Here is a 110,082-nt window from a genome sequence, read left to right on the forward strand (position 1 = left end):
AAATGAATAAAACTGCGTGATGACGTAGTGCTCATAAAAATAAACGTGTGGTTAAATTCCCATGTAACGAATGAAAAATACAAGTAAATGGGTTTCCATCGCATTTTCTACTCTACTGGTTGGTTTTGTCACGAAACATGAGTGTGCCCACAGTGGTCTTTGCGCATGCGCTCTAGCCGACAGCTCGCAGATACATAAACAAAGATAATTGCTCAACGGAAGTCCATATTTGGTGAGTAAACGAACGTATTTTGACATCATAATAACGCTTGCAGAACTGTCTAATGGCCCCCCTAGCTCAATTGTCCATTGTATATAATCTACATATACTTGTGTTCCCTCATGTACTCTGTGTATTGATTTGTTGTAAAAAAAATAAATAAGTATATAAAAAAATCAAAATAACTGTCTAATGGGAGTTTGAATCGGAGCTTCCTGGACTTTAGAGAGGAGACACGTCATGCTCATCGTGAACATCTCTAACGCACAGATACTGGGGCAATGGAGGACCAAACATAGGCTCTCATCGCTTGATATGATGGTTATTAAATACAAATGTGCGCATAAGAGTGTTTCCACCGCTATTTCTGGCATAATTCATTTACCGACAAAAAAAGATCCAACCTTGTCTATCGCATTTAGTTTTGTCGACATTTGGAAAGTTTACCAACAAATGTTTTGTTTCCATCAGGCCTGTGCCTGCCATTACATTTGTTTATCCGACATGTACTTTACTCGCATAAAAAGGATGGAATAAATCCTGGTTATGAGAAATGTGAAGGGACGGTGACCACCAAAAAAAATGTGTGTGTTCAAAGTAGAGATAAAGAAACAGAACATGATCCAAATCTTTCCAGGGGGGGCGGAATGGGGCGGGTTGCGGAACGGGGAGGGGGCGGAAAGTGACGGTTACCTACGGATCCGCAGCCTTAGACACGTACCGCAGTTCGTCTACTGTCTACGTGTAGTCATCGTTTCCCTTTACTATGGTTGTCAGTAGTTACCACAGCAATAAAGTCAAATTGGGCTATAACATAACAATTCATGGAAATATAATAAAATGTGCCCTTAATTTAAGGTTAGGAATAATTTAGTAGTGTGGTTAAGGTTAGGTTTAAAATCTGATTTTAAAGGCAGACTCAGTAAGTCCCAAATAAAATGTCACTTTTTTTTGGGGGGGGGGGGGTTAAACATCTCCAACACAGGAGGCTGCTGTGGCCGTACCAGAGCGAATTGAATGGCATGATCTGTTTGATACCATCCTACTTAGTTATTCTGGTCCAGCCATTACCACCAGCCCGTCCTTCTCAAATAAGGTGCCGCCAACCTCCTGTGAAATTTCTCAAAATGTATAGATGAAAGATTAATTCGCTATTTCTGTCACTTCAAAGTTATAATGAAGGTTTTACGCATTACAAGTAGGCGACAGCAGCTTTGGTTACAAATTGCAGGTCAAATTTATCCTGGTAATTACGATGCACAGCCGATAATTACTCTTGTGCACGTTCCATCTGTTCCCAATTCATCCACGACCACAGCAATACTCACATCAACAATACACACAGTATATCTAGCTATATCCCGCTCATTACAAACGAAACTCATTATAAATAAGAGTTTAGGGACACAGAATACACGTGTTATTTAGCTGACAAATGCATGTCTTAACGGTTAAAAATATATTGGCTCCTCCTGGCTGCCAATCCGTCTGTTGTCTGTCTGTGTGCAAAAATGTGGGTGTTTTCATTACGGAACCCGTTTACCGTTTAAGAACCAACCAGAAGCAAACAGCGCAAACGGAACGAAACGGGGAGGGACCAAGATGAATTTGTCCAAAAGGGCTGTTTGACAAAGGAGAGCGATGGAATGTCGCATCAGATGACATGGCCTCTAGGGTTTGGGTGCCAACCCTGTTGTTCAGAGATGGAAAGTGGTTAGAAGAACGAAATACATAAAAATAGCTTCTTCCATCTGTCCAAGGCTATTTCTCATCCATTTTCACGATTCATGATATCATTTGAATCCTTTGGGAAATAATGATTTCCAGTGGACTCCAAATAACAGTGTTGTAAAGTACATAAGTGAAAATACTTGAAAGTACTTCTTAAGTCGTTTTGGGGGGTATCTGTACTTTACTATTTATATTTTTGACAACTTTTACTTTTCTACATTCCTAAAGAAAATAATGTACTTTTTAAAAACGTAATATATTTTCCCTGACACCGAAAGTACTTGTTACATTTTGAATGCTTAGCAGGACAGGAAAATGGTCCAATTCACACACTTATCAAGAGAACATCCCCAGTCATCTACTGCCTCTGATCTAGTGAACTCACTATACACACTTATCAAGAGAACATCCCTACTGCCTCTGATCTAGTGAACTCACTAAACACACTTATCAAGAGAACATACCTGAACATCCCTACTGCCTCTGATCTAGTGAACTCACTAAACACACTTATCAAGAGAACATACCTGAACATCCCTACTGCCTCTGATCTAGTGAACTCACTAAACACACTTATCAAGAGAACATCCCTACTGCCTCTGATCTAGTGAACTCACTAAACACATGCTTCATTTGTAAATGATGCCAGAGTGTTGGAGTGTGCTCCTGGCTATCTGTTTTGTTTTAAATGATACTGCCTGGTTTGCTTAATATAAGAAATGTGAAAATATTTATACTTTTACTTTGCCACTTAAGTATATTTTATCAATTACATTTACTTTTGATACTTAAGTATATTTAAAACCAAATAATTGTATACTTTTACTCAAAGTATTTTACTGGCTGACTTTCACTTTTACTTGAGTATGAAAATTGGGTACTTTTACCACCCCTACCACCCCAAAGCGCACTTTGTATGAATGCAAACTATAGAAATCCTATTAAATTGTTCTAATTTGAACCCCCATCCAACTAGCGGCGCTGTTTTGCGTTTCCGAGTTTGCTACCCGCTTAGAACAAAGGATTTTTCTCAAATTCCTTGACTAGAACACGGAAGTAGATTTGAAGACGACACTTCTTGTGTGGGGTCAAGACATACTGACTGAGCTGAATAAGTTACTCAACTGAAAATGTCTAAACTACAGATGTTGCGTGTGTTTTTGAATGAGCGTTTAACGGCGGCTGCTGTGGAGATTTTCGGTGCAGTTGAGAAAACGGTAGTGGAGTACCAGGAGGAGAATGATCGGCTACGGAGACTGCTGCGGATCACACCGGAGATACAACTATGTAGAAGAGGTGAGTATATAGTGGTGTGGAGGAATAGTGTACCGTGTCTGGGAGAGACTTCACCATTAATTTTCTTGATTCAGGTTCATGCAAAAAACGTGAAACGTCGTTTTAAGTAACTATGCTATTTTTCGTCCTCGTCGAAGTTGATAAATAATGCACCCTCAAACTAATTGTACTAGTTATACAATCGTGTAACTAAGAAATTAGCTGGAAGGAAACTAACTATATTTATTATGTTGTAAGGAAACGGTGGCGAAGGATATCATTGCAAATTAACGCGGATCCAAGTTAAGTTCACACACACGACCATTCATGAGGTCTCTAACAAAAAGATAGTGGTCCAGACCAGTCATGAGGTCTCTAAAACACACAGATACAGGTCCAGACCAGTCATGAGGTCTCTAACAAATAGATAGTGGTCCAGACCAGTCATGAGGTCTCTAACAAACAGATAGTGGTCCAGACCAGTCATGAGGTCTCTAACAAACAGATAGTGGTCCAGACCAGTCATGAGGTCTCTAACAAACAGATAGTGGTCCAGACCAGTCATGAGGTCTCTAACAAACAGATAGTGGTTCAGACCAGTCATGAGGTCTATAAAACACACAGATACCGGTCCAGACCATTCATGAGGTCTCTAACAAACAGATAGTGGTTCAGACCAGTCATGAGGTCTCTAACAAACAGATACAGGTCCAGACCATTCATGAGGTCTCTAACAAACAGATAGTGGTCCAGACCAGTCATGAGGTCTCTAACAAACAGATAGTGGTCCAGACCAGTCATGAGGTCTCTAACAAACAGATACTGGTCCAGACCATTCATGTGGTCTATAAAACACACAGATAATGTTTGTGTTTATTGTCATAGTGACAACTGCAAATAATACTTCAATGTACATGTAGGCCTCATGAAAAATAACATAGTAACTCATACTTTTAAATGTAGCAATTCAACAACAATCCCTGTTTAGGCTGAGCATATTTTAAAGTATGTCATTGCCTCCTTGCTCAAGTGGTTTGCTAGTTTCTTTCAGTGTTTCTAATGGTTGTGAATTGCTTTCGGTCCTTTTCACTGTGATCTCTGTCTGTCCTGTGCGACTATTTGCATTGCATCAGTGGAACAATGTTATCAGAACCGAACGAAAGTGATCACAACAATGCACTTTATCTCCTCAACTTTCCCCAACTTTCTCCCTTTCCCCAACTTTCTCCCTTTCCCCAACTTTCTCCCTTTCCCCAACTTTCTCCCTTTCCCCAACTTTCTCCCTTTCCCCAACTTTCTCCCTTTCCCCAACTTTCTCCCTTTCCCCAACTTTCTCCCTTTCCCCAACTTTCTCCCTTTCCCCAACTTTCTCCCTTTCCCCAACTTTCTCCCTTTCCCCAACTTTCTCCCTTTCCCCAACTTTCTCCCTTTCCCCAACTTTCTCCCTTTCCCCTGTGCCGTAGGCCTGTTTTACATTCAGCAATTAGCAAGAGCAAACCTGCTGCTTTCCCCTAATAGGCTATTTAGGCTTAGTATTTTTAATTTTTTTAACTAAATAAATGTCCTACAGCTTCTCCTGGGATTTCACGAGAAGAGGAATGGTCTATTGTGGGGAGGCTTGTGTAGCCTATAGCCAGTTGTGCACAATTTTCATCATAGGTTACACTTCAACTATGACAGACAAAATGAGAAGAAGAAAGAAATCCAGAAAATCACATTGTAGGATTTTTTATGAATTTATTTAGGCAAATTATGGTGGAAAATAAGTATTTGGTCAAGAACAAAAGTTTATCTCAATAATTTGCCAACAAAGTTTATATAACAATGACAGAGGTCAAATGTTTTCTGGTATTTTGTTGTTGGTATTTTGGCCCATTCCTCCATGCAGATCTCCTCTAGAGCAGTGATGTTTTGGGGCTTTTGCTGGGCAACACAGACTTTCAACTCCCTCCAAAGATTTTCTATGGGGTTGAGGTCTGGAGACTGGCTAGGCTACGCTAGGACCTTGAAATGCTTCTTATGAAGCCACTCCTTCGTTGCCCGGGCGTTGTGTTTGGGATCATTGTCATGATGAAAGACCCAGCCACATTTCATCTTCAATGCCCTTGCTGATGGAAGGTGGTTTTCACTCAAAATCTCACAATACATGGCCCCATTCATTCTTTCCTTTACATGAATCAGTCGTCCTGGTCCCGTTGCATAAAAACAGCCCCTAAGCATGATGTTTCCACCCCCATGCTTCACAGGAGGCATGGTGTTCTTTGGATGCAACTGAGCATTCTTTGTCCTCCAAACACGATGAGTTGAGTTTTTACCAAAAAGTTATATTTTGGTTTCATCTGACCATATGACATTCTCCCAATCTTCTTCTGGATCATCCAAATGCTCTCTAGCAAACTTCAGACGGGCCTGGACATGTACTGGCTTAAGCAGGGGGACACGTCTGGCACTGCAGGATTTGAGTCCCTGGCGGCGTAGTGTGTTACTGATGGTAGGCTTTGTTACTTTGGTCCCAGCTCTCTGCAGGTCATTCACTAGGCCCACCTGTGTGGTTCTGTGATTTTGCTCACCGTTCTTGTGATCATTTTGACCCCACGGGGTGAGATCTTGCGTGGAGCCCCAGATTGAGGGAGATTATCAGTGGTCTTGTATGTCTTCCATTTCCTAATAATTGCTCCCACAGTTGATTTCTTCAAACCAAGCTGCTTACCTATTGCAGATTCAGTCTTCCCAGCCTGGTGCAGGTCTACAATTTTGTTTCTGGTGTCTTTTGACAGCTCTTTGGTCTTGGCCATAGTGGAGTTTGGAGTGTGACTGTTTGAGGTTGTGGACAGGTATTTATACTGATAACAAGTTCAAACAGGTGCCATTAATACAGGTAACGAGTGGAGGACAGAGGAGCCGCTTAAAGAAGAAGTTACAGGTCTGTGAGAGCCAGAAATCTTGCTTGTTTGTAGGTGACCAAATACTTACTTTCCACCATAATTTGCAAATAAATTCATAAAAAATCCTACAATGTGATTTTCTGGATTTTTTTTCTTATTTTGTCTGTCATAGTTGAAGTGTACCTATGATGAAAATTACAGACCTCTCTCATCTTTTTAAGTGGGAGAACTTACACAATTGGTGGCTGACGAAATACTTTTTTGCCCCACTGTGTGTGTGTGTGTGTGTGTATATATATATATATATATATATATATATATACACACACACACACAGGGTACCAGTATGACTATATATACACTGCTCAAAAAAATAAAGGGAACAATAAAATAACACATCCTAGATCTGAATGAATGAAATATTCTTATTAAATACTTTTTTCTTTACATAGTTGAATGTGCTGACAACAAAATCACACATTATCAATGGAAATCAAATGTATCAACCCATGGAGGTCTGGATTTGGAGTCACACTCAAAATTAAAGTGGAAAACCACACTATAGGCTGATCCAACTTTGATGTAATGTCCTCAAAATGAGGCTCAGTCGTGTGTGTGGCCTCCACGTGCCTGTATGACCTCCCTACAACGCCTGGGCATGCTCCTGATGAGGTGGCGGATGGTCTCCTGAGAGATCTCCTCCCAGACCTGGACTAAAGCATCCGCCAACTCCTGGACAGTCTGTGGTGCAACGTGGCGTTGGTGGATGGAGCTAGACATGATGTGCTCAATTGGATTCAGGTCTGGGGAACGGGCGGGCCAGTCCATAGCATCAATGCCTTCCTCTTGCAGGAACTGCTGACACACTCCAGCCACATGAGGTCTAGAATTGTCTTGCGTTAGGAGGAACCCAGGGCCAACCGCACCAGCATATGGTCTCACAAAGGGTCTGAGGATCTAATGGCAGTCCGGCTACCTCTGGTGAGCACATGGAGGGCTGTGCTCCAAAGAAATGCCACCCCAAACCATGACTGACCCACCGCCAAACCGGTCATGCTGGTGGATGTTGCAGGCAGCAGAACGTTCTCCACGGCGTCTCTAGACTGTCACGTCTGTCACGTGCTCAGTGTGAACCTGCTTTCATCTGTGAAGAGCACAAGGCGCCAGTGGCGAATTTGCCAATCTTGGTGTTCTCTGGCAAATGCCAAACGTCCTGCACGGTGTTGGGCTGTAAGCACAACCCCCACCTGTGGACGTCGGGCCCTCATACCACCCTCATGGAGTCTGTTTCTGACCGTTTGAGCAGACACATGCACATTTGTGGCCTGCTGGAGGTCATTTTGCAGGGCTCTGGCAGTGCTCCTCCTGCTCCTCCTTGCACAAAGGCAGAGGTAGCAGTCCTGCTGCTGGGTTGTTGCCCTCCTTCGGCCTCCTCCACGTCTCCTGATGTACTGGCCTGTCTCCTGGTAGCGCCACCATGCTCTAGACACTGACAGACACATCAAACCTTCTTGCCACAGCTCGCATTGATGTGCCATCATGGATGAGCTGCACTACCTGAGCCACTTGTGTGGGTTGTAGACTCCATCTCATGCTACCACTAGAGTGAAAGCACCGCCAGCATTCAAAAGTGACCAAAACATCAGCCAGGAAGCATAGGAACTGAGAAGTGGTCTCTGGTCACCACCTGCAGAACCACTCCTTTGTTGGGGGTGTCTTGCTAATTGCCTATATTTTCCACCTGTTGTCTATTCCATTTGCACAACAGCATGTGACATTTATTGTCAATCAGTGTTGCTTCCTAAGTGGACAGTTTGATTTCACAGAAGTGTGATTGACTTGGAGTTACATTGTGTTGTTTAAGTGTTCCCTTTATTTTTTTGAGCAGTGTATATACAGGGTACCAGTATGACTATATATATTCACAGGGTACCAGTGTATATATACACACACACACACACACACACAGGGTACCAGTAATATGGACCACCTAGATCTATGAGAGGGACATTTTAGTTTTTTCTGAATATCTGTGTTAAGTTTTGTTTTGTCGTCTACATTTGTGTTTCCATTCAACACTGAATGTCAATGTTTGTATCTGGTTTTTCGTATTGGAACATCATAAACAGATCATTAAAAAATATATTAAAATGTTTTTTGTCGGCGTCAACAAAAGCCTTTAGAAATGGCATTGTGCACTCAGGCATGTCTGTATAGGTGACCTCTGACCCTCCTCTCCTTCCCTCCAGACTCCCTGCAGGTCTCTGTTTCTGAAAAGGGGGTTCCCCCTGAGCAGCAGCACTGTGAGCAGGAGTGGAGTCCCAGTCTGGGACAGAAGAACCCAGAGACCAAACAGATTAAAGAGGAACAGGAGGAAGTCAGGACCAGTCAGGAGGAAGAGCAGCTTCAAGGGTTCTTTGATACCAAAGACTCCATTTTCACTACTTCCTGTGTGAAAAGTGAATGTGATCTGGAGAACCCATGTCAAGAAGCCGTACTAGCTCAACACCCAACTCTCAGTCCACTGAAAACGTCTAAACTACAGTTGTTGAGTGTGTTGTTAAATGAATGTTTAACGGCATCTGCTGCTGTGGAGATTTTTGGTGCGATTGAGAAAACTGTAGCAGAGTACCAGGAGGAGAATGATCGGCTACGGAGACTGCTGCGGAGGACACCAGAGATACAACTATGTAGAATAGGTTTGTACATAGATCTACTGATAGTTAGCAATAGTTCTAGTAAATTAATAAACTGTTTAGGCTTTCAGTGGTCACCATTTCAACATTTTGTAGAAGTGGTTTAGCCCCAACGTGGCAGTGCTTTCCCTTTGCTTGGACAGCAGCTCCACACACTTATGTTTCCATTCTGACTCCAGTGCCACATTGGTGATGTGATTCATTTCTAAACACCCACTTCTCCTTATATGGTTCCTTTCAAAACACCCACTTCCCCTTATATGGTTCCTTTCAAAAGGCCCACTTCCCCTTATATGGTTCCTTTCGAAACGCCCACTCCTTTCGACACACCCACTTTTCCTGAGAGATGACATACAGTAGGTGGCAGCATTGAGACCCTGAGGGTTGACTGCTCTGAGGGTTGACTGCTCTGAGGGTTGACTGCTCTGAGGGTTGACTGCTCTGAGGGTTGACTGCTCTGAGGGTTGACTGCTCTGAGGGTTGACTGCTCTGAGGGTTGACTGCTCTGAGGGATGACGTCACAGCTGGATACTGCATGCCCCTGTGCCCCATAATGTCTCTGGTCCAGGTTAAGACTCCCAACAGGGTCATCAGGGGGGATCAGCCAATGAAGTTGGAAGTCCCTCCCACTTGACGACATTAAAATGGTGGAAGCCCTTAATGGCGCTGCCCAGGGTAATACTGCCTTTTGGCCACTAGAGGCCTCTGTCATTCTCTATGTGGTTTCCCTATCCTGACGAGCACTACATTTTCCCTCTTGCTACTTGTCCTCCTGATGTCACATACAGTATGTATTCAGCAGTATGTGGACACCCCTTCAAAGTAGTGGATTTGGCTATGTCAGCCACACCTGTTGCTGACAGGTGTATAAAATTGAGCACACCCCCATGCAATCTCCATAGACAAACATTGGCAGTAGAATGGCCTTACTGAAGAGCTCATTGACTTTCAACGTGGCACCGTCATAGGATGCGAACTTTCCAAGTCAGTTTGTAAAAATTTCTGCGCTGCTAAAGCTGACCCCCGGTCAACTGTCAGTGTTGTTATTGTGAAGTGAAAAGCTCTAGGAGCAACAACGTCTCAGCCGCAAAGTGGTAGGCCACTCAAGCTCACAGAGCGGGACCACCGAGTGCTGAAGAGCGTTTTGCTTAAAAATGTTATGTCCTCTGTTGTAACACTCACTACCATGGCCGAGCAGCCGCACACAAGCCTAAGCTCACCATGTGCGATGCAAAGCTTCGGCTGAAGTGGAGTAAAGCTCGCCGCCATTGGACTCTGGAGAAGTGGAAACACGTTCTCTGGAGAACACTACCTGCCCCAATGCATAATGCCAACGGTAAAATTTTGGTGGAGGCAGAATAATGGTCTGGGGCTGTTTTTCATGGTTCGGGCCCCTTAGTTCCAGTAAAGGGAAATCTTAACGCTACAGCATAGAATGACATTCTAGACCGGTCCTAGTCGATCATCAAATATTTCTGTAGAAAAGCCCACAAACGATAAAGGCTTGTGCTACTTTTTTTATTTTTTATTGTGTTGAGCTGTTGCCGGTAGGTGCACTTGATTCAGCAGCCCTACTGTACCACTGTTGCCGGTAGGTGCACTTGATTCAGCAGCCCTACTGTACCACTGTTGCCGGTAGGTGCACTTGATTCAACAGCCCTACTGTACCACTGTTGCCGGTAGGTGCACTTGATTCAGCAGCCCTACTGTACCACTGTTGCCGGTAGGTGCACTTGATTCAACAGCCCTACTGTACCACTGTTGCCGGTAGGTGCACTTGATTCAGCAGCCCTACTGTACCACTGTTGCCGGTAGGTGCACTTGATTCAACAGCCCTACTGTACCACTGTTGCCGGTAGGTGCACTTGATTCAGCAGCCCTACTGTACCACTGTTGCCGGTAGGTGCACTTGATTCAGCAGCCCTACTGTACCACTGTTGCCGGTAGGTGCACTTGATTCAGCAGCCCTACTGTACCACTGTTGCCGGTAGGTGCACTTGATTCAGCAGCCCTACTGTACCACTGTTGCCGGTAGGTGCACTTGATTCAGCAGCCCTACTGTACCACTGTTGCCGGTAGGTGCACTTGATTCAGCAGCCCTACTGTACCACTGTTGCCGGTAGGTGCACTTGATTCAGCAGCCCTACTGTACCACTGTTGCCGGTAGGTGCACTTGATTCAGCAGCCCTACTGTACCACTGTTGCCGGTAGGTGCACTTGATTCAGCAGCCCTACTGTACCACTGTTGCCGGTAGGTGCACTTGATTCAGCAGCCCTACTGTACCACTGTTGCCGGTAGGTGCACTTGATTCAGCAGCCCTACTGTACCACTGTTGCCGGTAGGTGCACTTGATTCAGCAGCCCTACTGTACCACTGTTGCCGGTAGGTGCACTTGATTCAGCAGCCCTACTGTACCACTGTTGCCGGTAGGTGCACTTGATTCAGCAGCCCTACTGTACCACTGTTGCCGGTAGGTGCACTTGATTCAGCAGCCCTACTGTACCACTGTTGCCGGTAGGTGCACTTGATTCAGCAGCCCTACTGTACCACTGTTGCCGGTAGGTGCACTTGATTCAGCAGCCCTACTGTACCACTGTTGCCGGTAGGTGCACTTGATTCAGCAGCCCTACTGTACCACTGTTGCCGGTAGGTGCACTTGATTCAGCAGCCCTACTGTACCACTGTTGCCGGTAGGTGCACTTGATTCAGCAGCCCTACTGTACCACTGTTGCCGGTAGGTGCACTTGATTCAGCAGCCCTACTGTACCACTGTTGCCGGTAGGTGCACTTGATTCAGCAGCCCTACTGTACCACTGTTGCCGGTAGGTGCACTTGATTCAGCAGCCCTACTGTACCACTGTTGCCGGTAGGTGCACTTGATTCAGCAGCCCTACTGTACCACTGTTGCCGGTAGGTGCACTTGATTCAGCAGCCCTACTGTACCACTGTTGCCGGTAGGTGCACTTGATTCAGCAGCCCTACTGTACCACTGTTGCCGGTAGGTGCACTTGATTCAGCAGCCCTACTGTACCACTGTTGCCGGTAGGTGCACTTGATTCAGCAGCCCTACTGTACCACTGTTGCCGGTAGGTGCACTTGATTCAGCAGCCCTACTGTACCACTGTTGCCGGTAGGTGCACTTGATTCAGCAGCCCTACTGTACCACTGTTGCCGGTAGGTGCACTTGATTCAGCAGCCCTACTGTACCACTGTTGCCGGTAGGTGCACTTGATTCAGCAGCCCTACTGTACCACTGTTGCCGGTAGGTGCACTTGATTCAGCAGCCCTACTGTACCACTGTTGCCGGTAGGTGCACTTGATTCAGCAGCCCTACTGTACCACTGTTGCCGGTAGGTGCACTTGATTCAGCAGCCCTACTGTACCACTGTTGCCGGTAGGTGCACTTGATTCAGCAGCCCTACTGTACCACTGTTGCCGGTAGGTGCACTTGATTCAGCAGCCCTACTGTACCACTGTTGCCGGTAGGTGCACTTGATTCAGCAGCCCTACTGTACCACTGTTGCCGGTAGGTGCACTTGATTCAGCAGCCCTACTGTACCACTGTTGCCGGTAGGTGCACTTGATTCAGCAGCCCTACTCTACCACTGTTGCCGGTAGGTGCACTTGATTCAAAAGTCCTACTGTACCACTGTTGCCGGTAGGTGCACTTGATTCAAAAGTCCTGTGCACCGGGTAAGCAAAGTGTTCCCATGAGACAAACTACGCCTACCTGGCGGACCGGCAAATCTGTGACTAAATCAAGTGCACCTACTGCGCTGCCCAATCGGATAGGTTAAATCACCGTGGCTACAGAGCTTCCATGACCCTGGCCACAGCCAAGTTTAAGCTACTAGCTTACGTCAGATTTAATATCTTTTAAAATATCACCACAGAGAGACTGTCAACGAATACAGCAAAGAGTTGCTGTTTTTTATGAGTGATTTTAAGTTTATATTCAGCACTGTCACTGCTTTTATTCAACACTATTACAAAACAAAAATGGTTTTGAACGGTCATCCAAGTCGGAAACTCGGGCATCTTTCCAGAGCTCCGACTTTTTGACCTGAAGATCACTGATGTCGTGATTTGACCTCGTTTACTATCAGATGCATGTACCGTCAGTCCAGTAAAATAAACAAACTAATTATTTCAATTCATGCTCCACGGTGCCTCTCAAGCGCTAAACCAACTGATCAATTTTGAAAGCTCGAGTTTTGAAATATAATATGGTCAGATAAATAATATTGGCATGCCAATCATATAGCCAATATGCTGTGATAATTTATTAGGCCTAGTGCCCAGACCTCACTCCTACAACTGTTTGTGTGAGGTTAATGTAAAAAAAACAAATCTGTGCGGTAGATCTCAGCTTTCTTTTTGACTGCGAAAATAATCTTGCCTCAAAGGTTGGTGACCACTGTTCTAGATGATTCTGTGCTTCCAGTTTGTGGCAGGCCGTTTCGTGCTTCTGCAAGACAATTCCCTAGAGCACAAGTGAGGTCCGTACAGAAATGGTTTGTCAAGTTCAGTTTGGAAGAACTTCACTGGCCTGCACAGAGCCCTGACCTCAACCCCATTGAACAACTGGGATGAATTGGGACGCCTACCGAGAGCCAGGCCTAATCGCCCAACATCAGTGCCCAACCTCACTAATGCACCTGTGGCTGAGTGGAGGCAAATCCCACCATCGATGTTCCAACATCTAGTGGAAAGCCTTCCAAAGGGGGGAAAGCAAAGGGGGGGACCAACTACATATTAATGACAAGCAGGTGTCCACATACATTTGGTCATGTAGTGTACTCAGCATGTGTCCACATACGTCTGGTCATGTAGTGTACTCAGCTGGTGTCCACATACTTTTGGTCACGTAGTGTACTCAGCATGTGTCCACATACGTTTGGTCACGTAGTGTACTCAGCTGGTGTCCACATACGTTTGGTCACGTAGTGTACTCAGCTGGTGTCCACATACGTTTGGTCACGTAGTGTACCTTGCTGTTCTGATGGTTTATTGGGCGTGCAGCTAAATTATAGTTCTAAGAGATCTTTGTCTTGTGAATTTGTCAAGTAGCGTCTGTTGTAAATAATTGTGTTGAGCTTGTTCGCTAGCTCATACACGTCCGCTAGTGTTAGCATTTGCATTAAGAATGAATGGGTATTTAGCATGTTAGCTAGCGATGTTAGCCTTGTTAGCATAAGTCATTTTGTGGTGCTGGTTGGCTATTGCAATTGGTGTAAATCGCTCTTGTATATTCTGTTTATGTAATGTAGATGTACCTACACTCTTTTACTGGTCGTTTAGCATGTCTACGAACCAATTAGCCTGTTTGGTTCATTGGATTGTGGCTGGACAAATGCCTGTTGTATTGTATAGCAGGTACCTCACCTGTGCAGTGTTTTTAACGGGGGCATAAAATATAGCAATACTATAATCTACGTTTTATTATGACTTCGCACTGGATAGGATTCTCAGTTATCTGAACCAAGAGTGGTCAGATGTGTGTGTTTGAATGTGGACATCTCTTTCCATTAAATCAATCAATGAAATGTATTTATAAAGCCCTTTCTACATCAGAAGATGTCACAAAGTGCTTATACAGAAACCCAGCCTAAAACCACAAAACAGCAAGCAATGTAGATGTAGAAGCACGGTGGCTAGGAAAAACTCCCTAGAAAGGCAGAAATCTAGAGAGGAACCAGGCTCTGAGAGGTGGCCAGTCCTCTTCTGACTGTGCCGGGTGGAGATTATAAACCTAGAGAGGAACCAGGCTCTGAGAGGTGGCCAGTCCTCTTCTGACTGTGCCGGGTGGAGATTATAAACCTAGAGAGGAACCAGGCTCTGAGAGGTGGCCAGTCCTCTTCTGACTGTGCCGGGTGGAGATTATAAACCTAGAGAGGAACCAGGCTCTGAGAGGTGGCCAGTCCATCTGGCTGTTCTTCAAGATGTTCAAACATTAATAGATGACCAGCAGGGTCAAATAATAAGCACAGTGATTGTAGAGGGTGAAACAGGTCACCACAGGAGTAAATGTCAGTTGGCTTTTCATAGCCGATCATTCAGAGGTCGAGACAGCAGGTGCGGTAGAGAGGAAGAGAGAGGGTTGAAAAGGTAGCGGGGCAAGGTAACACATCAGGGTTTATAGACACAGACAAAACAACAGAAATTGGATCAGCAGCACGACCAGGTGGACTGTGGACGGGGACAGCCTCATCCCTGTTCCCATCCATTAAACTCCCCTTAACCCGGACATCTCTTCCCATTAAACCCCCCTAACCCGGACATCTGCCTCATCCCTGTTCCCATCCATTAAACTCCCCTTAACCCGGACATCTCTTCCCATTAAACCCCCCTTAACCCGGACATCTGCCTCATCCCTGTTCCCATCCATTAAACTCCCCTTAACCCGGACATCTCTTCCCATTAAACTCCCCTTAACCCGGACATCTGCCTCATCCCTGTTCTGATCAGACATGCTGTACTGGATGCTAACCTTAACCTAAAGGTTCTTATGCCAATCATGGTCTTTCGATCCTCTAAAACATACACTATTTTTCAGATGTTCAAAGATTGTTAAGGGTTAGACTGTGTCGGTGGAACTTTTGTTCTCATTAGCAACAGTGTGTTCAATAGTAGGCATGTTAACCCACCACCTATATGGCTTGTGTGAAGGAAAGCAAATACCTAGCTAGCTGTCTGCACTCAGGCTGTATAGATCATAGAGATCTATAATTCATGAGTGATTCCACATTATGTTATAAATAACCTCTGCTCCTCCTCTCCTTCCCTCTAGACTGCCTGCAGCTCTCTGTCTCTGAAGAGGAGGTTCCCCCTGAGCAGCAGCACTGTGAGCAGGAGTGGAGCCCCAGTCTGGGGCAGGAGGACCTAGAGACCAAACAGATTAAAGAGGAACAGGAGGAAGTCAGGACCAGTCAGGAGGAAGAGCAGCTTCAAGGTCTAGAGCCTGATATCATGAAGTTCATATTCACTCCTTCCTGTGTGAAAAGTGAATGTGATCAGGAGGACCAAACCCAGACTGTGGAGAACAGAGAGAGAGACTCTAAACCAGTGAATCTCACACCTTTTGTCACTGTGACCCACATTAAGGGTCTCAACATTCCCTGTGACCCTCCAGATAATCAAAACAATGCCTCCAGACACAACTCAGCTGTAAGCAATGACCCAGTAGGACTTGATAGTAGTCCACCATTGGATCCCAACCCACCAATGGGGGAACACTGTTCCAAAACTGGCACCACGCCTAGAAAAACTCACCACTGCCGTGACTGTGGTGAAATGTTTGCTCTGAAAGCTGACCTGCAGAGACATGTGACTCTCACCAAGAAGAGACTCAGTGAATGCAGCTTCGGCAATAAACACTACAACTCCACCTGTAAACTGAAGGCCCATGTCCAACCCTGTATCTGTCCAGTTTGTGGAAAGACCATCAAACACAAAGGAGATCTGTCCAGGCACATGAGTATTCACACAGGAGAGAAACCATTTGTCTGTGGTGACTGTGGGAAAAGCTTCAGTCAGAAGGGAAACCTGAACTTGCACAAACTGACTCACACAGGAGAGAAACCATTTAGCTGTGGTGACTGTGGGAAAAGCTTCAATCAGAAGGGAGACCTAGGGAAACATATATTGACTCACACACAACAGAAAACATTTAGCTGTGGTGTCTGTGGGAAAAGCTTCTATCATAAGGGGAACCTTACAGATCATATACGGACTCACACAGGAGAGAAACCATTTAGCTGTGGTGACTGTGGGAAAAGCTTCAATTTGAAGGGCAACCTAAGGAAGCATAAACTGACTCACACAGGAGAGAAACCATTTAGCTGTGGAGACTGTGAGAAAAGCTTCACTCAAAAGTCTAACCTGCTGACGCATGTGAAAAACATCCACAAAGGAGGAAAACAGGATGAAAATTAGGACAAAGATCTTCTGTCGGAAGATGGGAATTAAAAGGCAGGATGTGGACAACAAAAGCAAAGCAACTCTGGATCATTCATGATGTGGGATTCAGATAAATACATGTGTGCTGAACAGACTTTTGTAAAGCTTTCTATGTAAATAAAGTTTGATTTGATTTCAATGATGATGTAACAATCCAACAGTTCAGAGTTTACTATTTGCAAGTGAGGTGGTCCTCCCCTAATCTTTTGCTTCGGCCTGATGATTATATCAGCACATTTTGTGAACGTGGTCATTTAAAATGTGTATACAATTATCTTTGTTTTTGTGGATAAATTTACTCCTGACAGATATCTTTTCTAAATGTACTGAGAGAATGGTCTGACTTGAGGTTTTCGATATATTAAAACATGTTTACTTTACAGAAAATGTTTTTCTCATCCATTTTCACTAAATACTGCTCATTCATGATATTGATTTAATATTGTATCGAGTCATTATATTCAGTTTACTTCTGAGAAATAATTTATTCTTACACATGATCCTATATTTTGATACGGAATAGATGTGGATCCGGTAAAACCGGTAAAACTGGGAAGAATTATCATTCAAAATTGACACGACCTAGGTTTCCATCCAATTGGCGAGGGATTGTCATGCAATTATTCAAAAATATCTACATAAAACAATATGCGCGTTTTCCCAGCAGGGGTGTTTTCATCAAAATGACTTACGGATTTAAAAAATGAATAAAACTGCGTGATGACGTAGTGCTCATAAAAATAAACGTGTGGTTAAATTCCCATGTAACGAATGAAAAATACAAGTAAATTTGTTTCCATCGCATTTTCTACTCTACTGGTTGGTTTTGGTTTTGTCATGCGCAAAGACCACCGTGGGCACCACCGTGCCCACGGTGGTCTTTGCGCATGCGCTCTAGCCGATTCCCAATTCATCCACGACCACAGCAATACTCACATCAACAATACACACAGTATATCTAGCTATATCCCGCTCATTACAAACGAAACTCATTATAAATAAGAGTTTAGGGACACAGAATACACGTGTTATTTAGCTGACAAATGCATGTCTTAACGGTTAATAATATATTGGCTCCTCCTGGCTGCCAATCCGTCTGTGTGTCTGTCTGTGTGCAAAAACGTGGGTGTTTTCATTACGGAAACCGTTTACCGTTTAAGAACCAACCAGAAGCAAACAGCGCAAACGGAACGAAACGGGGAGGGACCAAGATGAATTTGTCCAACAGGGCTGTTTGACAAAGGAGAGCGATGGAATGTCGCATCAGATGACATGGCCTCTAGGGTTTGGGTGCCAACCCTGTTGTTCAGAGATGGAAAGTGGTTAGAAGAACGAAATACATAAAAATAGCTTCTTCCATCTGTCCAAGGCTATTTCTCATCCATTTTCACGATTCATGATATCATTTGAATCTTTTGGGAAATAATGATTTCCAGTGGACTCCAAATAACAGTGGTGTAAAGTACTTAGGTAAAAGTACTTTAAAGTAGTACTTAAGTAGTTTTGAGGGGGAATCTGTACTTTACTATTTATATTTTTGACAACTTTTACTTCACTACATTCCTAAATAAAATGATGTACTTTTTAAAAACGACTTTCACTTTTACTTGAGTATGAAAATTGGGTACTTTTACCACCCCTGCCTAATAAGCACACTTTGTATGAATGCAAACTATAGAAATCCTATTAAATTGTTCTAATTTAAACCCCCATCCAACTAGCGGCGCTGTTGTGCCTTTCCGAGTTTGCTACCCGCTAGAACCAAGGATTTTTCTCAAATTCCTTGACTAGAACACGGAAGTAGATTTGAAGACCGCACTTCTTGTGTGGGGTCAAGACATACTGACTGAGCTGAATAAGTTACTCAACTGAAAATGTCTAAACTACAGATGTTGCGTGTGTTTTTGAATGAGCGTTTAACGGCGGCTGCTGTGGAGATTTTCGGTGCAGTTGAGAAAACGGTAGTGGAGTACCAGGAGGAGAATGATCGGCTACGGAGACTGCTGGGGATCACACCTGAGATACAACTATGTAGAAGAGGTGAGTATATAGTGGTGAGGAGGAATAGTGTACCGTGTCTGGGAGAGACTTCACCACTAATTTTCTTGATTCAGGTTCATGCAAAAAACGTGAAACGTCGTTTTAAGTAACTATGCTATTTTTCGTCCTCATTATCGAACTTAATAAATAATGCAATCTCCAATTAAACTAATTGTACTAGTTATACAATCGTGTAACTAAGAAATTAGCTGGAAGGAAACTAACTATATTTATTATGTTGTAAGGAAACGGTGGCGAAGGATATCATTGCAAATGAACGCGGATCCAAGATAAGTTCACACACACGACCATTCATGAGGTCTCTAACAAACAGATAGTGGTTCAGACCATTCATGAGGTCTATAAAACACACAGATACAGGTTCAGACCAGTCATGAGGTCTATAAAACACAGATCCTGTCAAAGTGCAAGTAAAATAAGTAACCAGATTGTAAAATGGCAGATCTGCATTCCTCCCGGCTGCTCTCTGTGTTTCCCGGGAACGCAAAGCTCCACTATTGATTTCCATTTCATTTGTAAACAACGGGTGTAGACTAACAGTGAAGTGCTTACTTCCGGGCCCTTCTCAACAATGCAGAATACAATAAAAATAGAAACACAATAGTAACACATGGAATAAGGTGGTCTACACAATCAGCAATGATAGCTTGGCTCTGTGCAGGGTTGCTCTGTGCAGGGTTGCTCTGTGCAGGGTTGCTCTGTGCAGGAGTACGAGGAAATGTAGGTAGATATTAGAGGTCGACCGATTTATGATTTTTCAACGCAGATACCGATTATTGGAGGACCCCCCCCAAAAAAGTGGATACCGATTATTTGTCCGATTTTTATTTATTTGTAATAATGACAATTAAACAATACTGAATGAACAATGACCACTTTTATTTTAACTTAATATAATACATCAATACAATCAATGTAGTCTCAAATAAATAATGAAACATGTTCAATTTGTTTTAAATAATGCAAAAACAAAGTGTTGGAGAAGAAAGTAAAAGTGCAATATGTGCCATGTAAGAAAGCTAACGTTTCAGTTCCTTGCTCAGAACATGAGAACATATGAAAACTGGTGGTTCCTTTTAACATGAGTCTTCAATACTCCCAAGGTAAGAAGTTTTAGGTTATAGTTATTATAGGAATTATAGGACTATTTCTCTCGTGGTTAGCAGATGTTATTTTGGTCACACAAACGTGGTTAGCAGCCCGTCAGGAAGTCCAGGACCTGGGCAACAACACAAATCAAATCAAACACAGTGCAATGAGGAATTCATTACTATTATCAAGTGTATACACCATTATTGTCTATAGGCTGTAAAACTGCAGTGATGTGGGCTAATTTGAATAGCCACTCCACACCTGTTTTGTTTCATGCTGAACTAACAACCTTGGCCTGATTATGCAACCGTTTTGAATCATTTTGGGTCTATTCTTGACAGTGTAGCAGGCCACTCATATGGTGTAATGTCTATTTTAGTTGGGATGTAGCCCGGCGTCAAGATAGGCCGCCTATAGGAAAATATGGCCTTCTCCTTTCCAACTCCTCACCTGTTATTACTGTAGCCTATTTTACATTAAGCGAGCATCTCTCCTCCAATAGGCTGTTAGTAGGCAAAATATAATAAGCTGAAATAAGTGTCCAACAAGCTATTTTTTTGTCTGTCTTTTTCCTGGGACTCTGACAAGATTTAAAAGGAGTAGCTTGTGGCAGAACAATTAAGACAGACAGGCTCAAGATGTAGCCTATAGCCTAAGTTAGAAGCTAAGTATATTAGCCCATAATTCATAACATCAATGTTAAGCTTTAATATTTCGGTGAAAATATCCAGTCAATGGAAGAAAAAAAAACGATCAGATAATGAAATCATAGGTGCCCTACACTGTGTGTATGAGGCTGCGTTAAGTGTGGTCCTGCCCAGTCCCCGTAGGTAGGAGCTGCCCTATCGCTTACATCTTTTAGGGACAAGAAATGTACCCTGCACTAGGTTACTACGACAACACAATGCGATTAAGCAATGTTTTTACAAAACTCTAGTCTAGGCTCTAAACTGCAGTGAATCACCAATGTGATTTGAATAACGTCTCAAAAGCCTGGCGTTTTGAATACATATTTATTTTGAAATAACGGCATCTTGTCTGACTGGGCAACCATTTCAATCAGTTATGTGTTTTCTCTGCAGTTTAGCCTACAGGGTCCAGGCACATCAGCAGGACAGTAATACATGGGGTATTTTGTCATGATGTCTCCGCTAACAGAAACATGCTAATGCGGGAATTTCTAGTGGCGCGCATATGAATTATGCTGCAGTGTGAGCACGGAGGAAGTTGTCCATAGTTTTCCGCGTTTGTCTTCCGTGTTTTTGTTTTTTTTACGTTTTGAAAATTAGGTAGATAGTCCCAATCCGCAGTAGATAAGTAGCTCTTTTGGCTCCCAAACGGCTCTTTAAAAAAAATATATATTTTGTATTTCAAGTCAAACAGTTTGTGATAGTTTGACTATGATTGGTGTTTAAAACAATTCTAATTAAATGATTAAATGTAATCATACTCTACCTTAACCACAATGTATTTAAAAATGCATTGGTTTGTTATGAAATAGAATGCTATTAAACATTTGCATTTAAAGTATAACTTTGTAAAGTATATAAACAAAGTCCATATAAATGTAACCGTTCAAAACTAATACAATCTGAACAACATAATAATAGAATATTTCACCATATCAAAGAGAAATAAATAACAATGTGCACAACTGCAGCATTCCACTTAAAACATTAAACTGGTCCTTCTTTTCTCTCTCTTCTTTATTGCCATGTTATAACCAGCAGCTCACAGCAATGCTGACCAGATTTATCTTTTATGAGACATTTGTATTCAGAAATGCGAGCTGCCTCACTTTCGAGGGTCTGATGCGGTTTCTTCTCTCAGTAATTATTTGTCCCGTTTTCGAGAAGACCCTCTCAGAGGGAACGGATGTGGCCGCTATGCAGAGTCTCCCTGTCATGACTTTAGTACGCCGTGGGTAGACAGAGGCCTTGTTCTCCCACCAGCTCAGAGGATCTGCAGAGGAGGGGCTCCTCCAAATAGGATCGGACCTCCATTATGGCATCTGCTGAGGGATTCCTTCGTGTTGCATCCCCAGTTGTTCTCTCGTCAAACAGCATCCAAACAGCAGACGTTTGTGGCACTACTGCTGGTGCTTCTGCTCCCTCTGATCCCTCTTCTTCCTGTTGCCCTGGTGCCTGAGCCAGCTGACTGCTGGGGCTGTTCCTCCATCTGATCCCTCTTCTTCCTGTTGCCCTGGTGCCTGAGCCAGCTGACTGCTGGGGCTGTTCCTCCATCTGATCCCTCTTCTTCCTGTTGCCCTGGTGCCTGAGCCAGCTGACTGCTGGGGCTGTTCCTCCATCTGATCCCTCTTCTTCCTGTTGCCCTGGTGCCTGAGCCAGCTGACTGCTGGGGCTGTTCCTCCATCTGATCCCTCTTCTTCCTGTTGCCCTGGTGCCTGAGCCAGCTGACTGCTGGGGCTGTTCCTCCATCTGATCCCTCTTCTTCCTGTTGCCCTGGTGCCTGAGCCAGCTGACTGGTGGGGCTGTCTCTCCCTCTTCTTCCTGTAGCCCTGGTGCCTGAGCCAGCTGACTACTGGGGCTGTTCCTCCATCTGATCCCTCTTCTTCCTGTTGCCCTGGTGCCTGAGCCAGCTGACTGCTGGGGCTGTTCCTCCATCTGATCCCTCTTCTTCCTGTTGCCCTGGTGCCTGAGCCAGCTGACTGCTGGGGCTGTTCCTCCATCTGATCCCTCTTCTTCCTGTTGCCCTGGTGCCTGAGCCAGCTGACTGCTGGGGCTGTTCCTCCATCTGATCCCTCTTCTTCCTGTTGCCCTGGTGCCTGAGCCAGCTGACTGCTGGGGCTGTTCCTCCATCTGATCCCTCTTCTTCCTGTTGCCCTGGTGCCTGAGCCAGCTGACTGCTGGGGCTGTTCCTCCATCTGATCCCTCTTCTTCCTGGTGCCTGAGCCAGCTGACTGCTGGGGCTGTTCCTCCATCTGATCCCTCTTCTTCCTGGTGCCTGAGCCAGCTGACTGCTGGGGCTGTTCCTCCATCTGATCCCTCTTCTTCCTGTTGCCCTGGTGCCTGAGCCAGCTGACTGCTGGGGCTGTTCCTCCATCTGATCCCTCTTCTTCCTGTTGCCCTGGTGCCTGAGCCAGCTGACTGCTGGGGCTGTTCCTCCATCTGATCCCTCTTCTTCCTGTTGCCCTGGTGCCTGAGCCAGCTGACTGCTGGGGCTGTTCCTCCATCTGATCCCTCTTCTTCCTGTTGCCCTGGTGCCTGAGCCAGCTGACTGCTGGGGCTGTTCCTCCATCTGATCCCTCTTCTTCCTGTTGCCCTGGTGCCTGAGCCAGCTGACTGGTGGGGCTGTCTCTCCCTCTTCTTCCTGTAGCCCTGGTGCCTGAGCCAGCTGACTACTGGGGCTGTCCCTCCCTCTTCTTCCTGTTGCCCTGGTGCCTGAGCCAGCTGACTACTGGGGCTGTCCCTCCCTCTTCTTCCTGTTGCCATGGTGCCTGAGTCAGCTGACTACTGGGGCTGTCCCTCCCTCTTCTTCCTGTTGCCCTGGTGCCTGAGCCAGCTGACTACTGGGGCTGTCCCTCCCTCTTCTTCCTGTTGCCCTGGTGCCTGAACCAGCTGACTACTGGGGCTGTCCCTCCCTGCTGCTGAGGTTATTCTTTGAAGAGCCTCATCAATCGCTCTGGCATCACTGAAGGCTAACTTCTTACACCTGGGGTCAAGTGCAGCGGTTTCTGATAGCACGAGATTATATTCCATTCTGTGGAACTTTCTGTCCACCTCTCTCCACTGATCTCCAGAGTGACCTGCTCAAAGGGTTCCAGGACTCTGCACACCTCCTCCACCACCTCCCATTCCTCTTGGGTCAGAGCATCTACAGGTGCATTGACAATAGCCAGGGTAGAGATGATGGCATCCTTTGACTCAAGAAACCGGTTCCAACATATAAAATGTTGAATTCCACCTTGTAGTGCAGTCTTGTTTAGGCCTCAACTCAGGCATCCCCATCTGGCGTTGTGGAGACTTTAGTTTTTCAGCACCTACTGTGCTCCTGTGGAAGTATTCCACAGCTGATTTCACGTTGTCCACAGTGGGCTTCACCTTCAGAGCATCTCTGATAATCAGGTTGATTGTGTTGGCAAGACATGGATGATGGGTCCATTTAAAAATTTTCATGGCTTTGGTTATGTTAGCTGCATTGTCACTAAGACAACAGACCACTTTTCCATCTACATACCTTTCTCTGGCCAATCACAACAGTTCCTCTGAGGTGTCTGTCGCTGAACTCAAAGCAGCCCAGAAGACAGCTAGACACTGAAGAATCTTCAATGAAGTGACATGTAACCGACATGTAAGAAGTGGTTACCCTTGATGTCCAACAGTCAGTGGTAAGGAGTGGTTACCCTTGATGTCCAACAGTCAGTGGTAAGGAGTGGTTACCCTTGATGTCCAGCAGTCAGTGGTAAGGAGTGGTTACCCTTGATGTCCAACAGTCAGTGGTAAGGAGTGGTTACCCTTGATGTCCAGCAGTCAGTGGTAAGGAGTGGTTACCCTTGATGTCCAGCAGTCAGTGGTAAGGCAAACTGCAGTAGCTTTTTGGACTCTTTCCCCCACTGAAGCCTGTGTGCTCTCATACAGTTATGGAATAAGTGATTTTAAAAGTGTTTTCCTGCTTGGAAATGTGTACATTGGATTTAGACTATTGCTATAATTTCTAAAACCTCTGTCCTTAGCCAATGCAATATCAATTTAGGCTTGTTTTGCTACAGACATAGACTTTGGCATAAACTGGTCCGTAGAAGACTGCGTTGCTGTGGGTCGCAGAGTAGGCCTACTTGACTGAGTGGATATATCTCCACCACTACCAAGCCTACTTGACTGAGTGGATACATCTCCACCGCTACCAGGCCTACTTGACTGAGTGGATACATCTCCACCACTACCAGGCCTACTTGACTGAGTGGATATATCTCCACGTGTGGAGGTGCTGGTTCCACCACTATCACTAGCAGGCCCACTAGTTTCTCGAGGCTCTGCTACAGCTAGCTTCACAGTTGGGTGCACAGTTCCCATATGCCGGTCTAGGTTGTGTGTAGAACTCGCTTTATATGAGATTTTGTTTTAGCAAATTCTATGCTGTGCTCTAACATTGTCAATATTTATTAAAATGCATCCAAATGCTACTGTGCTACTGTGCTACTGTCCTTCCTCTCTCTCCTCAGCTGCTAAGTGTGTGATTGTGAGTGAGTTGACTCGGCCTGCACAAACCTTTGGTTCATTTGTTGACACTGCCGTGTCTGATTGACAGGAACAACAGTGAGGCTGTTAGTCTGAGCAGACAGTCAGAACGAATGTGTGTGTGTGCGCGCTTGAGCATTTAGGCCTATATTATAATATTTATTTTTTCATTCTTTTAATTTGTTAATTCTATTCATTTAAATCTTTTGATTATTCATATCTTAATTTTTTATATTTTTTATAAATAGATTCGGCTCTTCTGATATTGCTTCCCGGCTCCCGACGTTAACCCGACAAGAGCCGGGCTCCCGACGTTAACCGACTTGTTGGCGAACGACCCATCACTATTAGATAGAACGTTGTCCCCCACCCGCCTTTGGGGAAAACAACCCGTGGTTACCTAGGTTACCCCGTTGTCTCAGTAAAAAAACAAAACGTTTTCAAACACAATTTTCTTGTCTGCTTGTTTAAGTCAAGTACAAAATTACATTTTAAGACAAAAATGTCTAAACCTATCTAAAAAAAAATATACTTTTCAGTATTGCTCCAGAGCATTCTCACTACTTAGAAAAGCAACATATTGTAGGGCTTCCCTCATGGCCCTTTTTCATGCTGGTGCTAGCAGCAGAGTGGCTGCTACCTAGCAACCGACCGGAACCTTTAGACGGCCAAGACCAACAACACAAACAAACAGACGACTGTGTACAGCTACAAACAGTGAATGGCGTTACAAACGGTCTAAACTAAACAAGTTAAATGTGTTAACTGTGATGAAATGTTTTCCACATACATAGCTAGCTATGTGTAGCCTACTTGTGTAGCCTACACATAGCTAGCTATGTGTAGACTACTTGTGTAGCCTACTTGTGCAGCCTACTTGGCTCCCCACAATTTCCCACTCTCTCATGCAGAATAGCCTGAAGCCACAGTGCTTTTCTCACAGGCTATATTTACATGCGCGGTAGCATTAGGTTGGGATTTTTGACCTGGTTATGTGTACTGGACATTAAACAACACAGCAGCCTTTCGCTATGATTTGTTTCTGTATTTTCAAGTTGGCAGCTGGGGTCAATGGGAAATAATGTTTGTTTTACCCAATTAGCGGCTGTGCTCGAGGGGAATTCCTTATTATGTATTACTTGAACCCCGAATTTCAGAAAAATTGGTCACAGAATTTCTGCAATTCAATTGGCTACAATGTGAAATCATAGTAGTCACAAAACCCTGTTTTGTGCGGCTACATTGCGCAAGTGGACACCTGATGCTCCCAGAGAGAAATACAGAGGTATCCATTAATCCAATCGGTCCTACTGAAAAACGAATTGTCCCGATGGATATATTATTGTGTTGCTGCCTTGCTATGTTGTTTCTTTAGGTCTCTCTTTATGTGGTGTTGTATTTTCTCTCTTGTTGTGATGTGTGTTTTGTCCTATATTTATATTTAATTATTCTTTAAATGTATTTTTTAAATCCAGCTCCCGTCCCCACAGGAGGCCTTTTGCATTTGGGTAGGCCGTCATTGTAAATACGAATTTGTTCTTAACTGACTTGCCTAGTTAAATAAAATAAAAATGACTAAATGAAATAATACAGGCAGGTGCTCTAGCTCCAGCACAATGGGATATTATCCACCGTAATGCAGAGCCATGCCACAATCATTTTACCATTATATAACTGGGTATTCAAGTCACAAACAGACTGGACACAGCAGGTTATAAACCCACAATAACACACGTTATTGAACCAATACAGTGTCATAGGAAGTGTGACTCGCGACGACTAACAATTCAAAAATACGACTGAACAAAATGGCTTCTTCTCTTCATATTATCAGGAAGTTATTGAAAAATCATTCTAGTCTTTCAATCATTGATTTTAAATTCAAATTGATCCCCAACAATGATGTCTAAAGGCTGTATAGCAGGGTAACCTCTGTATCCAGGCTGTATAGCAGGGTAACCTCTGTATCCAGGCTGTATAGCAGGGTAACCTCTGTATCCAGGCTGTATAGCAGGGTAATCTCTGTATCCAGGCTGTATAGCAGGGTAACCTCTGTATCCAGGCTGTATAGCAGGGTAACCTCTGTATCCAGGCTGTATAGCAGGGTAACCTCTGTATCCAGGCTGTATAGCAGGGTAACCTCTGTATCCAGGCTGTATAGCAGGGTAACCTCTGTATCCAGGCTGTATAGCAGGGTAACTTCTGTATCCAGGCTGTATAGCAGGGTAACCTCTGTATCCAGGCTGTATAGCAGGGTAACCTCTGTATCCAGGCTGTATAGCAGGGTATCCTCTGTATCCAGGCTGTATAGCAGGGTATCCTCTGTATCCAGGCTGTATAGCAGGGTATCCTCTGTATCCAGGCTGTATAGCAGGGTAACCTCTGTATCCAGGCTGTATAGCAGGGTATCCTCTGTATCCAGGCTGTATAGCAGGGTAACCTCTGTATCCAGGCTGTATAGCAGGGTAACCTCTGTATCCAGGCTGTATAGCAGGGTAACCTCTGTATCCAGGCTGTATAGCAGGGTAACCTCTGTATCCAGGCTGTATAGCAGGGTAACCTCTGTATCCAGGCTGTATAGCAGGGTAACCTCTGTATCCAGGCTGTATAGCAGGGTAACCTCTGTATCCAGGCTGTATAGCAGGGTAACCTCTGTATCCAGGCTGTATAGCAGGGTAACCTCTGTATCCAGGCTGTATAGCAGGGTAACCTCTGTATCCAGGCTGTATAGCTGGGTAACCTCTGTATCCAGGCTGTATAGCAGGGTAACCTCTGCTCCTCCTCTCCTTCCCTCCAGACTCCCTACAGCCCTCTGTCTCTGAAGAGGAGGTTCCCCCTGAGCAGCAGCACTGTGAGCAGGAGTGGAGCCCCAGTCTGGGACAGAAGGACCCAGAGACCATACAGATTAAAGAGGAAGACGAGGATCTCAGTACCAGTCAGGAGGAAGAGCAGCTTCAAGGGCTCTTTGATACCAAAGACTCCATATTCACTCCTTCCTGTGTGAAAAGTGAATGCGATCAAGAGGACACACTTCAATCCTTGACTCTTCCCCAAACCCAGACTGTGGAGAACAGAGAGAGAGACTCTAAACCAGTGAATCTCACACCTTTTGTCACTGTGACCCACATTAAGGGTCTCAACATTCCCTGTGACCCTCCAGATAATCAAAACAATGCCTACAGACACAGTTCAGCTGTAAGCAGCTACACAGTAGGACTTGACAGCAGTCCACCATTGGATCCCAACCCACCAATGGGGGAACTCTGCACATGCCCCTTTTGTGGCAAGAACTTCAAACAAAAAGGACACCTGTCCATGCACATGAGGATTCACACAGGAGAGAAACCTTTTAGCTGTGGTGACTGTGGGAAGAGCTTTATTCAGAAGGGGGACCTAAGGAGGCATATCCTGACTCACACAGGGGAGAAACCATTCAGCTGTAATTTTTGCTGTAAAAGCTTCAGTCAAAAGGGGGACCTAAGGAGGCATATCCTGACTCACACAGGAGAGAAACCACATGGCTGCTCCGTCTGTGGTAGAACGTTCATTCGTAAGGCTCATCTGCTGAAGCATGCGAATAACGTCCACAAAGAAAGAAAACTGGATGGAAACTAATTAGGACAAAGATCTCTTGTCAGACGATGGGAATAACATGCAGGATGTGGACAACACTCTTAGGAAAGCAAATCAATACTCTGGATCATATCAGGGTTTCAGATAAATAGATGCGTGATCAAGTTGTGTTTTTCAACATTCTATGTAAATAAAGTTTGATTTGATTCGAATGATGATGTAATGATTCAACATTACACAGGAATGCAGGAAGCTCGCCGGTCTGCTGTTCAGTCTGTTGATGTTTTCACCTTATTAGAAACAGGAATTCCTGGTCCTTTGATTTAAGAATGTCTCCCAGGTGATGAGAGAATGGTCTGACTGATGTTATTTAGACATCCCACTGTTGGCATCCCACTGTTGGCATCCCACTGTTGGCATCCCACTGTTGGCATCCCACTGTTGGCATCCGTCTGTTGGCATCCGACTGTTGGCATCCCACTGTTGGCATCCGTCTGTTGGCATCCGTCTGTTGGCATCCCACTGTTGGCATCCTACTACTGGCATCCCACTGTTGGCATCCCACTGTTGGCATCCTACTACTGGCATCCCACTGTTGGCATCCTACTACTGGCATCCCACTGTTGGCATCCTACTACTGGCATCCCACTGTTGGCATCCTACTACTGGCATCCTACTACTGGCATCCCACTGTTGGCATCCTACTGCTGGCATCCCACTGTTGGCATCCTACTACTGGCATCCCACTGTTGGCATCCCACTGTTGGCATCCTACTACTGGCATCCCACTGTTGGCATCCCACTGTTGGCATCCTACTACTGGCATCCCACTGTTGGCATCCTACTACTGGCATCCCACTGTTGGCATCCTACTACTGGCATCCCACTGTTGGCATCCTACTACTGGCATCCCACTGTTGGCATCCTACTACTGGCATCCTACTGTTGGCATCCCACTGTTGGCATCCTACTGTTGGCATCCCACTGTTGGCATCCCACTGTTGGCATCCCACTGTTGGCATCCCACTGTTGGCATCCTACTACTGGCATCCTACTACTGGCATCCCACTGTTGGCATCCCGCTGTTGGCATCCTACTACTGGCATCCCACTGTTGGCATCCTACTACTGGCATCCCACTGTTGGCATCCCACTGTTGGCATCCTACTACTGGCATCCCACTGTTGGCATCCTACTACTGGCATCCCACTGTTGGCATCCCACTGTTGGCATCCCACTGTTGGCATCCCACTGTTGGCATCCTACTACTGGCTTGCCTCTGAAGCTAAGTAGGGTTTGTCCTGGTTGGTTCCTGGATGGGAGACCAGGTGCTGCAGGAAGTGATGATGGGGGGCCAGTAGGAGGCACCCTTTCCTCTGGTCTAAAAAAATATCCCAATCCCCCAGGGCAGTGATTGGGGACACTGCCTTGTGTAGGGTGCTGTCTTTCGGATGGGAAGTTAAACGGGTGTCCTGACTGTCTGTGCTCACTAAAAGATACCATGGGACTTATCGTAAGAGTAGGGGTGTTAACCCCGGTGTCCTGGCTAAATTCCCAATCTGGCCCTCAAACCATCACTGTCACCTAATAATCCCCAGTTAACAATTGGCTAATTCCTCTCCCCTGTAACTATTCCCCAGGATGTTGCTGTAAATGAGGATGTGTTCTCAGTCAACTTACCTGGTAAAATAACAGATAAACAAAGGACGTCTCTCCACAGGACGAGACATGACTCAGAACAGTCAAGTCTGTATTGATCCAGCCTGCCACGTCCACATAGATTCTGCTCAAGTGCTGTTTCTTCATGTCTCATGATCAACCCTGTGGTTGATGCTGCTCTCTACACTCCCATAAAGTCATCCTTCATTCTGCTTATGTAACAGTATAGACTTTACGTCTGTCCCCCTCGCCTCCCTCGCCCCGACCCGGGCTCGAACCAGGGACCCTCTGCACACAGACAACAGTCACCCTTTACCGCCTTTCACAGATGGATCCAAAGGACCCAGATTGTGGGTGCAAAGGAGCAGGTGTTTACGTTCCTGAATTTGATGGGCAGATATGTAGAAAACTAACAGGTGAACTGTTAGCTGATCATGAGATAAAGGGGTCGTGATATTGACATAACTTTTGTTCTGTCGTGATCATGAGATAAAGAGGTCGTGATATTATTCCTATGTCCTCCCTGGACTTCTGTAGCGTTGGGCTTTTTTTGGACCTAAAACTTGTCGCCTGCCCTCTCGCCTTTGCGACAACGACTCCCGTTGTTAGGGGCGGAGGTACATGAGCATGACATCATTACGTACAGTCTCTGCTGTAATGCAGGGGTTGATTGGGGTTGATATCCATACAAGCATCATACTCACAAGTATCGTACTCCGATGTTTACCTCAACGTAGCCTCCATTCCAGGGATGGAAACTGCCTGGTACTCTGGATTGTCCCATTATCTTAACTGTTACACAAGGAGAATGAACGACGGCTGGGTTTGAAGTAAACTGCCGTTTTCACTATTGTGCTATTTCGAATGAGTCCCTGATTAGAAGGAGCGGATGGAAACCAGAAGTGTTTTGGCCCTCCAGGACGGACACAGGCGGTTCTATTAATCTGGCCCGGGCGCCGTGTAGGTGTTTTACACCGAGTGAAAGTTGACTGTATTGGTTTTGTAACCGGGCTGCCTCCCCTCTGTGACCCAGGTGTTGTTAAAAAATAACTGAATTCTGCCCATTGAACAGCTCTGGTGTACAGTACACAGTACAATGACATGCGTACCTCTTGGTTCACCTCTTGACAACAATATAACATTTTTAAAAAGTAAGTACAAAAATACATGCTCAATACAGTAACAATAGAATAACAATAGAACAGTAGAATAACAGTAGAACAGTAGAATAACAATAGAACAGTAGAATAACAATAGAACAGTAGAATAACAATAGAACAGTAGAATAACAATAGAACAGTAGAATAACAATAGAACAGTAGAATAACAATAGAATGACAATAGAACAGTAGAATAACAATAGAACAGTAGAATAACAATAGAATGACAATAGAACAGTAGAATAACAATAGAACAGTAGAATAACAATAGAACAGTAGAATAACAATAGAACAGTAGAATAACAATAGAACAGTAGAATGACAATAGAACAGTAGAATAACAATAGAACAATAGAATAACAATAGAACAGTAGAATAACAATAGAACAGTAGAATAACAGTAGAATGACAATAGCACAGTAGAATGACAATAGAACAGTAGAATAACAATAGAACAGTAGAATAACAATAACAATAGAATAACAATAGAACAGTAGAATAACAATAGAACAATATAATAACAATAGAACAGTAGAATAACAATAACAATAGAATAACAATAGAACAGTAGAATAACAATAGAACAATATAATAACAATAGAACAGTAGAATAACAATAGAACAGTAGAATAACAATACCAATAGAATAACAATAGAACAGTAGAATAACAATAGAACAGTAGAATAACAATAGAACAGTAGAATAACAATAACAATAGAACAGTAGAATAACAATAGAACAATAGAATAACAATAGAACAGTAGAATGACAATAGAACAGTAGACTAACAATAGAACAGTAGAATAACAATAGAACAGTAGACTAACAATAGAACAGTAGAATAACAATACCAATAGAATAACAATAGAACAGTAGAATAACAATAGAACAGTAGAATAACAATAGAACAGTAGAATAACAATAACAATAGAACAGTAGAATAACAATAGAACAGTAGAATAACAATAGAACAGTAGAATAACAATACCAATAGAATAACAATAGAACAGTAGAATAACAATAGAACAGTAGAATAACAATAGAACAGTAGAATAACAATAGAACAGTAGAATAACAATAGAATAACAATAGAACAGTAGAATGACAATAGAACAGTAGACTAACAATAGAACAGTAGAATAACAATAGAACAGTAGACTAACAATAGAACAGTAGAATGACAATAGAACAGTAGAATAACAATAGAACAGTAGAATGACAATAGAACAGTAGAATGACAATAGAACAGTAGAATGACAATAGAACAGTAGACTAACAATAGAACAGTAGACTAACAATAGAACAGTAGACTAACAATAGAACAGTAGACTGACAATAGAACAGTAGAATAACAATAACAATAGAACAGTAGAATGACAATAGAACAGTAGAATGACAATAGAACAGTAGAATAACAATAACAATAGAACAGTAGAATAACAATAGAACAGTAGAAAAACAATAGAACAGTAGAATAACAATAGAACAGTAGAATAACAATAGAACAGTAGAATAACAATAGAACAGTAGAATAACAATAGAACAGTAGAATAACAATAACAATAGAATAACAATAGAACAGTAGAATAACAATAGAACAGTAGAATAACAATAGAATGACAATAGAACAGTAGAATAACAATAGAACAGTAGAATAACAATAGAACAGTAGAATAACAATAGAACAGTAGAATGACAATAGAACAGTAGAATGACAATAGAACAGTAGAATGACAATAGAACAGTAGAATAACAATAGAACAGTAGAATAACAGTAGAATGACAATAGCACAGTAGAATGACAATAGAACAGTAGAATAACAATAGAACAGTAGAATAACAATAACAATAGAATAACAATAGAACAGTAGAATAACAATAGAACAATATAATAACAATAGAACAGTAGAATAACAATAACAATAGAATAACAATAGAACAGTAGAATAACAATAGAACAATATAATAACAATAGAACAGTAGAATAACAATAGAACAGTAGAATAACAATACCAATAGAATAACAATAGAACAGTAGAATAACAATAGACAGTAGAATAACAATAGAACAGTAGAATAACAATAACAATAGAACAGTAGAATAACAATAGAACAGTAGAATAACAATAGAACAGTAGAATAACAATAGAATAACAATAGAACAGTAGAATGACAATAGAACAGTAGACTAACAATAGAACAGTAGAATAACAATAGAACAGTAGACTAACAATAGAACAGTAGAATGACAATAGAACAGTAGAATAACAATAGAACAGTAGAATGACAATAGAACAGTAGAATGACAATAGAACAGTAGAATGACAATAGAACAGTAGAATAACAATAACAATAGAACAGTAGAATGACAATAGAACAGTAGAATGACAATAGAACAGTAGAATGACAATAGAACAGTAGAATGACAATAGAACAGTAGAATAACAATAGAACAGTAGAATAACAATAACAATAGAACAGTAGAATGACAATAGAACAGTAGAATGACAATAGAACAGTAGAATGACAATAGAACAGTAGAATGACAATAGAACAGTAGAATAACAATAACAATAGAACAGTAGAATGACAATAGAACAGTAGAATGACAATAGAACAGTAGAATGACAATAGAACAGTAGAATGACAATAGAACAGTAGAATAACAATAGAACAGTAGAATAACAATAGAACAGTAGAATAACAATAGAACAGTAGAATAACAAGAGAACAGTAGAATAACAATAAACAGTAGAATAACAATAACAATAGAATAACAATAGAACAGTAGAATAACAATAACAATAGAACAGTAGAATAACAATAGAACAGTAGAATAACAATAGAACAGTAGAATAACAATAACAATAGAACAGTAGAAAAACAATAGAACAGTAGAAAAACAATAGAACAGTAGAATAACAATAGAACAGTAGAATAACAATAGAACAGTAGAATAACAATAGAACAGTAGAATAACAATAACAATAGAATAACAATAGAACAGTAGAATAACAATAGAACAGTAGAATAACAATAGAACAGTAGAATAACAATAGAACAGTAGAATAACAATAGAACAATAGAATAACAATAACAATAGAATAACAATAGAACAGTAGAATAACAATAACAATAGAACAGTAGAATAACAATAGAACAGTAGAATGACAATAGAACAGTAGAATGACAATAGAACAATAGAATAACAACATATTATACAATGGGTGGGTGTAATCCTGAATGTTGATTGGTTAAAACCGCATTCCAGCCGGTGTCTATTCCACAAGTTACCACCACCTTAATCTATGATATTAAAATGCCTATTTACTCGGTTCCATCCAATCCACTGAGCAACCCAACTAAACAATTTATAAACTTGATCTTCACTATAAAAAGCATCTAGACATTACCTCACATTACTTTTAGTCTAACATTTAGTTTTCAACAGCAGAGATTTGTATAAACCTTGCTGCAGCTGTCCCATGGTAATGAACGTGTCAGGAGGGGACAGACAGCGGTTTCTCAGCCAGTTGAAATCATGAATCCGCTGACATCATTTTTATGGATATACAAAGAAATGTACATTTAAAAAAGGTAAAACAAAACGAAGTGCAGCTTCTTTGCAGCCTTTCCAGCTTCAGTGTGAAGTGATTGTGTTAGCTGTGTTGTCGGCTAGCTCCTCTGAACAACAGTGTCCAGCTTCAGTGTGAAGTGATTGTGTTAGCTGTGTTGTCGGCTAGCTCCTCTGAACAACAGTGTCCAGCTTCAGTGTGAAGTGATTGTGTTAGCTGTGTTGTCGGCTAGCTCCTCTGAACAACAGTGTCCAGCTTCAGTGTGAAGTGACTGTGTTAGCTGTGTTGTCGGCTAGCTCCTCTGAACAACAGTGTCCAGCTTCAGTGTGAAGTGATTGTGTTAGCTGTGTTGTCGGCTAGCTCCTCTGAACAACAGTGTCCAGCTTCAGTGTGAAGTGATTGTGTTAGCTGTGTTGTCGGCTAGCTCCTCTGAACAACAGTGTCCAGCTTCAGTGTGAAGTGATTGTGTTAGCTGTGTTGTCGGCTAGCTCCTCTGAACAACAGTGTCCAGCTTCAGTTTGAAGTGATTGTGTTAGCTGTGTTGTTGGCTAGCTCCTCTGAACAACATTGTAATGACGAGTGAGCACATTATCTATGTCAGGAGAAATCGCTCCACATTAGCGCATTGTTATGGATGTATCCAAATAAATGTCACTAGAAAACAGCTTAAACAAATGCAGGAAGGGCCATAACATCATCAAGGACCTCACAGGACCCCACACACCCCACGGGACCCCACGGACCCCACGGGACCCCACACACCCCAGCCACAATATTCTACTGTAAAAAATGTTGAGTGATGCCGTTGTTTGAGTGATGCCCTTTCTGCTAAATGTTATGCTGTTGTTATTTAAGTGATAATGCCATTGCAGCCGGTGTTTGGAGGATATATTGGCACGGTTTGTAGCCCTTTGACTTCGTCTCGGGCCTAACAACACACATGCCAATATATTCTGCAAACACCGTCTTCTTGGGCATTATCACTTAATTAATATCTGAATATTTGGTTGTTTATATTGGAATGTCTCTCAGGGTATTGAGAGAATGTTTTGACTGATGTTATTGATTCAGAATGTCTCTCAGGGTATTGAGAGAATGTTTTGACTGATGTTATTGATTCAGAATGTCTCTCAGGGTATTGAGAGAATGTTTTGACTGATGTTATTGATTCAGAATGTCTCTCAGGGTATTGAGAGAATGTTTGACTGATGTTATTGATTCATAAAAAAATGGTAGTGATACTTTCCAGAAAATGTATTTCTCATCAATTCTGACCTAATGCTGCTCATTGATGATATTGATTTAGTCTCGTAAATCGAGAAATTATATACAGTCGACTCCTGATGATGAATTGATTATCCCACATCATCCTATATTGATGTTTGTCTACATGTAGTTATCGTTTCCCTTTACTACTGTGCTAGTGGAGGCTGGTGGGAGGAGCTATAGGAGGATGGGCTCATTGTAATGGCTGGAATGGAATGGTGTAGAACATATCACATGTGGAAACCATTCATTCCATACCAGCCATTACAGCCCTCCTATAGCTCCTACCACCAGCCTCCACTGACTCGGGGTATACTACAAAATAGATTGAATAACAACAGATTTTCAGGTTGATTGAGAAGGCTAAACTTTGATATGTTTTTTTGGTTGGGTCAAACTGACCATTTTCTTTATTTTACCTTTATTTAACTAGACAAATTCTTATTTACAATGACGGCCTAGGAACAGTGGATTAACTGCCTGTTCAGGGGCAGAACAACAGATTTGTACCTTGTCAGCTCCGGGGTTTGAGCTTGCAACCTTCCGGTTACTAGTCCAACGCTCTAACCACTAGGCTACCCCGCACCATGCCCATTTCAAGCTTGACTATATTTTTGTTGGTTAAGAATATTTAGGCTAGTTTGCTGGCTAACTCAGGGACATGCTTTGTAGTATACACCTCTGGTCAGTAGGCTGGCTGCCTTGCACAATATTAAACCTCCACCCATCTGGCGACGCTGTTGTATGTTTCCGGGTTCCAGAAGAACCAAGGAGTATTCTAAAATTCCTCGACTAGAACACGGAAGTAGGATTGGAGGTGAACAGAGATCTATATGTAATGATGAGATGCTCACGTCACTCAATCCTGACAATAGAAGTTGTCCCAAAAGTAGGAAAGCAGGCGACAAGATTAGGTCCGAAATAAATCCATTGAAATGTATCGGGATTATTTTGGACAGATATTAACGAGTGTACCCTCTCGCTTCGCCTCATCCTCTCTGAGGTTACTTTGTTTTGATTTTGAACGTTATTGTTGTGGAGTAAAGAAAGACCTAGTTAGCTACTGACTGAACTAAATAGGCTACCCAACTCCCAGTCGTCTGAAATATGCCTAAACTACAGTTGTTGCGTGTGTTTTTAAATGAGCGCTTAACTACGGCTGCTGTGGAGATTTTCGGTGCAGTTGAGAAAACGGTAGTGGAGTACCAGGAGGAGAATGATCGGCTACGGAGACTGCTGCGGATCACACCGGAGATACAACTATGTAGAATAGGTTAGTATGTAGATCTACTGATAGTTAGATATAGTTCTACTCAATTAGCAAACTGCTTAGGTAAATAGAGATCACAGTTTCAACCAAATGTTTTTAATGAGATGTTCTACCTACCTAACTACTGTATATATTGGTCTACAGGCCTAAAGCAATCAAGCGTTTATCTGCGAATGTGTAATTTACTAGATTAAATAAACCATTAAATCCATTAACAATTATTACGTAGGCCTATGATTATATAGTTGTCTGCATATTTGATTACTTATCTAAAGCCTTCAAATCTAAGTGTATTTGTACCATGCTTCGTAAACAGGCATAAACTAACAGTGAAATGCTTACTTATGGCCCTCCAACAATGCAGAGAGAAAAATAATAAAGATAACACAGGGTTCTCCTCAAAGAATGTGAGAGGCGCTGCGCCATCTTGTGGACTGAATGCTCCACTATGTAAAACGTGTTAAGATATTAGGACATGTTTTGCTTCAGATTGCAGGACATGGCTGTTGCAGGTGTAAGAAAACACCACCATCTCTGAGCCCAGAGTGGGGCTCTGCCCTCGTACTCAGTAGCACCACCTTGTTAAAAAATCCTGCGGAGAACCCTGACAATGAGTAACGATACTGTTGTATACACAGGGTACCATTATGGCTATATACACAGGGTACCAGTATAGCTGTGTACACAGGGTACCAGTATGGCTATATACACGGGGTACCAGTATAGCTGGACACGGGGTACCAGTATAGCTGTATACACAGGGTACCAGTATAGCTGTATACACAGGGTACCAGTATAGCTCTATACACGGGGTACCAGTATAGCTGGACACGGGGTACCAGTATAGCTGTATACACGGGGTACCAGTATAGCTGGACCCGGGGTACCAGTATAGCTATATACACGGGGTACCAGTATAGCTGTATACACGGGGTACCAGTATAGCTGTATACACGGGGTACCAGTATAGCTGTATACACGGGGTACCAGTATAGCTATATACACGGGGTACCAGTATAGCTGTATACACGGGGTACCAGTATAGCTGTATACACGGGGTACCAGTATAGCTGTATACACGGGGTACCAGTATAGCTGGACCCGGGGTACCAGTATAGCTGGACCCGGGGTACCAGTATAGCTGGACACGGGGTACCAGTATAGCTGGACATGGGGTACCAGTATAGCTATATACACGGGGTACCAGTATGGCTGTATACACAGGGTACCAGTATAGCTGTATACACGGGGTACCAGTATAGCTGTGTACACAGGGTACCAGTATAGCTGTATACACGGGGTACCAGTATTTGGCCAATTTTTCAGTTTTTGATTTGTTAAAAATGTTTGAAATATCCAATAAATGTCATTCCACTTCATGATTGTGTCCCACTTGTTGTTGATTCTTCACAAAAAATACAGTTTTATATCTTTATGTTTGAAGCCTGAAATGTGGCAAAAGGTCGCAAAGTTCAAGGGGGCCGAATACTTTCGCAAGGCACTGTATATACAGGGTACCAGTATGACTATATATATATATATATATATATACAGGGTAACAGTATGACTATATATATATATATACAGGGTACCAGTAATATGGACCACCTAGATCTATGAGAGGGACATTTTAGTTTTTTCTGAATATCTGTGTTAAGTTTTGTTTTGTCGTCTACATTTGTGTTTCCATTCAACACTGAATGTCAATGTTTGTATCTGGTTTTTCGTATTGGAACATCATAAACAGATCATTAAAAAATATATTAAAATGCTTTTTGTCGGCGTCAACAAAAGCCTTTAGAAATGGCATTGTGCACTCAGGCATGTCTGTATAGGTGACCTCTGACCCTCCTCTCCTTCCCTCCAGACTCCCTGCAGGTCTCTGTCTCTGAAGAGGAGGTTCCCCCTGAGCAGCAGCACTGTGAGCAGGAGTGGAGCCCCAGTCTGGGGCAGGAGGACCCAGAGACCAAACAGATTAAAGAGGAACAGGAGGAAGTCAGGACCAGTCAGGAGGAAGAGCAGCTTCAAGGGCTCTTTGATACCAAAGACTCCATATTCACTCCTTCCTGTGTGAAAAGTGAATGTGATCTGGAGAACCCATGTCAAGAAGTCATATTAGCTGAACACCCAACTCTCAGTCCACTGAAAACGTCTAAACTACAGTTGTTGAGTGTGTTGTTAAATGAATGTTTAACGGCATCTGCTGCTGTGGAGATTTTTGGTGCGATTGAGAAAACTGTAGCAGAGTACCAGGAGGAGAATGATCTGCTACGGAGACTGCTGCGGAGGACACCAGAGATACAACTATGTAGAATAGGTTAGTATGTAGATCTAATACCTAGCTAGCTAAACTGTTTCCGGGCACTCTGTTCACAATGTTGACATCAGCAAACCGCTCTCCCAACAACACCATACACGTGGTCTGCGGTTGTGAGGCCGGTTGGACGTACTGTCAAATGATCTAAAATGATGTTGGATGTGGCTTATGGCAGAGAAATAAACATTTAATTCTCTGGCAACAGCTCTGGTGGATATTCCTGCAGTCAGCTTGCCATTTGCACGCTCCCTCAACTTGAGACATCTGTGGCATTGGGTTCGTGTGACAAAACTGCACATTTTATAGTGGCCTTTTATTGTCCCCAACACAAGGTGCACCTGTGTAATGATTGTGCTATTTAATCAGCATCTTGATATAGCACACCTGTCGGATGGATGGATTATCTTGGCAAAGGAGAAATGCTCACTTAACAGGAATGTAAACAAATTTGTGAACACATTGAGAGAAATAAGCTTTTTGTGCGTATGGACAATTTCTGGGATCTTTTGTTTCAGCTCATGAAACATGGGACCAACACTTTACATGTTGCGTTTATATTTTTGTTCAGTGTAGGAACAATTTATCCTTGATTGCTATACAGATTTGGAAACTTTGAACACTAAACTTAACTTAACTATCATCCAAAATAACTTTACAAATACCAACAAACAAAAAATAGTTTTTGCTTTGTCATTATGGGATATTATGTGTAGATTGTTGAGGAAAATGTAATCAATTTTAGAATACGCCTGTAACGTAGCAATATGTGGAAAAAGTGAAGGGGTCTGAATACTCATCCTTCCTGGTCTCTATGCTGCTACCAGTATATCTCTCTGGAAAAGTGGGGGTTTAGAAAGGAGCCATATAAGGAGAAGTGGGGGTTTTGAAAGGAGCCATATCAGGAGAAGTGGGGGTGAAGTAAGGAGCCATATAAGGAGAAGTGGGGGTTTTGAAAGTTACAAAAGTTACCATATAAGGAGAAGTGGGCGTTTTGAAAGGAGCCATATAAGGAGAAGTGGGGTTTTTGAAAGGAGCCATATAAGGAGAAGTGGGGGTTTAGTAAGGTACCATATAAGGAGAGGTGGAGGTTTAGAAAGGAGCCATATAAGGAGAAGTGGAGGTTTAGTAAGGTACCATACAAGGAGAAGTGGGGGTTTAGAAAGGAGCCATATAAGGAGAAGTGGGGGTTTAGTAAGGAGCCATATAAGGAGAAGTGGGGGTTTTGAAAGTTACCATATAAGGAGAAGTGGGGGTTTTGAAAGTTACGAAAGTTACCATATAAGGAGAAGTGGGGGTTTAGTAAGGTACCATATAAGGAGAAGTGGAGGTTTAGAAAGGAGCCATATAAGGAGAAGTGGCGGTTTAGTAAGGTACCATACAAGGAGAAGTGGGGGTTTAGAAAGGAGCCATATAAGGAGAAGTGGGGGTTAAGTAAGGAACCATACAAGGAGAAGTGGGGGTTTTGAAAGTTATCATATAAGGAGAAGTGGGGGTTTTGAAAGGAGCCATATAAGGAGAAGTGGGGGTTAAGTAAGGAACCATATAAGGAGAAGTGGGGGTTTTGAAAGTTACCATATAAGGAGAAGTGGGGGTGAATTAAGTTACCATATAAGGAGAAGTGGGGGTTTTGAAAGGAGCCATATAAGGAGAAGTGGGGTTTTTGAAAGGAGCCATATAAGGAGAAGTGGGGGTTTTGCAAGGAGCCATATAAGGAGAAGTGGGGGTTTTGAAAGGAGCCATATAAGGAGAAGTGGGGGTTTAGAAAGGAGCCATATAAGGAGAAGTGGGAGTTTAGAAAGGAGCCATATAAGGAGAAGTGGGAGTTTAGAAAGGAACCATATAAGGAGAAGTGGGGGTTTTGAAAGTTACGAAAGTTACCATATAAGGAGAAGTGGGGGTTTTGAAAGGAGCCATATAAGGAGAAGTGGGTGTGAAGTAAGGAGCCATATAAGGAGAAGTGGGGGTTTTGAAAGTTACGAAAGTTACCATATAAGGAGAAGTGGGGGTTTTGAAAGGAGCCATATAAGGAGAAGTGGGGGTTTTGAAAGGAGCCATATAAGGAGAAGTGGGGGTTTAGTAAGGTACCATATAAGGAGAAGTGGAGGTTTAGAAAGGAGCCATATAAGGAGAAGTGGAGGTTTAGTAAGGTACCATACAAGGAGAAGTGGGGGTTTAGAAAGGAGCCATATAAGGAGAAGAGGGGGTTTTGAAAGGAGCCATATAAGGAGAAGTGGGGGTTTTGAAAGGAGCCATATAAGGAGAAGTGGGGGTTTAGGAAGGTACCATATAAGGAGAAGTGGGGGTTTAGAAAGGAGCCATATAAGGAGAAGTGGGGGTTTAGTAAGGAGCCATATAAGGAGAAGTGGGGGTTTAGAAAGGAGACATATAAGGAGAAGTGGGGGTTTAGTAAGGTACCATATAAGGATAAGTGGGGGTTCAGACATGCTGTAGTGGATGCTAAGCTTAACCTAAGGTTCTTATGCCAATCATGGTCCTTCGATCCTCTAAAACATACACTATTTTTCAGATGTGCAAAGATTGTTAAGGGTTAGACGGTGTCGGTGGAACTTTTGTTCTCATTAGCAACAGTGTGTTCAATAGTAGGCATGTTAACCCACCACCTATATGGCTTTTGTGAACGAAAGCAAATACCTAGCTAGCTGTCTGCACTCAGGCTGTATAGATCATAGAGATCTATAATTCATGAGTGATTCCAAATTCTGTTATAAATAACCTCTGCTCCTCCTCTCCTTCCCTCTAGACTGCCTGCAGCTCTCTGTCTCTGAAGAGGAGGTTCCCCCTGAGCAGCAGCACTGTGAGCAGGAGTGGAGCCCCAGTCTGGGGCAGGAGGACCCAGAGACCAAACAGATTAAAGAGGAACAGGAGGAAGTCAGGACCAGTCAGGAGGAAGAGCAGCTTCAAGGGCTCTTTGTTACCAAAGACTCCATATTCACTCCTTCCTGTGTGAAAAGTGAATGTGATCAGGAGGACCCACTTCAGTCCTTGACTCTTCCCCAAACCCAGAATGTGGAGAACAGAGAGAGAGACTCTAAACCAGTGAAACTCACACCTTTTGTCACTGTGACCCACATTAAGGGTCTCAACATTCCCTGTGACCCTCCAGGTAATCAAAACAATGCCTACAGACACAGTTCAGCTGTAAGCAGCTACACAGTAGGACTTGACAGCAGCCCACCATTGGATCCCAGTCCACCATTGGATCCCAGTCCACCATTGGATCCCAGTCCACCATTAGATCCCAGCCCACCATTGGATCCCAGTCCACCATTGGATCCCAGTCCACCATTGGATCCCAGTCCACCATTGGATCCCAGTCCACCATTGGATCCCAACCCACCAATGGGGGAACACTGTTCCAAACCCAGCACCACATCTAGAAAAACTAGCCACTGCTGTGACTGTGGTGAAACATTTGCTCTGAAAGCTGACCTGCAGAGGCATATGACTCTCACCAAGAAGAGACTCAGTGAATGCAGCTTCGGCAATAAACACTACAACTCCACCTGTAAACTGAAGGCCCATGTCCGACTCTGTCATGGTGGTAAACCCTGTATCTGCCCTGTTTGTAGAAAGACCTTCAAATACAAAGGAGATCTGTCCAGGCACATGAGTATTCACAAAGGAGAGAAACCATTTAGCTGTGGTGACTGTGGGAAAAGCTTCAGTCAGAAGGGGAACCTAACTGAACATGTACTGATTCACACAGGAGAGAAACCATTTAGCTGTGGTGACTGCGGGAAAAGCTTCAGTCAGAGGGGACACCTTACTGTTCACAAACTGACTCACACAGGTGAGAAACCTTTTACCTGTGGAGACTGCGGGAAAAGTTTTAGTCAGAAGGGGAACCTAAGCATTCATAAACTGACACACACGGGAGAGAAACCTTTTACCTGTGGAGACTGCGGGAAAAGCTTTGGGCTCAAGCGGCACCTAACCATGCATAAACTGACTCACACAGGAGAGAAACCGTTTAGCTGTGGAGACTGTGGGAAAAGCTTTAATCGCAAGGAGGTCTTAACCATGCATATACGGACTCACACAGGTGAGAAACCATTTATCTGTGGTGACTGTGGGAAAAGCTACAGGCATAAAGGGTCCCTTAAGATACATATATTTTCTCACACTGGAGAGAAACTTTTTACCTGCGGTGACTGTGGGAAAAGCTTCAATAAGAGGGGGAACCTAAACATGCATTTACGGACTCACACAGGAGAGAAACCGTTTAGCTGTGGAGACTGTGGGAAAAGCTTCAATCAAAGGGGGAACCTAACCACGCATATACGGACTCACAGCAGAGATAATTCCTTTCGCTGTGGTGACTGTGGGGAAAACTTTGATGAGAAGGGACACCTAACTGAACATATACGGACTCACACAGGAGAGAAACCATACAGGTGTGGTGACTGTGGGAAAAGCTTCATTCAGAAGGCGGACCTAAGGAGGCATATACTGATTCACACAGGAGAGAAACCACATGGCTGCTCCGTCTGTGGTAAAGGATTCACTCATAAATCTCATCTGCTGAGGCATGTGGATAAAATCCACAAAGGAAGAATACAGGACAGAAACTGAAAGAGGAAAGAACATTAGGACAAAGAGATTATCTGTCAGGTAAGTGAATAAAAAGGCAGGATGTGGACAAATCTCTTAGGAAGCAACAGTGATATGGCCCTCATCAAATATGCAGACGACATGGCTCTGGTTGCTTGCCTGGAGGTCAAGGCCATCTCCAGCTACTCCCAGTCCATTGACTGCCTCTTGATGTGGTTTGACAGTAGCTTTCTTGACCTCAACGTCACCAAGAATAAAAAAAACTGTGCCTTGGAGGAAAGAAAGTTGGGAAATGGAAGCCCTTCTCTCGAGCTTGTCACTATGGAAGGATGTGGAGCAAGTCACACATTTTAAATACTTGGGGACAATTTTCGACCACAAACTTCCAGTAAAACACTGACCTCATCTACAAAAAGGCAAGGCCGTTTCTTTCCCTACTTAAGATACTATGACGTTTTAATGCAAGCAAACTCACACGAATCGTGGTACACAAATACCAGATTGAGTGTTCTCAATTACAGTTCTGGTACCTCTCAGTGATGTTTAATTGTTTGTTTCATTTTGACATGTAAATGTTTAATGTGTTTTATGTCTGTTTTCATACTTTGATTATAACTCAGAGTGCCAACGACACATTTGCATTCAGTTTCAACTTAATGGACAATAAAGTTTGTCTCGTTATTTTAAAGCTTAAAGCTCTTAACTCTGGATCATTCATGCTTTGGGTTACAGAAATATATATGTGCGATCGATTGACTTTTGCAAAACATTGTATGTAAATCAAATTTGACAGTAAGTAATTCCACACAAAGTCCAAATGAAATTCGACTTCCACTTTTATGCCAACTCCTCCGAAAAGAGATATATATATATATTATATTATATGAGGTTGGACACCACCCTTGGAGCAGTTGTTGTGGGGTGGTTAAGTGCCTTGCTCAAGGGCACAACAGCATCTATGTTTAAAAAATATATATATTTCCTCTGAAAGCTGACCTGCAGAGACATGTGACTCTCCCCAAGAAGAGACTCAGTGGATGCAGCTTCGGCAATAAACACTACAACTCCACCTGTAAACTGAATGTCTATGTCCGTATCTGTCACCGTGGGAAACCCTGTATCTGCCCTGTTCGTGGCAAGACCTTCAAAACACAAAGGAGATCTGTCCAATCACATGAGGATTCACACAGGAGAGAAAATATTTAGCTGTGGTGACTGTGGGAAAAGCTTCAGTCGCTAGGGGAAGCATAAACTGACTCACATAGGAGATAAACAACATGGATGCTCAGTCTGTGGTAAAATATTCAATTGTAAGGCTCATCTGCTGAAGAATGTAAATTACGTCCACAAAGAAAGAAATCAGGACAAATACATATTTTGTCAGAAGATGGGTGTCGCCTGTTTGAATTAGTCTTTGATTAGAAACCAGAAGTGTTTTGGCCCTCCAGGACGGACACAGGCGGTTCTATTAATCTGGCCCGGGCGCCCGTGTAGGTGTTTTACACCGAGTGAAAGTTGACTGTATTGGTTTTGTAACCGGGCTGCCTCCCCTGTGTGACCCAGGTGCCCCGATCAAAGCCCACGGGCGAAGCTCAAAGCAAAGTGATGTAGAAGCACATGGAATAATGAGTAGGATTCTGTGTTTTCATATTGCAAAAGTCATTTATTTTCTTATCTGCCAATGAAATAAAGTTGATTATTCTAACATTTATTTGATGGAAAAGAGATGTTTCTGTTTCTGAACAACGCACCATTCTGCCTTGTTCACAACATGACTGAGCAGCACAGATTACTGTTCCATTTGAGAAGGGATCTCCACCCACCCCACTTTCGACCTGATGACGTAACGGCATGTGCCCCGTGGCTCAGCATAACTGAATCCTGCCCATTGAACAGCCCTGGTGTACAGTACAATGACATGCGTACCTCTTGGTTCACCTCTTGACAACAATAATATCAAATAAAAAATGAAGTACCAAAATATAGGCTCAATACAGTAACAATATAATATCAGTAGAATAACAATATAATAACAATAGAATAACAATAGAATAACAATAGAATAACAATATAATAACAATATAATAACAATACAATATCAGTAGAATAACAATAGAACAGTAGAATAACAATATAATATCAGTAGAATAACAATATAATATCAGTAGAATAACAATATAATATCAGTAGAATAACAATAGAACAGTAGAATAACAATAGAACAGTAGAATAACAGTAGAACAACAGTAGAACAGTAGAATAACAATAGAACAGTAGAATAACAATAGAACAGTAGAATAACAATAGAACAGTAGAATAACAATAGAACAGTAGAATAACAATAGAACAGTAGAATAACAATAGAATAACAATAGAACAGTAGAATAACAGTAGAACAGTAGAATAACAATAGAATAACAATAGAACAGTAGAATAACAATAGAACAGTAGAATAACAGTAGAACAGTAGAATAACAATAGAATAAACAATAGAACAGTAGAATAACAATAGAATAACAATAGAACAGTAGAATAACAATAGAACAGTAGAATAACAATAGAACAGTAGAATAACAGTAGAACAGTAGAATAACAATAGAATAACAATAGAACAGTAGAATAACAATAGAACAGTAGAATAACAATAGAATAACAGTAGAACAGTAGAATAACAATAGAATAACAGTAGAACAGTAGAATAACAATAGAATAACAATAGAACAGTAGAATAACAATAGAACAGTAGAATAACAATAGAATAACAGTAGAACAGTAGAATAACAATAGAACAATAGAATAACAATAGAACATTAGAATAACTATAGAACAGTAGAATAACAATAGAACAGTAGAATAACAATAGAACAGTAGAATAACAATAGAACAGTAGAACAGTAGAATAACAATAGAACAGTAGAATAACAATAGAACAGTAGAATAACAATAGAACAGTAGAATAACAGTAGAACAGTAGAATAACAATAGAATAACAATAGAACAGTAGAATAACAGTAGAACAGTAGAATAACAATAGAATAACAATAGAACAGTAGAATAACAATAGAACAGTAGAATAACAATAGAACAGTAGAATAACAATAGAACAGTAGAATAACAATAGAATAACAATAGAATAACAGTAGAACAGTAGAATAACAATAGAATAACAGTAGAACAGTAGAATAACAATAGAACAATATAATAACAATAGAACAGTAGAATAACAATAGAACAATATAATAACAATAGAACAATATAATAACAATAGAACAGTAGAATAACAATAGAACAGTAGAATGACAATAGAACAGTAGAATAACAATAGAACAATATAATAACAATAGAACAGTAGAATAACAATAGAACAGTAGAATGACAATAGAACAGTATAATAACAATAGAACAGTAGAATAACAATAGAACAATATAATAACAATAGAACAGTAGAATAACAATAGAACAGTAGAATGACAATAGAACAGTAGAATAACAATAGAACAATATAATAACAATAGAACAGTAGAATAACAATAGAACAGTAGAATAACAATAGAACAATATAATAACAATAGAACAGTAGAATAACAATAGAACAGTAGAATAACAATAGAACAGTAGAATAACAATAGAACAGTAGAATAACAATAGAACAGTAGAATAACAATAGAATAACAATAGAACAGTAGAATAACAATAGAACAGTAGAATAACAATAGAACAATAGAATAACAATAGAACAGTAGAATAACAATAGAACAGTAGAATAACAATAGAACAGTAGAATAACAGTAGAACAGTAGAATAACAATAGAATAACAATAGAACAGTAGAATAACAATAGAACAGTAGAATAACAATAGAACAGTAGAATAACAATAGAACAGTAGAATAACAATAGAACAGTAGAATAACAATAGAATTACAGTAGAACAGTAGAATAACAATAGAACAGTAGAATAACAATAGAACAATATAATAACAATAGAACAGTAGAATAACAATAGAATAACAATAGAACAGTAGAATAACAATAGAACAGTAGAATAACAATAGAACAGTAGAATAACAATAGAATAACAATAGAACAGTAGAATAACAATAGAACAATAGAATATCAGTAGACTAACAATAGAATAACACTAGAATGACAGTAGAACAACAATAGAACAGTAGAATACTAAGGCAAGGTGTAGACAACAGTCTTAGGAAAGCAAAGCAACTCTGGATCATTCATGCTGTTGGGTCGAGATAATTAAATGTGTGATGATTTTATTTTTTTGGAAAACGTTCTATGTAAATAAAGTTTGATTTGATTTGAATGACGAGGTAATGGTCAAAAAAAGTAGTCCCACTGTTTTATGAGAATCTCACACATCTGCTGTTCAACGTCTGTTGATTTTTTTCATGCTGTTAGAAACAGGAATATCTGGTCGTTTGATTCAGAATGTCTCTCAGGGTATTGAGATAATGTTTTGACTGATGTTATTGATTCAGAATGTCTCTCAGGGTATTGAGATAATGTTTTGACGGATGTTATTGATTCATTAAAAATGGTATTGATACTTTCCAGAAAATGTATTTCTCATCAATTCTGACCTAATGCTGCTCATTGATGATATTGATTTAGTCTCGTAAATGGAGAAATGATATACAGTCGACTCCTGATGATGAATTTATTATCCCACATCATCCTATATTGATGATAACCACTGTTTGTCTACATGTAGTTATCGTTTCCCTTTACTACTTTACTACTGAGGGCAGTAGTTGATTCCATTCCAGCCCGTCCTCCTAAGGCTCACATCCTCCTAAAGCTCCTCCCACCAACCACCAGTGACTGAGGGGTATCATTAAGCAATAAGGCACAAGGAGGTGTAGTATATGGCCAATATACCATGGCTAAGGGATGTTCTTAGGCACGACTCATCGCATGTGATATTTGCCATATACCACAAACCCCTGAGGTATCTTATTGCTATCAGAAACTGGTTACCAATATAATTACGGGAGTAAAAATAAATGTTTTGTCATACCGGTGGTATACGGTCTGATATACCACGGCTGTTAGCCAATCATCATTCAGGGCTCGAACCACCCAGTTTGTAATACAAAGTGGGTTCAATAACTTTGATAAACAACCAAAAATAATGACTGATAATCAGGTGGATTGAGACAGCTAAAGTTTGATATGCGTTTTTGGTTTAGTCAAATTGACCAAGCCCATTTCAAGCTTATATATCATTTTTAGGCTAGTTTGCTAGCTAACTCAGGGACATGCTTTGTAGTATACACCTCTGGTCAGTAGGCTGGCTGCCTTGCACAATAATAAACCCCCATCCATCTGGCGACGCTGTTGTATGTTTCCGGGTTCCAAAAGAACCAAGGAGTATTCTAAAATTCCTCGACTAGAACACGGAAGTAGGATTGGAGGTGAACAGAGATCTGTATGTAATGATGAGATGCTCATGTCACTCAATCCTGACAATAGAAGTCGTTGTCCCAAAAGTAGGAAAGCAGGCGACAAGATTAGGTCCGAAAAAAATCCATTGAAACGTATCGGGATTATTTTGGACAGATATTAACGAGTGTAACCTCTATAGGCTACCCAACTCCCAGTCGTCTGAAATATGCCTAAACTACAGTTGTTGCGTGTGTTTTTAAATGAGCGCTTAACTACGGCTGCTGTGGAGATTTTCGGTGCAGTTGAGAAAACGGTAGTGAAATACCAGGAGGAGAATGATCGGCTACGGAGACTGCTGGGGATCACACCGGAGATACAACTATGTAGAATAGGTTAGTATGTAGATCTACTGATAGTTAGATATAGTTCTACTCAATTAGCAAACTGCTTAGGTAAATAGAGATCACAGTTTCAACCAAATGTTTTTAATGAGATGTTCTACCTACCTAACTACTGTATATATTGGTCTACAGGCCTAAAGCAATCAAGCTTTTATCTGCGAATGTGTAATTTACTAGATTAAATAAACCATGAAAGCCATTAACAATTATTACGTAGGCCTATGATTATATAGTTGTCTGTATATTTGATTACTTATCTAAAGCCTTCAAATCTAATTGTATTTGTCACATGCTTCGTAAACAGGCATAAACTAACAGTGAAATGCTTACTTATGGCCCTCCAACAATGCAGAGAGAAAAATAATAAAGATAACACAGGGTTCTCCTCAAAGAATGTGAGAGGCGCTGCGCCATCTTGTGGACTGAATGCTCCACTATGTAAAACGTGTTAAGATATTAGGACATGTTTTGCTTCAGATTGCAGGACATGGCTGTTGCAGGTGTAAGAAAACACAAACATCTCTGAGCCCAGAGTGGGGCTCTGCCCTCGTACTCAGTAGCACCACCTTGTTAAAAAATCCTGCGGAGAACCCTGACAATGAGTAACGATACTGTTGTATACACGGGGTACCAGTATAGCTGGACACGGGGTACCAGTATAGCTGTATACACAGGGTACCAGTATGGCTATATACACAGGGTACCAGTATAGCTGTATAGACAGGGTACCAGTATAGCTATATATACACAGGGGACCAGTATGGCTATATACACAGGGTACCAGTATAGCTGTATAGACAGGGTACCAGTATAGCTATATATACACAGGGGACCAGTATAGCTATATATACACAGGGTACCAGTATAGCTATATATACACAGGGTACCAGTATGGCTATATACACAGGGTACCAGTATAGCTGTATACACAGGGTACCAGTATGGCTATATACACAGGGTACCAGTATAGCTGTATAGACAGGGTACCAGTATAGCTGTATAGACAGGGTACCAGTATAGCTATATATACACAGGGTACCAGTATAGCTATATATACACAGGGTACCAGTATGGCTATATACACAGGTACCAGTATGGCTATATACACAGGGTACAAGTATAGCTGTATAGACAGGGTACCAGTATGGCTATATACACAGGGTGCCAGTATAGCTGTATACACAGGGTACCAGTATGGCTATATACACAGGGTACCAGTATAGCTATATACACAGGGTACCAGTATAGCTGTATACACGGGGTACCAGTATAGCTGTATACACAGGGTACCAGTATAGCTGTATACACGGGGTACCAGTATAGCTATATACACAGGGTACCAGTATAGCTGTATACACGGGGTACCAGTATAGCTGTATACACAGGGTACCAGTATAGCTGTATACACAGGGTACCAGTATAGCTGTATACACAGGGTACCAGTATAGCTGTATACACGGGGTACCAGTATAGCTGTATACACGGGGTACCAGTATAGCTATATACACAGGGTACCAGTATAGCTGTATACACGGGGTACCAGTATAGCTGTATACACAGGGTACCAGTATAGCTGTATACACAGGGTACCAGTATAGCTGTATACACAGGGTACCAGTATAGCTATATACACAGGGTACCAGTATAGCTGTATACACGGGGTACCAGTATAGCTATATACACAGGGTACCAGTATAGCTGTATACACGGGGTACCAGTATAGCTGTATACACAGGGTACCAGTATAGCTGTATACACAGGGTACCAGTATAGCTGTATACACAGGGTACCAGTATAGCTGTATACACAGGGTACCAGTATAGCTGTATACACAGGGTACCAGTATAGCTATATACACAGGGTACCAGTATAGCTATATTTATTTATTTATTTTTATTTCACCTTTATTTAACCAGGTAGGCCAGTTGAGAACATGTTCTCATTTACAATTGCGACCTGGCCAAGATAAAGCAAAGAAGTTCGACAGATACAACGACACAGAGTTACACATGGAGTAAAACAAACATACAGTCAATAATACAGTATAAACAAGTCTATATACGATGTGAGCAAATGAGGTGAGATAAGGGAGGTAAAGGCAAAAAAAAGGCCATAGTGGCGAAGTAAATACAATATAGCAAGTAAAACACTGGAATGGTAGATTTGCAATGGAAGAATGTGCAAAGTAGAAATAAAAATAATGGGGTGCAAAGGAGCAAAATAAATAAATACAGTCGGGAAAGAGGTAGTTGTTTGGGCTAAATTATAGGTGGGCTATGTACAGGTGCAGTAATCTGTGAGCTGCTCTGACAGTTGGTGCTTAAAGCTAGTGAGGGAGATAAGTGTTTCCAGTTTCAGAGATTTTTGTAGTTCGTTCCAGTCATTGGCAGCAGAGAACTGGACGGAGAGGCGGCCAAAGAAATAATTGGTTTTGGGGGTGACTAGAGAGATATACCTGCTGGAGCGTGTGCTACAGGTGGGAGATGCTATGGTGACCAGCGAGCTGAGATAAGGGGGGACTTTACCTAGCAGGGTCTTGTAGATGACATGGAGCCAGTGGGTTTGGCGACGAGTATGTAGCGAGGGCCAGCCAACGAGAGCGTACGGGTTGCAATGGTGGGTAGTATATGGGGCTTTGGTGACAAAACGGATTGCACTGTGATAGACTGCATCCAATTTGTTGAGTAGGGTATTGGAGGCTATTTTGTAAATGACATCGCCGAAGTCGAGGATGGTCAGTTTTACAAGGGTATGTTTGGCAGCATGAGTGAAGGATGCTTTGTTGCGAAATAGGAAGCCAATTCTAGATTTAACTTTGGATTGGAGATGTTTGATGTGGGTCTGGAAGGAGAGTTTACAGTCTAACCAGACACCTAGGTATTTGTAGTTGTCCACGTATTCTAAGTCAGAGCCGTCCAGAGTAGTGATGTTGGACAGGCGGGCAGGTGCAGGCAGCGATCGGTTGAAGAGCATGCATTTAGTTTTACTTGTATTGAAGAGCAATTGGAGGCCACGGAAGGAGAGTTGTATGGCGTTGAAGCTTGCCTGGAGGGTTGTTAACACAGTGTCCAAAGAAGGGCCAGAAGTATACAGAATGGTGTTGTCTGCGTAGAGGTGGATCAGAGACTCACCAGCAGCAAGAGCGACATCATTGATGTATACAGAGAAGAGAGTCGGTCCAAGAATTGAACCCTGTGGCACCCCCATAGAGACTTCCAGAGGTCCGGACAGCAGACCCTCCGATTTGACAAACTGAACTCTATCAGAGAAGTAGTTGGTGAACCAGGCGAGGCAATCATTTGAGAAACCAAGGCTGACGAGTCTGCCGATGAGGATGTGGTGATTGACAGAGTCGAAAGCCAGATCAATGGCTATATACACAGGGTACCAGTATAGCTGTATACACAGGGTACCAGTATAGCTGTATACACGGGGTACCAGTATAGCTGTATACACGGGGTACCAGTATAGCTATATACACAGGGTACCAGTATAGCTGTATACACGGGGTACCAGTATAGCTGTATACACAGGGTACCAGTATAGCTGTATACACAGGGTACCAGTATAGCTGTATACACAGGGTACCAGTATAGCTATATACACAGGGTACCAGTATAGCTGTATACACGGGGTACCAGTATAGCTATATACACAGGGTACCAGTATAGCTGTATACACGGGGTACCAGTATAGCTGTATACACAGGGTACCAGTATAGCTGTATACACAGGGTACCAGTATAGCTGTATACACAGGGTACCAGTATAGCTGTATACACAGGGTACCAGTATAGCTGTATACACAGGGTACCAGTATAGCTATATACACAGGGTACCAGTATAGCTATATTTATTTATTTATTTTTATTTCACCTTTATTTAACCAGGTAGGCCAGTTGAGAACATGTTCTCATTTACAATTGCGACCTGGCCAAGATAAAGCAAAGAAGTTCGACAGATACAACGACACAGAGTTACACATGGAGTAAAACAAACATACAGTCAATAATACAGTATAAACAAGTCTATATACGATGTGAGCAAATGAGGTGAGATAAGGGAGGTAAAGGCAAAAAAAAGGCCATAGTGGCGAAGTAAATACAATATAGCAAGTAAAACACTGGAATGGTAGATTTGCAATGGAAGAATGTGCAAAGTAGAAATAAAAATAATGGGGTGCAAAGGAGCAAAATAAATAAATACAGTCGGGAAAGAGGTAGTTGTTTGGGCTAAATTATAGGTGGGCTATGTACAGGTGCAGTAATCTGTGAGCTGCTCTGACAGTTGGTGCTTAAAGCTAGTGAGGGAGATAAGTGTTTCCAGTTTCAGAGATTTTTGTAGTTCGTTCCAGTCATTGGCAGCAGAGAACTGGACGGAGAGGCGGCCAAAGAAATAATTGGTTTTGGGGGTGACTAGAGAGATATACCTGCTGGAGCGTGTGCTACAGGTGGGAGATGCTATGGTGACCAGCGAGCTGAGATAAGGGGGGACTTTACCTAGCAGGGTCTTGTAGATGACATGGAGCCAGTGGGTTTGGCGACGAGTATGTAGCGAGGGCCAGCCAACGAGAGCGTACGGGTTGCAATGGTGGGTAGTATATGGGGCTTTGGTGACAAAACGGATTGCACTGTGATAGACTGCATCCAATTTGTTGAGTAGGGTATTGGAGGCTATTTTGTAAATGACATCGCCGAAGTCGAGGATGGTCAGTTTTACAAGGGTATGTTTGGCAGCATGAGTGAAGGATGCTTTGTTGCGAAATAGGAAGCCAATTCTAGATTTAACTTTGGATTGGAGATGTTTGATGTGGGTCTGGAAGGAGAGTTTACAGTCTAACCAGACACCTAGGTATTTGTAGTTGTCCACGTATTCTAAGTCAGAGCCGTCCAGAGTAGTGATGTTGGACAGGCGGGCAGGTGCAGGCAGCGATCGGTTGAAGAGCATGCATTTAGTTTTACTTGTATTGAAGAGCAATTGGAGGCCACGGAAGGAGAGTTGTATGGCGTTGAAGCTTGCCTGGAGGGTTGTTAACACAGTGTCCAAAGAAGGGCCAGAAGTATACAGAATGGTGTTGTCTGCGTAGAGGTGGATCAGAGACTCACCAGCAGCAAGAGCGACATCATTGATGTATACAGAGAAGAGAGTCGGTCCAAGAATTGAACCCTGTGGCACCCCCATAGAGACTTCCAGAGGTCCGGACAGCAGACCCTCCGATTTGACAAACTGAACTCTATCAGAGAAGTAGTTGGTGAACCAGGCGAGGCAATCATTTGAGAAACCAAGGCTGACGAGTCTGCCGATGAGGATGTGGTGATTGACAGAGTCGAAAGCCAGATCAATGAATACGGCTGCACAGTAATGTTTCTTACCGATGGCGGTTAAGATATCGTTTAGGACCTTGAGCGTGGCTGAGGTGCACCCATGACCAGCTCTGAAACCAGATTGCATAGCAGAGAAGGTATGGTGAGATTCGAAATGGTCGGTAATCTGTTTGTTGACTTGGCTTTCGAGGACCTTAGAAAGGCAGGGTAGGATAGATATAGGTCTGTAGCAGTTTGGGTCAAGAGTGTGTCCCCCTTTGAAGAGGGGGATGACCGCAGCTGCTTTCCAATCTTTGGGATTCTCAGGCGACATGAAAGAGAGGTTGAACAGGCTAGTAATAGGGGTGGCAACAATTTCGGCAGATAATTTTAGAAAGAAAGGGTCCAGATTGTCTAGCCCGGCTGATTTGTAGGGGTCCAGATTTTGCAGCTCTTTCAGAACATCAGCTGACTGGATTTGGGAGAAGGAGAAATGGGGAAGGCTTGGGTGAGTTGCTGTGGGGGTTGCAGTGCTGTTGACCGGGGTAGGAGTAGCCAGGTGGAAAGCTTGGCCAGCCGTAGAAAAATGCTTATTGAAATTCTCAATTATGGTGGATTTATCAGTGGTGACAGTGTTTCCTATCTTGTGGGCAGCTGGGAGGAGGTGTTCTTATTCTCCATGGACTTTACAGTGTCCCAGAACTTTTTTGAGTTAGTGTTGCAGGAAGCAAATTTCCGCTTGAAAAAGCTAGCCTTGGCTCTTCTAACTGCCTGTGTATAATGGTTTCTAGCTTCCCTGAACAGCTGCATATCACGGGGGCTGTTCGATGCTAATGCAGAACGCCATAGGATGTTTTTGCGTTGGTTAAGGGCAGTCAGGTCTGGGGAGAACCAAGGGCTATATCTGTTCCTGGTTCTAAATTTCTTGAATGGGGCATGCTTATTTAAGATGGTTAGGAAGGCATTTAAAAAAAAATACCCAGGCATCCTCTACTGACGGGATGAGATCAATATCCTTCCAGGATACCCTGGCCAGGTCGATTAGAAAGGCCTGCTCACTGAAGTGTTTCAGGGAGCGTTTGACCGCTGACCCATTACGGATGCAGGCAATGAGGCAGTGATCGCTGAGATCTTGGTTGAAGACAGCAGAGGTTTGAGTTTGAGTTTATTTTTATTTTTACAGGGACAGTGCACATTAATCAACATTTCAGTAAAAGTGCCGGTTTTAGCCAGCCGGCTAATTTTCAACCGCAGTCCCTGGGTGTATTTAGAGGGCAAGTTTGGTTAGGATGATATCTATGAGGGTGCCCGTGTTTAAGGCTTTGGGGAGGTACCTGGTAGGTTCATTGATAATTTGTGTGAGATTGAGGGCATCAAGTTTAGATTGTAGGATGGCTGGGGTGTTAAGCATGTTCCAGTTTAGGTCGCCTAGCAGCACAAGCTCTGAAGATAGATGGGGGGCAATCAGTTCACATATGGTGTCCAGAGCACAGCTGGGGGCAGAGGGTGGTCTATAGCATGTGGCAACGGTGAGAGACTTGTTTTTAGAGAGGTGGATTTTTAAAAGTAGAAGTTCAAATAGTTTGGGTACAGACCTGGATAGTAGGACAGAACTCTGCAGGCTATCTTTGCAGTAGATTGCAACACCGCCCCCTTTGGCAGTTCTATCGTGTCTGAAAATGTTGTAGTTTGGGATGAAAATTTCAGAATTTTTGGTGGTCTTCCTAAGCCAGGATTCAGACACAGCTAGAACATCCGGGTTGGCAGAGTGTGCTAAAGCAGTGAATAGAATAAACTTAGGGAGGAGGCTTCTAATGTTAACATGCATGAAACCAAGGCTATTACGGTTACAGAAGTCATCAAAAGAGAGCGCCTGGGGAATAGGAGTGGAGCTAGGCACTGCAGGGCCTGGATTCACCTCTACATCGCCAGAGGAACAGAGGAGGAGTGGGTTAAGGGTACGGCTAAAAGCAATAAGAATTGGTCGTCTGGAACAGAGAGTAAAAGGAGGTTTCTGGGGGCGATAAAATAGCTTCAAGGTATAATGTATAGACAAAGGTATGGTAGGATGTGAATACAGTGGAGGTAAACCTAGGTATTGAGTGATGAAGATAGAGATATTGTCTCTAGAAACATAATTGAAACCAGGAGATGTCATCGCATGTGTGGGAGGTGGAACTAATAGGTTGGATAAGGTATAGTGAGCAGGACTAGAGGCTCTACAGTGAAATAAGCCAATAAACACTAACCAGAACAGCAATGGACAAGGCATATTGACATTAAGGAGAGGCATGCTTAGTCGAGTGATCAAAAGGGTCCAGTGAGTAGAGAGGTTGGTTGGGGTCACGGCGATTTAGACAGCTAGCCGGGCCATCGGTAGCAAGCTAGCATAGGATGGAGGTCTGTTATTAGCCACCTCGTGCGTTTCCGTCGGTAGGATTAGTGGTGTTCCGTGTGGTCGAGGGGATGAATCCAAATCACACAAAAAAATTACAAAAAATAAAAATAGATATAGTTATAGAGGCCCAAGAAAAAATAAAATACAAATAAATAAATTGTCCGATTGTCTATTCAGATAGCAGCCGATAAGACAGTTAACGATTAGCGGACCGCAGATGGGCGTTCAGGTAACGTCGCGACGGAGGAGCCAGCCGGATAACTCCTTCGGGTAGATAACGTCGGCAGTCCAGTTGTGAAGGCCCGGTGGGGCACCGCGTTGGCAGTAAAACGGGTCCGGATAGGTGATTGTAGCCCAGGAGTGATTGATGGAACTCCTCAGCTGGCTAGCTCCGGAATAATTTATGTTTGCACCGGAATCGACGAAAGCCGATAGTCACACGGATAGCAGCTAGCTAGCTGCGAGATCCAGGTATGAATGTCCAGAGTTAGCGGTTGAAATCCAGGGACATGGAGAGAAAAATAGGTCCGGTATGTTCCGGTCCGAGCCGCGCCGTACAAAACTGGCGATAGATTTTCGAGTTAAAGGATAGCTGATGACCACAAACCGTGGTTAGCTGAATACTAACGATTAGCCAGTAAAGAAGCTAACTAGCTTCTGATTAGCTTCTGGATTAGCTTCTGATTAGTTTATGGATTAGCTTCTGGCTAGCTTCTGGTTAGCTTCTATGGAGGATTACAGATTTGAGGTAAATAATACTTTTTTAAAAGTTTTATAAATATAAGTTGCAGAGGCGGGTTGCAGGAGAGTGTTTTGAAGATGAGTTTATGGAAGAAAAAAAATATATATATATAAAAAGATATGCGAAAAAAGTTGTAAATATATATATATACGGGACACGACAAGACGAGGACAAAAGACGTCTGAACTGCTATGCCATCTTGGAACAATCGATCAATACACATGATGCTGTATCCAGAACTATGGAAACATGGGGTACATGGGGTACCAGTATGGCTCTATACACAGGGTACCAGTATAGCTATATACACAGGGTACCAGTATAGCTATATACACAGGGTACCAGTATAGCTCTATACACGGGGTACCAGTATAGCTCTATACACAGGGTACCAGTATAGCTATATACACAGGGTACCATTATAGCTGTATATACAGGGTACCAGTATAGCTCTATACACAGGGTACCAGTATAGCTCTATACACAGGGTACCAGTATAGCTGTATACACAGGGTAACAGTATGACTGTATACACAGGGTACCAGTATAGCTATATATATACACAGGGTACCAGTATAGCTATATATACAGTGGGGCAAAAAAGTATTTAGTCAGCCACCAATTGTGCAAGTTCTCCAACTTAAAAAGATGAGAGAGGCCTGTAATTTTCATCATAGGTACACTTCAACTATGACAGACAAAATTAGGGGAAAAAATCCAGAAAATCACATTGTAGGATTTTTTATGAATTTATTTGCAAATTATGGTAGAATAGGTTTGTATGTATATCTACTGATAGCTAGCTATAGTTCTACTCAGGCATGTCTGTATAGGTAACCTCTGACCCTCCTCTCTTTCCCTCCAGACTCCCTGCAGCTCTCTGTCTCTGACGAGGAGGTTCCCCCTGAGCAGCAGCACTGTGAGCAGGAGTGGAGCCCCAGTCTGGGACAGAAGGACCCAGAGACCAAACAGATTAAAGAGGAACAGGAGGAAGTCAGGACCAGTCAGGAGGAAGAGCAGCTTCAAGGGCTCTTTGATACCAAAGACTCCATATTTACTCCTTCTTGTGTGAAAAGTGAATGTGATCTGGAGAACCCATGTCAAGAAGCCGTACTAGCTCAACACCCAACTCTCAGTCCACTGAAAACGTCTAAACTACAGTTGTTGAGTGTGTTGTTAAATGAATGTTTAACGGCATCTGCTGCTGTGGAGATTTTTGGTGCGATTGAGAAAACTGTAGCAGAGTACCAGGAGGAGAATGATCGGCTACGGAGACTGCTGCGGAGGACACCAGAGATACAACTATGTAGAATAGGTTTGTACATAGATCTACTGATAGTTAGCAATAGTTCTAGTAAATGAATAAACTGTTTAGGCTTTCAGTGGTCACCATTTTGGTTTTAGCTCCAACGTGGCAGGGCTTTCCCTCTGCTTGGACAGCAGCTCCACACATTTATGTCTCCATTCTGACTCCAGTGCCACATTGGTGATGTGATTCATTTCTAAACACCCACTTCTCCTTATATGGTTCCTTTCAAAACGCCCACTTCTCCTTATATGGTTCCTTTCAAAACGCCCACTTCTCCTTATATGGTTTTAATGCTTTAGTGCTTTCCCTTTGCTTGGACAGCAGCTCCACACATTTATGTCTCCATTCTGACTCCAGTGCCACATTGGTGATAAAACGATCCTTTTGATTAGCTGAGGATGATGATGATTTGGTCACGTGCGCTCTGTCTATACTGAACAAAAATACCAATGCAACATGCAACAGTTTCAAAGGTTTTACTGAGTTAAAATGTATTTTTCGGGGAAATCAGTCAATTGAAATAAATTCATCAGGCCCTAATCTATGGATTTGACATGACTGGGAATATACGTCTGCATCTGTTGGTCACAGATATCCTTTAATAAAAGGTAGAGGCGTGGATCAGAAAACCAGTCAGTATCTGGTGTGACCATGCAGCGCGACACATCTCCTTCACATAGAGTTGATCCTTGAGACATGGGGTCGTGTATTATCATGCTGAAACATGAGGTGATGGCGGTGGATGAATGGCACAACAATGGGCCTCAGGATCTCGTCATGGTATTTCTGTGCATTCAAATTGCCATCGATAAAATACAATTGTGTTCATTGTCCGTTGCTTATGCCTGCCTGCCTGCCCATACCATAACCCCACCATTGGGCACTCTGTTCACAATCATGACATCAGCAAATCGCTCGCACAATGACGCCACACACGTGGTCTATGGTTGTGAGGCCAGTTGGACGTACTGCCAAATTCTCTAAAATGATGTTGGAAATGAGAGAAATTAACATTCAATTCTCTGGCAACAGCTCTGGTGGACATTCCTGCAGTCAGCATGCCATTTGCACGCTCCCTCAACTTGAGACATCTGTGGCATTGGGTTCGTGTGACAAAACTGCACCTTTTATAGTGGCCTTTTATTGTCCCCAGCACAAGGTGCACCTGTGTAATGCTCATGCTGTTTAATCAACTTCTTGATATGCCACACCTGTCAGATGGATGGATTATCTTGGCAAAGGAAAAATACTCACTAACAGGGATGTAAACAAATTTGTGAACACATTGAGAGAAATAAGCTTTTTGTGCGTATGGCCATTTTCTGGGATCTTTTATTTCAGCTCATGAAACATGGGACCAACACTTTACATGTTGCGTTTATATTTTTCTTCAGTGTAGGAACAATTGGTCCTTGATTGCTATACAGATTTTGGAAACCTTGGACACTAACCTTAATTATCATCCAAAATGACTTTACAAATACAGAATGTACGCTTGCTGTTTTACCACAGTTTTCCACAGAGATGTTTGTTTAACTTCGAGCCAAAATGTTGTGTCCGAGTTTCCACAAGAAGTGTCTTACAATTCAGAAAGTATTCAGAGCTTTTTACACATTTAGTTACATTATTCTAAAACGGATTAAATAGTTGTTTTTACTCATCAATCTACACACAATACCCCATAATGACATCACAATACCCCATAATGACAAAGCAAACAAAAACATTTTTTTAGGAGTTTTGGTTCATTTATAAAAAATGTAAAAATGATATCACATTTACATACGTATTCAGACCCTTTACTCAGTACTTTGTGGAAGCACCTTTGACAGCGATTACAGCCTTGAGTCTTCTTGTGTATGATGCTACAAGCTTGGCACACCTGTATTTTGGGAGTTTCCCCCATTCTTTGCTGCAGATCATCTTGAGCTCTGTCAGGTTGGATGTGGAGTGTCGCTGCACAGCTATTTTCAGGTCTCTCCAGAGATGTTCGATCGGGTTCAAGTCCGGGCTCTGGCTGGGCCACTCAAGGACATTCAGAGCCATTCCCGAAGCCACTCCTGTCTTGACTGTGTGCTTAGGGTCGTTGTCCTGTTGGAAGGTGAACCTTCGCCCCAGTCTGAGGTCCTGAACGCTCTGCAGCAGGTTTTCATCAAGGATCTCTGTACTTTGCTCCGTTCATCTTTCCCTCGATCAAGTCTCCTTGTCCCTGCTGCTGAAAAACATCCCCACAGCATGATGCTGCCACCACCATGCTTCACTGTAGGGATGGTGCCAGGTTTCCTCCAGGCGTGACCCTTGGCATTCAGGCCATAGAGATCAATCTTGGTTTTATCAGACCAGGTAATCTTGTTTCTCATGGTTTGAGAGTCCTTTAGGTGCCTTTTGGAAAACTCCAAGCAGGCTGTCATGTGCCTTTTACTGAGGAGTGGCTTCCGTCTGGCCACTCGTCCCTAAAAGCCTGATTGGTGGAGTGCTGCAGAGATGGGCACCCGAGTGGCGTAGTGGTCTAAGACACTGCATCATAGTGCAAGAGGCGTCACTGCAGTACCTGGTTCAAATCCAGGCTGAATCACATTCGGCCGTGGTTGGGAGTCCCATAGGGTGGCGCACAATTGGCACAGCGTCGTCTGGGTTTGGCCGGGGTAGGCCGTCATTGTAAATAAGAATGTGTTCTTAACTGACTTGCCTAGTTAAATCAAGGTTAAAAAAACGGTTGTCCTTCCGGAAGGTTCTCCCATCTCCTCAGAGGAGCTCTGGAGCTTGTCAGAGCGATCATCGGGTTCTTGGTCACCTTGACAAAGGCGCCCAGGTCGGGGCGAGGGGATGGACGTAAAAAGTCTATACTGTTACATTGATGCTGTTGACCCGGATCACTGGTTGCTGCGGAAAGAGGAGGAGCTCAAAAGGGGGGGGGGGGGGGGGGGTTTTGCTCTGACATGCACTGTCAACTGTGGGACCTTATATAGACAGGTGACAGGTGTGAAAAATAATAATTAGATTAAGGCTGTAACGTAACAATGTGGATAAAGGGAAGGGGTCTGAATACTTTCCAAATGCCCTGTAGTTCAGGGGAACGCAAAACACCTCTTATATGTGTACAATTATTTTGCGGTGATATGAAAGGAAAGTTTTGAAGGTTTCCAAAACCGTTGTTGTCAAAAATGTCCAGTTCTAGTCAGCTGATTCTATCCTTCTGGTGAGTTCCAGTCAGCTGATTCTATCCTTCTGGTTAGTTCCAGTCAGCTGATTCTATCCTTCTGGTTAGTTCCAGTCAGCTGATTCTATCCTTCTGGTTAGTTCCAGTCAGCTGATTCTATCCTTCTGGTTAGTTCCAGTCAGCTGATTCTATCCTTCTGGTTAGTTCCAGTCAGCTGATTCTATCCATTCCTTCTGGTTAGTTCTAGTCAGGCAGCTTAGTTTCCCATTCAGAGGACCCCCCCACTTCCCCTTAGTTCTTACAGGTCAAGGTCAGCAGCGGCACAAAAATCTGAGGATGTGAGGATGCCTGTTGGGCGTGGTCCGGAGACGGACTAGACACCCCGTCCAGAAGTTGGAGAATTTTGCACTTTTCAAACACCTGAAACCCATTTTTACCTGCAATCTAGAGCCATAATTATTATGCTTAATTCTATGTAAATTCTATTTCATTTTAAGAAACTAAATATACTTCTCTGCTAAAAATCTGTGTAAAAGATTTAAATTAATCTGAGTCTTATTTAGTATATTTTGTATTTGCTTGCTTTTCTAAAGTCTACTAACCTTGTCAGCAGACATGCCAGCTAAGATAGTTAAGACAAGCTAGCTACTCTAACTTGATTGATAGCCTGAAATGGCTTCTGGGTAGCCAGTTATGAGGTTGGGAGACTAGCTCAAACCAACTTCAGAAAATTGCTATAGGTGTCTAGAAGTATCGTGTCGTATTACAAAGAAACACCAACAATAACAAAACCTTCCAAAAAATAAATACAATTTTATCCATACAGGACCAGTCAAAAGTTTGGAAACACCGACTCATTCAAGGCTTTTTCTTTATGTTTTACTATTGTAGAATAATAGTGATGACATCAAAACTATGAAATAACACATATGGAATCATGTAATAACCAAAAAGTATATTTGAGATTCTTCAAAGTAGCCACCCTTTGCCTTGATGAGAGCTTTGCACACTCTTGGCATTCTCTCAACCAGCTTCACCTGGAATGCTTTTCCAACAGTCTCTTGGCATGTTAACCCACCACCTATATGGCTTGTGTGAAGGAAAGCAAATGCCAAGCTGGCTGTCTGCACTCAGGCTGTATAGATCATAGAGATCTATAATTCATGAGTGATTCCACATTATGTTATCAATAACCTCTGCTCCTCCTCTCCTTCCCTCCAGACTCCCTGCAGCTCTCTGTCTCTGAAGAGGAGGTTCCCCCTGAGCAGCAGCACTGTGAGCAGGAGTGGAGTCCCAGTCTGGGGCAGGAGGACCCAGAGCCCACACTGATTAAAGAGGAACAGGAGGAACTCAGGACCAGTCAGGAGGAAGAGAAGCTTCAAGGGCTCTTTGTTACCAAAGACTCCATATTCACTACTTCCTGTGTGAAAAGTGAATGTGATCAGGAGGACCCACTTCAGTCCTTGACTCTTCCCCAAACCCAGACTGTGGAGAACAGAGAGAGAGACTCTAAACCAGTGAAACTCACACCTTTTGGCACTGTGACCCACATTAAGGGTCTCTACATTCCCTGTGACCCTCCAGGTAATCAAAACAATGCCTCCAGACACAGCTCAGCTGTAAGCAGCTACACAGTAGGACTTGACAACAGTCCACCATTGGATCCCAGCCCACCATTGGATCCCAACCCACCATTGGATCCCAGTCCACCATTGGATCCCAGTCCACCATTGGATCCCAGTCCACCATTGGATCCCAGTCCACCATTGGATCCCAGTCCACCATTGGATCCCAGTCCACCATTGGATCCCAGCCCATTATTGGAGAAACACTGTTCCAAACCCAGCACCACGTCTAGAAAAACTTACCACTGTCGTGACTGTGGAGAAACATTTGCTCTGAAAGCTGACCTGCAGAGGCATGTGACTCTCACCAAGAAGAGACCCAGTGAATGCAGCTTCGGCAATAAACACTACAACTCCACCTGTAAACTGAAGGCCCATGTCAGGCTCTGTCATGTTGGTAAACCCTGTATCTGCCCTGTTTGTGGAAAGACCTTCAAATACAAAGGAGATCTATCCAGGCACATGAGGATTCACACAGGAGAGAAACCCTTTATCTGTGGTGACTGTGGGAAAAGCTTCAATCAGAAGGGGAACCTAACTGAACATGTATTGATTCACACAGGAGAGAAGCCTTTTAGCTGTGGTGACTGCGGGAAAAGCTTTGGGCTCAAGCGGTACCTAACCATGCATAAACTGACTCACACAGGAGAGAAACCGTTTAGCTGTGGAGACTGCGGGAAAAGCTTTAATCGCAAGGCTGTCTTAACTATGCATATACGGACTCACACAGGAGAGAAACCATTTATCTGTGGTGACTGTGGGAAAAGCTTCCGGCATAAAGGGTGCCTTAAGATACATGTACTGACTCACACAGCAGAGAAACGATTTAGCTGTGGAGACTGTGGGAAAAGCTTCCATAAGAGGGGGAACCTAAAAGTGCATATACGGACTCACACAGGAGAGAAATCTTTTAGCTGTGGAGACTGTGGGAAAAGCTTCAATACTAGGGGGAACCTAACCAGACATGCACGGACTCACACCAGAGATAATTCCTTTCGCTGTGGTGACTGTGGGGAAAGCTTCAATGAGAAGGGGCACCTAAATGAACATATACGAACTCACACAGGAGAGAAACGATTTATCTGTGGTGACTGTGGGAAAAGCTTTAAGCATAAGGGGTGCCTTAAAATACATATATTGTCTCACACAGGAGAGAAACCGTATAGGTGTGGTGACTGTGGCGAAAGCTTCAATGAGAAGGGGCACCTAAATGAACATATACAGACTCACACAGGAGAGAAACCGTATAGCTGTGGTGACTGTGGGGAAAGCTTCAATCAGAAGGTGGACTTAAAGAGGAATATACGGATTCACACAGGAGAGAAATCACATGGCTGCTCCGTCTGTGGTAAAGGATTCACTCATAAATCTCATCTGCTGAGGCATGTGGATAAAATCCACAAAGGAAGAAAACAGGACAGAAACTGAAAGAGGAAAGAACATTAGGACAAAGAGATTATCTGTCAGGTTAGTGAATAAAAAGGCAGGATGTGGACAAATCTCTTAGGAAGCAACAGTGATATGGCCCTCATCAAATATGCAGACGACATGGCTCTGGTTGCTTGCCTGGAGGTCAAGTCCATCTCCAGCTACTCCCAGTCCATTGACTGCCTCTTGATGTGGTTTGACAGTAGCTTTCTTGACCTCAACGTCACCAATAATAAAAAAAACTGTGCCTTGGAGGAAAGCAAGCTGGGAAATGGAAGCCCTTCTCTCGAGCTTGTCACTATGGAAGGATGTGGAGCAAGTCACACATTTTAAATACTTGGGGACAATTTTCGACCACAAACTTCCAGTAAAACACTGACCTCATCTACAAAAAGGCAGGGCCGTTTCTTTCCCTACTTAAGATAGTATGACGTTTTAATGCAAGCAAACTCACACGGATCGTGGTACACAAATACCAGATTGAGTGTTCTCAATTACAGGTCTGGTACCTCTCAGTGATGTTTAATTGTTTGTATTTTATTGACTTTTCTGCTCTTTTGTACACCAGTATCTCTACTTGCACATCATCATCTGCTCAATTGTAACTATTCTCTCCTATGGCCTATTTATTGCCTACCTCCTCATGCCTTTTGTATATAGACTTTCTTTTTTCTACTGTGTCATTAACTTGACTTTTTTCAAACAATCATCTTTATTTAATATCGATTAATTATTGCAATAGTGAAGCTGGTCGACCCCACACTGTGGAGTGTGTTGCCGAGAGCTTAACTTAAATATTTATTGTGTTTCCTTCTGACATTTAAATGTTTGTTTCCTTCTGACATTTCATTCCGACATGTAAATATTGAATGTCTTTCATTCTGACATGTACAGTGGGGAGAACAAGTATTTGATACACTGCCGATTTTGCAGGTTTTCCTACTTACAAAGCATGTAGAGGCCTGTAATATTTATCATAGGTACACTTCAACTGTGAGAGATGCTTCACGGTTGGGATGGTGTTCTTGGGGTTGTACTCATCCTTCTTCTTCCTCCAAACACAGCGATTGGAGTTTAGACCAAAAAGCTCTATTTTTGTCTCATCAGACCACATGGTCTTCAATTTTATCCCTGATGCCCTTACACAGCTCTCTGGTCTTGGCCATTGTGGAGAGGTTGGAGTCTGTTTGATTGAGTGTGTGGACAGGTGTCTTTTATACAGGTAACGAGTTCAAACAGGTGCAGTTAATACAGGTAATGAGTGGAGAACAGGAGGGCTTCTTAAAGAAAAACTAAAAGGTCTGTGAGAGCCGGAATTCTTACTGGTTGGTAGGTGATCAAATACTTATGTCATGCAATAAAATGCTAATTAATTACTTAAAAATCATACAATGTGATTTTCTGGATTTTTGTTTTAGATTCCGCCACTCACAGTTGAAGTGTACCTATGATAAAAATGACAGACCTCTACATGCTTTGTAAGTAGGAAAACCTGCAAAATCGGCAGTGTATCAAATACTTGTTCTCCCCACTGTATATGTTTGTTTCATTCTGACATGTAAATGTGTCATGTTTTTATTTCATTTACTTTTCTGCTCTTTTGCACACCAGTATCTCTACGTGCACATCATCATCTGCTCATTTATCACTCCAGGGTTAATCTGCTCAATTGTAATCATTCGCTCCTATGGCCTATTTATTGCCTACCTCCTCATGCCTTTTGCACACACTGTATATAGACTTTCTTTTTTTCTACTGTGTCATTGATTTGTTTATTGGCTTGTTACTGGCTTGTTTATTGTTTATTCCATGTGTAACTCTGTGTTGTCTGTGTCACACTGCTTTGCTTTATCTTGGCCAGGTCGCAGTTGCAAATGAGAACTTGATCTCAACTCGCCTACCTGGTTAAATAAAGGTGAAATAAAATTTAAAAAATGGGTTTCATTCTGACATTTCATTCTGACATGTAAATATTTATTGTGTTTCAGTCTGACATTTCATTCTGACATGTAACTATTTGTGTTTTATTCTGACATTTCATTCTGACATGTAAATATTTGTGTTTCATTCTGACATTTCATTCTGACATGTAACTATTTCATGTGTTTCATTCTGACATGTAACTATTTCATGTGTTTCATTCTGACATGTAAATATTTATTGTGTTTCATTCTGACATTTCATTCTGACATGTAACTATTTCATGTGTTTCATTCTGACATTTCATTCTGACATGTAACTATTTCATGTGTTTCATTCTGACATTTCATTCTGACATGTAACTATTTCATGTGTTTCATTCTGACATGTAACTATTTCATGTGTTTCATTCTGACATTTCATTCTGACATGTAAATATTTATTGTGTTTCATTCTGACATTTCATTCTGACATGTAACTATTTCATGTGTTTCATTCTGACATGTAACTATTTCATGTGTTTCATTCTGACATTTCATTCTGACATGTAACTATTTAATGTGTTTCATTCTGACATTTCATTCTGACATGTAACTATTTCATGTGTTTCATTCTGACATTTCATTCTGACATGTAACTATTTCATGTGTTTCATTCTGACATTTCATTCTGACATGTAAATATTTAATGTGTTTCATTCTGACATTTCATTCTGACATGTAACTATTTCATGTGTTTCATTCTGACATGTTACTATTTCATGTGTTTCATTCTGACATTTCATTCTGACATGTAACTATTTCATGTGTTTCATTCTGACATTTCATTCTGACATGTTACTATTTCATGTGTTTCATTCTGACATTTCATTCTGACATGTAACTATTTAATGTGTTTCATTCTGACATGTAAATATTTGATGTGTTTGTTTAATCCTTTTATTGTAACTCTGACCGTCAATGACACATTTTCATTCTGTTTAAACGTACTAGACAATAAAGTTTGTCTTATCTGCTTATCTTAAAGCTATCTTAGTCTCTGGATCATTCATTCTGTTTAAACGTACTAGACAATAAAGTTTGTCTTATCTGCTTATCTTAAAGCTATCTTAGTCTCTGGATCATTCATGCTGTGGGTTACAGGAAAATAGACGTGTGATCGATTTACCTGTAAATCAAATTTGACACCAAGTAATTGTACACAAGGTCCAAAGGAAATTCGACTTTGGCTTTTATCCCAACCCCCCTGAAAGAGACACATACATAGAGGATGGAGCAGGGGGCTGCCATACTACAGCACCTGTGGAGCAGAATCCACTTCCTGTCTCCCAGGGGGCTGCCATACTACAGCACCTGTGGAGAAATTGCTGTAGGGGGGTAAGTGCCTCGCTCAAGGGCCCAATGGCAGGTTTGGCATCTAGGATTTGATACTAGCAACTGCTTACTTCCTGACAGATTTTTCCAATCAGATCCAGGATTGGAACTGGCAACCCTCCGCTTGTGGTCTTGTCTCTCTTAACCACTAGACTACGGTCTTGTCTCTCTTAATCACTAGACTACGGTCTTGCCTCTCTTAATCACTAGACTACGGTCTTGTCTCTCTTAACCACTAGACTACGGTCTTGTCTCTCTTAACCACTAGACTACGGTCTTGCCTCTCTTAACCACTAGACTACGGTCTTGCCTCTCTTAACCACTAGACTGCGGTCTTGCCTCTCTTAACCACTAGACTACGGTCTTGCCTCTCTTAACCACTAGACTACGGTCTTGCCTCTCTTAACCACTAGACTACCTACCACCTGTTGGAGGAAAGTATTGGAGGAAACTCAGGTCCACTGTTCAGTCTCTTGATGTTTTCACATGATTAGAAACAGGATTATCTGGTCATCTGTTTCGGTCATTTCTCTCAGGGTGATGAGAGAATTGTGTTATTTATACATTGAACATGAATACTCTCCAGAAAATAGCTCCGTCCATCTGTCCAAGACTATTTCTCATCCATCTTCATCTAATGCTGCTCATTCATGATAGTGTTTGAATGTTTTTGGGAAGTAATGATTTACAGACAACTTCTGATAAGTGCAAACTCTCTTTTAAGTGAACTACAGTGTTTTTCTAGTCCCAATTCAATAACATTCTTTGTAAAAAAAAATCTGATAACCGCATTTTCTAATTTAGTGCACTGTCACATCAGTCCCAAGCCAGTTATCAGGAGTCACCTGTGTTACAATGTATTTTCCTTTATTGGGCTCCCGAGTGGCGCAGTGGTCTAAGGCACTGCATCTCTGTGCTTGAGGCGTCACTACAGACACCCTGATTTGAATCCAGGCTGTATCACAACCGGCCGTGATTGGGAGTCACATAGGGTGACGCACAATTGGCCCAGCGTCATCTAGTTTTGGCCGTCATTGTAAATAAGAAATGTGTTCTTAACTGACATGCCTAGTTAAATAAAGGTTAAATAAATTAAAAATGACAAAAAATGAATTCAGTTCATGCCAGATATTATTCTCCTAGATCCCCCTATTACTTGCTGTAGCTGCTCCCCCCATGTAGTTATCTATTCCATTATTACTGGTCTGGACCTTGTAGTAAAACCCCTGATTATATAAATATATTGATACATAATATAAATACATATACTTTCCAGAAAACATCTTGAACTTATCCAATAGTAAAACAACAACAACAACAACATTTTAATCTAATGTTGCTCATTCATCGTGTTGATTTAATATTGTATGGAATAATGATAAACTGTTGACTCCTGAGGATGAATTGATTCTCCAAGATCATCTTTCACTGTTTGTCTATGTAGTTTTCGTTTCCGTTTGCCACTGGTCTGTAGGCTGCCTTGCACAGAAAACCTCCATCCAGCTGGCGGCGCTGTTGTGCGGTTCAGGGCACGCAGCCCACGAGAATAAAGGATTTTTCTAAAATTCCTTGACTAGAACACGGAAGTAAGATTGGAGACAATGGTTGTCACTAGTTACCAGAGCCACAAAGTCCAAATTGGCTATATCTTAAAAACCTAAGAAAACTCCAACGTTTGTGTTGGTCCTAATTTAAAGGTTAGGCATACGTTTAACTGTGGGGTTAGGGTTAGGTTTAAAATCAGATTTTAGGAATAGAAATGGTAGAAATAGACATCGCTCTTACTTTGTGGCTGTGGTAACTAGTAACGATCCATTGTTGTTGTAAAGCTAGACCACAGCAAAGATGTTCTACTAAGATAGAATTGAATTGAATAGATCACATCCTGTCGTTTCCAATGGGGAGGCAAGTGAGCCGAGTAGGTGGGATCAAGTGTCGAGATATCCCTCTAGTGGTGTGGGGGCTGTGCTTTGGCAAAGTGTGTGGGGTTATATCCTTCCTGTTTGGCCCTGTCCGGGGGTGTCCTCGGATGGGGCCACAGTGTCTCCTGACCCCTCCTGTCTCAGCCTCAAGTATTTATGCTGCAGTAGTTTATGTGTCGGGGGGCTAGGGTCAGTTTATTATATCTGGAGTACTTCTCCTGTCCTATCCAGTGTCCTGTGTGAATTTAAGTATGCTCTCTCTAATTCTCTCTTTCTCTCTTTATTTCTCTCTCTCCGAGGACCTGAGCCCTAGTACCATGCCTCAGGACTACCTGACATGATGACTCCTTGCTGTCCCCAGTCCACCTGGCTGTGCTGCTGCTCCAGTTTCAACTGTTCTGCCTGTGATTATTATTATTTGACCATGCTGGTCATTTATGAACATTTGAACATCTTGGTCATGTTCTGTTATAATCTCCACCCGGCACAGCCAGAAGAGGACTGGCCACCCAACATAGCCTTTTTCCTCTCTAGGTTTCTTCCTAGGTTTTGGCCTTTCTAGGGAGTATTTCCACCGTGCTTCTACACCTGCATTTGGTTGCTGTTTGGGGTTTTAGGCTGGGTTTCTGTACAGCACTTTGAGATATCAGCTGATGTACGAAGGGCTATATAAATACATTTGATTAGACTTTTTATTTAGATGTGTTTTTCAAAGTCGCGTTTATTGGTCTATCAGAGATGTCAGTCAGATGGCTTAGTGACGTCAAGAACATACATCGTCATCATATTCAAATTGAGATGTAGATTTGGAGAACAGACTTTTATTAACTAACCTTGAGTAACTTTTCGTTGTTGACACTTTTATAATGCCACCAAGATCGAAAAGTAAGTTACAAATAGATATATTTTAATGTTTATACACGTTCTATAAATTAGATATTAGTGGGCGTTAACTGTTTAATACATGGACAAGAGAAATAGTAACGTTGGTTAGGTTGATATATAGATTTATATATTTATCGGCTAGCTAACGTTACACTAGCGCAAATAATCGGATTATGCACTTGTCCGAAAAATAGCAGAGTAACTAGCTAGTTTAGCTAACTAATCATTCAGAACCGCACATCTGAGAGAACAGGACGTAAGTTATTAGTTTACTCGAAGAGCTAGAAAATGGATGAGCACGGACGAACAGCGTTTGTAGGAATTAATGTACTCTACAGTTCTGCATATCGTTACACCTCAAAGGAGCTACTACAACCAGGTGTTGTAACCAAAATTATTTTACAATCGTTTTGTTTTGAACAGAACCATGACCAGACGGACATTGGAATTCGTTTCAAAGTGACAGTGAGGACAAGGCACTGTTTCCCACTGTAACAGCTGTTGGTGGAAGGAGGTGAGGACCAAGGTGCAGCGTTGTACGTATTCATATTATTTATTTGAAACTGAACACTAAATACAAAAATAACAAAAGGAATAACCAAAACAGTTCTGAAAAGTGAAAAACACTAAACAGAAATTAACTACCCACAAAACCCATGTGGGAAAAAGCTACCTAAGTATGGTTCTCAATCACAGACAACGATAGACAGCTGCCTCTGATTGAGAACCACACCCGGCCAAACAACAAAGAAATGCAAAATATAGAGAAATGAACATAGAATGCCCACCCTAGTCACACCCTGGCCTAACCAAAATAGAGAATAAAAGCCTCTCTATGGCCAGGGCGTGAAACCCACAGGAATTTGGCACACGGGTGGGTTTATTTGGGCCCCAAAGTTTTGAGGCAATTTAAAATATATATTTTATTGTTGTACATAAAAGACTGGAGAAACACCAGGAAATCAGCTTCAAGTTATTATTATTTTTTTTAAATTTATGAATCAATTCTTGCATTCCAATGAATAATAGAGACACCTGATCGGTTACAAATGCACGGTTTGAATTATTATTTTATTCAAAACAATTATATTTGTTTGGGCTTTTTCCAATCAATTTACAGTCTGGGAGTCCAGGCACCAGAAGAAAAGGACTAGCCGGTGAAACACTTTAGTTTTCGCTGTGCTATGTTTAAAAAATAAATAAAAATCTTCACCATTTATCTTTTTCTATTAGGGGGCAGGCATGCTGGACATGGCCTTCCAGGATACAATCAAAAGCACTTGATCTAAGTAAGGTGACTCTTAGTCTTTACACAATGCCAGAGACTGCTAAGGTTTTTTGGTCAATTATGTCCTCCATTTTTGATATTCCAATCTATAAGATGCCGACGTACTTGGTTTTGGAGGTTTTTAGTCTCGCGGCATGCTTACTTTGCATTTGCCTGTTGTTCTTTTGTGTGATTTTGACAGCATCTTTCCCAGGAGCTGTATTCTCTTATTAAAGTACCATCTGTTTGAGATGAACTTTGTGGTATTTTTTGTTTCAATGTGTCTGCAATCAATCACTGTGGGTGCATTATTATTATTATACTATTGACCTTCAATTGGATGATGGCCTCCTCCTTGCATGACACCTGTGCTTACATGCTGCTTCCTTTGTCACCTGAGTCTCCTCCTGTTTGCTCATGAGGAAGCCTCCTGCCACCTCTGTCACCTGACAGACCAACTCCTGCAGACTCTTAGAACTAAATTCAGCATCTGCTGCTTCCTCTGCTGGAGCTGGGTGTAGAAGGAAGGAGAGGAGCCCTCCTTCACTCTTGTTCTGTCTTTCTCACCTGAAACTCCTACATCTGCTTCCTGGCCTCTCCTTCAAAAAATAGCCAATTCAAGACTTCAAACCTGTTGATATAAAACAACAACGATGCATCTTTAGTTGCTACCAACTTTGTGGTTGTCTTCTTTTTGTACTACGCCGGTCATCTGTTGCAGATTGAGGGGGTGGATTCATGCAATGTATTCTGGTAGGTGCTGCCTCGGAGGACACTGTCTTCCGTCAACCCTGTCGAAATACATTTTTTGCCAGAAAAGTATCATGACTGAAATGCATTTTTATTGACAAAGATGGTCAATAATCAGAATAAAGTGCTCCTCGCACACATCGTAACCCACTTTCTTCAGGTCCTCAAAGGACTTCTGCAGATGGATGGCCCTACGCCTAATGTTTCTCAGCCACATCAGGTTTAATCTGATTTTTTATTTAAAATTCAGCTGGATGTTGGGCTATGCTTAAAGTCTCCTGTTTTATAGTTCATTTAGTAGTGTAGTGGTTGCTATAACATCTGTGGTGATATATTGTAGTTTGTAGATAATAGTTTATGGTTATGTCCTCTATCTCTGTTATTCACCCTGATTGTTTTTTAATAGAGTTCATTTAAATAGACCAACACTTTATCCTGTTCTATGAAACATCACAATAAAGACCCAGACTTTATCCTGTGAAACATCAGAATAAAAACCCAGACTTTATCCTATGAAACATCAGAATAAAGACCCAGACTTTATCCTATGAAACATCACAATAAAGACCCAGACTTTATCCTATGAAACATCACAATAAAGACCCAGACTTTATCCTATGAAACATCACAATAAAGACCCAGACTTTATCCTATGAAACATCACAATAAAGACCCAGACTTTATCCTGTCCTATAAAACATCACAATAAAGACCCAGACTTTATCCTGTCCTATAAAACATCACAATAAAGACCCAGACTTTATCCTGTCCTATAAAACATCACAATAAAGACCCAGACTTTATCCTGTCCTATAAAACATCACAATAAAGACCCAGACTTTATCCTGTCCTATGAAACATCAGAATAAAGACCCAGACTTTATCCTGTTCTATGAAACATCACAATAAAGACCCAGACTTTATCCTATAAAACATCACAATAAAGACCCAGACTTTATCCTGTGAAACATCAGAATAAAGACCCAGACTTTATCCTGTCCTATGGAACATCAGAATAAAGACCCAGACTTTATCCTGTCCTATGGAACATCAGAATAAAGACCCAGACTTTATCCTATGAAACATCACAATAAAGACCCAGACTTTATCCTGTGAAACATCGCAATAAAGACCCAGACTTTATCCTGTGAAACATCACAATAAAGACCCAGACTTTATCCTGTGAAACATCACAATAAAGACCCAGACTTTATCCTGTGAAACATCACAATAAAGACCCAGACTTTATCCTATGAAACATCACAATAAAGACCCAGACTTTATCCTGTCCTATAAAACATCACAATAAAGACCCAGACTTTATCCTATGAATCATTTTCAGTTGCTGCCCTCTTAAACCTGATTGGTCTTTTGAAGCTCCTCTCTATTGCTACACATGGTGTGTGTGTGTCTTTCTTTTTTGTTCCCTTTTCCTGTTGAGGGGGATGCATACACCATGTTCTTCCAGGTTGTGATCAAATGCTCTACCTTCATGGTTTCCAAGTGTTCTATGTTTTTCACCATGTTAACAGGCATTTAATAAATGTACAACCTTTTGAGTTTTGTCTGTTTTCTGAAGATGCATATGATTACAGTAGACTATAGTTTGTGTTATTCTTACTTAATCTGATCACAGGGCAACAGAACATAAGTCGTTGCCTATACAATGTTTTACAGACATCTACCATCATTTTAAGAGGTATGGGTTAATAGTGTTCTACGACTCGATAAATGACTTTGCAATGACCCAGTGTCACAAATGATGGCTTCTATCGATTGTGCAGCATACCCTGGGATGGTCTTGGATGTAATACGGCTGGGCACATTGGTAAACTAACTATCACAGATGAGATAGATATATCACTGCATGTATAAATGTGAAACATCCGCTTGGCGTTTCCTCTCACTACCATATTTGGGGTTACACTGTGTTAAACCCGGCTATAGGTTTGTTTCATTACCGGTAGCTAGCATGTTTTTATCTATCAGTGATCATTGCTTTGGCGATTGATCCAATGGGTAGTCATGGATACAGCACACTACTGATTACACAGCCAACGACGTGTGCCTCACCATGCAATAATTACTCCAAATGCATCTTCTCATTATTTATTACATACCTTTCAACGTCTGTTGGAAGCTGGAACAAGGATTTTCCTCTCCTCCATTTTTACAATAAACAAAGTATTTTATTGATGACATATGTTTCTTATCGTGAAAAAAAAAGTTGATTCACAGAAGGAGTACTAGTAGTGGGAAAACTTGCAAAGAAATCTATTTCTAGCTATTTATTATTAAGCTGAGTCGTTTTTTTTTTGTGTGAATTAGCTAGTCAGCTAGATATCTACTTGGGACAAGCTAGCTACCGCGAAGAAGAGGATGAAGACCATTTGTGCCTTGCTGAATAAGCATAACGTTCATTAGGAAAACGGCCACTATCTAGTGCACTCGTCCTAAACAAAGTAATCTCTACAAACAATTGGGTAAGTCAAAGTCTACCAAACGTAGTGCACTCTGTTTGTTGCAGATTCTAGTTTTGGAAACGGAAAACTGTACGGAGATCAAATGTTCCTTTTATGAGAAAATGTGCAGAATGTCGGCCAAAATCCATCTAGCTGAATCTTCTCCCACTGTCGTCCACTGGGCTTCCTCTCACTACCATATTTGGTAGTGAGAGGAAACGCCAACCGGATGTCTCACATTTATACATCCAGTGAAATATCTGTCTCATCTATCTGTGACCACAGTCGTGTCCAGTCATTTCCAATATGAGGAAATTAATCATAGTGGGAAGAACAACCACGAGCTAGTGAGATCTTACTGGTGCGTTATAGCATTATTTGCATATTTCCTATTGTGAACGCCTACTCTGAAGTTCGTGTGTGTAATACCTCAATTCGCCCATTCACTCCTTCTAAACAACATTTTTTTTTTAAACGTTGGGTAAAAATAAAGGTAGAGTCTAGAAAACTTAGTCCATTCTCTTCATAACATATTTTAATTTTGGTAACGGAAAACTGTATATGTTTCAACGACAAGAAAATTAGCAGGAAGTCAAAAACCATCTCGCTCCATCTTCTCCCACTGGCCTTCATCTCATCACCATATTTGGTGGTGTGTGGAAACGCCAACCGGATGCTGCCGGTTTATACATCTGGTGAAACATCTAGCTCATTGTTCTATCTGTGATCGTCAACAGTAGAGTGGTGATGGTGGTGAGCTCTCAGCTGACCTTTCCTGTCCGGAAGTAATTTAGCCATTGGTGCTCTGTAGAGTTGCTATTTTATCGTTTTAATTAACTTGTGACATTCCTGGATTACTCGTTATATTAATAAAGTCAGATTCAACCAACAAATACGATTAGTCAGTTTAAAAAAGGTTACGGGTTTAAGACTATGTACATATCTGGCTGTGGTGGCAAAATCAATACATATCCCAACGAGTCAAGCAGGGAGAGGCTGCCTGTTGTAACAGTTCCAAGACCTGTCAGTAACGTCCATCTAACCCTACGCCAATGACACCTGGATCTCAAAACTGAACTTGGACCCACGCTAAGTGGCAATGATATCCTTTGCCACCGTTGTCTTTTATGACATTGCTATTAGTCATGACTATTCAACAAAACAATTAATACTTTTCAAGTTTCTTTACAGCGAATGTCTTATTGTAAAACTAGCAAACTATTTATGAAGTTTGGCAATGAGGATGAAAATAAGCATAGTTCAGCTAGTTTAGCCAGGGAAAACGGGAAAAACAACCTTGGGACAGGATATAGCTGGGCGCACATGCGCACTAAGTTAATTCAGGATAAAAAAAATAAAAAAATGGATTAAACAATTCAGAGACTGAATCGAATACATCAGATGACAAATATTTAGGGAGAGCAAATCAACATACAATCCCGAAATCAGCTGTAACTGTCAATAGTTAAACAAAGTTTAAAACGCTGTTTGAGGGAACCTGAATACAGAAAATGAACGGTGAAGTCACTTCTGGACACAGTAGACTCCTCCTCACCACTATACCCACACACTTCTTCTACATAGTTATATTAAATTGCCGCCATTTTGGAGCTAGAATTGGGTTCATGTATATTGTGGACACAGTAGACTCCTCCTCACCACTCCATACTCACACTTCTTCTACATAGTTATATTAAATTGCCGACATTTTGGAGCTAGAATTGGGTTCATGTATATTGTGGACACAGTAGACTCCTCCTCACCACTCCATACTCACACTTCTTCTACATAGTTATATTAAATTGCCGCCATTTTGGAGCTAGAATTGGGTTCATGTATATTGTGGACACAGTAGACTCCTCCTCACCACTCCATACTCACACTTCTTCTACATAGTTATATTAAATTGCCGCCATTTTGGAGCTAGAATTGGGTTCATGTATATTGTGGACACAGTAGACTCCTCCTCACCACTCTATACTCACACTTCTTCTACATAGTTGTATTAAATTTCCGCCATTTTGGAGCTAGAATTGGGTTCATGTATATTGTGGACACAGTAGACTCCTCCTCACCACTCCATACTCACACTTCTTCTACATAGTTGTATTAAATTTCCGCCATTTTGGAGCTAGAATTGGGTTCAGGTATATTGTGGACACAGTAGGAAGGCACGAGAGGCAGCCCCAAAACATTTTCTTTTGGGGGGGGGGGGGGGGGGGGCACGGGGAGTGTGGCAGAGTCAGGATTCAGACCTGAGCCAACTCCTCGTGCTTACCGTAAGGAGCGCTATATTCCAGCTCCCCGCATCGGCCGGGCTAGAGTGGGCATCCAGCCAGGACGGATGGTGCCGGGCTAGAGTGGGCATCCAGCCAGGACGGATGGTGCCGGGCTAGAGTGGGCATCCAGCCAGGACGGATGGTGCCGGGCTAGAGTGGGCATCCAGCCAGGACGGATGGTGCCGGGCTAGAGTGGGCATCCAGCCAGGACGGATGGTGCCGGGCTAGAGTGGGCATCCAGCCAGGACGGATGGTGCCGGGCTAGAGTGGGCATCCAGCCAGGACGGATGGTGCCGGGCTAGAGTGGGCATCCAGCCAGGACGGATGGTGCCGGGCTAGAGTGGGCATCCAGCCAGGACGGATGGTGCCGGGCTAGAGTGGGCATCCAGTCAGGACGGATGGTGCCGGGCTAGAGTGGGCATCCAGCCAGGACGGATGGTGCCGGGCTAGAGTGGGCATCCAGCCAGGACGGATGGTGCCGGGCTAGAGTGGGCATCCAGCCAGGACGGATGGTGCCGGGCTAGAGTGGGCATCCAGTCAGGACGGATGGTGCCGGGCTAGAGTGGGCATCCAGCCAGGACGGATGGTGCCGGGCTAGAGTGGGCATCCAGCCAGGACGGATGGTGCCGGGCTAGAGTGGGCATCCAGCCAGGACGGATGGTGCCGGGCTAGAGTGGGCATCCAGCCAGGACGGATGGTGCCGGGCTAGAGTGGGCATCCAGCCAGGACGGATGGTGCCGGGCTAGAGTGGGCATCCAGCCAGGACGGATGGTGCCGGGCTAGAGTGGGCATCCAGCCAGGACGGATGGTGCCGGGCTAGAGTGGGCATCCAGCCAGGACGGATGGTGCCGGGCTAGAGTGGGCATCCAGCCAGGACGGATGGTGCCGGGCTAGAGTGGGCATCCAGCCAGGACGGATGGTGCCGGGCTAGAGTGGGCATCCAGCCAGGACGGATGGTGCCGGGCTAGAGTGGGCATCCAGCCAGGACGGATGGTGCCGGGCTAGAGTGGGCATCCAGCCAGGACGGGTGGTGCCGGCTCAGCGCATCTGGCCGCCAGTGCGTCTCACTAACTACCTAGAGCCTATATTCTTCCTAGCTGTCTATTTACCACTACAAACGGATGCTGGCACTAAGACCACACTGAATGAGCTGTAGACGGCCATAAGCAAACAGGAAACCGCTCATCCAGTGGCCGGGGACTTTAATGCAGGGAAATTTAAATCTGTTTTTACCAAATTTCTACCAGCATGATAAATGTAGAACCAGAAGAAGAAAAAACCTGTAGACCACCTTTACGCCACACAGAGACGCGTACAAAGCTCTCCCTCGCCCTCCATTTGGCAAATCTGACCAAGATTCTATCCTCCGGATTCCGTCTTCCAAACAAAAATTAAAGCAGGAAGCACCAGTGACTCGGTCAATAAAAAAGTGGTCAGATGAAGCAGATGCTAAGCTACATCACTGTTCTGCTATCACAGACTGGAACATGTTCTATGGGTATAGCTGCCGCTTTTAAGCAGCGGGACTCTAATCTGGCAGTTTATAAGAAATCCCGCTATGCCCTCAGACGAACCATCAAACAGGCAAAGCATCAATACAGGACTAAGATCGAATCGTACTACACCGGCATACAAACTATTACAGAGTACAAAGGGAAGCACAGCCGAGAGCTGCCCAGTGACACGGCCTCCTTGACGAGCTAAATTACATATATGCTTTCTTCGAGGCAAGTAACACTGAAACATGCATGACAGCATCAGCTGTTCCAGATGACTGTGTGATCACTCTCTCCGCAGCCAATGTGAGTAAGAAGTTTAAACAGGTCAACATTCACAAGGCCGCAGGGCCAGATGGATTACCAGGACGTGTAATCCGATGCATCTGCTGGCCAACTGGCAAGTGTCTTCACTGACATTTTCAACCTCTCCCAGTTTCTTGAGACCAGGGACATCAGCTGGGACATCAGTTGGGACATCAGCTGGGACATCAACAGGGACATCAGCTGGGACATCAGCTGGGACATCAACAGGGACATCAGCTGGGACATCAACTGGGACATCAACAGGGACATCAGCTGGGACATCAACAGGGACATCAGCTGGGACATCAACAGGGACATCAGCTGGGACATCAACAGGGACATCAGCTGGGACATCAGCTGATACATAGCTGCAGGCACCAACGGGGACATCAGCTGGGACATAGCTGCAGGCACCAACGGGGACATCAGCTGGGACATAGCTGTAGGCACCAACAGGGACATCAGCTGCAGGCACCAACAGGGACATCAGCTGGGACATGAACATGGACACCAGCTGCAGGCACCATCTTTCCCCAGAAAGTAACAAGGTCACAATCACCAGCCTGCTCCTTCAAATATAAAGGGTTTGACTAAGGGCTTTACTTGGCTCATCGCGCTCTAGCGACTCCTTGTGGCGGGCCGGGCGCCTGCAAGCTGACTTCGGTCATCAGTTGAAAGGTGTTTCCTCTGACACATCGGTGCAGCTGGCTTCCGGCTTAATCAGGTGGGTGTTAAGAAGCGTGGTTTAGCAGGTCATGTTTCAGAGGACGCATGACTCAACCTTCGCATCTCCCCAGCCCGTTGGGGAGTGGCAGCGATGAGACAAGATCGTAATTGGATATCAGGAATTGAGGAGAAAAGGGGGGTGTATATATATATATATATATATATATTTAAACACATAGTTGACAAAGCTACAAAAGAGCAACATGAGAATCTGTAAATAACTAGGTAAGATAATCAAGTGAGAGTGGTGTGGAGCATTCCTCAAATAATTTGGCAGAAACATCTTTGTTTTGGTGACGGTCTTAGTTTGCCACAAAACCACCACTGACACGACCACTGCTTACAGCTGCTGCTGAGAAACCAGGGGAGGCTGAAGTAATTCTGAACAAGCCAATTAACCCACTATTCCCCAGGATGCCGTCAGTGTAAATAATAATTTGTTCTATACTGAGTTGCCTAGGTAAATAATGTTTTTTTTTTTTTAAAGGTCTGTACCTTGTAGTTAACTCTCCATCCACATAGAGGCGCTGTGTTTTTGGCTTGCCACCCGCTGATACAGGCGGAAGTGAACTTACGAGTGGACTTTTCTTTCTTGTGAACAACGTTCCTTCTTTGTGGAAGAAGCTACCAGCTGAATAGCTAACTAGCTACCAGTCAATTTAAAATGTCTAAACAACAGTTGTTTCGTGTGTTTTTAAATGAGCGCTTAACTTCGGCTGCTGTGGAGATTTTCGGTGCAGTTGAGAAAACGGTAGTGAAATACCAGGAGGAGAATGATCGGCTACGGAGACTGCTGCGGATCAAACCGGAGGTTAAACTATGTAGAACAGGTACGTCTGTACAGTGCATTCGGAAAGTATTTAGCCCCCTTCACTATTTCCACATTAGGTGAAACATCTGTCCATGTGTGTTTGAGCACTTAACCCTCATGTCTCCTGTATTTGCTGGAGATAAGAGCGTCTGCTAAATGACTAACATTTCAAGTGTAATGCATTGTACTTTTGGAGTTAATTTCTTATTGTAAATAGAATATAATATGTTTCTGAACACGACTACATTCATGTGGATGATACTATGATTGTGGATAATCACGAATAATGAAGATAATATCCTGCAAAATCAGGAATACAGATCACAACTCCCCTCCTCCTTACCAATAACAGGGGAGGTTAGCATTTTGGAGGGATGTGATGATCATCTTTGTTTCTTTTAACTTTCTCATTGAAGATTAATTCATTATTATCCAGAAACAGATTCTATTGTATCTACAATAAAAGGGACTCCAAACTTATACAACACATTATTCACCATTCACTTCCTATTGGACAAAACCCACAACCAAAACAAACACATTATTCACCATTCACTTCCTATTGGACAAAACCCACAACCAAAACAAACACATTATTCACCATTCACTTCCTATTGGACAAAACCCACAACCAAAACAAACACATTATTCACTATTCACTTCCTATTGGACAAAACCCACAACCAAAACAAACACATTATTCACTATTCACTTCCTATTGGACAAAACCCACAACCAAAACAAACACATTATTCACTATTCACTTCCTATTGGACAAAACCCACAACCAAAACAAACACATTATTCACTATTCACTTCCTATTGGACAAAACCCACAACCAAAACAAACACATTATTCACTATTCACTTCCTATTGGACAAAACCCACAACCAAAACAAACACATTATTCACTATTCACTTCCTATTGGACAAAACCCACAACCAAAACAAACACATTATTCACTATTCACTTCCTATTGGACAAAACCCACAACCAAAACAAACACATTATTCACTATTCACTTCCTATTGGACAAAACCCACAACCAAAACAAACACATTATTCACTATTCACTTCCTATTGGACAAAACCCACAACCAAAACAAACACATTATTCACTATTCACTTCCTATTGGACAAAACCCACAACCAAAACAAACACATTATTCACTATTCACTTCCTATTGGACAAAACCCACAACCAAAACAAACACATTATTCACTATTCACTTCCTATTGGACAAAACCCACAACCAAAACAAACACATTATTCACTATTCACTTCCTATTGGACAAAACCCACAACCAAAACAAACACATTATTCACTATTCACTTCCTATTGGACAAAACCCACAACCAAAACAAACACATTATTCACTATTCACTTCCTATTGGACAAAACCCACAACCAAAACAAACACATTATTCACTATTCACTTCCTATTGGACAAAACAACCAAAACAAACACATTATTCACTTCCTATTGGACAAAACGCACAACACAACCAAAACAAACTGCATTCAACCAGTTTGTGGTTTCACAAGCTTAATGTGTGTAATGAATATGGGGTCAAATACGACACTTCTGACTACTGTAATACGTTAACTTATCCAAATGCTTCTGACTACTGTAATACGCTACGTTAACTTATCCAAATGCTTCTGACTACTGTAATACGCTACGTTAACTTATCCAAATGCTTCTGACTACTGTAATACGCTACGTTAACTTATCCAAATGCTTCTGACTACTGTAATACGCTACGTTAACTTATCCAAATGCTTCTGACTACTGTAATACGCTACGTTAACTTATCCAAATGCTTCTGACTACTGTAATACGCTACGTTAACTTATCCAAATGCTTCTGACTACTGTAATACGTTACGTTAACTTATCCAAATGCTTCTGACTACAGTAATACGCTACGTTAACTTATCCAAATGCTTCTGACTACTGTAATACGTTACGTTAACTTATCCAAATGCTTCTGACTACTGTAATACGTTACGTTAACTTATCCAAATGCTTCTGACTACTGTAATACACTACGTTAACTTATCCAAATGCTTCTGACTACTGTAATACGCTACGTTAACTTATCCAAATGCTTCTGACTACTGTAATACGCTACGTTAACTTATCCAAATGCTTCTGACTACTGTAATACGCTACGTTAACTTATCCAAATGCTTCTGACTACTGTAATACGCTACGTTAACTTATCCAAATGCTTCTGACTACTGTAATACGCTACGTTAACTTATCCAAATGCTTCTGACTACTGTAATACGCTACATTAACTTATCCAAATGCTTCTGACTACTGTAATACGCTACGTTAACTTATCCAAATGCTTCTGACTACTGTAATACGCTAACTTATCCAAATGCTTCTGACTACTGTAATACGTTAACTTATCCAAATGCTTCTGACTACTGTAATACGTTAACTTATCCAAATGCTTCTGACTACTGTAATACGTTAACTTATCCAAATGCTTCTGACTACTGTAATACGCTACGTTAACTTATCCAAATGCTTCTGACTACTGTAATACGCTACGTTAACTTATCCAAATGCTTCTGACTACTGTAATACACTACGTTAACTTATCCAAATGCTTCTGACTACTGTAATACGCTACGTTAACTTATCCAAATGCTTCTGACTACTGTAATACGCTACGTTAACTTATCCAAATGCTTCTGACTACTGTAATACGCTACGTTAACTTATCCAAACGTTTCTGACTACTGTAATACGTTAACTTATCCAAATGCTTCTGACTACTGTAATACGTTAACTTATCCAAATGCTTCTGACTACTGTAATACGCTACATTAACTTATCCAAATGCTTCTGACTACTGTAATACGTTAACTTATCCAAATGCTTCTGACTACTGTAATACGTTAACTTATCCAAATGCTTCTGACTACTGTAATACACTACGTTAACTTATCCAAATGCTTCTGACTACTGTAATACGCTACGTTAACTTATCCAAACGCTTCTGACTACTGTAATACGCTACGTTAACTTATCCAAATGCTTCTAACTACTGTAATACGCTACGTTAACTTATCCAAATGCTTCTGACTACTGTAATATGCTACGTTAACTTATCCAAACGCTTCTGACTACTGTAATACGCTACGTTAACTTATCCAAATGCTTCTGACTACTGTAATACGTTAACTTATCCAAATGCTTCTGACTACTGTAATACGTTAACTTATCCAAATGCTTCTGACTACTGTAATACGTTAACTTATCCAAATGCTTCTGACTACTGTAATACGTTAACTTATCCAAATGCTTCTGACTACTGTAATACGTTAACTTATCCAAATGCTTCTGACTACTGTAATACGTTAACTTATCCAAATGCTTCTGACTACTGTGATACGCTACGTTAACTTATCCAAATGCTTCTGACTACTGTGATACGCTACGTTAACTTATCCAAACGCTTCTGACTACTGTGATACGCTACGTTAACTTATCCAAACGCTTCTGACTACTGTAATATGCTACGTTAACTTATCCAAACGCTTCTGACTACTGTAATACGTTAACTTATCCAAATGCTTCTGACTACTGTAATACGTTAACTTATCCAAACGCTTCTGACTACTGTAATTCGCTACGTTAACTTATCCAAACGCTTCTGACTACTGTAATACGCTACGTTAACTTATCCAAATGCTTCTGACTACTGTAATACGTTAACTTATCCAAATGCTTCTGACTAATTCACATTGGGGGACTAGATACATAAAAGTGCTTTGATTTCTAAATGGTAAAACGGATATTATGAACATTTTATCTCAAATCCCAAATTCTGGAGTACAGAGACACATTTGTAAATGTTAGTTTCACTGTCTAAATATATACATAAGGGAGTGTAAACCTCTACCCTCGTCTCCTTCCCTCCAGACTCCCTGCAGCTCTCTGTCTCTGAAGAGGAGGTTCCCCCTGAGCAGCAGCACTGTGAGCAGGAGTGGAGCCCCAGTTTGAGGCAGGAGGACCCAGATACCACACTGATTAAAGAGGAACAGGAGGAAGTCAGGACCAGTCAGGAGGAAGAGCAGCTTCAAGGGTTCTTTGATACCAAAGACTCCATATTCACTCCTTCCTGTGTGAAAAGTGAATGTGATCTGGAGGACCCATGTCAAGAAGCCGTACTAGCTGAACACCCAACTCTCAGTCCACTGAAAACATCTAAACTACAGTTGTTCTGTGTGTTTTTAAATGAATGTTTAACGGCATCTGCTGCTGTTGAGATTCTTGGTGCGATTGAGGAAACAGTAGCAGAGTACCAGGAGGAGAATGATCTGCTACGGAGACTGCTGCGGAGGACACCAGAGATAAAACTATGTAGAATAGGTTAGTATGTAGATCTAATACCTAGCTAGCTACGGTTCTACTTAGTTAATACACAGTTTCCTGTAACAGGGATCTCCATTGCATCCATTTATAAAGAACAGTTTATAATATAGCTAAGATTCACCAGGCATAACTAAAAAGTTATCTGTCAAGAAAAGATCATTGAAAAAGCTTATATAGCACAGCCTTTCTGACTCCAATGCATTTCATTAGAGACGGTGAGTATGTTTACGTTCACACTAGTAATTCCATATTATATTGATGTCAGTAGGCTGAGTACGGCATCGGTCCTGTAGACCCCTGACTCTGCTCATCTTCAACGCTGTGAGGTCATAATAGAAGTAAGCATTAGAGGTCGACCTCTACTAAGCATACGGTGATCAAAACATCTAGTTTTCTGAGAAATCTTTCAAATGATTAGGACGTGTACAAGCTTTATTAAAATATCAAGTTTGGGAGCAGTAAAACTATTTATCTGTATCGTACATTATTTTAGCTCCTGATATTATTTAGGATCAATGCCAATAAAGACATTTTCAATTTAAAAAAAAAATTGAGATCTATAATTCACATTTGTGATTCAAGTGTTCTATTTAATTCTGTGGTATATAAATAACCTCTGCTCTTCCTCTCCTTCCCTCCAGACTCCCTGCAGCTCTCTGTCTCTGAAGAGGAGGTTTCCCCTGAGCAGCAGCACTGTGAGCAGGAGTGGAGCCCCAGTCTGGGGCAGGAGGACCCAGAGACCATACAGATTAAAGAGGAACAGGAGGAAGTCAGGACCAGTCAGGAGGAAGAGCAGCTTCAAGGGCTCTTTGATACCAAAGACTCCATATTCACTCCTTCCTGTGTGAAAAGTGAATGTGATCAGGAGGACCCACTTCAGTCCTTGACTCTTCCCCAAACCCAGACTGTGGAGAACAGAGAGAGAGACTCTAAACCAGTGAATCTCACACCTTTTGTCACTGTGACCCACATTAAGGGTCTCAACATTCCCTGTGACCCTCCAGATAATCAAAACAATGCCTCCAGACACAGTTCAGCTGTAAGCAGCTACACAGTAGGACTTGACAGCTGCCCACCATTTGATCCCAGTCCACCATTAGATCCCAGTCCACCATTAGATCCCAGTCCACCATTGGATCCCAGTCCACCATTGGATCCCAGTCCACCATTGGATCCCAGTCCACCATTGGATCCCAGCCCACCATTGAAACATTGTTCCAAACCCAACACCACATCTAGAAAAACTCACCACTGCCGTGACTGTGGTGCAACATTTGCTCTGAAAGCTGACCTGCAGAGACACGTGACTCTCTTCAGTAAGATACCCAGTGAATGTAGTTCCTGCCAAAAACACTACAACTCCACCTGTAAACTGAAGGCCCATGTCCGACTCTGTCACAGTGGGAAACCCTGTATCTGCCCTGTTTGTGGAAAGACCTTCAAACTCAAAGGAGTTCTGTCCAAGCACATGAGGATTCACACAGGAGAGAAATCCTTTATCTGTGGTGACTGTGGGAAAAGCTTCAATCGCACGGATTTCCTAACCAGACATAAACTGACTCACACAGGAGAGAAGCCATTCACCTGTGGTGACTGTGGGAAAAGCTTCAATCGGAAGGAGACCTTAACTACGCACAAACTGACTCACACTAGAGAGAAACCATTTAGCTGTGGTGACTGTGGGAAAAGTTTCAATCGGAAGGTGAGCCTAACTGAACATAAATTGACTCGCACAGGAGCGAAACCATTTAGCTGTGGTGACTGTGGGAAAAGCTTCATTCGGAAGGTGAGCCTAACTGAACATAAACTGACTCACACAGGAGAGAAACCATTTGTCTGTGGTGACTGTGGGAAAAGCTTCAATCGGATAGGGCACCTTTCTGAACATAAACTGACTCACACAGGAGAGAAACCATTTAGCTGTGGTGAATGTGGGAAGAGCTTTATTCAGAACAGGGCACTAAGTAGACATTTACTGACTCACACAGGAGAGAAATCATTTAGCTGTGGTGACTGTGGGAAGAGCTTTATTCAGAAGTGGGACCTAAGGAGACATAAGCTGACTCACACAGGAGAGAAACCATTCACCTGTGGTGACTGCGGGAAAAGCTTCAATCGCAAGCAGACCTTAACTACGCACAAACTGACTCACACCAGAGAGACACCATTTAGCTGTGGTGACTGTGGGAAAAGCTTCATTCAGAAGGGGATCCTAATGAGGCATATACTGACTCACACAGGAGAGAAACCATTTAGCTGTGGTGACTGCGGGAAGAGCTTTATTCTGAAAGGGGACCTAAGAAGACACATGCTGATTCACACAGGAGAGAAACCATTCACCTGTGGTGACTGTGGGAAAAGCTTCAATCGCAAGCAGACCTTAACTACGCACAAACTAACTCACACCAGAGAGAAATCATGTAGCTGTGGGGACTGTGGGAAAAGCTTCAATCGGAAACATCATGGCTGCTCAGTCTGTGATAAAATATTAATTCAGAAGACTAATCTGCTAACACGTGAAAAACAACCACAAAGAAAGTGAATGAGGACACAGAGAGGAGACTAAGAGTTGGTCCACAGTTGTATCTCAATACTCTCTAACTGGTCCTCCTGATCCTGCTCAGTCCAATGTCACAGTAATTCTATAATGGGACTTTTGTCTGAACCTAACAGGTAATGTTGCTACTCTTTGTGTATGAAATGGACAATCTGCAGTTCAGACAACCACCAGTTTTTAGGTGAACAACTGAGGGATGATGTTGGAGAGGTGTGAACACTCAATGTCGTAGACAGATCTGTAGATATGTCCAGATCTGATGCAGGTTTCCCAATAGGCCCGTTGGGGGATTTATTTGGCTCGCAAGTTTTTGGGTGTAAATGGTTTTACAGTACCAGTCAGAAGTTTGTATATATATACATACACATTCAAGGGTTTTTCTTTATTTTTACTATTTTCTACATTGTACAATAAGTTGCCACCCAGGTGTATCCGATTTCAAGAAATTGTAGAAAACATCTCCCTTATATAATCAATGTGAGCATTACTTAACCTGGGGAGTAGTGATTGGATAATGGGGGATGTTTTGTAACCAGTAGAGTAGTGATTGGATAATGGGGATGTTTTGTAACCAGGGGAGTAGTGATTGGATAAGGGGGATGTTTTGTAACCAGTAGAGTAGTGATTGGATAAGGGGGGGGTTGTAACCAGGGGAGTAGTGATTGGATAAGGGGGATGTTTTGTAACCAGGGGAGTAGTGATTGGATAAGGGGGATGTTTTGTAACCAGGGGAGTAGTGATTGGATAAGGGGGATGTTTTGTAACCAGGGGAGTAGTGATTGGATAAGGGGGATGTTTTGTAACCAGGGGAGTAGTGATTGGATAAGGGGGTATGTTTTGTAACTAGGGAGTAGTGATTGGATAAGGGGGATGTTTTGTAACTAGGGAGTAGTGATTGGATAAGGGGGATGTTTTGTAACTAGGGGAGTAGTGATTGGATAAGGGGGGGTTGTAACCAGGGGAGTAGTGATTGGATAAGGGGGATGTTTTGTAACCAGGGGAGTAGTGATTGGATAAGGGGGATGTTTTGTAACCAGGGGAGTAGTGATTGGATAAGGGGGATGTTTTGTAACCAGGGGAGTAGTGATTGGATAGGGGGGTATGTTTTGTAACTAGGGGAGTAGTGATTGGATAAGGGGAATGTTTTGTAACTAAGGGAGTAGTGATTGGATAAGGGGGTATTCCTGTATTGTGTGAATCAGATGTAACTGGTTGAGGGAGCAGTTTACCAGCGAGGCTGGACTGTATATAAGTCATTGTTGGCAAGTCATTTTTCTTTGTCTGCAGACGGCCTGTTTTTAGGACCTCTTTCTCTCTGAGGCCTTTTTGTTAAATATTCTACTGCTGTATGTTGTTGTTGTTGACTTGTTATCCACACATGCAGGGTCATATAATTAGTACTTTTCTTTAGGAGGAACAGGATTGTGTTTCCTGGAGGTGGAGAGTTGGGGAGACCATAGGATGTGTAGACTGATTATAAAGGGCTTTGCTTGAATAAATACTGGCTGTGCATTTCCTCTGGAGGGGCCACCAACCCAAATAGACCAGAGGGTATCCTCTTTGTTACTGTGTTGGGTTCATGCTTTGGGGTGTGTATGAAAATGTCTCAGCATGACAAGGTGAGTATACCTCTTTCGTCTCGTGGGATACTAGGTCCCATTACGGTAAGGAACTCCAGGTCAACAGGTGAGGGGTTTGTGACGCGCATCCCTGGGTGTAAAACAAAGGTATTTATTCATTAATAAACAGTTGTAGAGTGAAGAAATTATACTCACCCTCAAGTTTTCCTGGTCTTATTGCCCTAGGAGGTCCTGATGAACTACGAAACCCTGACAGGTATTCCCAAACTGGGGTACGCGCATTGCCGTCGGGGGCCAAATAAAATGTGATTCACTTTTTTCTCTCACCTGAGTAGACTCGTTTCACTGCCAAAAATTAAATTCAACTATCTAGTGTTCAGCGAAATAACAACACAATGTCAAATACAGGTACCCTAGTCAAATAATTAACATCCAATCACATGAACCGTTACTCATCCAATCACATGAACCGTTACTCATCCAATCACATTCACCATTACTCATCCAATCACATGAACTGTTACTCATCCAATCACATGAACCGTTACTCATCCACTCACATGAACCGTTACTCATCCACTCACATGAACCGTTACTCATCCAATCACATGAACCGTTACTCATCCAATCACATGAACCGTTACTCATCCAATCACATGAACCGTTACTCATCCAATCACATGAACTGTTACTCATCCAATCACATTCACCGTTACTCATCCAATCACATTCACCGTTACTCATCCAATCACATGAACCGTTACTCATCCACTCACATGAACCGTTACTCATCCAATCACATGAACCGTTACTCATCCAATCACATGAACCGTTACTCATCCAATCACATGAACCGTTACTCATCCAATCACATTAACCGTTACTCATCCAATCACATTAACCGTTACTCATCCAATCACATTAACCTATACTCATCCAATCACATTAACCTATACTCATCCAATCACATTAACCTATACTCATCCAATCACATTAACCTATACTCATCCAATCACATGAACCGTTACTCATCCAATCACATGAACCGTTACTCATCCAATCACATGAACCGTTACTCATCCAATCACATGAACCGTTACTCATCCAATCACATGAACCGTTACTCATCCAATCACATGAACCGTTACTCATCCAATCACATTAACCATTACTGTCTCACAGGAAACCTTCACTCTTGCGCAGACATTTAGAAACGAAACATGACATTTTGAAAAATAAGCTACAGGAGTTTTTGGAGCGAGAATAAAGACGACTTTAATAATAGTAGTAAGACATGTATAGTTACCATTAATAAGAAGGGGCTAGAAGCATCTCATATGGTGAGCTACCGAGTGGCTAGGACAGGCAAGCCCCATACTATTGTGGAGGACTTAATTCTTCCTGCTGCTGCGGATATGGCTGGGGGAATGCTGGGGGAAAAGGCCCAAAAAACTATACAGACAACGTCTTCATCAAACAACACTGTTTCACAACGCAACGTCAGTGACATGGCAGGAGATGTTTTGAATCAATTATTGCTTCGCAAACAAGCCAGTGAATTCTGTGTTACAGCTGGATGAGTCAACAGACGTGGTGGGCCTGGCACAGCTCCTGGTACATGTCTGTTACAGCTGGATGAGTCAACAGACGTGGTGGGCCTGGCACAGCTCCTGGTACATGTCTGTTACAGCTGGATGAGTCAACAGACGTGGTGGGCCTGGCACAGCTCCTGGTACATGTCTGTTACAGCTGGATGAGTCAGACATGGTGGGCCTGGCACAGCTCCTGGTACATGTCTGTTACAGCTGGATGAGTCAACAGACGTGGTGGGCCTGGCACAGCTCCTGGTACATGTCTGTTACAGCTGGATGAGTCAACAGACGTGGTGGGCCTGGCACAGCTCCTGGTACATGTCTGTTACAGCTGGATGAGTCAACAGACGTGGTGGGCCTGGCACAGCTCCTGGTATATGTCTGTTACAGCTGGATGAGTCAGACGTGGTGGGCCTGGCACAGCTCCTGGTACATGTCTGTTACAGCTGGATGAGTCAACAGACGTGGTGGGCCTGGCACAGCTCCTGGTACATGTCTGTTACAGCTGGATGAGTCAGACGTGGTGGGCCTGGCACAGCTCCTGGTATATGTCTGTTACAGCTGGATGAGTCAACAGACGTGGTGGGCCTGGCACAGCTCCTGGTACATGTCTGTTACAGCTGGATGAGTCAACAGACGTGGTGGGCCTGGCACAGCTCCTGGTATATGTCTGTTACAGCTGGATGAGTCAGACGTGGTGGGCCTGGCACAGCTCCTGGTACATGTCTGTTACAGCTGGATGAGTCAACAGACGTGGTGGGCCTGGCACAGCTCCTGGTACATGTCCGTTACGTTTATGGGAGTTCAATTAAGGAAGACATTCTATTCTGCAAACCAGGACAACAGGATAAAGGATAAAGTACTGGACAGCTTTGTGACATCAAATGGATGTGTTGGTATCTGTACTGATGGCTTAAAAGCCATGACGGGGAGACATAGTGGAGGGGTAACGTGGTGCAAGCAGTTTCTCCCGAAACCGCTTGGGAACACTGCAGCATCCACGAGAGGCTCTTGGGTACACTGCAGCATCCACCGAGAGACTCTTGGGTACACTGCAGCATCCACCGAGAGACTCTTGGGTACACTGCGGCATCCACCGAGAGGCTCTTGGGTACACTGCGGCATCCACGAGAGGCTCTTGGGTACACTGCGGCATCCACGAGAGGCTCTTGGGTACACTGCGGCATCCACCGAGAGGCTCTTGGGTACACTGCGGCATCCACGAGAGGCTCTTGGGTACACTGCAGCATCCACCGAGAGGCTCTTGGGTACACTGCAGCATCCACCGAGAGGCTCTTGGGTACACTGCAGCATCCACCGAGAGACTCTTGGGTACACTGCAGCATGCACCGAGAGGCTCTTGGGTACACTGCAGCATCCACCGAGAGGCTCTTGGGTACACTGCAGCATCCACCGAGAGGCTCTTGGGTACTCTGCAGCATCCACCGAGAGGCTCTTGGGTACACTGCAGCATCCACCGAGAGGCTCTTGGGCACAATGCAGCTTCCACCGAGAGGCTCTTGCTGCCAAAGGAATGCCTGACAGGTTGAAAGACGTTTTGGACACTACAGTGAAAATGGTTAACTTTGTTAAAGCAAGGCCCCTGAACTCTTGTGTATTTCCTACACTATGTCATGATATGGGCAGCGACCATGTAACACTTTTACAACATACAGAAGTGTGCTGGTTGTCAAGGGGCAAAGTATTGACATGTTTTTTTAAATTGAGAGACGAGCTTAACATTTCTTTACTGACCATAATTTTCACTTGTCTGACCGCTTGCATGATGACGAGTTTCTCACACGACTGGCCTATCTGGGTGATGTTTTTTTCTCGCCTGAAAGATCTGAATCTAGGATTACAGGGCGTCTCTACAACTATATTGAATGTGCGGGACAAAATTCAGGCTGTGATTAAGAAGTTGGAGCTCTTCTCTGTCTGCATTAACAAGGACAACACACAGGTCTTTCCATCATTGTATGATTTATTTTGTGTGCAAATGAACTCAAGTTTTACGGACAATGTCAAATGTGATACGGCGAAGCACCTGAGTGAGCTGGGTGGAAATTATGCAGGTACTTTCCCGAAACGGACGACACAAACAACTGGATTCGTTATCCCTTTCATGCCCTGCCTCCAGTCCACTTACCGATATCTGAACAAGAAGGCCTCATCGAAATTGCAAGAAGCGGTTCTGTGAAAATTTAATTTAATCAGAAGCCACTGCCAGATTTCTGGATAGGGCCGCGCTCAGAGTTTCTTTCCTTGGCAAATCGCGCTGTTAAAAGACACTGATTCCCTTTGCAATTACGTACCTATGTGAGAGTGGATTCTCGGCCCTTACTAGCATGAAAACTAAATAGAGACATAGACAAAGTGTGTGGAAATGTATTTACCTCTTAAGGATCTGACCCTTTTAAAAAATTGTTTTGCCTAAAATGACACCCAAATGTAACTGCCTGTAGCTCTGGCATTGAAACAAGGATATGCATATTCTTGATACCATTTGAAAGGAAACACTTTCAAGTTTGTGGAAATGTTAAATGAATGTAGGAGAATATAACACAGATCTGGTAAAAGATAATACAAATAAATAACCAACCGTTTTTTTGTATTTTTAACGTACCATTTTTGAAATGCAAGTGAAAGGCCACAATGTATTATTCCAGCCCAGGCCGAATTTAGATTTTGGCCACTAGATGGCAACAGTGTATGTGCAAAGTTTTAGACTGATCCAATGAACCATTGCGTTTCTGTTCAAACTTCTGTATCAAGACTGCCCAAATGTGCCTAATTGGTTTATGTATACATTTTCAAGTTCATAACTGGGCTCAAACAATAATTATCTCACAATCCAGCGATTGTACGTTGGCCAATAGTACTGATGGCAAAGGCAGATGAGCCACTTGTCACCGGAACCTCAAAAGGCACCCCCCGAGCTCCTTCCGCGAAACCTCTGTCTCTTTCTCCAACGAATGACGGGGATGAGGTTCTGTTCGGGTGTCTGGAGTAAATCCCTCTTGTCCGACTCATTAAAGAAAAATTATTTTGCCCAGTTCAAGGCGAGGAATCGCTGTTCTGATGCACAGAAGTTATTTTCGGTCATAAGAGACGGTAGCAGCAACATTATGTTCAAAATAAGTTACCTTTTTTTTTTAAATAGCACAGTTGGTTAAGATTAAACGTAAACGGCAGACATCTCCCTGCGTTTGCACCAGAAGAGGAAGTGGACAGGTTGTCCCTGGAGATCATTCTTGAAAAACTCAAATATCTTCTGGAAGCCCGGAATGCTGTTATCATACCACACACTGTGTTGTCCCGTACCTGCATCAGGGTAGCCTAGTGGTTAGAGCGTTGGACTAGTAACTGGAAGGTTGCAAGTTCAAATCCCCGAGCTGGCAAGGTACAAATCTGTCGTTCTGCCCCTGAACAGGCAGTTAATCCACTGTTCCTAGGCCGTCAATGAAAATAAGAATTTGTTCTTAACTGACTTGCCTGGTTAAATAAATAAATGATCATTCATTTGATTAAGGTGTCATGTCTGTCAAAAATGTAACTGTTGCCATCTTTCGAAAACTGAGTTGCCTCGTCACTCTTTTGCTCTGATAAGAAAGCTTTGGTCCAAAACCTGCCTTTGCTGAGCCATCTGACATTGTTGTGCAAGTAGGAAGTCATCAAAACTGACATTGGCCTCTGTCAGAATGCGTCGTGGCAAGCGGTGTTGTAGGGAGGACGTTGCTCTCAAAGTTGTTTCCTCATCGTTGTCATGACCTCAGAATATTATTTTCCCCAGACTGACACAGGACAGATTGATGGATGACAACCACTCAGCGGGACGTCAGCTCAGGGGTCGAAGTTAATCACGATCTCCTAGGGCAATAACACCAGAAGTTCATGGTGAGTATAATTTCTCAGCTCTGCAACTTATTAAATAAATACCTTCGTTTTTAATAGCTTAGTGCGTCACAAACCCCTCACCTGTGGACCTGGAGTTCCTCACCATAATGGGACCTAGTGTCCCACGAGACGAAAGAGGTATACTCACCTTGTCATGCTGAGACATTTTCATACACACCCCAAAGCATGAACCCAACACAGTAACAAAGAGGATACCCTCTGGTCTATTTGGGTTGGTGGCCCCTCCAGAGGAAATGCACAGCCAGTATTTATTCAAGCAAAGCCCTTTATAATCAGTCTACACATCCTATGGTCTCCCCAACTCTCCACCTCCAGGAAACACAATCCTGTTCCTCCTAAAGAAAAGTACTAATTATATGACCCTGCATGTGTGGATAACAAGTCAACAACAACAACATACAGCAGTAGAATATTTAACAAAAAGGCCCCAGAGAGAAAGAGGTCCTAAAAACAGGCCGTCTGCAGACAAAGAAAAATGACTTGCCAACAATGACTTATATACAGTCCAGCCTCGCTGGTAAACTGCTCCCTCAACCAGTTACATCTGATTCACACAATACAGGAATACCCCCTTATCCAATCACTACTCCCCTAGTTACAAAACATCCCCCTTATCCAATCACTACTCCCCTAGATACAAAACATCCCCCCTTATTCAATCACTACTCGCCTAGTTACAAAACATCCCCCTTATCCAATCACTACTCCCCTAGTTACAAAACGTCCCCCTTATCCAATCACTACTCCCCTAGTTACAAAACATCCCCCTTATCCAATCACTACTCCCCTAGTTACAAAACATCCCCATTATCCAATCACTGCTCCCCTAGTTACAAAACATTCCCCATTATCCAATCACTACTCCCCTGGTTAATTAAGTAATGCTCACATTGATTATATAAGGGGGGTGTTTTGTACAATTTCCTGAGATTGGATACATCTGGTCGGCTACTTTGAAGAATCTAAAATATTGCATATTTTGATTTAACACTTTTGGTTACTACATGATTCCATATGTTACTTCATAGTTTGTCTTCACTATTATTGTACAATGTAGAAAATAGTAAAAATAAAGAAAAACCCTTGAATGAGGAGGTGTGTCCAAACTGTTGACTGGTACTGTAAATCTATTTACACATGGGAATACTTGGGAACATATTCCCTCAATTAAAAAAAATGAATCAAAAATAAATACAAAAATTCTATATATTATCTTGTTTTGCTCAGAAAACTTGCGAGCCAAATAAAACCACCAACGGGCCGCCTATTGGAAAACCTGCATCAGATCTTGACATCTTGTATCCATATCTGTCTACGACATTGAGTGTTCACACCTCTCAAACACCATCTCCCAGTTGTTCACCTAAAAAGTGGTGGTTGTCTGAACTGCAAATTGTCCATTTCATACACAGAGAGCAGCAACATTGCCTGTTAGGTTCAGACAACAGTCCCATTATATAATTACTGTCACATTGGACTGAGCAGGATCAGGAGAACCAGTTAGAGTTGGTCCACAGGTGTATCTCAATACTCTCTTAGTCTCCTCTCTGTGTCCTCATTCACTTTCTTTGTGGTTGTTTTTCACGTGTTAGCAGATGAGTCTTCTGAATTAATATATTATCAGACTGAGCAGCCATGTTGTTTCCGATTTAATTTTTTCCCTCACTTACCACAGCTGAATGGTTTCTCTCTGCTGTGAGTCTGTGTGTAGTTAAGGTCTCCTTGCGATTGAAACTTTTCCCTCAGTCACCACAGCTAAATGGTTTCTCTCCTGTGTGAATCAGTTTATGTCTCTTTAGGCCCCTCTTATAAATAAAACTCTTCCCACAGTCACCACAGGTGAATGGTTTCTCTGCTGTGTGAGTCCGTTCGTGAGTGGTTAGGCTCACCTTCCGATTGAAGCCTTTCCCACACTCATCACAGCTAAATTGTTTCTCTCTGGTGTGAGTCAGTTTGTGTGTAGTTAAAGTCTCCTTCCGATTGAAGCTTTTCCCACAGTCACCACAGGTGAATGGTTTCTCTCTGGTGTGAGTCAGTTTATGCCTGGTTAGGTTCCTTTTGAGATGGAAGCTGTTCCCACAGTCACCACAGCTAAATGGTTTCTCTCTGGTGTGAGTCAGTTTATGCCTGGTTAGGTTCCTTTTGAGATGGAAGCTGTTCCCACAGTCACCACAGCTAAATGGTTTCTCTCTGGTGTGAGTCAGTTTATGCCTGGTTAGGTTCCTTTTGAGATGGAAGCTTTTCCCACAGTCACCACAGCTAAATGGTTTCTCTCTGGTGTGAGTCCGTTCATGAGTGGTTAGGCTCAACTTCTGATTGAAGCCTTTCCCACACTCATCACAGCTAAATTGTTTCTCTCTGGTGTGAGTCAGTTTGTGCAAAGTTAAGGTATCCTTCCGATTGAAGCTTTTCCCACAGTCACCACAGGTAAATGGCTTCTCTCTGGTGTGAGTCAGTTTGTGCCTAGTTAGGTTCCTTTTGAGATGGAAGATTTTCCCACAGTCACCACAGCTAAATGGTTTCTCTCTGGTGTGAATCAATTTATGCCTGGTTAGGCTCCTTTTGAGATGGAAGCTGTTCCCACAGTCACCACAGCTAAATGGTTTCTCTGCTGTGTGAGTCAGTTCATGAGAGGTTAGGCTCACCATCCGATTGAAGCCTTTCCCACACTCATCACAGCTAAATGGTTTCTCTCTGGTGTGAGTCAGTTTGTGCGTAGTTAAGGTCTCCTTCCGATTGAAGCTTTTCCCACAGTCACCACAGGTGAATGGCTTCTCTCCTGTGTGAGTCAGTTTATGCCTGGTTAGGAAATCAGTGCGATTGAAGCTTTTCCCACACTCACCACAGGTAAACGGTTTCTCTCCTGTGTGAATCCTCATGTGTCTGGACAGAACTCCTTTGAGTTTGAAGGTCTTTCCACAAACAGGGCAGATACAGGGTTTCCCACTGTGACAGAGTCGGACATGGGCCTTCAGTTTACAGGTGGAGTTGTAGTGTTTTTGGCAGGAACTACATTCACTGGGTATCTTACTGAAGAGAGTCACATGTCTCTGCAGGTCAGCTTTCAGAGTAAATGTTGCACCACAGTCACAGCAGTAGTGAGTTTTTATAGCTGTGGTGCTGGGTTTGGAACAGTGTTTCTTCAATGGTGGACTGGGATCCAATGGTGGACTGGGATCCAATGGTGGACTGGGATCCAATGGTGGGCTACTGTCAAGTCCTACTGGGTCATTGCTTACAGCTGAGTTGTGGCTGGAGGCATTGTTTTGATTATCTGGAGGGTCACAGGGAATGTTGAGACCCTTAATGTGGGTCACAGTGACAAAAGGTTTGAGATCCACTGGTTTAGAGTCTCTCTCTCTGTTCTCCACAGTCTTGGTTTGGTCCTCCTGATCACATTCACTTTTCACACAGGAAGGAGTGAATATGGAGTCTTTGGTATCAAAGAGCCCTTGAAGCTGCTCTTCCTCCTGACTGGTCCTGACTTCCTCCTGTTCCTCTTTAATCTGTTTGGTCTCTGGGTCCTTCTGTCCCAGACTGGGGCTCCACTCCTGCTCACAGTGCTGCTGCTCAGGGGGAACCTCCTCTTCAGAGACAGAGAGCTGCAGGGAGTCTGGAGGGAAGGAGAGAGGAGGAGCAGAGGTTATTTATATACCACAGAATTCAAAAGAACACTTGAATCACAAATGTGAATTATAGATCTCAACGATTTTTAAATTGAAAATGTCTTTGGCATTGATCCTAAATAATATCAGGAGCTAAAATAATGTACGATACAGATAAATAGTTTTACTGCTCCCAAACTTGATATTTTAATAAAGCTTGTACACGTCCTAATCATTTGAAAGATTTCTCAGAAAACTAGATGTTTTGATCACCGTATGCTTAGTAGAGGTCGACCTCTAATGCTTACTTCTATTATGACCTCACAGCGTTGAAGATGAGCAGAGTCAGGGGTCTACAGGACCGATGCCGTACTCAGCCTACTGACATCAATATAATATGGAATTACTAGTGTGAACGTAAACATACTCACCGTCTCTAATGAAATGCATTGGAGTCAGAAAGGCTGTGCTATATAAGCTTTTTCAATGATCTTTTCTTGACAGATAACTTTTTAGTTATGCCTGGTGAATCTTAGCTATATTATAAACTGTTCTTTATAAATGGATGCAATGGAGATCCCTGTTACAGGAAACTGTGTATTAACTAAGTAGAACCGTAGCTAGCTAGGTATTAGATCTACATACTAACCTATTCTACATAGTTTTATCTCTGGTGTCCTCCGCAGCAGTCTCCGTAGCAGATCATTCTCCTCCTGGTACTCTGCTACTGTTTCCTCAATCGCACCAAGAATCTCAACAGCAGCAGATGTCGTTAAACATTCATTTAAAAACACACAAAACAACTGTAGTTTAGATGTTTTCAGTGGACTGAGAGTTGGGTGTTCAGCTAGTACGGCTTCTTGACATGGGTCCTTCTGATCACATTCACTTTTCACACAGGAGGTAGTGAATATGGAGTCTTTGGTATCAAAGACCCCTTGAAGCTGCTCTTCCTCCTGACTGGTCCTGACTTCCTCCTGTTCCTCTTTAATCTGTTTGGTCTCTGGGTCCTTCTGCCCCAGACTGGGGCTCCACTCCTGCTCACAGTGCTGCTGCTCAGGGGGAACCTCCTCTTCAGAGACAGAGAGCTGCAGGGAGTCTGGAGGGAAGGAGACGAGGGTAGAGGTTTACACTCCCTTATGTATATATTTAGACAGTGAAACTAACATTTACAAATGTGTCTCTGTACTCCAGATTTGGGGATTTGAGAACAAATGTTCATAATATCCGTTTTACCATTTAGAAATCAAAGCACTTTTATGTATCTAGTCCCACAATGTGAATTAGTCATAAGCATTTGGATAAGTTAACGTAGCGTATTACAGTAGTCAGAAGCATTTGGATAAGTTAACCTACTGTATTACAGTAGTCAGAAGCATTTGGATAAGTTAACGTAGCGTATTACAGTAGTCAGAAGCATTTGGATAAGTTAACGTAGCGTATTACAGTAGTCAGAAGCATTTGGATAAGTTAACTTAGCATATTAGAGTAGTCAGAAGTGTAGTATTTGATCCCATATTCAATACACACATTAAGCTCATTATTCGTGATTATCCACAATCATAGTAGTATCCACATTAATGTAGAAGTGTTCAGAAACATATTATATTCTTATTTACAATAAGAAATGGACTCCAAAAGTACAATGCATTACACTTGAAATGTTAGTCATTTAGCAGACGCTCTTATCTCCAGCAAATACAGGAGACATGAGGGTTAAGTGCTCAAACATACATGGACAGATGTTTCACCTAATGTGGAAATAATGAAGGGGGCTAAATACTTTCCGAATGCACTGTACAGACGTACCTGTTCTACATAGTTTAACCTCCGGTTTGATCCGCAGCAGTCTCCGTAGCCGATCATTCTCCTCCTGGTATTTCACTACCGTTTTCTCAACGGCCCCAAAAATCTCCACAGCAGCCGCAGTTAAGCGCTCATTTAAAAACACATGAAGCGACTGTTGTTTAGACATTTTAAGGTGACTGATAACGAGTTGGCTATTCAGCTGGTCGTTTCCTCCACGAGGAAAGAATAGTGGTCACAAAAAAACGAATCCACTCGTAATTTCACTTCCGCATTTTCCTTCTGTTTGTTTCAGCGGGTGGCAAGTCCATAAACACATCACAGCGCCTCTGTGTGGAGCGTTAACTACATGGTACAGACTGGTAGTGATAATGGAAATAGATAGCTACATGTGGGGAAAACGTTATAATATATTTTAACACTTATTGTATGAACTGAATTGAAAGACAACTCATTGTAACACAGGCGACTCCTGAAAGCTGCAACGGCTTGGGACTTAATTCTCAAATCAAATAACATTTTATTGGTCACATACATATGGTTAGCAGATGCGAAATGCTTGTGCTTCTAGTTCCGACAGCGCAGTAATATCTACCACAAAATCTAACAATTCCCCAAAACAACTATCTAATACACACAAATCTAAAGGGGTGAATGAGAATATGTACATACAAATATATGGATGAGTGATGGCCCAGCTGCAATAGATGGTATAGAATACAGTATATACAGTTGAAGTCGGAAGTTTACATACACCTTAGCCAAATTAATTTAAACTCAGTTATTCACAATTCCTGACATTTAATCCTAGTAACAATTCCCTATCTTAGGTCAGTTAGGATCACCACTTTATTTTAAGAATGTGAAATGTCAGAATGATAGTAGAGAGAAAGATTTATTTCAGCTTTAATTTCTTTCATCAAATTCCCAGTGGGTCAGAAGATTACATACACTCAATTAGTATTTGGTAGGATTGACTTTAAATTGTTTAACTTGGGTCAAGTGTTTCGGGTATCCTTCCACAAGCTTCCCACAATAAGTTGGGGGAATTTTGGCTCATTCCTCCTGATAGAGCTGGTGTAACTGAGTCAGGTTTGTAGGCCTCCTTGCTCGCACACATTTTTTCAGTTCTGCCCACAAATTTTCTATAGAATTGAGGTCAGGGCTTTGTGATGGCCACTCCAATAACTTGACTTTGTTGTCCTGAAGCCAACTTTGGAAGTATGCTTGGGGTCATTGTCCATTTGGAAGACCCATTTGCGACCAAGCTTTAACTTCCTGACTGATGTCTTGAGGTGTTGCTTCAATATATCCACATCATTTTCCATCCTCATGATGTCATCTATTTTATGAAGTGCACCAGTCCCTCCTGCAGTAAAGCACCCCCACAACATGATGCTGCCACCCACGTGCTTCACAGTTGGGATGGTGTTCTTCGGCTTGCAAGACTCCCCCTTTGTCCTCCAAACATAACGATGGTCATTATGGCCAAACAGTTCTATTTTTGTTTCATCAGACCAGAGGATTTTTCTCCAAAAAGTACGATCTTTGGCCCAATGTGCAGTTGCAAACCGTAGTCTGCTTTACTGTGGATATAGATACTTTTGTACCTCTTTCCTCCAGCATCTTCACACGGTCCTTTGCTGTTCTGGGATTGATTTGCACTTATTGCACCAAAGTACGTTAATCTCTAGAAGGCAGAACGTCTTCCTGAGTGGTATGATGGCTGTGTGGTCCCATGGTGTTTATACTTTCATACTATTGTTTGTACAGATGAACGTGGTACCTTCAGGTGTTTGGAGATTGCTCCCAAGGATGAACCAGACTTGTGGAGGTCTACAATTTGTTTTTTGAGGACTTATTTTCCCATGACGTGCTGAGTTTGAAATTCATCCACAGGTACACCTCCAATTGACTCAAATGTCAATTACCCTATCAGAAGCTTCTAAAGCCATGACATAATTTTCTGGAATTTCCCAAGCTGTTTAAAGGCACAGTCAAATTAGTGTATGTAAACTTCTGACCCACTGGAGCACAACTCCAATACAGTGAATAAGTGAAATTATCTGTCTGTTATTAATTGTTGGAGAAAATGACTTGTGTCATGCACAAAGTAGATGTCCTAACCGACTTGCCAAAACTATAGTTTGTTAACAAGAAATTTGTGGAGTGGTTGAAAAACGAGTTTCAGTCTCTCGGTCCCAGCTTTGATGCACCTGTACTGACCTCGCCTTCTGGATTGTAGAGGTGTGAAAAGATAGTGGCTCAGGTGGTTGATGTCCTGATCTTTTTGGCCTTCCTGTGACATCAGGTGCTGTATGTGTCATGGAGGGCAGGTAGTTTGCCCCCGGTGATGCGTTGTGCAGACCGCACCACCCTCTGGAGAGCCTTGTGGTTGCGGGCGGTGCAGTTGCCGTACCAGGCGGTGATACAGCCGAACAGGATGCTCTCAATTGTGCATCTGTAAAATCTTGTGAGGGTTTTAGGTGACTAGACAAACTTCTTCAGCCTCCTGAGGTTGAAGAGGCGCTGTTGTGCCTTCTTCACCACACTGTCTGTGTGGGTGGACCATTTCAGTTTGTTTGTGATGTGTATGCCAAGTAACTTAAAGCTTTCCACCTTCTCCACTGCTGTCCCGTCGATGTGAATAGGAGGGTGCTCCCTCTGCTATTTCCTGAAGTCCACGATCATCTCCTTTGTTTTGTTGATGTTGAGTGAAAGGTTGTTTTCCTGACACCACACTCCGAGTGCCTCCATATAGGCTGTCTCGTCGTTGTTGGTGATCAAGCCTACTACTGTTGTGTTGTCTGCAAACGTGATGATTGAGTTGGAGGCGTTCTTGGCCATGCAGTCATGGGTGAATAGGGAGTACAGGAGGGGGCTGAGCACGCACCCTTGTGGGGCCTCAGTGTTGAGGATCAGCGAAGTGGAGATGTTGTTTCCTACCTACCTGGGGGGGACGGCCCTTCAGGAAGTCCAGGACCCAGTTGCACAGGGTGGGGTTGAGACCCAGGGCCTCAAGCTTAATGATGAGCTTGGAAGGTACTATGGTGTTGAATGCTGAGCAGTAGTCAATGAACTGTAAAAACACCTCCAGGCTGTGTAAGGGCTAATTACCAAGAAGGAGAGTGATGGAATGCTGCATCAGATGACCTGGCCTCAATAATCCTAGTACTCAGCCAAATTGAGATGGTTTGGAATGAGTCAAACTGCAGAGTGATGGAAAAGCAGCCAACAAGTGCTCAGCATATGTGGGAACTCCTTCAAGACTGTTGGAAAAGCATTCCAGGTGAAGCTGGTTGAGCGAATGCCAAGAGTGTGCAAAGCTGTCATTAAGCAAAGGGTGGCTATTTGAAGAATCTCAAATATAAAATATAACACTTGTTTGGTTATTACATGATTCCATATTTGTTATTTCATATTTTTGAAGTCTTCACTATTATTCTTCAATGTAGAAAATAGTAAAAATTAAGAAAAACCCTTGAATGAGTAGGTGTTCTAAAACATTTGACCAGCAGTGTACATATCTGTCTCGTTATTCTATCTGTGTTAAATGTGCAGCACGTTAATGGCTTCTGCCACCTGCAATCAACATTGTTTCAGGGAAAAGTGGTCACTTGAAGCTGATTGGTTTTCAGTGTTAATTATGATAACCATATGCTAATATCTTGGGAATTCGGCAAATATTGATATCAACAATTGAATAATCTATATCGAAAACAGTATTCATTGATTATAACTATAGCTAGCTACCAGTATATCTAAATACGAACATATTCTACATAGTTGTATCTTTGGTGTCCTCCGCAGCAGTCTCCGCAGCTGATCATTCTCTTCCTGGTACTCCACTACCGTTTTCTCAACTACCCCGAAAATCTCCACGGCAGCCGCCAATAAACGATCATTTAAAAAGTAAGTAAGATGACGCTGGAGATGGTGCCAGAGCAGAAGGCGTTTTACGTTCCCCCAACCGATTGTGTTTTTTGTTCGTTTATCTGCGTTGTTTGATTCTTATTTGTTTTACTTATTTTGTACATAATGTTTCTGCTACCGTCTCTTATGACTGAAAATAACTTCTAGACATCAGGACTGCGATTACTCACCACGGACTAGCAAAATCCTTTTTCTTCTTTCCTGACTCTGACGAACCCGAGGCGGCGGATATACGGCTCCCTCGGGAACAGGCACCAACCCCCGAGAAAGAGGGGCCGGTGAGCGGGCTGCCTTCTGAGAATTCGTAGGCGATTGAATTAACCCCCACTTCCCTCAATTCTACTAGCAAACGTGCAATCTTTGGACAATAAAATCGACAAGTTACATGGAAGATTAAAATACCAACGGGACATTAAAAACTGTAACATCTTATGCTTCATGGGGTCATGGCTGAACGATGACAATATCAACATACAGCTGGCTGGTTATACGATGTACCGGCAGGATAGAACTGCCGCAAGGGGCGGCGGACTATATATTTTTGTAAATAACAGATGATATCTAAGGAAGTCTCGAGCTATTGCTCACCTGAGGTAGAGTATATCATGATAAGCTGTAGACCACACTACCTACTGAGAGAGTTCTCATCTGTAATCTTCGTAGCTGTTTACATACCAACTCAGTCAGAAGTTGGCACTAAGATAGCATTGAATGAGCTGTATTCCGCCATAAGAAAACAAGAAAACGCTCACCCAGAGGCGGCGCTCCTAGTTGTCACGTTCTGACCTTAGTTCCTTTGTTGTCTTTGTTTTAGGTTGGTCAGGGCGTGAGTTGGGGTGGGTTGTCTATGTTCTTTTTTCTATGTTATATTTTCTACGTGTTTGGCCTAGTATGGTTCTCAATCAGAGGCAGGTGTCGTTCGTTGTCTCTGATTGAGAATCATACTTAGGTAGCCTTTTCCCACCTGTGTTTGGCCTGGTATGGTTCTCAATCAGAGGCAGGTGTTGTTCGTTGTCTCTGATTGAGAATCATACTTAGGTAGACTTGTCCCACCTGTGTTTGGTGGGTGATTATTTTCAGTTTGGTGTTTTTCACCTTACAGAACTGTTTCGGTTTCGTTTCATTCTCTTTGTTATTTTGTTTAGTGTTCTGAATTTAAATAAATATGATCATGAACACTTACCACGCTGCGCTTTGGTCCTCCTCTCCTTCCACGGAAGACAACCGTTACACTAGTAGCCAGGGACTTTAATGCAGGAAACTTAGATCAGTTTAACCAAATTTCTATCAGCATGTTAAATGTGCAACCAGAGGGAAAATAATTCTGGACCACCTATACTTCACAAACAGAGACGCATACAAAGCTCTCCCTCGCTCTCCATTTGGTAAATCTGACCATAATTCCATTCTCCTGATTCCTGCTTACAAGCTAAAATTAAACCAGGAAGCAGCAGTGACTAGATTAATAAAACAGTGGTCAGATGAAGCAGATGCTAAACTACAGGACTATTTTCATAGCACGAGTTACATGGAAGTGACAAAGAGCTCTTATAGGACCAGGGCACAATTAATAATATAATAATAATTAATCATTTTTCTCTTTATTCATTAAAAATTGTGAATAACCCACCACAGGTTAATGAGAAGGGTGTTATTGAATGGATGCTCATAATATACTTAAGTATATTTAAAACCAAATATTTTAGACTTTTACTCAAGTTTTATGTTACTGGGTGACTTTCACCTTTACTTGAGTCATTTTGTATTAAGGTATCTTTACTTTTACTCAGTTGGATACTTATTCCACCACTGGTGTTGGGCATCTTGCTTTTCTGAAATAAGCCCACAGAAATAAACCTATGAGGAACAGCATCTATGAAGGAGCTTTGAACGTAATTAAACTTCTGAGAGTTGGCTTAACGTTGGACCAGAGCTAGCTAGCTATCGACCTTGTGTGTGCAGAGCGGCACCAGAATAAATATTTAAATACGTTTTACCCTTTTTGTAGGTAATAAATCCATTGTATAATGTGATAATAGTAGTATCAAAAAAGTGAATAATTTCTTCTCTAAATGAAAAATCTTTCTCCCTAATTTCTTAATCACGTTTGTAACGTCATTACGGCAGGCGCAGTAACCTATGCTCCGGAGGGGGAGGGGCAGGTATTCCTACGCATACACACGCCCCAATGAGACGCACACTGGCAAAGATTTTCAGCTGGCAGGCAGACACTGGAATACGTTTTTGAGTGACAGAGTAAGAGCTTTACATAGGCACTTTGTTGCATTTTTTGTGGGGCTGGAAAAAATCCCTGGAATGTAAAATAATGTTATTAACCGGTTCCCTAGCTTTTAAAATAATGGTTCTGTTCCGGAACATTATAGATCACTTTTATTTGCGGTTCTGATCCTCAAGAAAATGATGATTGCTATTAATATTCTCTGGTTTAGTGCAAGATGTCACATCAGTCTCAAGTGGTTGCAGTTGTCAGGAGTCGCCTGTGTTGCAATGTGTTGTCTTTTAATTCGGTTCATAGAATGAACGATCATCCTAGATCCCCCTATGACTTAATATAACGTTTTCCCCACATTGTAGTTATTTCTTTCCACTCTGGTCTGTACCTTGTAGTAAAACCCCATCCACGTGGGGCACTGTGTTGTACTTATGGGATCTCCTCCCGTTGATATTACAGAAGAAGAAGACAATGCGGAAGTGAAACGGATCAGCGGCAAAGATTTTTTCCACTAGCCCTGTGGCGGCAGGGTCGTTACTAGTTAACACAGCTACAAAGTCATAAACCCCGTCTATTTCTATATTGTATGTTATTATAAAGTGATTTAAAACCTAACCACTTATGCCTTACCTTAAATTACGACTAAAAAGCTATATTTTGTATCATAAATGCTGACGATATAGCCATCTGCACGATATGTTGACTTTGTGCTGTGGTAACTAGTAGAAACCAAGACTGTTCTCAGGTTGTGGTGTGTACGGTCGCGTCGTGGACAATTGTATCGTTTTAGCTAACCCTAACCTGCTACGAAAAGTCACTGGCAGACTTGCCCCGATAACAGCCTTGGTTGCCACTAATACAACAGCAGCGGGTTTCTTTTGTTTGTGGACACCATTATTTCCTCTTTGACGAAACCATACTAGCCGAATACCCAACTCTCATTCGACTGAAACATGTCCCATCTACAGTCGTTTCGTGTGTTTTTAAATGATCGTTTATCGGCGGCTGCTGTGGATATTTTTGGGGGCAGTTGAGAAAACGGTAGGAGAATACCAGGAGGAGAATGATCGGCTACGGAGACTGCTGGGGAGGACACCAAATATACAACTATGTAGAATAGGTTCGTAGGTACATCTACTGATAGTTAGCTATAGTTATACTCAATTAATACCGTTAAGGCGAACAGTGATTACCATTTCTTAAAAACAGTTAACTTTATTTAATTTATTTAATTAGACAAGTCAGTTTAAGAACAAATCATTATTTACAATGACGGCCTAACGAGGGCGACGCTAGGCCAATTGTGCGAAGCCCTATGGGACTCCCAATCACGGCCGGTTGTGATACAGCCCAGGATCGAACCAGGGTCTGTACTGATGCCTCTCGGGATCCCATCTACTATAACTTTTGACCGTGAATGGATTAAAAAGTTGTTTTTGTCACAAGGCTATTTGAAATGGAATACAGTTATCTGCACTCAGTTACATCTAAAGGCTGTTTTAGATCATAGCTTCAGATTAGCCCAAATGTAGAGACCTTTGTTAAGTAATTTATTAAATAAGGGTCTAAGGTTCATAAACCATAATTACCTTCAGAGCCTATTGATGAAGGTACACTATGTATACCACTAGGCTACCGTGCGGCGGCAGGGTAGCCTAGTGGTTAGATTGTTGGACTAGTAACCGAAAGGTTGCAAGTTCAAATCCCCGAGCTGACAAGGTAACCCACTGTTCCTAGGCCGTCATTGAAAATAAGAATTTGTTCTTAACTGACTTGCCTAGTTAAATAAAGGTACATTTTTAAAAAACACAGCAGTATGTGGACACAGGCGAAGGTAGCCTAGTGGTTAGAGCAGGTAGCCTAGTGGTTAGAGCAGGTAGCCTAGTGGTTAGAGCAGGTAGCCTAGTGGTTAGAGCAGGCAGCCTAGTGGTTAGAGCAGGCAGCCTAGTGGTTAGAGCAGGTAGCCTAGTGGTTAGAGCAGGTAGC

At 42.4% G+C, this 110,082-nt stretch overlaps 4 protein-coding genes across 7 annotated transcripts; 3 read left to right on the forward strand and 1 right to left on the reverse strand.

Annotated features, from left to right (window-relative positions):
- The first annotated feature begins 3,000 nt into the window (after window positions 1-3,000).
- Window positions 3,001-66,910, forward strand: LOC109880282 (zinc finger protein 37-like). 4 transcript variants are annotated; one of them, XM_031791720.1, is made up of 4 exons: window positions 3,001-3,247; window positions 8,361-8,810; window positions 39,489-39,704; window positions 64,661-66,910. In XM_031791720.1, exons 1-4 carry the CDS (start codon window positions 3,082-3,084, stop codon window positions 66,274-66,276), a joined length of 2,448 nt encoding a protein of 815 aa, XP_031647580.1. In that variant the 5' UTR covers window positions 3,001-3,081; the 3' UTR covers window positions 66,277-66,910. The 4 variants fall into 4 exon arrangements, with proteins under 4 accessions (XP_031647580.1, XP_031647578.1, XP_031647579.1 ...); XM_031791718.1 differs by lacking the exon at window positions 64,661-66,910 and adding an exon at window positions 42,700-46,464 and having other exon boundaries at window positions 39,489-39,938; XM_031791719.1 differs by lacking the exon at window positions 64,661-66,910 and adding an exon at window positions 42,916-46,464.
- LOC116353936 (gastrula zinc finger protein XlCGF48.2-like) lies at window positions 18,473-28,903 on the forward strand. Its single transcript, XM_031791738.1, has 2 exons — window positions 18,473-18,807; window positions 27,916-28,903. The coding sequence occupies exons 1-2, from the start codon at window positions 18,642-18,644 to the stop codon at window positions 28,731-28,733; spliced, it is 984 nt and encodes a 327-aa protein (XP_031647598.1). The 5' UTR covers window positions 18,473-18,641; the 3' UTR covers window positions 28,734-28,903.
- Window positions 66,911-81,907: 14,997 nt separating the features above from the next.
- LOC109880276 (zinc finger protein 135-like) lies at window positions 81,908-91,204 on the forward strand. Its single transcript, XM_020472497.2, has 3 exons — window positions 81,908-82,492; window positions 86,420-86,869; window positions 87,514-91,204. The coding sequence occupies exons 1-3, from the start codon at window positions 82,327-82,329 to the stop codon at window positions 89,412-89,414; spliced, it is 2,517 nt and encodes an 838-aa protein (XP_020328086.2). The 5' UTR covers window positions 81,908-82,326; the 3' UTR covers window positions 89,415-91,204.
- A 6,477-nt stretch (window positions 91,205-97,681) lies between these two features.
- On the reverse strand, window positions 97,682-102,211 carry LOC116353934 (zinc finger protein 708-like). The gene is made up of 3 exons (XM_031791722.1): window positions 101,934-102,211; window positions 100,774-101,223; window positions 97,682-100,132 (listed from the first exon to the last, which is right to left on the reverse strand). Exons 1-3 carry the CDS (start codon window positions 102,097-102,099, stop codon window positions 98,262-98,264), a joined length of 2,487 nt encoding a protein of 828 aa, XP_031647582.1. The 5' UTR covers window positions 102,100-102,211; the 3' UTR covers window positions 97,682-98,261.
- Window positions 102,212-110,082: the final 7,871 nt, after the last annotated feature.

This window comes from Oncorhynchus kisutch, linkage group LG16 (assembly GCF_002021735.2).
Source record: "Oncorhynchus kisutch isolate 150728-3 linkage group LG16, Okis_V2, whole genome shotgun sequence".
In the NCBI taxonomy this organism is placed as follows: Eukaryota; Metazoa; Chordata; class Actinopteri; order Salmoniformes; family Salmonidae; genus Oncorhynchus; species Oncorhynchus kisutch.

Excerpts from the sequence above, each read along its gene's own strand:
- LOC109880282 (XM_031791718.1), top strand. The coding sequence starts at position 3,082 with ATGTCTAAACTACAGATGTTGCGTGTGTTTTTGAATGAGCGTTTAACG. Across the intron at positions 8,811-39,488 it reads GATACAACTATGTAGAATAG|ACTCCCTGCAGGTCTCTGTC; the intron begins GTTTGTACATAG and ends CCTTCCCTCCAG. Across the intron at positions 39,939-42,699 it reads GATACAACTATGTAGAATAG|ACTGCCTGCAGCTCTCTGTC; the intron begins GTTAGTATGTAG and ends CCTTCCCTCTAG.
- LOC116353936 (XM_031791738.1), top strand. The coding sequence starts at position 18,642 with ATGTCTAAACTACAGATGTTGCGTGTGTTTTTGAATGAGCGTTTAACG. Across the intron at positions 18,808-27,915 it reads GATACAACTATGTAGAAGAG|ACTCCCTACAGCCCTCTGTC; the intron begins GTGAGTATATAG and ends CCTTCCCTCCAG.
- LOC109880276 (XM_020472497.2), top strand. The coding sequence starts at position 82,327 with ATGTCTAAACAACAGTTGTTTCGTGTGTTTTTAAATGAGCGCTTAACT. Across the intron at positions 82,493-86,419 it reads GGTTAAACTATGTAGAACAG|ACTCCCTGCAGCTCTCTGTC; the intron begins GTACGTCTGTAC and ends CCTTCCCTCCAG. Across the intron at positions 86,870-87,513 it reads GATAAAACTATGTAGAATAG|ACTCCCTGCAGCTCTCTGTC; the intron begins GTTAGTATGTAG and ends CCTTCCCTCCAG.
- LOC116353934 (XM_031791722.1), bottom strand. The coding sequence starts at position 102,099 with ATGTCTAAACAACAGTCGCTTCATGTGTTTTTAAATGAGCGCTTAACT. Across the intron at positions 101,224-101,933 it reads GGTTAAACTATGTAGAACAG|ACTCCCTGCAGCTCTCTGTC; the intron begins GTACGTCTGTAC and ends CCTTCCCTCCAG. Across the intron at positions 100,133-100,773 it reads GATAAAACTATGTAGAATAG|ACTCCCTGCAGCTCTCTGTC; the intron begins GTTAGTATGTAG and ends CCTTCCCTCCAG.